This window comes from Aulonocara stuartgranti (genome assembly GCF_965226115.1).
Source record: "Aulonocara stuartgranti genome assembly, chromosome: 3".
Lineage (NCBI taxonomy): Eukaryota > Metazoa > Chordata > Actinopteri > Cichliformes > Cichlidae > Aulonocara > Aulonocara stuartgranti.
This window is the reverse complement of record NC_138941.1, coordinates 39,923,675-40,056,408: the sequence shown is the minus strand read 5'-3', so window position 1 is coordinate 40,056,408 and position 132,734 is coordinate 39,923,675. Positions and strand designations below refer to the sequence as shown.

Here is a 132,734-nt window from a genome sequence, read left to right as displayed (position 1 = left end):
ACATTAGGAAGCTTTCCTGGTAATTATGCTTCTGTGCAGGATGAGTTATTCTTCAAGTTATTAAATGGCGAACATCCTGAAACTTGGACATTTCTGTTCTTTGTGTGTTTGTCTTACAGGTCAGTGAGGAGAGCTGCAGCAGCAAAAAGGAGCATTTTATGAATCCACTGTTGCTCCTCTGCTGCTCAAATATCAGATGCTCAGTCTTTAGTGTTTATGAAGATGATATTGAATAATAATATGATATATAGTTGGTACTGTGTTTTAGCATAAAGCACACAGAGATGTGTCCTGTTTCAGAGTCATGCTCTTTATATTTAGCTGATATTTTTATTCATTGTTGAGCTTTTGTATAAAACTTTGAATGTATCCTGTTCCACAGAGAAAAAAGTCTGTGATTTTTAGTAACTGATAGCAGCAACTTAAAGTCAGCAGAGTTTCTTAGGAAGTGCTGGTATAAACACCCACAAATACTTTTACTGTCTGAGTGTAAAGATCTATATTGTGTAAAAAATAATTATTTGGTATAAAAACATGAAAAAGCTCTGGCTGCATTATGATTCATTTAATGTCAGATACTTTTATTGTAGTTTTAATGTATCTCGTATTTTAATCTGAAGCTGTGAATGTTTTTTTTTAATGTTGTTTGCTGTTCTCACTTTTTCTGAATTTTACATAGTTTTTTAAAAGTTATTTATTTTGAATGTAGAGCACTGTGATCAGCTCTGTTGTTTTGAACATAGTATATAAATACATTTGACTTTGACTTCACTTTTTCTTGTATTTTAATCTGAGTAAAGATTAAAGATTGTTTGGGCTTGATTAGATTTTCTTGGCTTTATGATTTGCTTTAAAGCTTTTATTGGAGCTGTATTCTGATACTACCTTCTATTTTTTTTCAGTAGGGCGCAGTGCTCTCCATTTAGAAGTACTTTGAATTCGTGTATGTACACATTCCTACTATTATTAATTACTAATTATTGAAGAAAGAAAAGTCTGATCATTAAAACAAGTTGGTTAGGTCGCAGTGGATATTTGTGTCCAGAGCTCTGCGAGTTGATGATCCAGTCATGGCCTTTGATGATGTTGAGCATCACTCGCTGTCCTGTGCTTGTCCCACATGTGGCTTTCTAGAGGAACAGAACACAGCTGGGTGCGAAAACATCGTCAGTACACACTGTGAGGTGCAGCTCTGCATTATTTGTCTGTTTGTTTTTAAAATATTATTACCCTCCATCCAGAAGCAGACGTGGACAGGTCACCACTGTGTCACATGACTAACTCACAGAGACACACAAACATTCAAACACCACGGCACAGGAGTTTTACTTTGTTTGTTGTTAGACTAGAATAGAATTATTGTCATTGCACATGTCACAAATAAAAGGCAACAAAATGCAGTATTGTTGTTGTTTTGTAGTATCTTAAAATACACTATGTAAGTTTTGGTATTATTTCCCAACATGTACTGTGTAACTTTTATGAATTTATGAAGATATTGAATTTAACTGTACTGAAACCCTAAACTCAGAGATCCTGGTGTAACTCTACAGATCTCCTCTGGAACCAAACTTTATTTTTGACTTGTTTGAGAAAATACTCACATAAACACAATTTTAAGTCTAATTTTCAGGTTTGGCCACATTTCATTGACTCATTTTATTAGTGACTGGTCTGCTATATTATTCATCTTCAAACTGAGCGTCAGGAAGAAAGGTGATTGATAGTGACATGGCTGACAGGCTGGTCTGGGTTATCTGGGTTTACTAGTAAAAGACCATAAAGGAGAAAATCCCCAGTGAGTGGCAGGTATCTGGGTGAAAATGCCTTGTTGATGTCAGGAGAATGACCAAACTACTTTAAGCCAATAGTTTAAGGTTTTGCCACTGAGCAGGGAAGCAGGACTGAATAGCTGCACTTTCTTAGCAGAAACAGGGAATTTTTTACAAGTGAAAATGGTGAAAAAAAAAAAACAGTTAAAAAAGTGACATCCACAGCAGTGTAATCCCCAGCTCCTGGTCTGATTCTCCAAATACAAAAAACATCCTTCCACAGCTTTTCCAGAACTACTTAAAAAAAAAGTCTCTGAGCTTTCCCCTCCCCAAGATTCCTGGACATAAAGGAGAAAACGGGTACGTAATTTTAAAAACACAAAAAGGAAGGTCTTGACTTACAAGCCAGAGTGACACTGACTGTTTGTCCTACAATGATCCAGCATCAACTGAAGCTCTGCACTCTGCAACCCAGAGGTGGAAACCCTCCTCACTGTCCCAAAACTACACAAATATGAGAACACCAGAACAGACACACACACACACACACACAGTGGCTGCATGACTGGCAGGACTCTTGTGAACCACACTGTTTACACAGATGATCTTGTGGTCTTTAGTCCTCATAGTGCTGGTCTCCTGCAGCGCCTTCACGCATGTTCTGCTTCTAGTGTGGTGATATCAGACATATCCAAATGTTTGACTTTTGGTTTTGTTTGTTTGTTTGTTTTTATCCTGAAATAAAGCGGGCACTTGTACGTACAGACAGGTTTTTGAAAGACAAAATTATGGGATTTGTGAAGCTAAACTTAATAAATGTTACGTGTGGTCAGATTGCTTCTTATTTGTGTGTGGATTGAAGTAATTATAATAAAATTGAAATTGCTTGTCTATTTGCCTAACAATTCCTCTTATCATGCATTGTGGCAAAGGATGAAAATAGTAGTGCACTCCAGAGTGTGAATATGGACATTACTCTTATTTTTATTGCATAAATGGACAAGAGCGTGATAGTAAAGCACAACCTGTCATGCTTCCAGAATAGAAAATAACTGCACTATGCTGGCAACACAACTTTGGCTCTGTCAAAGCATCTGCACACAGACAGCATGCTAATGCTAACCTAGCCAAGAACCAAGAGTGATGTTAAAGCTGAGTGAATGCTGACCCCAGGACCCGAACTTCAAAAGGTAACAAACAGAGGAGCAGTCAGACTGCAGCGTCTGTTTCTACCTGTTCATGTTTCTACAGAGAATCACCATCAAGATATCAAGATCGCGTCTCTCTGTACTGGTTTTCATCTTTGCTTGGTGCTGTCGACTTTAAGGTTCATTCCTGAATACTAAGAGAAAAATTATATTTGTGTCCTCATTAGGACAGGGATTTGTGTTGGTGTGTGACTGTAACCTCAGGTTTGTATTGTTAAATGGAGATTATTAGCTTGTGTATTTCAGGTTATTTTATAGAGTAACATTTTGCATTACTTTTAATGCAAAATGTTTTAGTGTAACAAGTGTAATTCATTACTTTTTTGAGTAACAACACTGATCACAACAAAGAGGGAAAATACCTCCAACATGCACAAACATTTGATCACAGAGCGTGGAGCTCTTTTTTGTGATAAATGTATTTTATTTGCTTTTTAAATCACCAGTAGACCTTATTTTTGACCTTATAAACAACTTTTTTTAGTTTAATTTAGTTTTCATAGAAAGGTGGTCCTCACAGAGACTACAAACATCGTCTCTGCTTGCCGTACAAGTCACAGGACGCCCCCGATACTATATCTATGTCATATTATTATTCAATATCATCTTAACAAAAGTGACAAAAAACTGAGTGTGTCTGATATTTGGGCAGCAGAGGAGCAACAGTGGATTCATAAAATGCTTCTTTTTGCTGCTGCAGCTCTCCTCACTGACCTGTAAGACAAACACACAAAGAACACAAATGTCCAAGTTTCAGGATGTTCGCCATTTAATAACTTGAAGAATAACTCATCCTGCACAGAAGCATAATTACCAGGAAAGCTTCCTGATGTGACTTCAGAATAAACTGCTGCATCAGCTGCAGGACTTGATTTTCCTGTGAGTGGAAAGAAGATTTTAAGACCAGATAAACATGTTGCACAACATTCACTGGAGGTGATGGCAGACTTTGTTTACCTGCTTTCTTCTTGGCTTTTTCATTTTTGGGGTGTTTGACCTCAGCATACATCAGACTGTCCTCTAAAAGAGAAGTCAGAGCTCAGGATACATTTGATCAGCAGGTATATGATACAGAGATGTTGGACATGTGGACTTAGAAGTCGATTTAAACTCCTGACAAGTACAATACATTTAAAAAAATAAAAATAAAAATCAACTGTTAGCAGCGACACTTCAGCTTGTGTCTTATTTGTGTGTGTGAGTGGATGGAGGCTAATAAACTCTGGCTGTCTGAACTCAGATGCATCTGATACTCATTGCACTCACTGCTGCGTTGAAATCCAGCTCTCCCAGGTACTCATTGCCAGACTGTTGAACTACTCAGTTTGTAGCATCACTAAGACCACATGACTTGTGATGTTTATGTACTCACCTGCTAAACTAAGCAGCCTTACCTACCGAGTCTGTCTTCTTTGTCTGAGATCCATTCTGGCACATCAGGCATCTGCAGAGACTTACCTGAGAGCTGAGTCATACCAAGTTTAGAATTTATGGAGCTTTTGACACACTAACCTGTTAGCAGAACTAAATATGTCCATGATGGAGACATTTGGAAAAAGTCACCTCTGAACTGACTTAAGTGATTGTGAGATGAACCTGTTAAACTTTCGACAACCGATCTGATGAAGAGACTGAACTCACACCTTGGAAGAAGCTGTTTTTATTGTTCTTTGCAAACATTCTGACCTGCTGTGTTGGTCGCAAATTGGTCGCACTCGAGAGCCCTGCATGTGATTGAAAAACTGCATCTTGTGTTGTCAGGGGTTGGAAGTATTTTTCATTTCTGTACCAGTAGTATTTCCATCTAGAAGAAGATGATGATGATGATGATGATGGGCTCACAGAGCAATTCAAGGTCACACTGCCCCCTATTGGAACAGCTGTCCTATCAGCACCAAGTCTTGCCTTTGGTTTATCTGTAGTTCATTTTAGAACAATAACATAAAAGTAAATGACTGAATCAGAACAATTTAAAGAACTGGGTGGAAATATGTAAATGATGAAATGCCATGAAACGATTAGGGTGTCACAGCACCCTCTCTTGGAACACCAACTTTTAGATAATAAACCACAATTGAATTTTATACTATAAAATTTTAATTTTATTCTGCCAAAAATGTTCACATTAAATTATATTTTTAATATAAATACACTTTTTACTAACTACAACACTGAACCTGATAAGCTTTTAAGAAAAGTGGATACAGTGGAAAAAACAGTTATTTGAACACCTGCCTATTTTTTGTCTCTTACTTACAAAGAAATGAACAGTCTCTAATTTTTTGTGGTTGTTTCATTTAATGGGGAGGCGACAGAATATCAACCAAAAATCCAGTTAAAACACATCACATCAAAGTTATAAACTGATTTGCTTGCTATTGAGTGGAATAAGTATTTGACCGACCAGTAAGGATTCCAGCGCCTCCAGACAGATGTGGCATATAGCTCATTATGAGTATAAAGGCCCACAGAATCATTTTTGTTGTTCCAGGTTTGCAGGCACATGTGCAGTCCTGTCTTAAGTTTGCCAGTGAACATCTAAATGATTCAGAGAATGATTGGGGGAATGTGCGGTTTTCCAGTGAAACCGAAATCATATCTGTCATATCAACTAGACACGCTGTGTTTGGATATAAAGAAATCCTGAGTGTGACCCAAAGAACAACACGTCAAGCAGGCAGGTGGAAAGATTATGCTTTGGGATATTTTTCACTAAGGGTACAGGACAACTTTGCTGCACCAACGGTCAAGGTCATATACTTTACACAAACCCTTCATCTAGCCAGAATACTGAAGTCGTGGACAGGTCTTGCAGAATCACACTGACCCAAAACATACCACCAATTCAACAAAGGAGTGGCTAAAATAGAAGCACATTAAGGTCACAGAGTGGCCTAACCAGTCTCCAGACTTCAGTCCTACAGAAATCCTGAGGAGGGAACTGAAGCTTCAAGTTCCCAAGCAGCAGCCAAGAAACCCAAAGGATTTAAGGATGGAGACATCAGTTGCATTGTAGATTTATTATCAAGCCAGAAGAAAATCTATAGTCTCCTTTTTTCCCTACTCTGTGACTGCGTGGCCTTAATTCAGCTGCCAGACTGTCGGCCAGTTTATTTACACTGGAAATAATATTGTGCTGTAAGCGGTCATATTAATGTGTGTCACAATTAAATCTCTAAGTTGATGTAAGTATTTGAGTGAAGATGAGGCTAAACTGACATTCAAACTCAAAATGTGAACTAATGTATTTTAAAGTGACAGTCGGATTGTAATCTGATTACATTTCATGTTGAGATTTATTAACAGATTGAGGTTCAGTCATTAAATTATGTTAAATAGCACATATAAATGTAAAAATCAATTCAGATACTTACCTTGAGCATTTTCATAGATGAATGTACAGGACGCTAAAAATGAATAAAATCTCATCGGACATACAGCTAATAAAATCAATATGAAATTAAACTTTTTTAAGACAATTTTTTAGATGAAACAATGATCACAACATTGCTTATATTTGTCAAACAGGCTCTAAACACAATAACTAAAACAACTGTAACACATTTTGCTTAAACAATCACAAAATATCACAAGTCTGCTTTGTTCCAGCTCTCAGGTAAACAGGTTAAAGCAGTGACTCACTGTAATTCTCACAAATCAGAAACATTTTCATTAATCGCTGCCATTCAAACAATGTCAGACGTGTACTTACAGAAAAAGCCCATCATGCACAGCAAAGAGTGCCCCATCATCACATCCAGCCCTGCTGCACTCTGATCCACAGATAAATCAAAGAGTTGTACTTTACAGGAAAAGAGAAGTTGTGTTTAGTATAGATACAACAAGAGTTTTTCTATAGGTTTCCTCTTCTGATTGGTCTCTCTGTGCTTCCTTCCCTTTCACACAAATGTCAAACAGCTCTTGTAGCTTTGACCGCAGCAGTTGTGTGACATATTTATATTTCCTGTCCAGTGAAATAGAAGCTTGTTACTTGTGTTGTTTCCTTTCTCTTCAATGTGCAAAGCTGTTCTGTTGCTTCAAGTCAGGAGACATATTTTGCCTTTTTTTGTGTGATTTTTGCAGTTTCCTGTGGATTATTATCATGCTGCAGAATTCCTTTTCCAGCAGGTCTCTGCAGACTGGGAGTCATCTTATCACCCAATGTTCTGATATATATCCACAGCATTCATTCTCCCCCAACATGTTTTGTTTTCAGCCTCTTGTCGTCAATCTCCTGGACTCTGCACTCACAGAGATAGTTGTGTTCTAGAAACATTTTTCTATCATCTTTTCCATCTTTCTGAAGTCTGACAATCTGATTTTTCTGTCATTCTGGAACTTATTTTGCATATGTCTTCATGATGTATACAGGTAGTGTAACACACATATAAACCTGGAATACCATAGATCTCTAAATGATCTGATTTTGTTGTTGAATTTTGCTTTTACGTTTGGTTTGAGACCCAAACCCAGGAAATGACTCACTGTGTGGTTGAAGTGAAACTAAAGTAACAAAGACAACAAATAAATTCATAGTTAGGTTTATTATCTGTTCCCATTCAAAACAAAGAACAAACGCATTTATTCTGAATTCTTTGTGTTGTTTTGACATGTATGTACAGATGCACACTGACCTCAGCATCTGACTACATGTAAATACAATAAAAGAAAACAAACAGATGATGTGAAATAATGACTGAAACACTGTAATGATGATGTTTGAAGTTTAAATTTACTCCCTCCAGTCAATAATTAATGTGATATATGATATAATAATATGTAACATATGAACATAGAACACCTGTTATTAAGCAGCTCCATTGGCTTCCAGTTCACCTCCGTGTCAATTTCAAGATCCTGCTTCTTGCTTTCAAAGTGCTTCGTAACTTCACTCCTCTATATTTATCTGATCTTCTCCATACGTACTCACCCACTCATACACTTCGCTCGTCTTCAGCTTCCCTTCTGTCTGTTCCACCTGCTCGCCTGACTACCATGGTATTTAAGAACAGGAACAAATAACAAACTTGGGTATGCTAAAATAAAATGAACTCCAGGAATGCCTGGTTATTTCAGAAGGTTGAAGCCAGGTGTGCTACATATATATGAATATTTACACCATGCAGAGAAATGCAGCTGTTTTTCAGCGTGGGAAACTGAAAGTTTCTCTTGGTGGCCACAGACATTTTTCTTTGGGCCAGTATGTGTCTTCACCAGTGATGCTTCTTTTAAACTGTTTTTACACATTGTTATACCTCTGAATTTCAACTGTGCAATGTGTAGGCATAAAGAGTTACAGATTATTTATGCTTTTCTAATTCAGATATATATGAAAATTTATAGCAAATCCATGCAGACTGTTAGAATAAACTGTGGCAGAATTAAACATGTCACTGTAGTATTTGTTCTGTCTTTGCAAAGTCTTCAGAGAGATGACTTCAAAGCTGTACACTGTGTATTCTAACACATGATGGTGCTGCTAAGTAAAATGAGGAGAAAATATGCTGCAAAAGCAGCATAACAGTAGCACACCCATGGTAAGCAGAGAAATAGCAGTAAAAATCTGTCATTCAACACATCTTCTGTACAATATTAGAATAACCAGAATATTTAACCTCATTCCGGCTTTGCGTTTAAGTATAATGTTACCATGAATCATAGAGTGTCGTGTTCAAATTTTTCAGAAGGAATTCAGGAGAAATATCTGTCGTTTAAAAAATATTTAATTTATTTCAGCAGTTAAACCTTCAAGTTTACAGCGCTGGACCTTTGTGTGAACCAGCGGCCTGCTTCACAGAAAAGATAACCCTCAAACGCGCTGTACAGCTTATATACTGTGATCAATGTTCCCTCTAAGCTGCGCACGTGCGCAATTGCGCACTGTTGGCACGGTCTCTGCTAAGAGAAAATCTGTGTTGCGCACACAAAAAGAATTCTAACCTGAATTGAAATTAAAGTAAATATGTGCTCGTGTTTTAGCTGGAAAAGCGGCGTGGCTGATGTGGAGTGAAGCCAAGTTAATGACGACGTGTACAACTATTGGAGATGTGAGCAGGACAGAATGAACAATTGTTGGGGGAAAACTCTGTAAAAGACCCAGGAGAAATAAAGACACAATGAGACAAAGTTACTTTCTTTATCAAACGTGTACACGGGTGAGCTGCTAAGAACAACTCACACCATGCACAGTGGCTTGGTAATTTTTATAGGAAAGACAGTGAGAACAGGATAAGAAAATACAAAACAAATAAAATAAACAACTCCATATGTGGCGCTAGTCTCGTCAGCAGAGAGCTGGGAGAAGGCTGTGAGAGATAAAACAATCTAAAACAATATGTCCCAGAAACAAGATGTCTTTGCTGGGAAAGTCTAAAAAGATCATTCTAAACTAATCTAACCATAGGCAAAGGGCAGACAAAAGGCATCTTTGTACATTTAAAAGAAGGTAAAGAAACATAGAATCATTTTTCCTGTAACATTCCCTCCTGTTTTAACTTATTTTAAATGTATACAACAATTGTCTATGAAGGTTATTTATTAAGTATCTTAGGCAATTTTTTTTTAATTTCCAAAATTTTCAAAATGTCAGCATAGCAGAAATGGCAGTCATTTGGTCTAAAGAATAAAACAAAAGAAAATAATAAAAAGAAAAACATAGTAAATGAAAATCATAGTAAATGAAATAACAAGTGGAATAAACAAGAAAAAATAATAAAACTAAAACTACAAAAAATAAAAGGATGAAAACTAAAATGAAAACTTTGTATTTAAAAATGATGAAAACCTAATATGTAAAATGAAAACTTCAAAAAATACAAGGATGAAAACCTTATATTTAAAATGATGCAAACCTTAAATTGAAAACTTTATATGTAAAATGATGAAAACTTCATATTTAAATGAAAACTTAAAAAATAAAAGGATGAGAACTTCAAAAAATAAAAGGATGAAAACTTTATATTTAAAATGAAAAACTTTATGTTTAAAACTGAAAACTTCAAAAAATAAAGGATGAAAACCTGCATAACCTACTAATGTTTTAATCAGTGCATGATCACTTGAAAAAGGCAGAAGTCATTTTTAATCACCACGTCATTCATTAGCAGTTATTACAAGTTCTCCTCTAACAGAATTGCAACGGGATGTTGTTCTTCTTCAGGCACGGCAACATAAGCAGTCATTGTAGTTGTTATCATCTGTGAAATCATTACTCTTAGGCATGGCAACACACACAACACTAATATGAGCAGTGCTATCATGATGAGACCTAGAAGGAAAAATGGCTTTGCTACAGCAGCCAGCCATGAACCGCTGAACAGCCAGTCCAGCCAGCTTTGTGCTGTAGCTGCTCCAGGTGTGTGGTCAGTGACATATTTTTGCAGAGCGGTCAAATTCTGCAAAGCTTCATAAATGTCTCCTCCAGTTTCGTATCCATCAGGGATAAAAGTGCAACATGTTTCCCCGATCAGCTTGCAAACTCCTCCTTGTGATGCTGTTAGCAGGTCTAGTGTCAGTGTGTTCTTCAACACCATCGTTCTGATGGCCTTCTGTTCTCCTGCTAAGGCCGTTCCCAGGGCCTTAGTTAAGTTGATGTGTCGTAGCAGAGCATATCGGTTGATTTCCACGTGATCCCGCACCTCGGCAACTCCAATGCCGGGGATCAAGCTCTGTAAGAATTTCACTCCTCCTCAGATGCGAAACTCTGGTTCCTTTACTGCTTGGTGCCGTCCGTGCACATCCTGTCTGGTAATGAGTCTTTGTTTGTAGTATCATTCGGTAGCTGTAGTTGGAGCGACAGTTGAGGCTCATCAGTGTCGCGTTACTGGCACAGGTTTCGTTGAGTGAACAGTCCATACACTTCCTCTCGTTCCTCGGTGGGCAGAAAGTGTATATGTATTTGCATAGCAGTCAGTTTTATTATTCAAGTAAGCTGTAGTGTTCATAAACTGCCACCAGAAGTTAGTGGCGTAGCCATGGGGAAACTTGGTGTACTTTCCTTTGTCATACAGTGTCTGCCTTTTCTCCACATAGCGTGAGTTGTTGTCCCTCACGGAAGCAAAGGTGAGGAGCCCGGCCATGGTCAGGGCCGCTGCAGTTGATAAGAGCCACCACCTCATGACGACGGAACACACCCTCCTGTCGCGAGTAGACCCCCCGGCCAGGAAAGCTGACCCCTCCACCGGGCGAGATCACAACAAGTAGGCAAGCCTGCCGTCAGCTGTGTTTAGATGGCTTCACTGACTCGCCTGCAGTGACTCTGATGGATCCAGGATGGTCGTTCCGCAATTTTGCAAGCGGTCGGTGTAGTGAGGAGGACTTGGTATGGCCCCTCCCACCTGGGTGTGCTCCAGTTTTTCCTTTGGAGCACCTTGATCAGAACCCAGTCACCGGGCTTTAGTCTGCAAGACACTGGAGAAACATCATCAGGTTGTTGATTATGTACAATGATCTCTTTGTTTTCTAACAGCTTAGACATCCATTCTGCTAATGTGTTTTCTCTGATTGCTTTGTCTATTGGTTGACTGGTAATAGGCAGTGGAAACGGCCTGCCATGAATGATTTCAAATGGAGTTAGTTTATGGGAGCCTTGTGTTAAGCGCATCCACATTTTCACTAAACCCAAACATTCAGGCCACGGCCTTCCTGTTTCTGCCATGCATTTCCTGAGCCTTTGTTTTATAGTGCCGTTAGTTCTCTCTACAAGGCCTGCGCTCTGAGGGTGATAAGCACAGTGGTGTTTTATGCTGAAACCGAGTGCTTCAGAGACCTTAGTGATGACATCATTTACAAAATGAGTGCCGTTGTCTGACCGTATCAAAGCTGGGATGCCATATGTGGGTATGAAGTGATTGCACAGGCACTTTGCTACTGAAATTGCATCTGCCTTTTTCACTGGATAGATTTCCGGCCACCTTGAGAACACGTCTATAACCACTAGGGCGTATTTTGACCCTTGACATTCGCTTAGTTCAATAAAATCCATATGAATTGTGTGAAAAGGATGAGGCGGAGTTGGAAAACGGCCTCTTTGTGGTCGCAGGTTACCCTGAGCATTATATTTTTGACACGTCATGCATGTTCTGACAAATTGTTTTGCTGAGGTTTCAAAATTTACAGTGTAGAATTTACAGTGTAGAAATGAGAGTATTGTGTAGAATTTACAGTGTAGAAATGAGAGTTGACAATACTGGTCAGTCCCCCCGTTGACAAATGCGTACAGCCATGAGTCACTAATGCCGCCATTTTGTGGAGAGATTTTGGCAATACTGGCTTGCCATAACACATCATTAAGTCGTTTGTCAGAACTGCACCGTGTTTTAGCCATTTTGCCTGCTCTGCTGTGCTTGCTGCTTTTTGTTCATTTTTCAACACATCCAGTGGAATCTGATGTGTGTTTACTGCCATCAATGTGATGTTTGCCTGTTGTGCCGCCTATTTTGCTGCTCTGTCAGCAAAATTGTTGCCTGTAGTAATGAAAGAGTCAGTAGGCGTTGTAAGAGGTTGGCATGCTGGTTTGCCAATTGGTGTAATCATTCCTCTGGTTTTCCAGATTTTTTGCAAAATGATGCACAGCAGAGAAAACATACTGGCTGTCTATATAAATGGTTATTTGTTTATCTTTGTGTATTTCACATGCGCAACAATCTCGTGTGAAGTGACCTTCCTCTCCACGGTTCTAGCAGGCGTTGTCTCTATGTTATCTGCTGTTTCTGCGTGGCTGTCTGCGGCCTTGGTGTTTGTGACTTTGCTCGCCTCTCTGTTCCTGATAGCCACCTGCGAATTAGTGTTTTAGTCTGTTGTCAACAGTCAGCCTTATTTTTAAGTTACAGTATGCTTCTCCCTTTTTTTGTTTTTTGTTTTTTTTTGTTTGGGAGAATAGATGCAACTCTACATTTTCACTTAAGGCAGTTTTAGATAATTTCTAGTTCTTCAAACAATGCATGGATCTCACACATTTCAAACTTTGAAGTTAGGGTTGTTTCCCATTTATACAAATATATATATTTAACTTTGCATTGCTCACAGCTCATAGCTCACAGCTCTAAACCTAGGCATTTTTCAATCATATGCCTAATCACTATGTGTCACTGTGATTCTCAAGTATTGTCACAAGTTCGTTTAAATTCGTTTCCAAAACCAACAAAATAATCAAACAAAAATAAAAAACATAAACGTGTCAGGACACAAAAGAAAAAGAAAAAAAAAAAATGCTGCCACCCGAACAAGGCAGAAGTCTGCATATGTTGGCGTTTAATAGCATGCAGCTTGTAACATACTAGACTAATGTGCCTGTGTTAATTCAGCTCCATATTATTGGGTGAAGTTGCACTGGGTTGGGAGTGGTTTTGTGTGTGTCACTTTTTTGGTGAGCCAATGGCTGGAATGAGGTTGGACTAATTAGAGGCAGGTGTACTTGATTGCACTGATACACTGGTCTACTTATAGCCCACACTACAAACACTGCTGTTTTGTTTTGTCTCTCTGTGCAGGTATGTAATGTGATGAAATCAGATATGATTGGGATGGATTGGTTTTGCGCTATGAATTTTATATTAAGTGTGTCGTTTTGTCTCTCTGTGCAGTCCAGGGCCTATTATATGCCACAGCCTAAAGGCAGCTGGGTTGCAGAGGCTTGAGTGACCACTGACTATATGCTTGCAGGGTGGTGGGTCTCCAAGGACAACTTCTAACCCTGTTAAAGGCAACATGTGGAGTGCAACTTGGCCGTGTGTCATAGCTGTCTCTGGCCTTGGGACTGTGTGTTTTTATACAATTCTTAAGTGGGACACTGGACTGTTTTATCTTTTATCTCTTGATATATTTTTCGTCAATAAATTATCTTTTAGAATTTTATTGACTGACATCTTTTTGCCCATGACTGAGACGGTTGGTCAGACCTACAGTCTTTCTTTGGGTGTGTTACAGCAGCTTCTGCTCTAAAAGAAACAAATAAATAAAAAGAAAAGAAAATGTGGAACATGTTCATCAGCTTAGCAGTGTCTACATATTTAATTCAGCTTCTCAATCCTGTAGTTTTAGCTGTTGTCTACAGGGTTTTGCTTATTGGTTGTTATTATAGGTGTGCTCTATATCTCAGCAATGTGTCATTCTAGAATGATAAGTTTCAAGCTGGTCAAGTGCCTCTATGCACTTCATTAGTTTAGTTATTCTCCGTATTGTCTTCATCTCACATGTCATTACACTGAGTTTCAGCAAACCTTAAGCTTGATGCAGACTACTGCTTAACAATTATCCACCTCACATCATAACCGACTAAGGTGCCTCTTCATATTAATATTATGTCATTGTTCATATTATACCCTTTGTCTTATATAACAGCAATAGCATATTATAATATTTTATCAGTGTGTACCACTATACTACTCCTGAGCCAATTTGTTAGTTAGGATCATCTTATTCAGCAAACAGATAATTTTGAATTCATCCAATCTGCGGTCACATTTGTTCTCTCTGTTGCATGGCGGACCAGGCAGTTCTATTATAATATATTATTTATATTTTATTTTGTATCCATCAAGGGCTTCAGATGACCTGCAGAATCATCCTTTTCCCAGGGTGGAGACAGTTACCTTTTCACACACTGTCCTTGGCTGAACAATGACACAGCCTTAATATACCTTATTAAAATATTTTCGTGTGAATTATTTGCTTTATATTCATTTTATACATTGTGGGCATGGTCATCATGCCAACTGTGTTTCATTGTTAATATCACTTTACAGGTTGTTATCCTTGCTATTATTAATTTCAAATACTCTAAAGATAATTTCTACTGTAACTTTCCCTTTGTTCATCTTTATTTCGTACTTTTTATATTTATATCTACTCAGTGGGGTCTGTTTTCAACCCTTTTAAACTACAAACTACTTTGATCTCTAGTTTTCACTTAATAAGGGATTATTAAGTTCTTCCTGATATGGGTGTTGCTGCAGATGCGGCTGCAGGAGTGAGTGATGGTTTACTAAAAGGATTGTGGGAACTGCACAGTGTCTCGTCTTCTGGTTTTACTAAACTGGCAGTTGAGTTCTGTTCTTCTGACTGTTTATATTTTGTTTTCTTAAATCTCTCAGTTTACAGACACTGTTTTTGTCCGGCGTCTGGACTTTTCTTTTCTCAACACTGCTCGTCAGCAGGAGTGAGTTTTAATTTCACTTGCTTGATTACCCATCTTATTTATGTATTTACTTATTTTTGTTTAAGTAATATATACACAATACAGCTGCTATCACCTTCGCTGGTATTAGAGACGAGAGTGGTTGCTCACACGCCCTTCTACTTTCGGACTATTTCCAAAAGCGGTGTGAACTTTACGAGACGGAACTCGACCGTTCTCTCAACTCACCAGCACGTCAGTGAATAGCAGTAAAAGAAAAACACAGTAGGAGCAGCTCAGTCTCTTATTGGACCGTGAAAATTCAGCTTGCTCCATTAATTAAAACAATACACACACACATTCACATTCACAGCTTCGACGCGCGCGACCGGAACCCTTATAATAAGGGGAGCTCCCAGAGCTACTTACTCCCTAGACCCAGTCTAGACCCAGCTGGGGGAGCTACCCAGAGCTCCAAAGCTACCAGTCGACGAGCTCCCAGAGCTACCAGTCGACGAGCTACGCTACCAGTCGACGAGCTTCCAAAGCTACCAGTCGACGAGCTACTTCCGCTATTTTAAATTCCCTGAATTCAAAATGCGCTTTTACGCAAGATTGTGTCAGTGTGTCTGTATCTACCTGGTCAGTGTCGCCGGGTCTGGTCCACCTCGATCGGGCCCCACCACCGTGGGTCGCTTTCTAAGAACGTTGGCCAAGACTCGAATTTAACGCCCTTGGTCTTTTATCACACACCTAGTATGTGAGCTGTCGACAGGCGAGCAACGTGGACTGGTCACGGAGATGGGACACGATGGAGGCGCTCCGGCTCCGAAGGACCAAGAAATGTTGGGGGAAAACTCTGTAAAAGACCCAGGAGAAATAAAGACACAATGAGACAAAGTTACTTTCTTTATCAAACGTGTACACGGGTGAGCTGCTAAGAACAACTCACACCATGCACAGTGGCTTGGTAATTTTTATAGGAAAGACAGTGAGAACAGGATAAGAAAATACAAAACAAATAAAATAAACAACTCCATATGTGGCGCTAGTCTCGTCAGCAGAGAGCTGGGAGAAGGCTGTGAGAGATAAAACAATCTAAAACAATATGTCCCAGAAACAAGATGTCTTTGCTGGGAAAGTCTAAAAAGATCATTCTAAACTAATCTAACCATAGGCAAAGGGCAGACAAAAGGCATCTTTGTACATTTAAAAGAAGGTAAAGAAACATAGAATCATTTTTCCTGTAACAACAATTGACGGAAAAACTGTGGACTTTATACCAGTTTTTAAATTGTATTGATAGGCCACGTAAAACCAGAGTTACGGGGAGAAACGGTAAAAACGGCGTTTTATAAGGAAAAAGCTCGAAAGCACTCTCCGCCCGTGAGCAAAGACGAAACCAAAACTTTCCCATTGGTCGAAAAATGTACCATGTCGACCAATCAAAACATGGCATTTAGTTGTTAAGAAACGGGAAGTGTTTTGAGATGTGAGAGATTTGCAACGTTTAGCTCAAATCTTGTGTAGTTAGTGTGTAGTGTAGTCAGTAGTTTTGTTGTGTGTGTCAGAACAATGAGGCACCTGCTGAATGTTACAGGTGTTACAGCAGTGATACATCTCCTGTTGTCAGGCCTGCAGGTATCAGGCTGTTGTTCTCCTTTATCTCATAGTGGACAGAAATTATTTTTTGTGGCACAAATAATTTGTGTGGCATCAAATTTGATGCAGAACAGCTGATTGTTCTGTAAACAGTTTGAAATGTTTATTTAAAAAACACCTTGGCTGCATTTTTAGGTTAAACAGCTGCAAAAAACTTTGTTTTTTGCAAAACTCAGTAACTTTTTTGAAGAAGTAAATATATAATTAATTACCCAACCTTGATTCATTATATACTGTATTTTGCAGACAGAGAGTTACAGGACTCTCTCCCAGACCACAGACTCATAATACAAGTCAGAGCTTTATAAAAAAAAGAAAAAGAAAAAAAATAGAAAGTTGTGTTTTCAAAATTGGAGTTCAAGTCATTTTTACTTCCAATAGTGTTAACATACTACACAGGTCGTGAACAAGATTTTTTTTTTAATTTTCATTGTAAGTGGGATAAAACATTTAATTAAAACTAGTCTAACATAAATGTAAATGCTGTAATTAATAAACCATGTAACTTGGATGGATTTGACACTGGCGTGACCACAGTGCACACGTCTAATGTCGCTCATGGTGGTCCACGAGATCGCTCAGGGAGTTTGTGTGTTCGCTCAGACACATGAAAAATTAGAGGGAACACTGACTGTGACAATAACAAAATATTATTATGGCTATCTTCTCCAGGCACGAACGTGGCAGTCTGGGATGAATCCTCCCCGTTTAGTCCCAACCTCGCCTAGTATCTGTTTCTTCTGCTGTAAGAGACAAAAAAGAAAAATATCTCCCTGGCTATCCTTATTATTTAATATTTATCCTAGATTCTACGGCCTAGTTCAGGACATCTTGTTCTGACTTCCTGACCCAGAGACTGTTCTAACCATTATCATGTCTGTAAGCATGCTGCAAAAACCCTCTGCACTCTTCATCACTAACAATATTTCAAATCCAGACAGTAGCGCTGAATGAAGCTAGAAGAAAAAGCTGAGAGGCTGCTTAGACAGCTCAGATAGGGGAGACCGGGGATAGTTGTAACGTGGGTCAGTTGTAACACTTCCAATTTCTCCAATCAGGGCTAAGTTTCAAATGATGTGACTCATCCTGTACATGCCCAACTCAGTTCTGCTATCACATGTGAAAAATCAGCACATTTTGTCAAACACAGACAATTTAACATGAAAAAAAGTAATTTGTATGCCAAAAAGTAAGTTTTTCTACTTTATTTCAATTTGTAATAGCATTATCTGCTTTGCAGTTAAACTCATCAAACTTAAATTATGTTATTTGTATGTCTATGGGGATATAATCTGTGTAGGTCTTTAGTGCTAATGTTTTAGCCGTTGGCTGTAATGTTAGCTAGTTCATGGCTATAGGTGTCAGCCGGTGATCGGCTGTGATCAGCTGATCACGGGGCCGGGGTTAAAAGAGAGACGCCACCCACCTGTTCGCCGCTCAGACATCAGTATCTTCTTGTCAGGAGCTCCGAAACTCTGCCGACGTCAGTCTCCGCCTGATTCAGCAACTGTGAGTGACAATCCCTTTCAATCCTTTTTCTCTTCCCGGCTCCGCTCGCTCTCTGTCTGTAACGACAGTTCCGAAGCCACGCTTCGTGCACTGGTCATTACTAGAATAACTGCGTGTCTGCTCCAAACCCACCGCTAGCCTTCGCCGCGCTTGGGTCTAGCCAGCACGCCACACGGGCACGCCGAATTACTGTGTGTGATCCGCCCGGCCGTGACAGGATGTCTGAGCCGCATATAGACCCAGCGGAATTCGAACGGCTGAAAGCCGAAGTGTTATATCTTCGCGGTGTGGTGGATCGGATGAGCACAAAGATGGAGTCTCTCACCGAAACTGTCCTCCAGCTTTCCTCTTCCGTCACCTCGCTGCAACGTCAGCCAGCGCCGGTGAGCGCTGAACCCCGGATCGGACTACCAGATAAGTGGAACGGAGTAGACGGCCGGCCTGATGGGTTGCTCGCCACCGTCGTCCCCAGTGCCCGCTACGGCCGGGAAACGACGACGCCAGGTAGACTGCGGGGGTGTCCCACCTGGCCCTTCCCACTCCTCCGATCCCTCTCGTTTTCTGTTACCGGTCACATTTCACCTGAAACACCAACAGCTCTCATCCGAAGCCCTCCTGGACACCGGAGCTGCCGAGAACTTCATTGACCAAAAACTAGCCTCTCGGCTTCGCATCCCATTGACCTCCGTCGACCGATTTCTCCCGGTGACCTCAGTAGACGGGCGACCACTCCAACCCTACCCGGTCCAGTTCCAGACCCAGCCAGTCCGCATGTCTGTCGGGGATCATCAGGAGGAGATCCGGTTTCTAGTAGTCTCGGCCTCTTCCTCTCCTCTCATCCTCGGATACCCCTGGTTCCGTCGACATGACCCCCACGTCTCCTGGTCTTCCTGCCAGATCCTGGACTGGGGTCCCCGGTGTTCACGCCGCTGCCTTCTCCTCCGGACTGGACAAGACTCAAAGTCAGAAGAGGCGTCACCCCCGGAGCCCATCGATCTGGATAGGATCCCTCCGGCTTACCATGACCTGTCCGAGGTCTTCAGTAAGAGGCGAGCCTCCGCTCTCCCTCCTCATCGCTCCTACGACATGGCCATCGAGCTCCTCCCGGGAGCAGTCCCTCCTCGTGGTCGCCTGTTCTCGCTGTCAACCGCAGAGAACAAAGCCATGAAGGAGTACGTCGCTGAGGCTCTCCAACAGGGCTTCATTCGCCCTTCTACCTCCCCTGCAGCTGCGGGGTTCTTCTTTGTAAAGAAGAAAGACGGCGGGCTTCGCCCCTGTATAGACTACCGAGGCTTGAATAAAATCACTGTTAAGAACCGCCATCCTCTTCCTCTGCTATCCACCGCGCTCGATTCCCTCTCCCAGGCCTGCATCTTCACCAAACTAGACCTACGCAGCGCTTACAATTTGGTGCGGATTAGAGAAGGGGACGAATGGAAGACGGCCTTCATCACCCCTAACGGGCACTGGGAGTATCTGGTGATGCCCTTCGGCCTCTGCAACAGCCCTGCTGTCTTCCAACACCTGATCAATGATGTCTTGCGGGACATGCTGGGCCAGTGGGTGTTTGCCTATCTGGATGACATCCTGATCTACTCCCGCACCGAAGTGGACCATATTCGCCATGTGTGGGCCGTGCTAAGCAGGCTGCTCGAGTACCAGCTGTTCTGCAAACTGGAAAAGTGTGCCTTCCATCAACGGTCCACTACCTTCCTGGGCTTCACCATCTCCTCCAATGGCCTGACCATGGACCCGCAAAAGCTCCAAGCCGTGACCCAGTGGCCTCAGCCTTCCAGCCTTAAGCAGCTGCAGAGCTTCCTGGGCTTTGCCAATTTTTATCGGCGCTTTATCCGCAATTTCAGCACCATTGTCGCGCCACTGACATCCCTCACTAAACCAGCTAACCTGCCCAGGCCCTTCTGCCTCCCCCCTGGTGCGAAACTGGCATTCCGAGACCTTATCCGTCGGTTTGCTACAGCTCCCGTCCTGCTCCACCCTGATCCTGCCGGAGATTTTGTGGTGGAGGTGGATGCCTCCGATGTTGGCGCTGGCGCCGTCCTCTCTCAACATGGCCCGGATGGAAAACTTCACCCGTGCTGCTATTTTTCAAGGAAATTCTCCGACACGCAGCGACGGTATGGTGTCGGCGACCGGGAACTCCTGGCCATCAAGTGGGCCTTGGAAGAATGGCGGCATTGGCTCCTGGGAGCGAAAGAACCATTTCTGATCTGGACTGATCACCAGAACCTGATCCATATTCGTTCTGCCAAGCAGCTCAACCCAAGGCAGGCCCGTTGGGCCTTATTCTTCGAACCGTACAACTTCCACCTCGCCTACCGCCCTGGCTCCAAGAACACCAAGGCAGACGCCCTCTCCAGGCAGTTCGCCCAGGACGACTTCACGTCAGACCCTGGACCTATCCTACCGTCTCATTGTTTCGCTGCCCCCCTTCGGTGGCCCTTGGAGGACTCTATCCGGGATGCCCTGACCGCCGAACCGCCTCCGCCGGAGACCCCAGCTGGGCGGCTCTATGTGCCATCCCGGTGCCGTCAGGAGGCCTTGCTCTGGGCTCACTCCTCCCCGCTCTCTGGTCACCCAGGGCCCGACAGAACCCTCCAGCTCCTCCGTCGTGCCTTCTGGTGGCCCTCCATGACTCGGGACGTCCGTGACTTCGTTTCCGCCTGTGACACCTGTGCTCGGCCAAGTCCTCCACCCAGCCGCCCGCTGGCGACCTTCACCCTCTCCCGGTGCCGAGACGTCCCTGGTCCCATGTCGGCCTTGACTTTGTTACCGGCCTTCCATCTGTGGACGGTCTTGACACCATCCTCACCTTTGTGGACCGGTTTTCTAAGGCGGTGCACCTGGTCGCCCTGGCCGGCCTCCCCTCCGCCAAATGGACGGCCGAGCTCCTCCTGGACCACGTCGTCCGGCTTCACGGATTCCCCAAGGACATAGTCTCCGATCGGGGGCCACAGTTCACCGCCAGGTTCTGGAAGGCCTTCTGCCGCCTGATTGGAGCGTCTCCCAGCCTCTCGTCCGGCTATCACCCTCAGACCAATGGGCAGGTTGAACGGACCAATCAACAGTTGGGGCGCTTCTTATGGTGCTTCGTCTCCGCCCAACCGTCGCTATGGCCTCGTTACCTGGTGTGGGCTGAGTTGTCTCATAACCTTCACATCTCTTCCGCCACCGGTCTCTCGCCCTTTGAGGTCTGTCATGGATTTCAACCTCCTATCTTCAGCCATCAGGAAGCGGAGGTCGACGTGCCGGCTGCTGAACGGATGGTCCGCCACTGTCGCCAGGCCTGGATAAAGGCACGGGCTGCCATTTCCCGGGCCAACGCTCTGTACACCCGGCAGCATCGTCGCCGCCGCCGCCCGGGTCACCCCTTCCGGCCGGGGGACCGCGTCTGGCTCTCCACAAAGCACCTACGGCTGCGCGGTGAGTCCAAGAAGCTCGCTCCCCGGTTCATCGGCCCGTACGAAGTCACTGCCCGGCTCATCCCCGTGGCTTACCGTCTCCGGCTTCCGCCCGCCATGAAGGTCCATCCGGTTTTCCACGTCTCGCAGCTTAAGCGGCACGTCGCTTCCCCACTGGCGCCCCCCTCCCGGGCCCCGCCCCCGCCCAGGATCGTCGATGGGGGTCCTGTCTACGCTGTCCGTCGGATCTTGGACTCCCGTCCCCGGGGCCGGGGGGTCCGGTATTTGGTGGACTGGGCTGGCTACGGCCCTGATGAGCGCTCCTGGGTGCCGTCCCGCTTCATCTTGGATCCTTCCCTCATCTCGGATTTCCGTCGCCGCCGTCCTGGCCCGTCGGGTGCCGGTCCTCGGGGGGGGGGGTCCTGTCAGCCGGTGATCGGCTGTGATCAGCTGATCACGGGGCCGGGGTTAAAAGAGAGACGCCACCCACCTGTTCGCCGCTCAGACATCAGTATCTTCTTGTCAGGAGCTCCGAAACTCTGCCGACGTCAGTCTCCGCCTGATTCAGCAACTGTGAGTGACAATCCCTTTCAATCCTTTTTCTCTTCCCGGCTCCGCTCGCTCTCTGTCTGTAACGACAGTTCCGAAGCCACGCTTCGTGCACTGGTCATTACTAGAATAACTGCGTGTCTGCTCCAAACCCACCGCTAGCCTTCGCCGCGCTTGGGTCTAGCCAGCACGCCACACGGGCACGCCGAATTACTGTGTGTGATCCGCCCGGCCGTGACAATAGGAGTCTGGGTCAGTTGTAACAGCAACAGTCTGGGTTAGTTGTAACAATAATGCAGATGTTACAACTTACCACACTATTACTTTAACTTATATTAAACAAGTTGGGGCAACGACATCAGCAGAGAGACGTTCACTGGTCGCATTTGTATATATATACCTTTGTATATGCGGTTAATGCCATTGGCAACACAATTCCTCCACTGTTTGTGTTCCCACACATACATTATGCAGACCTCTGTGTCAGAGATGGACCAGTAGGAAGTACTGGTAGTGGAACTAAATCAGGATGGGTGCAAGAAACAGATTTCCTCATCTTTCTGAAGCACTTTGCAAACCACACCAAGGTAAGCCAGGATAAAAAGTAATGGAATTGCGATGCTGGTGAACAACTACATTTTTTCAGCTTCATTGTTATGTTCAAAATTGATGCAAGAGCTGTAGGTTATAATGCCCACTGAGCCAATGAGGCCAAACTCAAGGAAAACCAACCAAAATTAATGAAATATTCAGTTGCAGAAAATTCCATAATTTGTCTTTTTTGGGGGGTTGGAATATGTTCAAAAGCTAGATTTCTGCATTCTGTCACACACACACAGAGCTACATAAATGGATGTAAGTGCATTCATGTGTTGAATAAACAAAGATTACATGTTAATATTTTGTTAGTACCCTTATTTCATTGTGTTACATTTCACCCCAGGATATGTTACAACTAACCCAGACTATGGGGTTAATTGTAACATTTCACTCTTCGTGTTTGAGGCCATACCATGCAATGGGTAATTGTGCTGCAGAGAAAATAGCTGCACTATTTAATAGCAGAGACATGTAAATACTTTGCATTACATTTTGAATCCACTACCTTAAAAGAGCTCCAATTTACAGACAGAAATGTCAAAAATGTTACAACTATCCCCGGTCTCCCCTACAACTGCTGTTACCGTTTCGCTGTGAGGGTCCCAAAAAGCGCTATATAAATGCAATCCATTATTATTATTATTCTTTGTAACTTTTTCCACATTTTCTTTGATCTTCTCAGTGCCGTGTGTGTCTGTTGTCACAGTGTTTGTGAAGTCAGAGAAAGTTTGCAAAAGAGACCTCCATTCATGATCCCACCCACTGCTTCCTACTGTCCATTCTGGGTATTACACCACCATAACAAGTTTAAAAATAACAGAATAAAACTCTTGACAGTTCAAATTTTTGTCAGTTAAAACTGACACAAAGAGTCACTTGTGCATGCTCAATCATCCAGGTAAGTAAAACACTAAAGGTTGATTCTGTTTATCTGGACGTAGCGGTTTGGGTGACACAACGTGTGTTTCTTCATAAATATTTAAACATCATGAAACAAAAATATCACCACATTACTTGTGTGTGTTCAGCAAATTTGTCTTCGACTCTGAAGTCAAAGTCTTTATCCTTTATCATCACAGTTCTGGGAAATATTTAACATCAGGCCAAGCAGAAGAATTGGTTTCAATAAAAAATTAAGGACTAAATTGCGACCTCTAGTGGCTTTCACCTGTAAGCACAACCCAGTTTGAGAATCAAGGATCTGACTGGTTTGAAGCTACATGAAGAAAAGGTATACTTATATGTGATTTTGTGGGCAAAGAAAGTGACAGTTTCTTTTATGCTTTCTTAATTCTAATATGTAACATTTACAGCATATCCATGAACAGACCTGAGATAAAGCGCTTCATAGAACTTTAAACAACAACTTCATATCTTGTTGATACTAAACACTCCTGATAAAAACCTTACAGCTTTTGAGTAACACATTAGGGAGCAACGAGGTGGTCAGAAAAGGACTAAATGAGCATATCATAAATCAACAACCAGACAAAGCTGCTTGTGTGAAGTCTGTCTTTCAGTCGAAGTCAGTCTGCACCGATGAACAAATGGTCTGCTCCATCATTTATTTCTCCAAGTCTGGATACAATGTAACGAATCACAAAAAACTGAGTTACTGAAGTTTGTGGCTGGACATTTATAGTAAATTTAGTAACAAAAAGCATGTATGCTTTTGTGCTCCACATGTGTCTGATAGTTGCCTTTAGGAATGTTCAGTTATTTGGAATGAGAGGGGCATATGTTATCATGTTGTCAGAGCAAGTGTGTAGTTGGCAAAGCTGGTTGGCTCAAAGCTGTGAGTGCAATGCCAAAATGGCTCTGTTTGCCTTTACTCAGTCCTCAGTCCTGAGCGTTTAGAGCTGAGCTCCACATTAACACTTATTATAACAGAGCCAGATCAAACTGAATGTAACACTTCTGGAAGTGTGTTAGAGTAATGTTTGAATGTTACAGCATGTTAGGGTTACATTAATATGCATAATATTTTCAGTCTCATGCTTTTCTATCCAGACACTCTCAGTCAAACAAAACAATGCAAATGATTTACCACACCGGAATAAAATCCCTGTCCACTCAGTGGGATCGGCCAAGTGTCCCATTTAAGTTCAGCATTTAATATGAAATTGTGTCAAAATTCAAAACACAGGCCATTTTAAAGAGAAAATGTATTGATGCATGCTCAATCATCTAGGCAAGTAAATCCTAAAACGTTGATTCAGAAGGCCCTGGGTAAATTTGGTTATCCCAGCTGGACATTTCTCAAAGCTGGGAAGGCACCTAAAGAAAGCTCCAGCGAATCTAGGAGAAAAGGACAACTGCTGCCTAAGCAAAATCTTTAGTAGGCTTGATTACTGTAACAGCATCTTTACAGGTCTACCTAAAAGATCAGACAACTACAGCTCATTCAGAACTCTGCTGCTCAAGTCTGGCACTAAGACCAAAGAAGTGGACCACATCAGTCCAGCTCTGAGGTCTTTACACTGGCTGCCTGTCCGTCAGAGGATAGACTTTAAAGTTCTGATGCTGGTCTATAAAGCTCCTAATGGTTTAGGACCAAAATATATCAGTGACCTCCTGACCCAGTATGAACCATCCAGATCCCTCAGGTCATCTGGATCTGGTCTTTTATCAGTTCCCAGAGTCAGAACCAGACACGGAGAAGCTGCATTCAGCTTTTATGCTCCTTATATCTGGAACAAACTCCCAGAAAACCTCAGATCAGCTGAAACACTCAGATTATTTAAATCCAGGTTGAAGACTCACCTGTTCTCAGCTGCATTTGAATAAAGCACCAAATCCACACTTTTAAGCTTAAATTTCAAAACTTACATTTTAACTACTGATTTTATCTATTGTTCCTTCCTTTTTTTTCATTTGAAATCATGCTTTTTATTTTTGTTTTTTAATGTCTCTGTAAAGCACTTTGAATCACCTTGCTGTTGAATTGTGCTATATATACATATAATAAACTTATATAATAATAACTATATAATAAACTTGCCTTGCCTTAGTGATCCTGTATCTCATGAGTATTGGAACAGTTGAGACGCATTTTTTCTAAACACCGTGTCTCTGTGGCCTTTAAACCCCCAAACACGCTTCGCAGGTCACATTTGAAGGCCGAGTCGGTGTATCCTTCATGACCCAACCTATCCCAGAATTCATAGCGCAGGCCTGCCAATTCGTTTCCAACAATGGCGGCAGCTACTTAGTTTTAATATTACTCTTTCTGGGTCACAAAATTAACTTTAAGATATTTTCAATCGTGCATGTAGCCGTGTAAACTTCAAATATCTGCTCGGTTTATCAAGACATCACATATTTGCAAAAGTGCTCCAACGTTTTTCGAAGACATCTGTTACCCACCATTTTTTTTTAATCTTCATTTTTTTTCCTCCCATGTCCCTTGTGGGGCTCCGTAACATCCAGATGAACAGAATCAACTTTTGGGGATTTATACCTGGATCATTGAGCATGCATCAAGACACCCTTGCTAGATTGTATCACGTCATCTCAACAAGAATAAATTAATTTGTTGAATTTCATGCAGATCCTACATGAAGCAATTATGTTCACCATAGAACCATAACCTTATTTTAATCAAATTACAAGTTAGACTCTTGTAACTCTAACCAGGCAATTTCACTTTTTTGAGTAAAGAAATTTTTTTCGGTTTGTTTTTATTTTATCAAACATAAGGCTGATTATACTGGACTGTATGATAAAACTGGACTGAATGAACTTCCCTGAATGAATGGCTCATATGGATGAAATAGCTAAACAGATCGCCCTACATACTATGAAAAACAGATGTAGGGCATTCATGATTAAATGATGACATGAATGCGGGCTGAATCTGCGTTATACAACCAGCAAATTCTGCTTTTACACAAGCGTTTCCAGTATGATTATGATGGGATCGTGGATTACGCAATGGTTGATCAAAATGAATGAGACCAACTAAAACGTAGCACGAAGGTGACAGTGAAGGAAAAAGACAGATGCGCAGTAAGATTTAAAGTATGTGGCGGCATGAACGCTGACGGCCTGGAGAAGGTTATTGGACTAGACCAGTGACGACACAAATGCTTGACGGCATGGGAAAGTGGAATTAATCAAGCTTAGATTTATCCGGCAGCATCTTGGAGCAGAAAGATACGTCTTCCTTATTGAACTTGTGTATAAGCTTCATACAGGCGTGAAACAACCTCAGTCCGGCAGCTAGAAATCCACCCCGGCAAAGCAACAGCTTGCCGATCTGTAGGGTCCCACCTTAATAAGTATTAGAAGAGGTGGCAGAGTCTACTGCAACTTTCAGTCATGCTGCTAATCTTCGAATAGAAGAAAAAAAGGAGGAAAAAAATGTAAAAGGCCTCACTCCACTCTGCCTGCACTTTTTTCTTCACCTCTCTTGTGCACAGCAATTTTTTTTTTTATTGCTGACCCCAGGTATTTAAACTTGCCTACCTCCACTACCTCTACTCCTTGTGGTTTATTTACTAAGAGGTTAAAAAAGCGATGACAGACTTGAGCAACACTGAGGAATAGCTTATGAGCGAAAAAATAAGACACGTTTCTAAGGACCACAGGATTTTCTTCTCTTTGGTAAAATAACAGAGAATTTAAATACCAATAGCTTCCACAATAGCAGATGGCAATAGCACTTAATGCAGCATTTGGATTTTTAGTTTTGAAGTTTTTCTAGCAACAGATTGCTCCAAGGTTTACATAGAAGTCACACCTGCTTGATTTGCTGTGGTGGCGGAAGTTTAATTATTTGCAGAAAAGTAATAACACTTCATTACAAGTCAGCACCCTGCATAAGCAATGAAGCTGCAGTGCCATGCTACTGGAGGATCTAAAGCAAAAGTAAGCTGCATTATGGAGCCAGCTTTTTTTAATAGAGTGACTTAATATTGTTCAGGCTTTTACATATAAGCAGCATTTTTGATTAGGGATTTGATAATACATTTTTTACTGTGTGTAAAATATTGTGGAACTGAGAGGGGGGGGAGCTTTACAAAGCAAAGTTTTTTGAAACTTAAATGCTTAAATATTTGAAGCAATTGTTTCACAGTCATATCGAGTCTTTGAAAATGTCTGACACCTATTTCTATGACTCAGGAAATAGAACAGTAGATCCCCTGGCTGCTCCAGTCTACATGCCAAATGACAATTTACAGGGCATGTGGCCGCTGAAGTCTCCTCCTGAACGACAGGTGTCACCCATCAAACAATACTACATCAGGGCTGATATAAGAAGAGAAGAAGTCAAAACCCAACGCACAGAAATCAGGAAGCTACGGTCGTACATTCGTGTCTTCACGCAGTCGCCTCACTTTACTAACGTCGAGACCAGGGCAGAAACAGCAACTTGCGATATCGGATAAGATGTCAATTTGGCGTCAAATTTGTTTGGGGGTGCGGAGAGAATAGTCATTTGTTCCTTTAGGGTGTTTTTTCAACCTTTGGACGTTACGCCTTCGATCCCACCAATAATAACAGTAGAAGAGTATCGTCACTCATCTGATATTAGACCCAAATCGTGAACAACAACTTGAAGGGCCATTACCAGTGTCCGCGCCAACAACTTTAGGAACACAGCCAGTGACACACAAGTCAGCACAAAATGGAGAGGAACTACCAAGTTATTGTTATTGGACTCCAGCGTCAGAACCGGGCGGTCAACCTGTGCAGAACTGCAGAGCAGTTTAAGAACATGACAGTGCGACAGCTGAAGGAAAAAATATGGGAGAAGTTTCCGCAGTTTGCAGGTAAAGAACACTGGCCGAAACACGAGTAACGCGCTTTTCCCGACCTGATGGCAGAAGACAACAGATAGCAATGTACCGTCTGAAATGTAGTTTTATTGATGCACATTAACACTGTTTAAAGGTTTTCTGAAAAAAGATACAAATTAAACTGTGTTAAACAAGCTTTATTACATATGAAAACATTATAACGCTTCTTTACAAGTTAACATTCTATATTTACATTAAACAAGGAAGCAGCAATAACGTGTTACTGTCAAATTTAAAGCTAAATTAGGTGCCATTATGAGCACAGTTTAATAGATCAACTGTTTGTCAATGAGAACAAAAATGTAACAGTACACAAAAAAAAGAAAAAAAGAAAAAGATACTAAACATCTGGCTAAACACACTACATTACTCAAGTATGTGTACTTCATGATTACCATTAAGCTTTGTTTTTAGGTTAAGCTGTCATTAAATGTGTTTTCTACCATCAGTGATTTTAGAAAGCCTCCAATTACCAAACTTACACTCTTTACGTAGTTTATAGCTGCAAACTAAAACACTGAACATACTATTAATTATTAAAAGTAACCCCGTGTGTGTGTGTGTGTGTGTGTGTGTGTGTGCAGGAGAGGAGGCTCTGCAGCTGAGGTTCAGAGATAAGTTTCTGGATGAAGATGCCCTTCTGTCTGACTATGGAATCCAGCACAAGTCTGTCATCGGCATAGTAATAAAGGTTCCTGGAGGAGGTGGACCTATTGATGAAAACAGTGGGATGGGGGACAAGACTGGCAAAAATCGAAGTATGGAATCTCTGAAGTTATCATTTTAATAACACAACTAGATGCTGCGCAGGTCCAACTGTAATAAACTTTTATTCAACTTCCAAATCACAAACTTCTGTTTTACTTTTTTACAATTATTTATGTGCCTGTTCTTGAAGTGGCAGGTAAAGTTTGCTCATCATATATAGGAAGATCTCTGTTGAAAGAAGGCTTTCTATGATGTTGAGGGTATGGATGTTTTGAAAATCCAATTTTTGTGATTTTGTTTGTTGTTTGCTTTTTGCTTCTTTGCCACAAAAACTAGTTAAACTTCCTCTCTTGAAGCTTAAAACAAGTTCACCACATGTGCACCATTTTAATTTATAGTAAGAATAAATTGTGTATTCCTCTATATTTTGTATAACATGTGTCTTACATTTTTGCAAACAACTGCAATAGAAACACACCTGATTGTACAGGTGACGTGTGAATTCTTGCAAATGTGATAGAGATAGAAAGTGAAACTTGGTGTCAGTGGACCTGAAAAAGTCACTCAACACATATTAATGGTTGAACTTGTCAGATATTTTCAGCCTGACTCACAGGATCAGAGACAATTGTGCTGTTAGGGTTTGTTTGGTGTGTATTTGTTTGACATGTTCTTTGTTTGCTCAGGCTGATGTGAAGTGAAATTATTTGAAAAGCTAAACTGTCAAAGGCAAAAGTAAAAAAAAAAAAACATCTTACAAAATGTAATGTATCTGTTCTATGAACCTATAAAGTCTGTCTCTTCTCCATACACCTAGTTTAAAGTTGTCTGTTGTTTGTACAAAGAACATTGGTTCATCTCTTGAGTTTAGTGCCTTCTTCATGCTTCAATGATTCAACGATGCCAGACCCCAGTCTCTCAATGCTCAGGTATTAGACTGAAAATGAAAAAGCAGCTGAAAAATAAATAAATAAAAAAAAAAAACGTGATTTTTTAAGACTTTAATATAGTGAGGGGTGAGTAACGCCTTCAATATCCCCAGAGTTTTTGGATTTCAAAAAGACCTTTCATCCAAAGGTTATTCCGCTTCGAAATGACGGAGTTCTGTCGCATTTCAAAACTGCATTGATGATCTTTGTACCAACGACAGAGCATAACTTGGAAAAATAAGAAGAATTTAGGTGAAACTGAAAGTATCCTCAGCCCTCTGGCATCAGACTCTGATGTCTGCTGAGCGCAGACAACTTGTGTCAGTGTCGTTACCATTATTATTGACAGAATCTAAAGGAGCACAGAAATTCTCATCCCAAAAAGCTAAAAATGGGGACGGTCTACTGGGTCAAGGTTCAAGGACTAAGGGGTGAAATGAAGTGGATCGATATGTGCAACACTGATGAGGAGTTTAACAGCATGACCATGAAACATCTGAAGGAAAAAAATAAGGCACTGTTTTTCATATATGTTGGATATCTCAGGTAAAAGCTCTGAAAGACAGAGTGAAAGCTTGCTGTAATGTGACATTTTACCCTTGAGCTGTGGTGTTATATGTCTGTGCATTTCTAGACAATTATACAGATGCATTTCATTGTGTTGTATTTAAGGAAAATTCTGAAGCAGTAAAATTAGCTAACAAGCACAGACGTATATGCTTCTTTGTGGTTCACTTCTCACTAGTATATATTGCCATGAAAACTTATGCTGGCTAGGTTCCAGATTACACTCCTTAGGATCCCTGAGAACTCTGTGTGCAGACAATAGAAAGATGAATTTTTAGATTCACTCTTATTATATAACAACTTTATTGTTTAACAAGAATTAATGCACGGTTCTCAAACAGAGCATATATTTATAGCCTTCTTTCTGACCTTATATAAAATTTTCATGCCGACTAATCCTACGTATGAATTCATATTTTTTTTTAATATTTATTCTTTATTTGCTCGGAAACTGTTAAACCCCATGAGACTTCAGGTGATGGAATAAAAACATATAACTTTCTTCGAAATGTCAATTCAAATACCTCAATTATAATCCGTCACTTTCCCCCGTGTCTTGACGCTAGAATTGTCATATTGATAAGTTTGTTCACTTCCACAGTTGGTATTTTTTTGTTGATTTCTTTCCTGGCTTCAGATAGACTAAACATTATTATAGCAGCTCTCGCAGTCCTATTGACCAAAGTCCTTAAAGTTTGTGAAATTCAATCCAAGTTTCAAGGTTTATTGTCATGTACAGATAAACAGTGTAGCCACATTTATCCATAATGAAATTCTTTGGCTCGTGCTCCTCACACATTAGAAAGTGTGCAGTTATATTAAGAAGAAAATAACAAGAAAATAGCAGTAATAAAAAATAATAATAAAAACAAGTATTTAATATTTAGAGAATTTAAGACAAGTTGGTATTTACAGTTTGTGCAAAATAATAAAAAAAAAAGTCTTCTGCCAGAGGACTGTACGAGGCAGGATTTTCGTCTTATCCATGTAACTTCCAGGTTTATCCTGGGCTTAGGTGGTTCACTTGTTACCGGGGAACAATTGGCCCCTCAACAATAAATTGTAACTATTAATCCCAATTTTGCTAAATAAAAGGATCTGGGTTGCATCAGTCACATGATTACCATTAACCAATGCACAACTTTAACGTAATTTAGCATCAAGTCGGTGCATCACGTGACCTCCCTGGAGATTGATTGATTTATTTTTTTATAATTTTAATTGATAAATGATGCTTGAGTCTTTTCAGTTGTTCTGCAGAAATGTTCAGCCTTGCTTGACAGTCGGTGTGTATTCTTCACTTTTATCTTCTGTGTCTGTTTCAGATCAACAGCAGATTATTTTTGAAGGAAATGAGCTGTTTGACAGTGGCACTCTCACGCATCCTATCGTTAGTTTTAAATCTTAGAGGGGGGTAACCTGAACAAGATGTTGAAGGAAGAAGCAAGGGTCCCAAAAACCGAAGTATGGAAAACCTAGCTGACATGTAAATCCTTTCACAAATATTACAGAATAACATGTCAGTGGTCCAGGTGCCCAGTGACTCCTGAGCAAACTGGGAAGTCCCCCCAGTCATATCAGAGAGATTATCTACAAGTTCCACTGAAGCTTGCTCAGCTGTGGTGAAAGGAAAGCTTTCTAAGGCAGAGAACTGGGAGAATGTTTTCTACTCACCCCACAGAACTAAAGATGATGATGAAGTCCCGTTTCCACAGATTTTGTCTGTATGATTTATTTTGATTAGTAGTTTGTATAAATCAGCTGTTGCTCTGCCACATAATGAAGAGCCAGTGAAACATTTGGTATCAGTAGCACTCAAACTCTGTAAATATCAAATGAACACTACTTCAGTTCATGACATCATGATCATTTAGTAAAAGATTCAACTCAGCAAAAAGAAAAATGTCCTTGAGTTACTGACAGTTACAAAAAAGTGCGTCCTGCTCGTTTTATTTATATATATCAGACATTTTTCTGTTTTGCTTCTACTCTGCTGTGAATCTCTCAAAGAAATCTAAAACAAAATATCGAGCATGAGAACCATAATATGTAATGAATGTTGGCTCTTTTCTCTGTGCCACACAGGGTTGGCTGGTTTTCTGGGAGTCACAAAATCACTCATGCGACAGTATACTGCCCTCCCTCATGTCAACCCCCTGAACACAAGTGACGGCAGTATACTTGTAGTTTAGGACTTGGAAAGTTCAAGGTTGTGATTGACGCAGTGGCAAGAGCAAATAAGTAAATCCAAACTGACAGAGGATTTTTTTTGGCACAAGGAAACGTAAAAACGAACTGACCCCCTCAGTGACATTGTTGTGTATTTTCCTCACTACGCAATGCATGCAAAACAAACTAAAAAAAAAAGAAAAAAGGATACAAACAAGTTCCAAAAACTTTTGCCAGTTTTTCTGGCAGAAAAACAGCTGCAAGAGAGACGGACCAGGGAAGTGAAAAAAGAGGTGAGGAAAGGAAGGTGATAAATTTGTCCAAAGGAGAAAAACCATTATGGGAAGAAGGTGTTAAGTGTAAAGACACAACAAGATTATATGATGGTGAACAAAACACAGCAGCAAAGTCAGCCAGTCTGGTGTTCTTTGTTCTTGGCTGGCTTGTTTAAGATCGGTTAGTTTCTTCTGAGAAAAAGTGATGTCATGAATATTTCTGTGCACAAGATTGGACAATAGAATTTACAAATTCAGAATCTCTATAATGGATGATTTTGTTTCCTCTATGAAATACAAGTGCTAACTAGTATAAATAATATCCTGTGATCCAGATTTTTACTCATCAATCACTAATATAATACAAAGCTCTCCTTTGATTTCTTTCTAATCAATCATTTTGTTTAATGCTTATAATTTAGGAGCTACTGATCCACTATGTGCATGTTGATACAAAACAGAAGAAATGCAGCACTTTTTATAAGTTCTTTATTTTTCACATTACGCTTAAACTACAGGCTAACATTTTGTCTCACAAGAAGACCTGATGCATGATGCTAAGATTTCATTTGTAATAAACTGAGTGCTGATAAAAATGTATTCATATTTCATATTCACAGACATGTTTGAGTAAAAGATGTATAATGATCTCTCTGCACAGTTAGTGACTTACAGAAGAGAACAGTCTCTTGTTGGGCAATTTAAAGTTCAGCCAGTAGTAGGCAGAGAAACAAAGGCTGACAAAATAGAGGTGTCTTTTGGAGCTGAGATACGCAACATAGTTTTTTTTGATATCAACAATTGTTAAAACGTTGAAGGAAAATATAAACATTCTCTTAAATTGTTCATTTGTCTTGTTTTCATGTTTTGCTCCACACAGGGATGGAGGTCTGCCTTGGCGCGACCCCACTGGGGCAGATTCTGAATGGTGAACTAGTCTGTGAACATTCACGCTTCAGTTTCAGGCAGACAAAACAGAACTCCATTTTGCAGCGAGGACATTTGATATTTTTGCAGTGTTCTGTGGTATGCTCCACCCTCATGCCACATGTAGGACAGAGTCTGATGGCAGGGCAGCTGGTGACCCCCTCCACCTCAGGCAGATCAATGGTTTTACACGTCTGCATGAGTTGCAGGTCCTTGTTCTCACAGCCATCATTGTCACAGCGGTCAGATCGAAGGCCTGAACCCTTCCATGGTTTCAGACACTGCCAGCAGAACTGGTATTTCTTCTTCTGATCAGCTGTGCATACGACACACTGGACACACAGGTTGGACAGATCCTTCCTCTCTACATCTGTTTTACACTGAGGACACTGATGTGGGAAACAGTGTTTTAAAGAAAAGAAAGAGACCTCAAATTTAAACAATTTTATCAAAGTGAAATAAGCTGAAAGGTCACAATAATAACCATAAATCACTTACTGGCTGAACCTCACAGTGGTCTGCAAGAGCCAGACGGGCCATGCTCTCTTCAAAGTGCTGCATTTCCTCCACAGTCAGATCAGCCAGTCTGCGCACCTCCTGGTACGACCACTCTTTATTACACTGCTTGGTGCCGTCCACTAAAGCCGGACATCTGAATTTGTAATTCCCCTGAAAACAACAACAAAAAAGACTCACTGTATAATTAGAGAAATAACTAAGAACTGAAGTCCAAATCTTCAAGGCTCTTACTTTAATTATAATAATTATACCGGTAATAGTACTTTGTTACATTTATATCTAATAAGCTACTGGCTATTTTCACAATCAAATCTGACAAACACACAATGATAACCTTTTATAAAAGTAACTTATTCCTTGAAATTCCTTATACCAGTAGTACCCAACTATTTAGCTTAAACAATTTATAAAAAAGCAGGATCTTGACCTAAAAGGTAACATTTGTATAATAATTTTAGCTAAAAAAAAGATTTATTTTAACAGAGCTCAAAACTTAAATAGAACTTTGTTGCACCACTGTTAACCAAATTAAACATGAAACTTTATTTACAAGAAAAAGTAAAGGGCTACAAAGACACGACATACCTCATCCAGCAGGGAGCGACACCAACGTGTGAGAGATTCAGGAGTGACAGCGTGGCCGCAGGACATCTCTGCTCTGAGAGAGTCATCACCTGAGGAGGGAGTTAACAACAACAAATCAAACATGTTACTGGTTTAGAGAGGAAACAAAGTCAAACTAGATTTACATGTCAAGCTACCCCTCTACACATCCAAATCCAACAAATCCCACACAGAGTGCATCATGTAAGCTGCTTTCTATCTCCACTCCTCCTTTTATACTGTGTCTGACTTAATCACCATCATATCTGTCTTTGATGCCTGCTCTGGTCTGTGCTGGAGTCCAGCTGCTGCTTCCACAACAGAAACAAAACACCAAATATAAATTATATTCAGAAAAAATAAAACAAATCTTACATGATGAATCCAAGTCATCCTCCCTGTTGACAAACTTCAGGGTGGTGTCTAGAGGGTCGTATTTCTTCTCCACCTGATCCTGTCCTCGAATGCTCATTCTGGGGATCCAGCACTACAAATACTGTAACATAAGATTTATATTAACATGTCAGCCTGCATACAGACCAAACATAATGACTGTCATTCTCACAAGATAGGAGTTTGGACTGAAAGGAGGATGAATGCTGTCTAATACACATCTTCAGTGTGCTGATGGTTCACCTTTTCAAGAGGGAAATGAACCAACACATAAAAAACTAGAGATTTACACCCTACAACCTCAAACTGCTGTCAAATTAAAATAGGAGTCTCGGATTTCAGTTTTTGTTTACATGCAAATATTTCTTTAACAACAAACTAATAAAAATAAGTAGTAGTTAAGTAGTTATTTGCTGCTGAATAATGAGTAGTTTTAGTGATTCAGATTTCAAGCACTTCACAGCACCAGAATAAGTGCAGAGCCTTTATGAAGTGGAACAGTACAATTTGACTTGTTTTTATAAACTTTATTTGCTTTTGAAGATGCATTCATGTCATTTGTGGTTGGTGTCACTGTATGGTCTTCTTATTGTCTTTCTTGGACTTAATACAGTGAATGGTTGTTAATGTTTTCTTGCATCAGTCCAGGTTTTTGAAGACTCCTCATATGGCTGGAGTTTTACTGGAGGAATTTTCCACTTTCATCCTAGATGAAAGTTTGCACAATGCTAGAAAAGATTCAGTGTGTTCATGGTCTCTGTTTCACTCCCAGATAAAGGCTTGTGTGCTGAGTTTCAGTTAAATAACCATAAAAATATATATGTTTCAGCTTATGTGTGTCCCTTACAAAGAGTACTTAAAACGTGAAGGGTTTTGAATCCAGAAGCTCTCAGTCTTAAAACAACTTATTTAAAAACCTCCTGTGAGGTGTGGCGAGTCACTCAGTGAAGTTCCAGCTGCCTTTAACTTTATTACAGAACGTTAACGTTTCTCTTTCTTATGAGATTGTTATTACAAAGTAGTACACATGTCCACAACATTTTATGTAATATTTTAAAATAATATAAACTTAAACTTGAAGGAGGCTTCGTAGTTATTTAAGTGGATAAACTGAAGATATTAACAGGCGATTTGTTAAAGGGAGAAATGTTATGTCTTCGCTTGCTGGCACAGCTCTAGCAGTTTTAAAGACTTCCGCTTTTATTTTAACGCTCAGCCAGAAGTAGGACATCCACACAAGTAACTCCCTAGTTTGATTTAAGTATTCAAATAAATATTAAATTTACCAGGAATCACGAGTCTCCAGGGTCTGTGTGTACTTCCAGCGGTGGGTCCTTGTGTGTCTGTCGCACCTCCTCTCTGTCGCACTTCCTCGTTCAGCGTCGCTACGGCATCGAAAGTGAAAGTTTGCTGAGGTCGGTAAATCAGATAGGCTGCACGGTGAGTACTCTCCTGTTTACCCTCCCTTTTTACTACTCACCGTTAGAAAACATCATCATTATTGCTGTCTGGACTTACGGGTTATAGCGTCAGTGCGTTTGGTACTTTATACTGAAGCTGTGATTGTTTTACTGTTGCTTGAATGGTCTGTTTTATGACCCCCCGAAGGCGGGTAAGCACGGCTAAGAGGCGGCAGCATGCTTCAATAACACTCGAGACACAGACTGTTACTGTGGACGCATTCATTCAAATTTAAAGGGTTTACAATTTAAATTTGAATTTAAATCGATTTCGAAAATCAGACGTTTCAAGGTTATTTTACTTATAGCACATTTGTAATGATAGCACATTACCAAAGAAACCTGTAGCTACTACAAACCGTAAAAGTATCGTATTTATAATGTTGCTTTATTATTACCAGCTCAACTTTACTTTAACGAGCTTTATTTAAGGAAGCCACATAACACAGTACAGTGACGTTATTGCAGGAAGAGAGAAAACAGAACAAACGAGAGGAGGCAGACGCGACAGCGTCACACAGCTGTTGCAGATGTGTCTGCCGCACATCCATGACTCTGACATCACATCCTAAACTTGATGTGTTGGATTGACATCTGGTGACTGTGGAGGTCATTTGAGTACTGAACTAATTTTAATGTTAAAAGAAAACATTTTGAGAGGATTTGAGCTAACACAGTGAGTTATCCTGCTGGAAGCAGTCATCAGGAATGGTCCACTGTACACCACCAGCAGCTGTAACTGTGGATATACGGCAGGATGGATCCGTGCTTTCATGTTGTTAATGCCAAACTCTGAATGTTTGTTGGTGCCTTTCTGGTTATCCTCAATTTCTGGAATGTCAAACTCACTTTACATCCTGGGCCACATACAGCAAACTTTAATTTTAAGTGGGCCAGACCAGTTAAGCTCCCCCTACTGTCAGTGTAAAGAAGTTTAACTACACAATGCAAACCTGAGATATGTTATCATAAGAAAAAAGAAGCGCAATTTCAACAACACTTTACACACAACTGTTATCTATTAATTAACTATTTCTGGCTCAGTATGAATGGCCACAGGGAAGGTTTTTATCAGGTGAAAAACTTCTTAAAAGCTTCTTAATGTCTATGCTTTTCTACTAATTTTCCAAAGCCATCTATTTGGCTGGATTGGCATCTTTACCGGGTCAAGTGTGGCCCCCGACCATTGTGTTTGACTCTCCTGCTCTAACTTCTGCTGTATCTAATATCCTTCAACAGAATGAACCCAAGCATCTGACAGTAAAGCTCAGGAGTGAAAATGCCGACACACATCAGACAGACATCAGGATGAATCACTCCCTCGTGTCAAGGTTCAGAAAGAAACTAAAAAGCCTTCCTGTTGCAGGTAAGTAGTATAAAATGCAGCAGCTTAAAGCATGTGGCTCTGATTAAATGGTGTGTGACTTATATTCCTTACCCTCATTGACTTACCTTTTAGATTATTATGGCCTCAAGAGTCCAGGTCTTACATGTTACCTGAACAGCGTGCTTCAGGTGCTTTTCATGACAGAAAACTTTCGCACCGCTTTGAAAAGGTTTGAAAAAAAACTTTATTTGGGATGTTTTTAAATGTGGCTTTGTTGTCTTGAGGAGATGAGCACAGCTGTCATAAGTTAGCATAAAGCCTGGATGCATGGGAAAGAAAAAAAGAAGAAATGTAGGAAAATCAGAATAAATCAGAAACGTAGAGTATCACAGAAAATGTTTTTTGTTTTCTTTTACTCAGTTTTAAGAAACAAGATGAAGTTTTTCTTTTATTTAACAGAAGTGTCAGATTGATGTGAAAGTGTATTTCTTCCAGGAGTTAATACGTCTTAGGTGTAAGTGGAAATATAAAGATTTTTAATCACATTACCTTTGTTTCCTGGTTACATATTAAGCAGTCCAGATCACCAGCGTGGCAGAAAAGACTCACCAATTGTTGACTCAGAGCTGAGAAAGCTGTTTGATGATTTACAGAAACAATTGGCCGAAACACGTAACATCACAGAGAAGCTGGGCATCACAGATGGTAAGATGGTTTATTTGACATGTCTCATTATTCTGTGTGTGCATTTGAAATGCCGTAACAAATATATTATTACTGGTGCTCTGGTAATAATTTTGCGTCCTCTTCTGTCTCCCTGATCTTCAGTATTTGAACAACGTGATGCTGCTGAGTATTTTGAGAAGATTTTGTGTATGACGAGCCAAGACGCTTCCAAGGTGCGACCAATATACAGCTCTGTTTACTTTAAGGGCACAGTGTTCATTAATCAGTGCTGAAATTTGAAAATATCTAGGTACACGTGTACAAGGTACAGCACAGCAGGCACCAGCTGTAGCTGTCTGCTAATCAGTGTTAAAAGCGTCTTTTGGAAAATAAAGAATCTGATTTTTTTATGTAGGTTCTTAAACCATAAACATGTGTCTGGGTAGTTGAGTAAAAATCACTATATGTACATATTTGAAAAAGTACATATACTTTTTCAAATATGTGCATTAGTTGAGTTAAAGTGTAAAGATTAAAATACTTAGATTTACCCGAGACAATATAAGAGAGGGAAACATAGTCAAAGTCTTTTGAATTCTGCATGCAGATTTACGAAGCAGTGCAGATGGTGGTAGAAGTTTAACTTCCAAGGAGGAAAAAGTTTAAAAAGAAATCTTTTTAAAAAAAATATATGTTGGTGATTCTATACAGACTGTTTTTTATGTTCCAGTGAGTGTTGACAGGTTAAAAGTTCATTTATACAATGCTTAACAAATTATTTAGAGCGCCACCATGTGATAATGACTTTAACAGCATGCACAATGTCTTTAATCAAAATGATAGTTTTAATTCTAATATTTAATCCATGAACTTTCACATTTCCCGTTTTACAAAAAAGCAGAAAAAATTAGCAGAAATTACTTTTTTGATTAATAAGCCAAATGAGTTATTTATTTGCAATCTAAGAGTAGATGTAGCAGTAGGCCTCACAAATTATTGTACTTTATTCTAACAAAATGCTTTTGTCAGTGCAGTATAGCTCTAACAGTGTCTCTGATTACATGGGTGCACAGCAACAATTGTACTTTTTTTGTGTCCAGATCTTTAAAGGAGAGCTGAATCACAGGACAACATGCTGTAAGTGCGACATGAAGAACGATTCCAGGAGCTTCTTTTGGATTCTGCCACTAATGGTGGAAGATTCAAGATATAAAACCTACAATGTGGTACTGAATTTTCTTTCATTAAAATCAAGGGTATATATTTTCAAAATGTTAAGAGAGCAATCTGTTTTACATAAAATCTTCATGGTTTGCAGGAGCAAGGACTCGAAGCTTTCTTTGAGTTACAACAAGTATCTGGTGATGACCAGATATACTGCAGCCGCTGTGATGAAAAGCAAAATGCAGACATTGTGAGTGATGACTCTGATCTCTTAAAGTTTTTATCACAAAAGATGAATGCCTCTGGTTCATGTAGTTGTTTTTATGTTGTGTCCTAGAAATGGGAGATAACTCAACATCCAGATGTTCTGACCCTCCTGCTAAAGAGATTTACCTTTGACTACAAGCTGAGGCGCTACGTCAAGCTTCACTGCAAAGCTGATGTGCCTCAAACTTTACACATGGAGGTATTTAAGAGAGAACAGCAACATGTTTTAACTTTTATCTTTTAAATTTAATGACTTTGTTTTATTTCCTTCTCTCCAGAAATGTACTTATGAGCTCTACGCCGTGGTTAACCACTTTGGCAGTCTCACAGGAGGACACTACACCGCAGAAATCAAATCATATGAAAATGGGCAGTGGTACAGCTTCAATGATGGACGTGTTGAAAGTGTAAGGGAGCATAATTTGACAAGTCCTCAGACAGTTAAGTGTTTAACAACATGACATTAAGTCGTTAATTTATTATTATTTTTCATTTTTCAGGTCAAACTATTTTTTGCTAAAGAAAACCCACTGAGGTAAACACTGATTTTGTTTAATGCCACATGAGGAATATTTCCTGAGCTAGAACCATGTAATGTCTGACATGAAGCAGCTGGAGTTCACATTATTCAGCTGGTTGACTTTTGATGACGTTTGATGGCGTCTTTCTCATAATTCCTCATAACAGGTCTTCTACAGCTTACATCCTCCTGTACAGGAAAGGTAAGTTTGCTTAAGATCACCTCTTATAATTTTTTTTAATTCATAATTATAATTTATTTGAAATGGTTAACCCACCAAGAAAAGAATACTGTAATCTTTACCTTAATATATTAAGTGCATCGAGTCAACTGTTGTTGTGATTTGGAGACAAATAAATAACATTAAATTTGATTGAAATTGAAGGTGACATTATTTCACTAGACTTAGATGTAGTGCAAAGAGTGTAAAAATGTAAAAGTTGTCTTACTAGCATACTTAAGAAGTGTTTCCCAAAAGCTTGTAGATAAAAATAATATTAAGAGTATCTGAAGAATTATTTTTGACCTGTAGGAGGAGCCAAAACTGCATGCTTTAAAGAAGTACTGGTTGTTTTTGTTTCAGTTTTAAGTTCTTTCAGTGTTTTGAAGAACACTAATGTACAAATCAGAAAATTAATCAGTAACACAAACTGATTTAACTGTTTTTTACACAATTGATTGGCCAGTTTGCCTAAAATATTAATTTCCTAAAAGCCAAATGTCACTTAATACAGCTTTTTTTTTTTTTTTTATGGAGTGCCAGTTGTTTTGCCACACACATATCAGACTGATGCAAAAATGATGACATTCATAATAAATGCCATGAGAGCAATAATCTCTTCTCCAAAGACAGATTAGTCATTGATCTTTCTGTGTTTTACTAATCTTCCGTTTTTATGTTCAAAGTGAGCAAAGAAGCTCCAAAGACTGAAGGAAGTGATCACGAGACTCAGTGTGCACATTCAGACGTCAAGGCTGAAGGAAGGAGTCGTGAGACACACAGAGGGGACACTGCTTTTCCTCATTATCAACCAGAGAGATATAATGACAAAGGGAAGGACATTTTAAAGGGCTACAATGGTGATTTGCCAAAAAGCTGTCGTGATGATGGAATTTTGGGAGAACTGATGAACTTTAATGGAGAACCGGATAAACAGCCAAACCAAAGAGCAGCACGGATAAACAAAACAACTGACATAGGAATAAGAATTAAAGCAGTTGTGCAGTGGCTTGATTCAAATACAAAGGCACACATGTATCCTCATATCAGCAAAACAGAACATTTGAGAACACGGAAAATTTACGAGACTCAGCAAAACAGTAATTCCCAAAAGACAAGACAAGACACTTTCTGGGAAGTTAGGGACGACACTGATACTGAGACTGGAACAAAAACAAGTAAACCAAGGAGTAGCCCAGGAAGAAATAGAGAGAAACCTGGAGAGACTAAAGCTGAGGAAAAGAAGAAGGAGGAACTAAAAGAAGCATCAATACGAGGAAACAGCAGGTCTGTTAGACGGGGAGGGAACGGTTCTGTCTCTGCTGCTGATAAAAGGATTTGTAGTTGTTACTGTTCTTCAGTCATGAACCCAACAAACTACTCCAAGAGTCACCGTACAATCAATGAAGCCTCTAATTATAAAAACTCAGTAAATCAGGGCAGAAATGTAAATACCTTAAACAGCAACAATATGAAAGAACAGCACGTTGTTACTACAGACAGCAAACTCAAGACCAAACACAAGCAACAACAAACTGCAAGCGTGACAGAGAAAAAAAATATAATAAAAGAGCCTTGGAGGTGATGTTGTTAATTGTGATTGGTAAACTGTGATCAGGAATGCATTTGTTTACCTTGTTACATGTCAATGTCTTCCTTATTTACTATTTATCTGCAAATCATAGTTTTCCCATTTTGGGCCTCTACACATGTTCTCTGTAAATCCAAATAAATCACTAACAAACTGTGTATGTATTTAAAACGTTCAGTAAATTCTTTAATGAAACGGTCCCCAACGCCCGGGCCACAGACCGGTACCGGTCCGTGAGTAGTTTGGTACCAGGTCGCAAGAGTTGAGGCTCAGGGGTGAAATTTATGGTTTTCAGGGGTTTTATTGTTATTTTTTAATGTTTTATCATTAAGTCAGTTTCCTTGGGCCTTTTCCCGTGTGTTATGAATATATCTTTTGGTACCAGTAATGGTTTTATTTTGTTGTATTTATCTGTGACAGCTCAGAGGCCGGTCCATTAAAATATTGCCCGATGGGTCCGTGGTGCAAAAAAAAAAAAGGGTTTGGGACCGTTGCTTTAATGACATTTTGTGCATTTGTGTTAGAAAAATTTACTTGCAGAAGATCTCAAACACACATCTTTGTAATGTCGCCCTGAGAGGTCAGATGCATCACAACAACTGAAGGAGTGACAGAAACTCAAACATATGATGGACTGTGCTGAGAGGTGCTGAAAAAGTGAAAGATTCACTTGTGTCCAAGATAACTTGTGCGCTAACAATATGATTCACATGTGCTTTTTGGCATTTTTTGACATGTTTTTTCCAGCTTCGTGTCCATTCTGTTTTTTCTACCTCTGCTGTGGTTTGTGTGCTTTTTGCAGCATTTTCTATTAGCTGTCGTTTCCTTTGGGTTTAGTAAGTTTGACCTCTCAGGGCCACCATACTTTTCCCCACAGTCAGTCAAGATGTTGAACATGGTACATGTTGTTTTATAATGGAACTGATAAATAATATTTGCAGTGATTTTTAATGAGATGCGTGTTAAAGAGGAACAGCAGGTAAATAAACACGCCCTGCTCTCATCATAAACTGAGATATCAGTTTAGATTTCCAGTTAGGGAAACGTCTAATAAAGAATCACATTCACACACTTGGTAATTTAGGCTGTTACATGCTGAGTGCTGCACAGGAACTATAATGACGACCATAAACTCTAAGAATAAACTCAGTGATTAACCTTTTTATAGCAAACACTGTTAAATATTAAAAACTTTTTTTTTTTAAAATATTTTAATTTACACTTTTGAGGAAACATCAACATATATTTGACAGTTTTTTTTAAAGAGGTGCTGATTGTAAAAGATAAGAAGTCTCATGAGTAGCGACAAAAACAATTATCTAAATGAAAGTGAAAGTTTCGTGAGCCCTCTGATGAACCCAAAGAAGAAACTAAAGTGTCATTATTAGTTTCATCAACAGGCACTGCGAGAGCAAAACCAGGGGCACAGAAACCAGCACGTAATGGGAAAGATCTACCAGGTTGTAGTTCATGGACTACGGGGTGAGAAGATGATGATTGACCTGTGCAACACTGACGAGCAGTTTCAGAACATGACAGTGAAACAGCTGAAGGAAAAAATAAGTCAAAGGCTTCCGGAGACCGCAGGTAAATGCACTGAGACATTAAGACTTCCATTACTTACATCATGTGACACCACGTAGCCCGTGGCTGATGAAAGCACTCATAGTAGCGTTTAAAATGTTGTTTTTCTTTTAGTAAACTGAAGAATCAAAAGTGAAAGTAGACTACATTATGCACAACGACAAGCTTTTTTTCTTTAACATTACTGTATTAGTATATTGCTCCGGCTCTGCTAGGTCTATTCAAGCAGCAGTTTTAGGTACTTTTCTTTAAAATATTGTAAAGGGAGTAAATGAGATGAAGTAGAAGGATAAAGCACATATGTCTTGATGCATGCTCAATCATCCAGGTAAGTAAATCTCCAAAGGTTGATTCTGTTAATCTGAACGTAGTGTTTTCAGTGGGAGAAACGTTTTGTCACTCATCCAAGTGACTTCTTCAGTCTCAGCTGACTGCAGGTTTCCCAGTCTTATAAACAGTGCATTTGCATAATGACTGAAACCAGCTCAGTGAAGGAACAATGGGCTGGAAGGTCAGTTCGAAGGAACTGATGATGAAGGAACTGACCTCCCAGCCCATTGTTCCACTGAAAACGCTACGTCCAGATGAACTGGATCAACCTTTGGAGATAAAGCACATAATGTGGAAACTCAGTCTAGTAACAAGCAAGTCCAACTTTAAGTACATTACTTAATAGACCTGCAGAGTAGGTCTCTGCAGGAGCTGTATACCTCCAGGACACTGGGGCGTGGAGCTCGGATCACTACTGACCCTTCTCACCCTGGACACAGTCTGTTTGACCTGCTCCCCTCAGGCAGGAGGCTCTGGTCCAATCGGACCAGAACCTTTCGCCATAAGAACAGTTTCTTCCCCTCTGCTCTTGGACTCATGAACAATAACCATATGTTGCTCTACTGTGTTCTCTGCATCTGCTCCATTTTTGCGCTGATCATCACCTGCATTTATGTATATATCTATTTGCTCAGCACTTTTAATTTTTATGTTTATTTAAGTGTTTGTTTTATAGTATGTTTTGCACTAAGTACCGAAGCAATTTCATAATGTTGTAAACCTTCACAACATCTGGCAATAAAACCCTTTCTGATTCTGTTCTAAATGTGGGCTAGTAATCTAATACATCTCTGTGTATGTGCCTATTAAAATGCATGTATTAAAATGGTATTTACTCTGTGTGTGTGTGTGTGTGTGTGTGTGTGTGTGTGTGTGTGTGTGTGTGTGTGTGTGTGTGTGTGTGTGTGTGCGCGCAGGAGAGGAAGCTCTGCGGCTGATATTTACAGATAAGATGTTGGATGGATCTGAGACAAAGTTGTCTGAATATGGAATCCAGCACATGTCTGTCATCCACATGGTGATGAAGGTTCCTGGAGGACTGAAGCCTTGACTGAGATCATCTCCACCGATGGCTTCAGCTGCCACTGCTGCTTGCACTTCAGCCACTGTTTGCAAGTTGCTTTGTATATAGACTGTTTATAAAAAGTGACAATAATCCAATAATATGCTCATGTTTGAAAATAATCAGCTTTTATTGTTGTATAAAATAAAACTGTGCTCTTCAATGCATCCTTGTCTGTAAGTATATATGGAGGTCTTCAGGAAAGAAATAAGACAAATTAACATTAAATGCATTAAATAAGTGTACGTTTTCTGCTTTCTGACAGATATTGTGGTGGAAACACAATGCAGCTGATGAAACTTTCTTAAAGATTGTTATTAAACAGAGGAAAGGCAAGTGCTGCCTGCAAAGCAGAAAGCATGAATGATCTCATCGGGAATCTTATCAAGTAAACACCCTCACAGCTGGAATCAATGTGGCTGTTTTGACAGAACGTTGCATGTTCAGTGGAATTTCCTGGTAATTATAATCTCATGAGCTCATCATTTTGGCTGTGTTTTTGGTTTCTAAGTCAACAAAGCCGGCTGAACTTCAACTCTAGTCTCTTCATTTAACACAGAATGAGTGTCTCAGCTTCCACAGCACTCACTGACAAACACACATGCAACAACAGATGAGTGCTGATGGGGATAAAACATATTCTGTAGGAATATTAGTGTTGAAGCAGGCTATGAGAGCAAAGATACCTTAAAATGTAAAAAGTATTGTCCCCCAGTATATATCACTATATATATTATACACTATATATTACTATATACATTTCAGCATACAGCAGCAGTGTTTCCCAGAAATGGGCATAAAAGAAAATTGCATAAAAGTATTTGTTTTTACTGGTGTACTGTGTAGTAACCCGAACAACAAGTAGATAATGTCATTGCTTTACCTGCTCTACATCTCTAATAACTAACACCCTGTGCCAACAGTGATTGCTTCACTTTCTGAATTAAAAATAGATGACTGACGTATTCCAAAGGAATGCATTGTTTGCTTCAGAGTTCAGTTATCCCGCCTTCCTTCTAGAATCGGTACACATGTAACATATTAACAGGTTTCTTATTTCTGATTAAATAACTACGGGTTCATATTTTTTAAATATCACATTTAAGGGTGCAGTGCCCACTACCTTTTGGAGAGGATAACATTGTTCGGTCATGTGACGCTTATTTTAATAGAAATAGTTGTTTTTTCCGGTGTACCCTGAATACAGCACGAACAGGTCAAACAGAAACTATTTCCACAGTTTCGACTTAACTGGACGTGAAAACAGCTTAATCCTCTTGTGCGTGAAGAATCTCAGGGAGTGTCTCGAAGTTGCAATCGTAATGCATGCTCACATGCATTAGTGCATTTGTAGAAAAGGTATTTACGGAACCGTTGCGACTGTTTTGCTGTTAACCAGCCGTGTCTTTGTGGCCGCTGGCGGCGTAAAACGGGACTGAGGTTCTAAAGTGACTGAAAATGAATTACACGGGTCGACAGTTTTTCGACGGAACCTTTAACCTTGCAGGTAGGTGCAGTGCGTTTAGTGTCCTCAACCTCTTTTGCAGCAAACTGGGTCTTAAAAATGTAATACTAAGCAGTCTATTCACTAGAATGTGGACTGATCAACAGAGATTTTGACACTTTTCTCGTAAAATTCAATCTACAAAACAGTAAATTGTGCAAAACATGAACGGGTGCAACTATTCGCTGTCTGTGCTGTTTTATAATCCATGCTTATGGTATGAAAGCAGTTCTGCTACTTGCATGCTTTCATAACAATCTCTCCCCAGCAGCGGATGTAAAGTATCATGGCTTGGCAAAAGAAGGAGCAACATGCTATCTGAACAGTGTGCTGCAGGTGCTGTTTATGACCAAAGACTTCAGAGAAGCTGTGATGAGGTTTGTTGTTGTCCGTTGTCATGCACTATAATGTATTCATGTCAGCTAGATTAGCAGTTTAAAACTGAGTTTTGTATCACTCATGACCAGCAGTGTCTTTGTTTAGGCACACCAATGAAAATTCTCAGTTTATTGACCAACATCTTAAAGCACTGTTTGAAGACTTACAGAATCATACTGCAAAGACGGATGCATTAATAAAGAAGCTGGGCATTGACAATGGTACAGTATGTTAACACACAGGACAACAAAACATTTGAATTCTGTAAATCACCTGTGCATTTGAAGTGTTGCATTCATAACCCATAATTAAAGTTCATAGTTAAAGAAACATTTTTATAGTTGACTTGTTTTGTTGAACATCTCTGCACTCAGTGTATGAACAGCATGATGCTGCAGAGTACTTTGAGAAGATTTTAACACTGACCAGTCCTCAGGCATCACAGGTACAGTCTTCATCAAAGGGTAACTATAAGCAGGATGGAAAAAAATAATAGATGTTAACAGGTTTGTGTTCATTTGTTTTTCAGATCTTCCATGGCATGTTGGCAAAGAAGACCACCTGTTGTAAATGCCTGACAGAGACTGACATAGATATACCGTTCTGGCATCTTCCTCTTGCACTGGTGGATTCCTGCACTGACACAAAAGGAAGTGAAGGATACAGAGTGGTAAGGATCTGACAAGCCTCAAACCTCTGAGCATGTTTCTGTTTTCAATATATACCGTAGGGGAAATTTCAAACCCTGCTGAATTTGAAGATTTTCTTAAAAAGAAATGAACAGTCTCTAATTTTTGTGGTAGTGTCATGGAGAGACAACATGTTAACCAAAAATTCATAAAAACACATGACATAAAAGTTTTAGGGTCTTGTAGCTGGTCACCAGGCTTGCACATGTCTCAGGAGGATTTTTGGCCCACTCTTCTTTACAGGAACTCTCATAATCCTGTTTTTTTTGTTTGTTTGTTTGTTTGTTTTTTGGCTGCCACTTAGCACTCCCTACACAGATTTTAAGGACTGAGGTCTGGCTAGGCCACTCCATGACTTTAATGTTCTTCTTCAATAGCTCCATACTGGAAGACCATCCAGGATCCATCTTCAGTGTTCTGGCTGAGGGACGAAGGTACAATACGGTGGAGTCATCCTGTACTCTTAGCAGAATAACAGCCCAAAGCATAATGTTTCCACATTCATGCTGGACTGTAGGGATGGTGTTCTTTGGGCCATACTCAGCATTCCTCTTCCTCCAAACATGGCAGGTCAAGTTGATGCCGTAGAGCTCGATTTTGGTTTTGATTTGACAACAGTGCTTTATCCTAAACCTTCTCTATATTATTTAGAGGTCACTGACAAACTAAAGATGGGCCTGTACTCGCTGTTGATCAGAGGGAGCTTTTGGGTGCTGCAAGACTTTAGTCCATTATGGTCACAACTACCTTGATATCATTAACAAGCTCCTCCTGTGTACTTTTGGGCACATGATCATCTTCACCATATGAGGCACACCAACAGTTGTCACCTTCTCACCAAGCTTCTTGCTGATGGTGTGGTAGCACATTCCAACCTTATGCAGATCTACAGTCTTGTCCCTTTGACAGATCTTTGGTCTCACCCATGGTGGTGGAGATGTTGGAATGAAACAAACAGATTCTGTGAAAAGGTGAGCTTTATACTGAGACCAGGAGTATCTGCAATTCACTGATTGGCTGTGTACCCGTGTGGCACACAGATTACAAACTGTGGGAGCCAGAATTTTGGCTGGTTTGCAGACTACATTATTATTTCGCTCTATACAGTGCAAATAAAAGTTGTTTTCTGGATTTTTGGTTTATATTCTGTCTCTCTCCATTTGAGACTGTTCATTTCTTTGAAAGTGAGCAATTCAGCAGGGCACCCAGTAATTATTCCCTCCACTGTACGCTTTCAATTGGTTTAACTTTTGCGCCTGAGCGTGTCGGTGGCTTTTCACCAGTTTTTATTCCCTTTACTTCACAGCAGTGGCTTATTCATAGTCATAATTACAGTGCAGATTAGTTGGCCATACTTTAGAAAAACTAAGACAAACTAACGAAGAAAAATATTTTTCTAGAAAACAAAAGACAAAGAAATATCTCCCACTTAAAGATGAATATCCAAAACTAAAGTTCTAAATAAAATAAGATACATATATTTAGAAAGTATACCTATTCTTTAACTATTTAAAATCAAGACAGTATAAACATGAACAGTTTTGAATCATCACATTCAAACCTGTTTCTTGCCACACTTGGTACATCCCCACCAAAAATTAACCATAATGTGATCAAAGGGCCTGGACTACTTTCACAGTTCCTTGATCTAAACCAGGGGTTCTCCAACTTTGAAGAAATGTTTTCACACACTGTCTAATAAAAACAATGACAGAAAAGCCTAACTGCAACTTTATTTAGATAATAAACTCTAATAAATTCACAATGAATCCTTCAGTAACTTGTTTTAAACAAATAACTTTCATTTCAAACAACTATTTGTAACTTTTGTCACTAAACCGCTTCACTAGTCTGCACCACCTCTTCAAACAAGCAACAAGTTAAACAGAATGTGAAAATTGACAAACAAAAATAAAGTTCAGTCTTAGTCTTATAAAGAAAAAGAAATCCAGAAACTTGTGAACACAGATGAAAAATATAGAATTTATTGAGAGTTTATACTATTAGCTCTTATTGGCTGTAGTGAGCCTGTTTTTGACTGCAGAGCTTTGGCGGGGTGTGGTCTGCGGCGTGGTTGCGGGGAAGGCGGACACACCTGAGCGGCATCCCCAATCATGCCTCGGCGGCTTAAAACAGAATGAACTGGGTCCTGTTGTTGTTGTTGATGTGTGTAGGCTGTAGCCAAAAAGCTGCAGCTGCGTGTGTAAGTCGACAGCCGCAGATGTTAAACATGAGGTCCGCAAAACTTATCTGCCAGGTAACTTGTACCTGTCAGAACTCTGCCACACTTTGAGAACCGCTGATCTAAACTACGAGGCCAAGCACAGTCAGATGCAAACTAATGTGTCATGAATCTTTAAACCAGCATTTTCAATCAGGCTCTCTTTAGGATTGCTGCTATTTTACATTCAGTTGTTCATCACAGTGAGTTTGTCTGAGTTACAGTAGCACTAGTCTCTGTGTCTGTTGACCCTAGAACTGAAGAAGCTTCTCTGATGAGAGGTGAAACGTCTTCAAGCAACTTAAAGAAGTCCAGACGCTTTTCTTTCCAAGCTCCTTAGACCATGTCATAAATCTAAGAACACACCTCCCGCCCTAAATCCACATGCAGGGGAAGGTGGGGGTGGGGAGAGTAGTAGCACAACTCAGAACAGTGTAGGCCACAATGATAACAGGGGTGCTAAAGTCCAACCCTGTCTCTTTCTAAGTAACACAAAGGAACTGGAATGGTTTGTTATCAGCTACAGAGTTTTTATAAATGAGCTGCAGCTGATGCAGAAGTCTGCAGTCTGAATGCCTACTAACACCAGTAATTATGTGCTGGTTGTGTAGTTTGTTACTAAAGTGAGGGTTTATTGCTTTCTCTCAGATCTCCTTCAAAAGGAAGTTAGACTCAAGGGTTAATTAATTGTCTCGTGTTAGACACATTCCTTCTTGAGAAAACATTTCTGAATACCGTGCATCCGTGAAACTAGTCAGCGGGTTTATGTCAGAGGGAATTAAGGAATAAAATGAAATGTGTGCATTTTCCAGGTGGATGGCATTGATGAGTTTTTCAGAATGACAGAATTAAGTGGAGAAAATCAGATGTACTGTGACCAGTGTGATGACAAAGTTGATGCTGCTACTGTAAGTAAAGAGAAAAGTTGTTTCTGATTTATGCACATTAGCTGATTTTGTTATTGTAGAATTATTACTTCATAATGTTATAATGAAAAAAAACCATAATGACATATTCTGATGTTTTTCATTCAGAAAGATGTAATGAAGCATCATCCAGATGTTTTGCCTCTACTTCTGAAGCGCTTTGAGTTCAGCTATCATGACATGTCATACGTCAAAATCAGCTGTGCTGTGGAGGTTCCCTACACCCTGCAGATATCAGACGTATGTATAACAGTTTATTTTAATATTTAAACAATATCCTTTTCATTTTCTTTGCTCATTTTCATGGCTGTCATTTCTTTCTTTGGTGATCAGAGTCAGACATATGAACTGTATGCAGTTGTGGATCATGTTGGTGATCTGAGAAGTGGACTTTACAGTGCAAGAATCAAGATCGAGGAGGAACACGGAGACAGATGGTATAATTTCGATGATGCTGGAGTCACAGAGGTAAGACTGTTAGTCCTTTCTTCACTATTGCTGAAACATTATACAAAACAGCCATGTTGCGCAGTTATGCATTACAGAGGAGGAGAAAGAGATCGATCATATGTTTCTTTGCTTTTTCCATCACAGCTTGATTATGAACCGTTCCAGGTGGACAACACTGAGAAGTAAGATTTTGTCTTTTTCTTATATCCACATAGTGTTTTTTTGCAAATATTTCTTTATTTTGCACAAGTGCATACTGTAGATATATTAGATCTCATGTATGCAGGTGAATGCACTGGCATTGAATTTAATGCACTATACCACATTACTATGTCATACCATTCTGCTGATGCAAACAAAGGAATGGTTTAGATCAGCCATTCCCAAAGTCAAGAGTGCTGAGGCCTACTTAAAAAAAACAGAACATCCCTCGGGGCCCACTCACTCTTAAATCTTCAGTCTAATCAAAATACAAAAAAAAAAAAGAAGTATTTTCTAAAAATTGTATTAAATAACATAAACAACACAGGCTGTACCGAGTTATATGCCAGTTGTTAAGGTCAATGTGTCATCCAGAGACACAAACTTCAAATCAAGAGCAGAAAATTTAGGTTAGAATAATAATATAATAAAGCAACCATACTCCCGGTTTAAATTCAGTTTTTTTTATATAAATATATTTATATAAATATGTATCAGTACATGAGTATTTCAAACTGAATTTCTGTTATCGCTGAGGCCCACCTGCAGTACCTTGGCAACCCACCAGGAGGCCTCAGTCCTTACTGGTTTAGATCAAAGCAAGTTCATGGTTTAGAATTACCCACTCAAAGTCCAGACATAAATATTATTGAGAATCTATGGCAAGACTTAAGCATTGCTGTTCACAGTTGCTCCCCATTTAATCTGACTGAACTGGAGCTAATTTTCAAAGGGCGAATATCGCAGTCTGTAGATATACAAAGCTTTAACATACTTTTCAAACCACTGTATTGAATACATGAGCAACACATTTTGATTTAGTTGAAAAATAAATCAGTTTCTTTTCTTCTTTAGATCTGAGAGTGCTTATCTACTTTTTTACAGAAAGAAGAAAAGTAAGGACAAATCTTTTTTATAATGCTTTCCATTAATGTTTTGTTGGTGTGCATTAAATGCTTTTATAACAAATTTCAAATTCATCCCACAGATGCTGTTGGTGAAGAGATCAAGGAGATGGAACAGTTGTCCCTGACAGCACGCCATAAAAATCACACAGACTGTGAGGGTGGTGAAGTATCAGACGACTCTAGAAAGGATACAGGAGAATATGGGGGAGGTAGACCAAATGTTGGAAAAGATTACAGCTCTAAATTTGTAAGTGTTGAAGCTGATAAAGTAACGACAGGAGAAGGAAAGCTGTTAACAAGATATGACCTCTTAAATGGATCTCAGGACGAGCAAACAGGCAGTGACAGAATACAAATCATACCTAAAGATAATCAGATGAATGAGCAGAGGAGCATTAGCAGGTTTCTTAATGAACCAATAAAAGAAGATGTGATGGGTGAAGCCAGTAATCATGATGTTACACATTCACCACATAAAGATGTTAGTGTGCAAACTCAGAGGAGGAGTGTGAGGGATGACAGGGAAGAAACGGAAGAAGCTGATAAATATATTCAAATGAGTGAAATCACCATTGAAAATCCTGACAACAGTGAAGCTGTGAAGCATGTTAGCATGAGATTAGATGGTAGAAGGCAGAAAACAGCTGAGAAGATTATCAGTGTTACCCGTACATCACAAAGTGTTGGTGGTGTGCAGATACAGAGCAAAGAACAGAAAAATGAACGTGATACCAAACTGAATCAGAGTGAGGGGAATAAGATAACAAAGGAAAGACTAACAGAGGAGCAGGAAGGAGGCAGTGAGGAAAATATTGAAATTATAAGACTGGAGTGTTTTCAACCAAAAGCAAGAATTGGAGCTCAGCGACTTACAGAAGGAGGACATGTTTCAATGAATTCAAGTCCTATTGTTAGAGTAATTGACGAAGAACATACAGAAATTGATAGTGCTTGTAAAGACGACAGTCAGACAAAGATCATCATAAGGAAAACTACGGATGAAACCACACAACACATGACGAAATGGTTAGAAAAACAAAGAAATATTAGAAGAAGTTTAAATCTTGAAATAGATAAAGAGGTCACTTTGGGCAAAATGTAAACTCTTTAAATGTCAACAAAATACACATTTTCATTCATGAATATGATTGATACCAAAATTACATTGAAGATCGCAGAGAAAGTGTTATAATACTGCTCATTTATTCCACTGTTCTTTTTGAAAAATATAGCTTAAGTGTTGTATTTGTCTCTTTTTCATTCATTTTAACAGCTACAAAATGCTTAAGTTAGAATTGACTAAAGGCTTTATTTGGCGTAACGTTTTTAAAGGTTCAAAGAAACTTGGGATGTACCTTAACACAGAATTATATTTCTGTTATCACTGAGTGTTTTTGTCTTTTGTTCTTAATGGTTTCATTTTTATGCAGTCTTTTAGTGTATTACCGATTTCATTTTATTTTCACATTTCTTTGTGTAAAAAAACAACAACATACCAATGAATGTAAAGTGTCAATGATTTCAGACAAGAAATTTCACAAGGAAATATTTAAATGTAAACTTTTGTGTGTTTATATGTTTAATGCCTGATTTTAATTGCAGTATTACTTAATTACTTTTCAATCTGCTGTGCATTTCCTTTTAAAGCATTGCGACATATTGTGTTCTTCAGCAGAGCCCTCTGAGCTCATCTGTTGCCATTTCTTTGTCATTTATATATTGATTTTCTTAACTTTGGCTCTGAATTAATAAATACAAAAATACTCATTTTACAGTATGTTTTGATTACAATCATGGCTAAAATGTTGTCCATATATTGTATATGACTTTACCTCTGGACCCAATAAGAAATTCACCTAGCTTAGATCAGATTTAAACTTAAAATTTACAAATTAACAAAAATAATTTTGGTGACGATGGCTGAGCTGAAGAAAAATTATTCTGGATAAACTTAACATGGTTAAATGAACGTGAATTCAATGCACATTACTTAAAACAATTTTACTTCCTAATTGAAATATAATAAATGGGACAACAGAGAGGAGAGTGTGTTTCATTACTTTAATTTGACTCCCATAGTTTTTCAGCACAAACAGGAGTCAGTCAGCTAGTAAACATAGAACAACAAGGAGAATGGGTGTGTGGGATGAAATCATAGTGGCAAAAATATTTGGAAAGGAAACCGTTATTTTTATTGTTACTGTCACTCTGTTAGTATTCTGGTATTCATTGGCAAAGGCCATTTATACTCCACAATGCCGAGTAGTGTGCACAGGACCACTAAAGGACATCAGGGCCTAAGGCCACTCACAAGAAGTCTGTTTCTAATTGTTTGGTCAGAGACATTCACACCAGTGCTGGAAGTCATTTTGAAGCTAAGGTAGTACTCAACTTGTTCCTCTTTCCACAAAGGAACAGATGCCGGTCCTGCAGATGGGTGGAAGGCCTTCTACAACCCTCTCCAGCTCTCTTAGAGTAACCGCTTGTCTCCTGGAGTCTGCTCCATGCTCTTAAGACTGTGCTGGGAGACACAGAAAACCTTCTGGCAGTGGCATGTAGTTTTGTGGCATCCGGTAGAGTTGGACTGTTTGTGCAACCTCTGTAGGGTCGAGTTTTCACCTCACGCTAAAAGCAGTGAAACTGACCATAACCAAAGGAAAACTAGTAAAAAAGAATAGATGATGACAAAAAAAAATATCAGCATCCTCCACCAGTAAAACCATTCCTACTTTTGTGGTTGTCTCATTGTTGGCCCTCTACTGCACCTATAGGGTTAATTTCATTTATATTAAAGCTGCAGAAACTGATTAACACATAAATATCTACATGAACTGATATTTGTCAGACACTAAATATGTATTCTGTTTATTTGCAAGGAATCTTTATCAAGTGACTTGTTTGTTGATGACTAACTATTATTTAACAGAGATTAAGTCAAAGAAAACTATTTTTTAAAAAGTCTGTTGTACAACATAAAAATGCATACAGGAAACATAGTTTACCACTATTTAAAGCATATGAGCAAGTCAGGCTGTAAAACATTTGGCTTCTCTCAATGAAATTCTCTGAATGAAATATAAAAGAAAAAGTCTAACATGAGAGAAGGATATGACTCAGAGAGCATGCTGTGTCTTAGTTTCTGCGCCACACAGGTATTGAAGTTTGTCTGGGAGCTACACCATCACTGCAGGGGATGAAGTAAGAACTTGTCTTCAAGCACTCAGGAGTGAGTTTCAGACACACAAAGCAGAACTCTTTCTGACAGCGAGGACAGATGATGTTCTTGCAGCCTGTTTTGTCGTGCTCCACCCTCTGACCACAGGTGGGACAGGCCCGGATGGAGGGACAGGCATCAACCCCCTCAACCTGAGGGAGAGCGGTAGTCTTGCAGTTCTTGAGAAGTTCAAGGTCGTGATTGATGCATCCATCGTTGTCACAGCGGTCAGAGCGTGGAGCGCTGCCTTTCCATGGCTTCAAACACTGCCAGCAGAACTGGGACACTTTGTTCTTGTCTGCAGTGCAGATTGTGCACTGAACATTAAGGTTGGTCAGGTCCTCTCTCTCCACATAGGTTTTGCAACCAGGACACTGTTATGACAAACATTCAAGAATTTCATTGTTTTTGGATATAAACTTTCTTTATTTAGAGTCACATGACTGAAACTGATCAGATTGACATTATCCTCACATCAGTGCAGTAAACTTACCAAGTTAGTTTGTTTTTATCATGATGACTAAGAGCAGTGGGGAATTGCTGGCACTGCTTTGACCAAAGCTTAATGACTACATTTATACCACCTTTAACTAAAATACTTTTATCGATAATTTCTGAAACACTTATCATGTGAAAATGGTACCTTTTTAAGAACAGTTTGAGTACTGTGAGTGGGCCTAAGGGGCCAGGACCTGCTCACTTCAACATTGGGCCTATCCTGATTGCCTCAAATATTTTTTTTCAGGTTTTATTTTTACTTATCAAAATAAATGTTTAAATAAACAAAACACTAAAAATGTTTTTCTTTCTAACAAAAAAGTCATTTATCAAGTTGTCAGCCAAATTATGGCTGGAGAACGGGAGTGAGAGTTAAAAATTTCCGTCTATTTTTTTTTTCTTCATGACAGCGCAGGCGGTTTTGATTGAGATCATTTATTAAATTTACAGCTCAGTGTGTTGATCCTGCTGTTGATATAAATCAGGGAACAAAGAAAATTATCCCCAAAATAGCCTTTTGTTTTGTAGGAGCAATCATTCTCTACTAAACTCTTAACTAAATGAGGTTAACTTGGACACTTACAGTTTTAAATTCACAGTACTCTGTGGCAGCTAGGCGAGCGATGTTCTCTTCAAAGTACTCCATCTCTTCTGTTGTCAGTACTGCCAGCCTGCGCACCTCTTGGTAGGACCACGCTGCATCACACTTCTGTAGCGTACCATTCTTTAGAGCTGGGCACTTAAATTTGTACTGGCCCTGAAAAAGATGTTAAAGATGTAAAGACATCTAATTGATGTTTTTGATAGAAACAAGTTCTAAACACTGGCACAGCATCAAGATTAATTTAATGTTTCCATTTATGTGTTGACTACTTACACTTAACAATTATGACTTTGGTCACCATGGCTAAAAATGTCCATAAAATACAATACAATGTACAATTAAAAATGAATAAATGCATATATATATGTGTGTGTGTGTGTGTGTGTGTGTGTGTGTGTGTGTGTGTGTGTGTGTGTGTGTGTGTGTGTGTGTGTGTTTTAATGAATTATTTAATTTCCCCATTTATGAACACCTTTCTCACTTTTTGTGTTGGTTACATGGTATAAACTGAGAGTTTTTTCTTAAATACCTTTTTATGTAACAGAAAATCCTTTTGTTCATGTGTGTATTCACCATACAAAATCAATAGTAACATTGAATAATAACATAAATATCTAAGCCATTAAATGCAGTAATAGCAGGTCAGTGCATTTAGACATGTTCACCATGAACTACTGAGGTTCAAAGTGAAGGATGTAAATCCTTTAAAGGAGACCTCCCAGTCTGTATGTGTGGTGTCTGTGGTGTAGGGTTAGTCTAGTGTCTTCACATTTGAGTGACAACTTTCTAAAAGATACGATGATCTATCTTGTCAAATTGCCATTGTATTTGCCTATTTAATATTATAAATCCATCAGCAACATTTAAATATAAATTTTGGATGTCTGGATACAGACATAAACCAAAACCTTGCAGAAATGTAGATATTAATTTTCCTACGCAAGCTTAGACAAGAAAACTAAAAGTAAAACTATATGAAAACAATGATGTTATTTGGAACCTGGAAAGTACCTGATCCAACAGGCTGCGACACCACCCAGTGAGCGACTCCGGGGTGACGGCATGGCCGCAGGACATCTCTGCTCTGAGACCCTGGTCTCCTTCCACTGGAGCTGAGAGGAACAACAATAAGCGCAGACAGTGAACTCAACATTGTGCTGCAGCTTGCCCGAGAACCTACTTTGTGCAAAGGCTCCGACCCCGGAAATTTAGCACACAAGTAAAATGTTTGTATAAAATACTACTTCATTTGGTTTAATTGGGATAACCAGTGCATTTATTATAATAATTCCAAATCAAATCACGCACAGTTATTAGAAAGAGCAGAATTAAGGGGCTTCAGTGATGATAACTAGTTGTATTTCTTACGTAGAGGATCCAGATCATCGGGTCTGTTGACGAATCTCAGCGTCGTGTCTCTGGGGTCGTATTGTTTCTCGTCGGTCATTTTAGCTCAGAAACTCTCCGTCCTCTCCGTGGATAAACAATCTGTGTCTGCAGTCAAATGAATTTGTTTTTAACTTTCAGTTTCCCCCAGCAGTTACCAGAAGTCACATGACAACGCCGGTCTGTCTTCTTGCATCTGTATTTCACTTTATTTACTCTTTAAATGTGTCCCTACTGCAACACACCTCAATAAAATTAGTGGGTCATTAGCAAGACTACATCCTGAGGTGGCAACTCCTAACCCAACTCAAATAAATTGAAATAAATGTAATAAAATATAAGTGTTTGGGAAATAATGTACTTCTAAAACTACTTTTGTTGCACCATGAGCTGCTGTAACATTAATCGAATGGCTGAACTGAAGCATGCAGTCAAATTATAAGCTGTGTATTGTGCAAAAATGAAATTCGTAGGATATTTTTCGCGCTGCTTCGTTCAATTACTTCATATGCTGCCTTCATGATCTTATGTGAATTTCCAATACATCCCAACTGAAAAATATATTCCCAAACCTAATTTGCCGAAGGAGTGCATGTTAGGCTCTGGGTTAATCCACATGTGTTTGTGAGTAAGGAGATATTAGGTGTTCTGCATTCACATTTTTAATAAGTTTCTGAAAAAAAATAGTAATTCGATAATTTCGAGATTTCAAACACGTAAGCAACATTGCAGACCCGAAGAGAAAGAGAAAGTAATCCGGGGCTTTTAAATTCATTGGATCTGTAGATCGCAGATTGTGTCGGGAATAAACTAAGTAGTTCGGAAGGAATGCCTTGAATTAAACGGAAGGTAGGGTTCTATGTGTTGTTGTTTAGTGGTTGCTTAGCGTAACCGGTAAAATATGCGGCTTATTTCTTTTTAAGGAGCAGTTTATTCAGCGGTGCAGAAGTAAAGTGGTTGCAGGATGGCACAGAAAATGAACGGACAGTGCACCAATACATCTCTGGGTAAGATTTCAGAAAATATTTAAAGCTCTTTTGTTTGTTTGTTTTTTGTTTTCATCCTCAGGCGTATTGTTGGAGATGGATATTTATCCAGCGTACACGAATTTCGATGTTTCCTTTTTGCCTTTTTTCATTTAGCTTTCATCAACATCCTTATCATCATAAATGTTTAATAAATAGAAAATTGCTGAATTACAAATCTCTCTCGGGATCTGAGGTTATGTTCAGATTCTTTTTCTAGCTAATTTCCTGCACTATAGGTTGATTATTTAGTTTGGGCAGAGTAGCTGTTTTTGATAGGGGTGATATGGGCGGTTGCCCAGGGCGGCATCTTGGTGGGGGGCGGCTTCACGAGCATCGGCAAAAAAAAAAAAAAAAAAAAACAGTTACTCGTACTCATGCAGCCCCAACATCAGCCAGCGCATTTTGGGGATGGCATAGGCACCGATCGGTTTTTTATCGCCCATTTGCTGGGAGTAAGGGCGCCCTCGTTTGCGCCTGCTGCTTGCGGCACAGGGAGGAGAGGGTGGGCTGCGGGGGATTCTCTGTCTGGCTGGAGCAGCATCTAATAACCAACTCGCAAAATAAAATAAAAACAAACCAACAAACACGAAAACACCAGAAATTATGATACAGACTTTTTTCGTTTTTTCGAAATTCTATACGCGAAAAGTGAGCGCGAGAGCCCTCAGTGCGCCTGCTCGCTGCTGAAGTCAAAGTAAACTTTATTGTCATCTCCGCTACATACAGTCCAGTATATAGAGAGACGAGACGACGAGGCTCCAGTTACAGCAGTGCAAGTAAACAAACAATATTTATAAGAAGATTAAGAAAATAAATATACACTTTAGGACTCGTGGTAAAGGGATCAATAACAATTTAAAATTCATAATTTACAGTTTAGTCTGTTACTATTTTTACCATTTCTTCTTGGAGCAACTGTAATCCACGTTATTTCCTTAGGGATTAATATTTAAGTATTCTGATTCTGATTGTTTCAGGATGACCTGCCACATCTGCTTACCCGTATCTTTTGCTTGTTTCTTCTCCTCTTTTTTTCTGTTTTTTCTAAACTGAACACCTGATGACTTTGAACTTTTCTTGTTCATCTTCCATTGGTTTTAATTTTGCACTTCAGTATGAACATAAGTCCCCCAACTCAACCATCACCACAACATGACCTAATAGACCTACACCTTAGTTCACAGATTCGCTTTGTCGAGGGTGTATTTCTGGGATTTCGCACAACCCAGGATTGTGACTAGCCAGCATGAGTGGGTGGGAGGTATTATCCAACATTGTCCTTATCCTGGACAACATCCGGCTCTCAGACACCCTAACTGAGTCCAGCTCCATCCCCACAACATTACTGGTCTTGTGGATCCGTTTATTTTGTCTGTTAGTGTCTGTGACCCTCAACCTGCTACCCCAGCATGCCAGAGGGAATGTTCACCCATGGCACCAAACAGGCTAGGACCGCCCCTGTGGACAGACACTGGAGTCTAAAGAGAGTTTTGCTTGTTCCAAACTGTTGTAGTTTACCAGTTACTGAGGCCACTATACTCCTGGCAATGCTCCAAGCTTAGATGCCCCCGATCTTTGGTTCAATGTAATATAATTTGGAGGTTTACAGGTAGTCTTTGGACTTATTAGCTCTCTTTTTCCTCGCACTGTAAATTTTGGGACATTATATAAATTGGTTTGTGCTTTTCCCAATCAGCCAACCAAATCAAATGACTGAATTTGACTGGAATTGGCAAATGAGATGTTTTAGAGTAATATCAACATTGAAAAAAATACCCAGTTAAACTCCTAATGTAGAAATTATAAAATAACTGTTTTTGGTTTATTTCTCTTCGGGTATTTTATGATCCAGGCTCATGTTTTAAATATATATCTTCTTTGTATGAATTCTCTCTTCTCATCAGCTAACAGGTATCATGGGCTGATAAACCAAGGATCCACATGTTACTTGAACAGTGTGCTGCAGGTGCTGTTCATGACCAAAGACTTCAGAGAGGCTGTGAAAAAGTTTGTTGTCCAGCTTTAAGCATGATTCTGTATTTATCATATATGAAGTTTACGGTGCATTTGTTAATCACTCATGTTTACTTCCTGTGTAGGTACTCTGGAGAAAATCCCCACTCTGAATTCCTTGATCATGATTTGAAAGTCTTATTTGATGACTTGCAGAACTATACAGCATACACATATAAAATAACAAACAAGCTGGGCATCGACAATGGTACAGAACAACAAAACCTTTTTAACACTGTAAACTCCTGAGCACTGTATAACTTTAAAATAATTTAAAATAATTATTAAAATATTATAAAAATGGAAAATTGTAGGGTAAAATTACAAAATGACTTCTTTTAAAAAATAATAATAATATGCATTTGTCACAGTGAATGAACAGCGTAATGCTGCAGAGTACTTTGAGAGGGTTTTAAGAATGACCAGCACTGATGCATCAAAGGTAAGGTCTTTATCGATGCCAAAGGATATCTATATCTATACACTGGATCAAAATATCCCTTTTTAATTGTGGAGTCTTTGCCTTAGAGTATAAAATGCTTTGAACAACTTTTGTTGTGAACAAATGCTATCTAATTATAACTGAAAGAAAATGAACAGATTTTTGTGCATCTGTATTTTCAGATCTTCCACGGTCAGTTAGTAAACAAAACCACCTGCTCTAAAGGTCATATACAGACTGACAGAGATGCACCATTTTGGTATCTTCAGCTTTCACTGGTGGATTCCTGCAGTGTGGTAAGGATCTGACAAGATGCAAACTTGTCAGCATGTTCTGTCTGTCAGGACATGACAGCTGTGAGAAATTGTTTTGACCTTACATGCTTTTGTCAATTACAGATATATAATATTTTCCGATTTTCAGTAAATAATAACTGTTTTACTTTCATTTTATCCACTTTCTATAAAAAGCACAACACTCATTTTTTTCACTGCGTAAATTGTGTTACACTTTATCACTTTGTTACTATTTTAGTATACATCATTTACACATCATTATTGCATAAATCAAACGATTTCTTTGTGGAGGAGTACTGACATGATAATTCCTGTAGCTACAGTGCTATAAAAATGAAATAGTTGTTGAACCATGTTAAGTACCATGGCCTAAGTACAGACTTCATTATAAAACCTAAAACCTATAAAATAACTTTTGGGGTGTCTAAATGATTGATTTAGGACTGCTTTATTTAATTTAAAAATACACAATTTATCTAGTTTTGCCTATATGTGTACTGGTTAGATTTTTTCTTTTCACTTTTCTCTTAAACAATACATCTTAACCTTTGAGTCTGACCTAATAAAGTTAATGTGTCATGTTAAAAACCTTCTTCTTCAAGAAAAATTCTTCACCTCATTTCACTGGTCAGCACATCTTTGTCAGAGCTGATTTTAAATAACATTTTTCAGGTGAAGGGCATTGAAGAGTTCTTTAAAACTTCAGATTTCTGCGGAGAAAATCAGATTTACTGTGAGCAGTGTGGTGACAAAGTTGATGCTACTATGGTGAGTTTAAAGAAAAGTTTTTGATTGTTTTATGATTCATTGAATACAATTACTCAAACATATTAACATGTATTGGGAACAGACAAGCTCCCTGAGGCAACTGTTGTTGTGATTTGGTGCTTTATGAATATAAAATATAATTGAATTGAATGTTTTTCATTCAGACAGCTGTAATAAAGGATCATCCAGATGTTTTGTGTCTGCTGCTGAAGAGGTTTGAGTTCAACTATAATTACATATCATACATCAACTCTTATGTGGATGTTCCTGAAACCCTGCAGATACCAGAGGTACATGTATAGTATATTTTAATATTTAATCAATATCATTTTCATTGTCTTTGCTCATTCTGATGGCTGTCATTTTTTCTTTGGGGATCAGAATCAGAAATATGAACTGTATGCAGTTGTGGATCATTTTGGGGATCTGAAAGGTGGAGATTACACCGCAACAATCAAGATCCAGGAGGAACACGGAAACAGATGGCATCATTTTCAAGATACCAGAGTCACAGAGGTAAGACTGATAACTTTTTCACTGTTGATACTAAAACATGCTCCTAAATCACTGTGTTGCACAATTACTTGTATGCCTTACAGTGGCAAGACAGATCCATCATGTTATGCTTGATTATTTTTTCCATCATCAGCTTGTCTATCAGCCATTCCAGCTGAATAACACTGAGAGGTATGTTTTTGTGCTTGTTTCCCTGACTGTATATATTTTTCCATTTATTTTTCCATTGTAGTTCAAATATTACTTGAAAGTTGGTATGAATACATACATACATACAATATGTATACAATGCAGGGAATAAGCACTGAAGGCATGTACAGCTATCTTTCTTTTGGTGCCTGAATCGTTCGTGAAAATTGTTTTATATTAAATAATTTTGTAAAGTAGCAAAACAAGAGCACTGCGATAGACAGGATGTACCCTGCCTCTTGTCTGTGGTAGATTGGATAGGCTCGAGACCCCCGCAAGTCTGATAAGGATAAGCGAAAGAGAATGGAGAATTAATGGCAAAACAAGTGTTTTGTAAAAAGTAAAAGGTGGTATCAAATTATATTTAAAATATACTGAAATACCCATTATGCAGAATGTCCATTTTCTGTGTAGCTTTATCAATGATAATATTGAATTACAAAATTTATTTTAAAATTTGTAAAAATTCTGCAAATTATAAGTAATTGAGATTCTTAAATGACTGGTAGAGAGTAAATGGTGCAAAATTAGCATCCAAATAGTGGAGTAGATGTAGAAATAAGCTGGTTTGCAAAACCCCGACAATGATAATTGAAACTCAATGCACTTCACAGGGAAAATGAAGACACATAAAACAAAGTGCAAAAATTGGGTTTACAAAAATGCTGTTATGTATAACACACAAGCCATACATTTAGATTTATTTGAAAATGAATTAAATGCTTTTTTTCCCATTAGATCCCAGAGTGCATATCTTCTTTTTTACAGAAAAAGTAAAGGTAAGGACAAACTGTTTTTTAAAAAAAATACTTAACTGGTTTTCGTAGTGAGTACATGAAATGTTTGCATACCTAATTTCTAATTCGTCTCCCAGATGCTGCTGCTGAAATGGTCAAGGAGATGCGCAGCCTGGCCATGTCAAATATGCAGGTCATACATGAGGGAGCAGCCCAAATTCCACAGGTAAGATTTATCACTGTAGGCAACTCTGAAATCCTTTTACATACTGTAAAGACGTTGCAGTTTGTGCATCTGTGTGATAGTTTATAATTTGTAAAATAATTTCTCACTCTTAGGACCTCAGTCAGTTTCAGCTTGGTATCATGAGAGGAAGCTACCTGTGCAAAAAGGCCCTGAAATTTCTTTACTACTAAAGAGTCCACAATCAATTGTCCACTTAGTCATAGTGAAAAGAACTTTTAATGCTTTAGCATTCCAAGACATTTTGGACAATTTAATGCGCCCAACTTTATGTAAACAGCTTCGGGGCAGTCATGTCTCTCTGTTTCCTGTTTTATTGTAAAGGTCTTGTTTCCTTGTTCGATGTATCTAGTTGTGCTTCCCCTGTGGCGTCATGTTAATTTGTGTCAGCTGTGTCCCCTGTGTGTTCTCACTTCTCTTGTTATCTGTGTAATTAATTTGTGTTTTTTATGCCATTTGTATGTTTTGTCTTGTGTTCAGGACAATGGACTGAATTCCATCGCAAAAAGTCTGCCTTTAAGGTCCAGCAAGCAACGTTTTCCATCAAGTTCAACTGGCAACTCAGGAAGTCCAGAAAGCCCTCGAACTGTATTAATTCGTAGGATAAAGGTTGTTGAAGATCTTTTGGTTGTATTTAAGGACAAAAGCATTATGACTATGACTTTAAAGATGGACTTTGTCAATGAAAGAGGTATCGATGATGCTGGTGTGTCAAGGGAGGTTTACACTGCATTTTGGGAGCAATTTGTGGAACAGTGTGAAGGTGAAACAGAGCGAGTTCCAAGGCTGAGGCCTGACTTTTGTGAGGCTGAATGGCAAGCGGTTGGTCAAATTTGGGTGAAAGGATTTCTAGACCATGGTGTCTTTCCAGTGAGGCTATCAAAGGCTTTCATTTTAGCCTGCATTCATGGAATTGACTCAGTCAGTATAGACATTCTGATGACATCGTTTCTAAACTATGTCGCTCCTGTTGAGAGATCAGCAGTTGAAAATGCTCTCCAGGGCACAATGGGTGAAAGTGATGAAGAGGACCTGCTTGACCTTTTCACAAGGATGGGCTCCCACTCTCTACCTCCTAAGAACAACATGCAACTTGCCATTGAAAGAATGGCTCATAAGGCCATTCTGCAAGAGCCAAAGTACATAGTTGATTGCTTCTCCACACCTATGGCAGGTCTACAACAGAAACTGTCAGACAAGGAAAGGGTTTTGTCTCTGTATGAGACAAAGAAGGCCACAGGCAAAAGAGTATTGCAACTGTTTGAAACAACAAACATGGTGCTGTCTCAAAGAGAACATATCACCTTTAATTATCTTCAGCATTATGTCAAAACTGCTGATGAAACTAAAGCTGAAAAAATCCTGCGTTTCTGCACTGGGTCTTCAGTCATTTGTGTTGACAAAATTCTTGTGTCCTTTAATGCTGAAACTGGGCTCAGAAGAAGGCCTGTTGGTCATACTTGTGACGCTACCCTTCATATACCGTGCACTTACAGTTCTTATCCTGAATTCCGCACAGAGTTTGACAACATTCTTTCCAGCAATTACTTTGAAATGTACGTAATTTAAACTCAATAGAAGTGCTTTAAAGAAAAATACTTAAACCTGTAATTGTTCCATTGTTATAAAGAGAAAAGTATGCTTCTACAGTAAGTATTTCTAAAACTGCCCAACTTGCACAAAAGCAATCAAGACCAATGAACAGTACAACAGGCAAAAAGAAAAGGATGTACATATGGTTTTGGGCTAAAAGGTCTATTAAATTATTAAAATAATTGAAGGTTAATATAGATGACAACCTGTTTACAAAATCTACAAGCTAATGTAGCCTGTGTGAAATGTTGCCTACAAAGACTGTCATGTAATGATAAACCCAAGTTTGCTTGATTAGCTTTCAGAATTTCTATGTAACATATGTTTTAATATACTACACTTGATCTTGCCTCACAGCAAGGTCCTGATGAGAATAGATGAATACATATGTTTTATGTCCCAAAATATAACTAGTTGTTTTGTAAAAAATCATATTACTATCAAGTTTTCTTCTTGAAAAACAGTTTGTGCATATTGCCAGAAAATAACATATAGATTATCTATAAGCCTTTGTATTGCCTTGATTAGTTAAAAATCACCAAGGAATTATTAACCACTAAAGATTCTCTCTGTCAATGACATTAATTGCAATTGTGCTTTTCTTTCATTTGTATTTCTTTGTTGTTGAAGTTTTTCTGTTACATTGGGAGATACATCCTCAAAAACCTTACTTTTTTGTGGGGTCCCCCAGGGGTCCATTCTTTGCCCACTCCTTTTTTTCAATTTAATGCTCTCTATGGGTTCAATTAAAAAAACAAAACAAAAAAAACCATGGCATCTCATTCCATTGTTACGCAGACAACTCACAGATTTACATTCCAGGGTCAGGTAAATGTGAGAGTCCTCTGAAGGTTTTGTTAGATTGTTTGTTTGTTAGATTGTTTAACCTAAATGAACAGAAAACAGAGGTCATTGTGTTTGGTCCCTGTAACCTCTATGAATTTGGCCCCCTAGAAATAAATTTTAAAAAACCTTTGCGAGGAACCTCAGAGTGATTTCTGATAGTGATCTACTTTTTGCTAAGCAGATTAATGCTGTAATCAAGACCAGTTTCTTTCATCTTTGGCTACTTGCAAAAGTGAGACCCTTCCTTTGTTTCAAAGACTCTCAGAGAACTATCCATGCCTTCATTTCATCTCGCCTAGACTTTTGTAATGGTCTTTACACTGGTGTCAGTCTGTCATTAGTTAATCGACTGCAGCTGGTCCAAAATGCTGCAGCACAGACCACATATGCCCCATACTAGCATCCTTACACTGGATGCCAGTTAGCTTTCAAATTTATTTTTAAAATTATATTTGTTTTTAAGGCTTTGCACGGGTTAGCACCCTCATACCTCTCTGGTCTTTTAAACTGGTGCACACCTGCAAGATCACTGAGGTCTGTGGATCAAATGCTTCTAACTGTCCCGAGGTCCAGATTAAGGTACAGAGGAGACCAGCCCTTTGCCGTGACTGCTCCTGAATTGCAGAACAAACTGCTCCTTTCCACCAGGACCTCCCCAACATTAGACACTTTCAAAACCCATCTGAAAACCCACTTTTATTCCTTGGCTTTGAAATCAGAATGAGTTTTATACTACTTTTATTTGTCTTATTCGTCTCATTTTATACAACTTTTTCTTTGTTTTTATCATGTCTTCCTATGTTTTTATGTCTTTTAATTATCTTAAATGTACAGCACCTTGGTCAACAGCTGTTTTTTTAAATGTGCTATATAAATAAATTTTACTTTGACTTTGTCTGTAGTATGTAGTTTAAGAAATAAAAGTTTGACTATATTTCAGCTTATTTCTCCTGTACTTCATAAATGTACCATTACATTCTCACAAAAGGGGTGAGTGATGTCAAATGAAGCATATCAATTAACTTACGTAACTTAAGTACCATTTGTGTGGCATACCAAGTGTGATATTTTATGTAATATCATCAAATTTTAAGAACATTTTCTGCTTGACCATTTCTGATTTCCATAAATATTTTAGAGAATAAAAATTGGACATTTATAATGAATTCTGTGAAATTTTAGCTTCACATATCAAATACTTGGCCAGAGGGGCCGATGGCGCGATATGGCAGCCTCGCTTCTGTCAGTCTGCCCCAGGGCAGCTGTGGCTACAATCGTAGCTGCCTCCACCAGTGTGTGAATGTGAGCGTGAATGAATAGTGGCATTGTAAAGCGCTTTGGGTGCCTTGAAAAGCGCTATATAAATCCAATCCATTATTATTATTATTATTATTATTACTTTTCAAGATGTATTTTTTGAAAGATGGTCTGTTGAGCGACATTCATGCCTTGTTTTCCACACGTTGAAATCTGCTGTGATGTTTAAATATGAATATCTACAAAAATAATTAAAGCAATAAACCTGGAAATCTAACAAGCTTGGAAAGAAGACCTAGGTGACTAAGAACATCCACAGAATGAAAACCCTGGAATTTTCACTGGCATTTCTTACCATCACATTGAATTGGGATCTGTAATAAGAGATGCATCAAAAAATAACTGAGTATTGGGTTGTTAAAATGTGAAAAAAAATATATTCATCCTTTAATGTGTAATATGTGAGCACACATACTAATAAAAGACTTCACATTCTAAAAGTCAACCAGTCACAATTTTTGAATGGTATATAGTTCTGTTTTACGATAATGCAAAATTAAGCATTTTCTATTACAGGTTAATAATAAAGGGGCAATAGCAAGGTTGCAAGAGGGAAACAAGAGCGTGATAATTTCCAAGTTAATTCTATACAATTATCAAAGTAATAATCACGTAATAGCCAAGTAATATCACGGTAGCAACCGTGGTTACAGCTGAGTAATGTTAAGCTGAAATCTATGTAACTGGATAATAAGGGCCCCAAAACTCCAGCTAATAATGTGGAAATGCAGCTATCCTAATAGCAGGGTTACAGGAAGAAACAAGAACGTAATAATGTGGTAATTTCTAAGTTATTACCACCCGATTACTTGTGGTAGTTTATGTGTAATAAGCAGGAAACATAGTTCCAAAATGTAAGACTGTCTGTTTCTATTTATTAACTATTAATAACTATCATGAACAACCTATTAAAGCAAACTTCAAAAGTGTGTGATTTTTACCTGGAAACAACCTTGAAATAATAAAAAGAAACATCCTGCAAAGACCAGGCTGCCAGTAGGTAGACTGCTACCTACTGGGAGTCTGCACTTTCCATTTTATCTGTGGATAAAGACAAAGAAGGAAGTGGGATGACAACTGCTAACTTTAGCCACCATTTGCCTCCCGTTTGGCTTGCCTAGTAGGTCGATGCTTGGATAACCCAATGGATTAAAACAATACATATGGAATCAAACCCACATTATAGCTACTGCTGTAGGACTGCAAGGTAAGTAAAGATATTTTTTTTATTCCTTAAGTTATATTTAGGACCATGTCTATTGTAGTTATTAACTTGTGCCACATATTATCAACTTATACCACTAACAGACAAGCTAACAGTAGGTTAGTAGCTAATGTTAGCTTAGCTGATAGTACAGAGTTGTCATAAAAGCTAAGGTTGCATAAATGTAAAGTTATCATGAAATAAGCTGACGATTATTATTGTAAATATGAATAGAGAACCAGATGTGGTTAGTTATACTTTCAAATAAGATATATTACACACTACTGCTCAAAGGATTTTAAAACACCCCAGTTTTTCCAGTCATTTATTGCAGTTCAAGTTGTTCAAGTTCAGTGAATAGCTTGAAATGGCACAAAGGTAAGTGGTGAACTGCCAGATGTAAAAAAAGAGAGGGAGAGAGATACGGTTATGGAAAACTGAAAACCAATGTATATTTTGTAATTCAGAGTTATTAGTATACAAAAAAAAAACCCTTTTGAGAGAACAGAAAATAAGTTAGCAATTTAAAGTTGTTCTGCAGCAATAGAGGTTGATCAAACCCTGAAAGCTGCTTCTACTAATTTCTAGGTGTTCCAACTTTTCTCGATTACATGTAACACCCTCTGTCTGCTTAAAAGCAGTGTTAGAACACACTGTGGTACCACACGCATCAGTTGAAGAATATTGTACTACAGAAAGTAGAGTGTTGATACAAAGTGTAGAGAAAAAGGCAATTAACAATGGAAGAGAGTCAGGCCATCATAACACTTAAAAATGTAGGTCTTTCCTACAGAGAAATTGCAAAGAAAGTCTGGTGTTAGTGAGTCCAGTTTCCTTCACCATCAAAAGGCACTCAGAAACTGGGGCAAACTCTGACAGGAAGAGGTCTGGTAGACCCTAAGTCACAATTGAATCAGAGGAAGCTTCTGCGAGTTAACAGCTCGCGTGATAGGCGGCTCACAGGACAACAGCTTCAAGCACAGTGGTTGCAGTAAGCAAGTCTCAGTTTCAACTGTGAAGAGGAGAATTCAAGTTTATATATATATATATATGTGTGTGTGTGTGTGTGTGTGTGTGTGTGTGTGTGTGTGTGTGTACATCTCCCTCTTTTTATTGTTGATTACATGGTATACAGTAAGAGCTTTTTCTTTACTTAATAATTCACTCCTCAATTTAAAAAAAAAAAGGTATGCCAGCTAATATTTGAGCCTACAAATATACCCTTGTTTTAAAAGCCTTACGATCATCTGTTAAATATACAATGTGTTTACCCCTATTGTGAATAATCTTGACTTCCAACCGGGGATCTTTGATATAGGTTTTAAGGAATGGAAGAACAAAGGAATTCAGAGACTGAGGGACTTATTCTCCGACAATGTAGTTGTGCCATTTGACCAAATGGTTGAGAAATATTCTCTCCCCAAACATGACTTTTTCCGTTTCTTACAGATAAGGCATTATATTTTACATAGTACTAGCCTTAGTGAGAGTCACGAAGTCTCTCCTGTTGAAAAATTATTAATTTTAACAGACAAAGAGGTACCTGTGAAGATATTTTATAAGGCTTTATATTCTGTACTTTTAGTGATGTCACAGAGGCTTAAAGGCACATGGGGAAAGGAGTTAGGTATAGCAATTGATGATGAAGAGTGGAAAGATGTCTGGAGTTATGCCAAATCAATCTCAGTTTGTAATCGTACCAAAGCAATACAAATCATACACAGAATGCATATATCCATATTTTGCAGACATCAATATAATCCTACCCTTTCACCCATGTGCCTCAAATGTAAGACAGAAATTGGTACCCTAACTCACAGCTTCTGGTCATGTTTGAAATTGCAAGAATGTTGGTCTAATGTGTTATCTGAAACGGAGAAGATTTTCGGTTGTGAATTGGAGATGGACCCTCTGTCTCTCATACTGGGCCTCCCCAGCCGGCGATTAATATCCAAGAATAATAGGAGATTGTACTGTGTTCTCACCTATGCGGCAAGGAAGAATATACTACTCCAGTGGATTTATGAAAAAGCACCAACTATTAAGGGTTGGCAAAGAGTAGTGTTGGATCTAGTGCCATTGAAATATCTTACATGTATACTGCACTCAAAAACAGACCAATTCTTTAAGGTGTGGGAACCATACTTGAATTATGTGGAACCTGATGTTTCTAATATTATGTTACAGGGATTCTCTTGAGTGTTCAAACTGCAATGTACTACTGGGACCACAGGTATTGTACTGTATTGTATTCTCTCTTTATTTTTAGATGGAACTGAGCTGGTGACCTGTGCTTAGTTATCAGTCTGTTTGTTTTTGTTTTGTTTATTTGTTTTGTTTTTGTTTGTTTGTTTGTTTGTTTGTTTTTATTTACTTTTGGTTCTGAATTGTACACTTTCTTATGTTATGTTATTACCGTATGTACTATTTGTGAAAACAGAAAAAACTAATAAAAAAAAAAAAAAAAATATATATATATATATATATATATATATATATATATACATTTATAGAATTAATTTAAACTAATTATTAATTATTAAATTTTTTGTTTTGTAGAAATCTAAAAGTAAAACTATATGAAAACAATGACTTTATTCAGAGCCTGGAAAGTAGGCTGCGACACCACTCATTAAGCGACTGTCCGGAGTGACGGCATGGCCGCAGGACATCTCTGCTGATCCTGGTCTCCTTCCACTGGAGCTGAGAGGAACAACAATAAGCGCAGACAGTGAACTCAACAGTGTGGAAAAGCCTGCCCGGTATTAAAGAGAACCTACTTTGCGCAAAGACTTCGACCCCGGAAATTTAGCAAAAAAGTAAAATTTGTGTATGAAATACTACTTCATTTGGTTTAATTTGGATAACCAGTGCATTTGTTATAATAATTCCAAATCAAATTATGCACAGTTATTAAAAAGAGCAGAATTAAGGGGCTTCAGTGATGATTAGGCTACTAAATAGTTTTCTTATATATGTAGTGGATCCAGATCATCGGGCCTGTTGACGAATTTCTGGGTCGTGTCTCTGGGGTCGTATCTTTTCTCTTCGGTCATTTTAGCTCAGAAACTTTCCGTCCTCTCCGTGGATAAACAATCTGTGTCTGCAGTAAGTGAAGGGAAAACCGAGTGTTGACAGCACCATAATTTTAAACTTTGACTTCCTCCTGCAGTTACCAGAAGTCACGTGAAACAGCGCTCTGTAACAGGTCTGTGTTCTTGTATCTTTATTTCACTTTATTTACTCTTTTGCGCTGATGATGAGGACAGCAGTTAATTAAAGCTTTTTTTTAATGTTTTAAAGAATTATTTAATGCTAATAAATAATAGTGATAAAAATAAACAAATACGTTATTGTACAGTGGCGTTTATAGCGAGTTTTTTGCAGCACTGACTTTTAATAAAATGCATAGGAGAAGGGAACAGCTGGTAAACAAACACGCCCACTCATCATGAACTGGTATATCAGGTGATTTTCAGCTATGATTGAGTGTCCAATAAGGGAATGCATTTACACACTGAACAATTGAGTGTGTAAATGGTGAGTGATGCACAGCACAGGCACTATAATGTAGACAATGGTAAACTGCTTCTCATAAACACCGTTTGAAGATTGTTAACATGTATTTGTTTTTCATTGGTTTGTTTTTACAAAAAAAAACAACCCTGAATTTGCATTTTGTAGAGGAAATCTGATATATCAAACCCATTTTTATAGAGCTGTGTAAAACTGAAAAAGAAAAAGAAGAGGCACGAGTGGTAAAAACAATCATTTAGATGAAAGTGAAAGTATACTCAGCCCTGTGACGTCAGACTCAGAAGTACCTTATTAGCGTCCGCAGCAGAAGCGGAGGGAGCGCACAGAATGGGGAAGCTGTACCAGGTCGTCGTTTCTGGGGTAAGGGGTGGGAAGGTGACCGTCGACCTGAGCAACACCGAGGAGCAGTTCAAGAGCATGACAGTGGAGCAGCTGAGGGAAAAAATAAGACAGAAGTTTCCAGAAACTGCAGGTAAATACAAAGAGAAGTGAAACACTCATAATTTACGTTGTATTAGCCTACATTATTGTCCACACGATGAACGAGCTCAGGGTAATTTTCTTGGTTTCATGTTGTTCAGGTTGTTCCAAAATGTCCTTTGAAAATATATTTAATTTGTTGTGGCGGATCAAGACTTAGATTTCTTGCTCGCGGAAGAGTATAATATATTTAAAGTAAGCACTGGGGCTAACGGATGATCCAAAGAAAAGGAAGCTACATTATGAAGCTTTGTTTATTTATTTTGAATTTTGCTATAGATTCATTTAATTATTTAGTTTAGTAAAGTGAACCGTTAACGCAGAAAAAGTAGACACTCTCTTATTCTCTCTCTCTCTCACTCACTCTCTGTGTGTTAGATGGGAATCTGCGGCTGATATTCACAGACAAGAATCTGGATGAAGATAAGAAGGCGCTGTCTGAATATGGAATCCAGCATATGTCTGTTATCCAAGTAGTGCTGAGACTTCCCGGAGGACTGAGAGCCTGAGCGAGACAAGGCTCCACCTACAGCTGCCAATGCCGTTGACGCTACGTGAAAGCTCTCGCAACTGTTTACATATATTTTAGCCTTGTTTTAAAGCACTTCTGATACACTCATTTTTCACTGATGAATAAAATAAAACTGTAATATTTCAACTGTGTCATCTTTGATTAAGCGTGCATATTTGGAGGTCCTTAGAAAACAGAAGCCGTAATAATACGTTAATAAATGCAGGGCACGTTTTCTCACGTTTTCTCTAGTGTGTATCCAGCAGGAGGTTCTCTGAATCATGAGCAAGAAGCATAGTGAGTGATTTGTCTCTGAAAATCTGTGATTAAAAATTATTTCATAGATTAAAACAGTTGTTGAATTTCAAAGTGACGCAGATGACGTCAATGAATACATTTCACAATACATCTTTTCTTGTGAAGGTACATTAAATACAATATTATAAGCTTTGTAAAAATGAAATCCAGATCTCCTTTTCACCCTGTCAATTACTTCATATGCTGCGTTCATTGTCTTGCGTAAATTTCATATACTACCCAATTGAAACTGAAGTCCATGTTAATAGCTTCTGTGTGTTGTGTTTGTGAGTCAGAACATATTAGGTGTTCTTCATTCACATTTTTAATAATCTGGTTCTGAAAAGGAAACAACTGTAAATCATTGTCAGTCATCTAGCTGTCTTTTGATAATTTCGAGATTTCCAACACAGCATGAAGGCAACATTGCAGCAACTCGACGAGAAGAGAAAGAGAAAGTATTCCGGTGCTTTTAAATTCACTGGATCTGCAGGTCGCAGTATGTTTGTTTGCCTCGAGAATAAAGTAGTTTCCGAAGGATCCAGAGAAATGCCTTGAAATAAACCGAAGGAAGGATTGTATGTGCTGTTGTTTATTTCCCGTTAATTGCCGTTTATTCCTTTTAAGGAGCAGTTTCTTCAGCAGAACAGCAAGTAAAGTGAAGTGAAAATGAGCAGAAAGGACACAGGTATTGTTTACAACAAATAAGATTTTAGTAAATATTTAGAGCATTTTTTGATTGTTTTTTGTTTTCCTCCTCAAGCGTATTGTATAAGTTGTATATTTATCCAGCGTCCAGGAATTTCGATTTCCTTTTTGTCTTTTTTAGTAGCCTACTCGTGCACTTGGAGCTGGATTTTTTCCATTTAGCCTTCATCAACATCCTTATCATCATAAATGTTTAATAGATAGAACATTGCTGAATTATAGATCTCTCTCAGGATTTCTGAAGTTATGTTTAGATTCTTTTTTCTAACCAATTTATTGCACTAGGTTGATTACTTAGTTTGGACAGACACGGACTCTAAAGAGAGTTTTGCTTGTTCTACTTGACCAGTTACTGAGGCCACTACTCCTGGCAATGCTCCAGCCTTACATGGCCCTGCTCTATGGGTCAACGTAATTTATTTCGGAGGTTTACAGGTAGTTCTTTATTGGCTCTCTTTTTTCTCTCGCACTGTAAAGTTTGGAACACAATATTAATCGGCACGTGCTTTCCCAATCAGCCGATCACATCAAACAACTAGATTCCACTAGAAGTGGCAAATTAGATATTTTAGCGTAATGTCGACAAAAGAAAAACGAAATAAAAAATACCCAGTTAAACTCCTATATGTAGAAATTAAAATATAATCATTATAGAATAAAGTATCAATAAATAAATAAAATATAAATCGGTTTGACTGTTTTGGTTTATTTCTCTTTGGGTATTTTATGATCCAGGCTCATGTTTTAAATATATATCTTCTTTGTATGAATTCTCTCTTCCCCTCAGCTAACAGGTACCATGGGCTGATAAACCAAGGATCCACATGTTACTTGAACAGTGTGCTGCAGGTTCTGTTCATGACCAAAGACTTCAGAGAGGCTGTGACAAGGTTTGTTGTCCAGCTTTAAGTGTGATTCTGTATTTATCATATATGAAGTTTACGGTGCATTTTTAATCACTCATGTTTACTTCCTGTGCAGGTCTGGAGAAAATCCCCACTCTGAATTCCTTGATCATGATTTGAAAGCCTTATTTGATGACTTACAGAACTATACAACATACACATTTAAAATAACAAACAAGATGGGCATCAACAACGGTACAGAGCAACAAAACCTTTTTAACACTGTAAACTCCTGAGCACTGTATAACTTTAAAAATATTACTATCATTGATCTAATTATTTAATCATTATAAAAATGTAAAATTGTAGGGCAAAATTACAAAATGACTTTTACAAAAATGCATTTGTCACAGTGTATGAACAGCGTGATGCTGCAGAGTACTTTGAGAGGATTTTAAGAATGACCAGTCCTGATGCATCAAAGGTAAGGTCTTCATCGATGCTAAAGGATATCTATATCTATACACTGGATCAATATATCCTTTTTAAATTGTGGAGTCTTTGCCTTAGAGTATAAAATGCTTTGAATAACTTTTGTTGTGAACAAATGTTTTCTAATTATAACTGAAAGAAAATGAACAGGTTTTTGTGTATCTGTATTTTCAGATCTTCCACGGTCAGTTAGTAAACAAGACCACCTGCTCTAAAGGTCATATACAGACTGACAGAGATGCACCATTTTGGTATCTTCCTCTTTCACTGGTGGATTGTTGCAGTAAAGACTACAGTGTGGTAAGGATCTGACAAGTTGCAAACTTCTCAGCATGTTTCTGTCTGCCAGGATAGGACGGCTGTGAAGAAACATTTTGAACTTACATGCTTTTGCCAGTAAAATATATAATATTTTTATATTTCCCCCAGTAAATGATGACTGTTTTGTTAAATCCACAACATAAAGTTTATGCATTTAGCTTTGCTTAAGTAGATTCTGTGCAGCGCTTTGTCCTACCAGAAGTCTGAAGCTGTACTTCCAACTTAGTTTCCCACTGTTGTTTGATGTTAATGAGTGGAAAGGAATCACAATGAAGAATATAGGTATATAATCATGTATGTCCACTCTTTTGAGTTTTCTGGTTTGTCTAAAGTATCTGATTATTTAGCAAGAAAATGTACAGCAATGATCTCTGAAAAAAACCTGTAAAAGCTGTAATTCTGATACAGGTCATACAAATTAAAAAAAAAGAAAAGAATTAAATCTAAAAGTCTGCACTTTAGTCACATATTGACTGATTTACACTCCACTGTGGTGGTGTACAGAGCTGAAAGTAAAAAAAAAACAAACCCTCCAGTGGTAATTTTACTTTATGGCTTTTCTTTTCACTTTTCTCTTAAACAATACATCTTAACCTTTGAGTCTGAATTAATAAAGTTAGTAGGCCATGTTGAAAATCTTCTTCCTTGAGGAAAGATTCTTAGCTTCACTTCACTGGTCAGCACATGATTATTTGAACTGCTTTTGAATAACATTTTTCAGGTGAAGGGCATTGAAGAGTTTTTTAAACCTTCAGATTTCTGTGGAGAAAATCAGATGTACTGTGAGCAGTGTGATGACAAAGTTGATGGTACTATGGTGAGTTAAAAAAGTTTATGATTCTTTTATTATTCTTTAAATAAAATTATGAAACCATATTGACTTGTAATGGAAGCAGACAAGCTCCTTGAGGTGACTGTTGTTATGATTTGGTGCTGTATCAGTAAAACTGTCCTAAATTAAATGTTTTTCATTCAGAGAGATGTAATAAAGCATCATCCAGATGTTTTGTGTCTGCTGCTGAAGAGGTTTGAGTTCAACTATAATTACATGTCATACTTCAAAATCACCTGTTCTGTGGAGGTTCCCTACACCCTGCAGATACCAGAGGTAAATGTGCAGAATATTTTAGTATTTAATCATAATCCATTTTATTTTCTTCAGTCATTCTGATGTTTGCCATTTTTCCTTTGGTAATCAGAGTCAGAAATATGAACTATATGCGTTTCTGGATCATTTTGGGGATCTGAGAGGTGGACATTACTCCGCCACAATCAAGATCCAGGAGGACCACAGAGACAGATGGTATCAGTTTGATGATACCAGAGTCACAGAGGTAAGATGGATCACTTATACATTTTTGATACCAAAAGACGTTCCTACATTACTCATGCGTGACAGTGGCCCAGCTGATCATTCATGTCATAATTTATTATTTTTTACATCATCAGCTTGATTTTCAGCCATTCCAGCTGGATAACACGGAGAAGTAAGTTTTCGTACTTGTTATTTCCACTGCACATTATTTTCCAGTTATTTCTTAACTTTTCACACGAGTATGCACTAAACATGCGTTAAATACACTTTTCTCAATTACAGTGTGCTACATGTTGAAGTATCATATCACACTGTGTTATAATCACAACTGCAGATTTTTCTGTGATTGATTCAACTCTGTCCCCAAAACTGTGCAAAAGCAAAATAATAAAATCAATGAAAACAATTAAAACATTTATGTGTATCTTTTAATATTTACTCTGTTAGTGAAATGTAAACATACACAGACACATATTAATACGTCGGAAAACACTGCTGCAAAAAATAAATATGTTATAAAATATTAGCCAAACACATCACTGCGAAACTGCGAAAGTAACATATTTGTTACATGTTTGTCAATTAGGTCCCAGACTACATATCTTCTGTTTTATAGCAAAAAGAAAGGTAAGAGAAAATATTTTTGTTGTCGTTTCCTCAGCTGTTTGGTGCCTGAATGATTTTGTTTGTACTTTGTGCTTCATGCTGCAGACACTGCTATTCCAGAGTCCACAGATGTGTCCACCAGTGGACTACCCACCATCAGTAATGAATATGATCAGAGTCGAGATGGGAAAAATAAGAGCAATAGAAAGAGAAAAGGGGAGAAGACAGACACAGCGGATAATCCAAAGACTGCTCGCTTAAGAGAAGCAGGGGGATCACCTGACACCCCCTGTAACGTAGATCCTCTGGACAAAGAACCAAATGAGGACAAAGGAACCACTGGAAGTGATGACCTGGATCAAAAACATACAGAAGTGGATGATGCTGAAAAGAACAGACTAGATAGTAATACTGATTTTAAACTTGATAGCAGTGATCGATCAGCAGTCTGTGATGATCTAAGCAGACAGTATGAGATGAGTAAATTAATGGATGATAAAGCAGATAACGATGAAAAGGCTAAAGATAAACAGTCAGAGAAAAAAAGCCATGCAGAGCATCCAGCTGACACTGTTGGAGAGAACATATGTGAACATCAGGAGAATAAACAAATCTGTAGTCCTTCTCATGCTGAGGAGAAAACAAAAACAGATTTTCAACATGACACAAAAGGAAAGATTAGTGCTGATAAACCAACAGCAGAGATGTGCTGTGACACATTTCAGGATAAAGAAAAAGTTGATGAAGGAAAAGAAAGCATACTACAAGATGATCAGAGTCATAAACATGGAAACAGACACAGTGATACACTGAACATGCAGGAGATCAGTGTTACACATTCAAGTGATAATGATGTTTGTGTAGAGAGAGAAATCAGAGATGTGAAGGAGGACAGGAGAGAAAGAAAAGGAGACGAAAAAGGTGACCACAGTAAGTTTGAACAAAACACAGTAGAGGAGGTAAGTGGTGCTGCTACAACACAGAAAGATGTTGATGTGGAGGAAAAGAAAGAATATGAAGGAAATACTAAACAAATTCAGATCAGACAGAAACCCCATCTGAGACCAGCAGGAGCAGAAATAATAGAAGCACCCAAAGAAAAACACGATGATGCTACTAATGAAAAAACTAAAGCAGAGAGTTTTCAACTAAAAGCCAGACCAAAAATTCAGGGAGTCACAGAAGGAGGACGTGGTTCACAGAAGTCAGGAACAGTTATAACAAATACTAACAAACAAATAACTCGTGAAGAAAATAGGCAGAATTCTCACGGTGAATGTTTTGGGACAAAGATGAAGAACACGGGAATAGAAAGTGTAGGGAAACCCTCACAGGACAGCTCTGCTAGACATGTCAAATATAACGAAGGACACACTGAAAATAAATCTCAAACAAAAAGTGCAGCCAAGCCCAGAGAAGAAGAAAAACAACATGGCACAAGCCATCCAAAATACACCAAAGTTCCACAAGTGGATCTAGAAATGGAAGCTGCTAAATCAAGTGCAGACAATGAGACAGTTGGGTGGTGTTCATGGTTTGTCACTGTGGCACAGTGTTGTTTTTGTTGCTCCTCTGCTGCAGGGAGAGACACACCTGAGCTGATTAGGTCTCCTATATAAAGGATGTGCCGGGACCTGAGGTGGGGTTTTGTGAGTGGCTAACAGCTGAAAAGCTAAGACTGAGAGTTGTAAGAAGCAACAACCAAATAAAAAGTGTTGCAAAGTACAAAATGTTTCGCTGGGCCTGTCATTCTGCATTGATGAAGAAAAAAAAAAAGCAGCTGTTGTCAGATTAAGTTGAGAGAAAGTGTAAGCATAGCATTTAATGATTATTTATTTGACAAGTCTCCACTTGTGGTAATTTTTGCTGTGTAATATTTCCCAGTATTGTTTTTAATATCAGTTATTTCATGTGGCTGTGCATATTCTTTGGATTTTGGTATATCTACTATAAACTATAAACTGAGACAGTAGCTTTGAGGCAAAAATAATATTTCCAGTGGCATATTTCTACTTGATTGTTACTGAAGGGAACCAAGGTAGAAATTTTACACTGAAACTAGTGGTTGTGAAATTAAAGTTATTGTTTGCAAAAAGCTAATTTCACACTGAACAAATGATGGACTATTTAATATTTGGTTAATGGAAAATTAAAATTATTATTATCATTATATATGAACTGAAGTGGTTTGACTCCTTGGGGTATGTTGTCTTTGGTACCGGCAACATGCAGGAGGTCTTCCACAGAATGGGGACCCTCTCCAGACCGAGACTGATGTTAAAGATGTTAAAGATGTAACCTTACAGAGTTGATCTGTACAGTTCCTCGATAGTCTGTAGCTGATTCCATCTGGACCATTCTGGAAGATTGCAACCATTTTTTTCTTTTATTATTTTTTATTATTATTATTGTATGACCTTTGCTGGTTTTTATTGTTCTTTTTTGTTCTTAGTCATCATTCATGTTTGAGCTTTGTTCTATAGAATCTAGTTGATTTCATAGATATCACATAACCTGGTCAGGAGCAGGTTGTGTTCAGAGTTTCAGTTTCAAATTGACTTGAAACACCACATTTTCACTGATTGTGAACCTGCTGAGTTAATAAAAATAATTTCACTTTTCGGTTTACTTTTACTAAAAGGTTTTTTCTCTAATATGCAGAAATTTTTGACCATTAAACTTTTTTAACTACAACTAAAAATAACATTTTCTTGAGCAGCCTGAAGTTTTAGCTACTTATTCTTGGGTTAGCTTAGTTTCATTTTGGGCTTCATTCAGTTTCTGTTGACAATAACATACTAGTATCTAGTATTCATCTGACCAGTGAGTGTTTATCAGCTGATCCCTGTAATATGCGTCTCATTTAAAGTAAATATTCATATCCTGTGGTAGGCAACTTAAAGCTTTTATCCAGAGCTGTTCTACATATTAATTGTACACAGACTCTGAATATATTAAAAGGTAATGCAAACCTGTCGTAATGCGCCATATAATAATGGATTGGATTTTTATATAGCACTTTTCAAGGCACCCAAAGCACTTTACAATGCCACTATTCATTCACTCTCGCATTCATACACTGGTGAAGGCAAGCTACGGTTGCCTTCAGACTGATAGCCCTGGGGCAGACTGACAAAAGCGAGGCTGCCATATCACGCCATCGGCCCCTCTAGCCAACACCAGTAGGTGGTAGGGTAAAGTGTCTTGCCCAAGGACACAACGACGGGGACTGAACTGGCGACCTTCCGGTTACAGATGCGCTTCCCAACCCCCTGAGCCACGGTCGCCCATATGACTTGTTGTAAGTACCCTGGAGAAACTGAAAGTTCAATGGGTTGCTTAATCTTGGTGCGTTAAATGAGTAGATAAAGTTATACCCTCGGTTCTAATTTCACTTAGTGTACCACAAGGGCGTAGATTTGGTTTTGGCATTGGTGGGGACGGATGATTCAACCACCGAACTCTGCCCTTTTTCTATTTTTCCCCTTTTTGTCTTTGCTTCTTGATAAAAGGTGAAATATACTTGCCTACATATGCTATTCTACATGCTTTTAAACCATTTAAAATGACAATTCATAGTTTTACATTTGAATTATATAATGTTAAATTACTATTAAACAAATGACTGACTAAGTATTTTATACTTCAGCCATATTTCATATAAATCAGGTATCATACAAAAATAAAAATAGCTTCAAATACAGTCATGACAATAAAAGAATATGACTTTAAGGACTTAACAACATTACTTCAGTTATATTACACCAACATCTCTTATATACATTAGCAGTAAGGGAACACTGAATGACCTGGTGGGTTTTGTCCATAAAACTACCCATCTAAGATTACCACAAAGTAAAAGATTTCTCAGCAAAATTATGCAACATTTTAGGCATGTTTTTAGGGTGAGTGCATTTTTAAAACAATTTCTGCAAACTGCACTACAAGTTGGAATATTTGCAAAATCATGGCTACCTCATGATATATTGTCTCAAAATTAACCCTATGAATATGTAAGTACCATTAGGATGAAATTTTAATGTTAGACATATAATGTTAACAGCCGCTATAAACTAATATCCTGGCTTGCTCGAGGCTGCCGTTTTCTCTGACAGTTTCAATCAAAATTAGAAATGCTGCTCTGAGAGACTGAGATAACTAATAGTGCTGCCTGCTGTGCAGTTAGTTTCCAAAACACATTATTCATGGTTACAATTTTAGACTGATGTGGGCCAAAGCCTAGCACAGCCTGTAACGTTATTATGACGGACACATTTTATGAGTGAACTTGACTTTAAGTGATTTACAGGTTTCTTTGAAAAATACTTTCTTATATCCAGGTTCTTCCTTTTTGCTGCAGTCCTCCTCTCTTCCTGGAAGCGCAGGCTTGGCGCTGCTAAAACTAAACAGAGCTCCCTGAAAGGCACAGCCAATCACATTGGCCATATTTGTCACATGAGGTAGGACTCCAGTAGAGGATATAATTTAACTCTTTCTGCACCGCTGGGTGAATGAGACGTTGACAGATCGTTATTTCTTTCTAAGTATTTCTTTCTATCAGGTTTGTTTTTCTTTACTCGAAGAGATCAAATTATTGGTGGGGAAAATTCAATAATTGCTGGATATTGGTGGGGACATGTCCCTTCGTCCATGCCAAATCTACGCCCTTGGTGTACCAGTTAAGCCAACTAAAGCAGTTATGTGCACTTGTTATGCTGGTGTTAGGTATATCAGAAAAATGCTCACATATATTCAGTGTTTTGGTATTTCCTTATATTGGTCACATGTAGACTGTGATGCCAATATCAAACTCGGTGTCCTTTGTTTTTGTTTTGTGCAGCCGGTGAGGAGACACTCTAGTAGCAGAGATGTCATGTGGTCATGGTCATGCACCTGGTGGTGCCACAGTCTGCTTGATCAAGTTTCTTTCTTTCTTCATTTGTTCCTTCCTTTTTCTCTCACTTTCCAAAATGTGGCTAATACTTAAATTTCTAGCATTAAATTACAGAGCATGATAACGCTGAACTTAAAAAAAGTACTCACCTGGCTTGATGGGACTTTGTAAGATGAAGCTCTTTGTTGCCAGGCCTGCTACTTTATTGTTTTGGTTTATTTTCACTACCCTCATATTTTTAAGAGTTGTTTGCTGTTTTTAAACCACTTGCTCCCTGCAAGACCAGTAGAAATTTAACTGCCCCGCTTTAAGTGAAATGATGGGAAAGTGTGGTGCAGTGGTCCTCAGGCTGGCAGTACTGTCAGTTGAAGAGATGGCCTACTTTGAAGAGAAGATTGTAATTTTATTTTTAAGCAAATCAGACTGATTATACAATCAAGTTTCTAAAAAAGTGGGAACAAAATGTGCACAATTTATAGAATATTATACGAGAATTATTTGCAAAACTTTGCAAATAACACCACATTTAGGTGAAAAATCTGCTGAGTTGAGAAATCTGCACAGCAGACAACAACAAACTGTACGACTTCTGCTGCCAATGATTGAAGTCATGGAATGGTGCTCCACGCTCAGACCACTCAAACCATGAAGTTCTCAACAACTGCAAGACTACTGATCTCCCTCAGGTTGGAGGAGCTGACGCCTGTCCCTCCATTCGTTACTGTCCCACCTGTGATCACTTTAGCCTCCAAAGTTTTCAAGGTATCATTTTCAAATTATGTGAGATGATAGAAAAGACCAATAACAGCTCGAGCTGAATTAATTCTGGTGAAAATCGGGTCAAAATCACAGCAAATGTGAAAACTTTGTATTAACTTCATGTTTTTATGGATCGTCTTCAAACTACCTACAAAGTACCCAGGTTGACTAATCATATGACCTCAACCTTCACCGTTAGTACCCAACATCAAAACTGAGACATAATAAAACATTAATGTTTAATTATACCCCTTCCAGTTCGGGAGGAGTTGCTTTCTCTGAAAGCTGTTGTTTAAACTAGTTTCTACACCGTTCATTAAACTTTACTCTTTCTAGTAATTACCACGCGGTGACTTTGTTTCTTCTTCCCTTCAGGCAGGTGGACATCTGGTTTGTTTTAGGAAATAACCAGCATGTTATTCCGACTGTAAAACATTTCAAGATGAGCTATACTTATATAAAGTACAATAGTAAAATGCTGTTTAATTATGTATTTTGCTTTTATATATGTTCCTTTATTTTGTTTAAGGCACATTTCTAATACAGAACTTTACTAATCTTTGTGCTGTACTGGAACAGGTAAGTGTTACATAAAGCAGTTTCACCCCGGTTCTTTTTTATTCCTCAGGCCTCCAGAGACTACACCGGACTCAGTAGTCATTTCACAAAACCTTTATTCATCTTCAGTTACGCATGCACCTTCCAGAAGGGAAGACATGCAAGGGCGGTGTCCGTCTGCAGATCTTTACTTCTTTGTCTGTTTCAACCAGTTTTATAGAAACAACCCCATCTTAAAACCCACATGGTGTGTTGTAAACTCTGTGTTTGTGTATGTATGCGCAAGAACGTGAGTGCCTGTGTGTGCGCGTACCTGTGTATGTATGTGTGTGCATGTGTGTGTGCATGTGTGTGCGCATGTGTGCATGTGTAGGTACCCCTGCGTATGTGATTCCCTGCCGGTCATAAAAGTCCATCTCCCCTCCAGACCACAATCATCAGGTTACAAACACTGAGAGCCCCACCCCAGGTATCCCCTGGGGAATTTCCACTCAGCTATAACTTCTCTTTCTCTTACTTTCCCAACTCAAGGGGGGGGGAGGGTCTCCTATAAGTCTACTCCTAATTTTATGACACGTTCAGGCCTATAGCTAAACCAAACTGAAGCACACACATTCACAAATCCTTTCCTATTCATCTGATCTACAGCTGGACCCTCTCATCTAAGAAAATTTAACACATTATATTTTAATTATGTTTTCTTTTACTCACATAAGGATAGAATAGAATAGAATAGAATAGAATAGAATAGAATAGAATAGAATAGAATAATCCTTTCATTGTCCCACAAGGGGAAATTTGGGTAAAAGCAGCAAGAAAGACACATATACAAACAAACAGTACACAATGTATCCTTACCTTACAGATAAGGATACATTGTATACTGTCGAGCTTCAGGCCTGTAAAGCAGTGACAACATGACAGGAAATGCGGGGAGAAATGATGACGCTGCTATATCCAAGACTGACTCTGTTTTTGTCATGCAGTACTTCGCATGACTATAAAACTTCCCAATTAAACATGAGTTGAACTTCAACTTCTTTATCAGCAGAGAGATGTCTCAAAACATAATCTGTGATAAGCTTTCTTGTTTTGGCAATCTCTAAAGCAACATTCACCTCTCTCGAATGTGGGTCAAAGTTTGGTAAATCTTTGCTGATCTGTAATATGATGAAACGTACGTGTGAGTATTACATTTGCAACATGGAAGCAAATTCAGATCATTTAAAATTACCTAAAAAAATAAAAAACACTCTATTGCGCCAATTTCATATGCAGGTCTGGAGTATAAGTTTCTACCTTTCTGCCAAAACTCAAACAGAAAGGTGAAGCTAAGCTAAACCTTGTTTGCTTAGTTCTTCATATCAGCTGTCCTGGCTCTGCCAAGTGAGTCATTAAATAACATACTGTGTCTTTGTGCTTCTGGGAAAGACTTCTTGACTGTATCAGTAACTTCCTGGAGTGTTTTACACTGCATTTTTGGCTAAAGCTCAGCTTACCCTGGTGTATTTTCTTACCCTTTCTTTTAGCCTATGTAAGCATTATTTCCAAACAAACTATTCAGGCTTAAAATTTCTAAAAATGTGGTAACAACAAACAAACCTTTTATGCAGCATCTTTGATCGTGTGACACACCTGAAGCTGTTCAGTGGCACTACAGTCTAAAAACATAACAAGGATATAAGGAACACAACTGCAACATCATAAATCTCACATAAGTGTTAGCCATGTGTTTTAACAGTGGATTTTACACCACTGACCTGCAACAGGAAGCTTTTTTAGCTTCTTTGTGAACATTGCACCAAATTCTGGATTTAAGCTATGTCCCTGTTAATGAATGTTTGATGGTTTCACACCTTAACTTTGGTTTCACATGTATGGATTCGCCCTGGCCTTTTGATACACTGGCAATTTTCCACTCTGGCCAAATTGTATAAGATGATAAGAAAACTGATGCATAGATACAGTATTGCAGAAGTTTAAACGCTGCAAGTAGATCAAGACCAAACATTTGGTGTTAAAATAACTTCAGAACATGTACAGAAAACCAACCTTTTTGTAAACCTTTTTTTTAAGCTTCTCTGCTTATAAACTAGAGGGTTTTAGTAGCAGCAACATCAAAAAAGTACCTTTTTGGTGGATTTAAGAAAATGAAAGTGTTTGAGAAAAACGGAGACACAAAGTTTGAGTTTAGCAGAGCTTCACAAGGTCTTTTTAAACTCTGCGTTTATTCATGATGAAGGTAGTTGTGTGTGGAAATAGACTTGCGCTTAATATTTACCATCTCTGCTCTTTAATTAAATCTCTGTCAAGCTCATGCAATTGGTGACTTAAAATAGTGTTAATGAAATAGTTATCATTTCACCGTTAATAGAGTGTTCTTACAGGTCTCTTTAAATTCAAAAGAATACGAAAGAATACGCCAGATTTTCAAAATTCCGACACACACTGAATGCAACACTAAGGTGTAGCAGAAGTGAAAGAGAAAGCGCTACTCCAGTGTTTTAAACTGCACTAGAGATAGAGATATCCTATACTCAAATATTCCATAAATTAAACACTTTTATTGCCATAGATCTTAGAAAACATCTTTAAGATATCTAAAATATCCCTGTTACCACTGAAGGTATGTTTGAATCTTTTGTTTTTGTGTACTTGTGTATTCCATTTGAAAATAATTAGGTTTGTTTTATTCTTCATCAGCAATTTCTTTGAAAAGCACTGTCTGTCTGGGGAAGAAACTTCTTTTTTGGTATTGTTTTTGTTTATTATAGTTTTTTTTTTTTCCGTAGCCTCGTCGGAAGTCATTAAATGTAGCTTAGAAAAGCAGCGTGTTGTAGTGGTAATATCGTAATACTCAAAGTGTTTTCTATTCGAGATGTTACTGAAAGCCTGTCACTGGCTGTGGATTTTGGCACCTTATGTACAAAAACATGGGCCTTTGTTTACCTGCTAGTAATAATTAATAATAAATAATGTTGTTGTTGTTGTTGTTTATAAACAAATACTGACTGGTGTATAGACTTTGAATTCTTTTGCAGCTCTCCGTAACACAGAATTGAAGTGACTGAAAATGTCTCTGTTGGAGAGTACTCGGAGGCTATTCAGCAGCACCTCTCTTGGTAAGATCTGATGCCAGTTGTTTTTTTTTTTATGTTTTTTTTATACACATATATTTAACATCTAGGTCTATTGTTTTTAGATGACTTTCAATAACCGCCCTTACAGGTAGAAACACTTCTCTCAGACACTCCTAGTTTAGACTGTGCTTTTCACACTGTGTGTGTGAATGTGTGGATGACTGAATGTGTGAAGCGCTTTAGGGTCCTCAGGGACTAGTAAAGCGCTGTACAAATACAGGCCATTTACCGTTTTGTCTAGCCGCACTGCTATAAGAAAGACGGTGTCTCTGAACGTCTTCCATTTTACAAATAAAGTTTTACTGACAACCTTGACCTTAATGGTTCAGTTTGAATTTTTTTTGTCAATTCTTATTGTTTTTCATTGATTTAATTGATTAGCAGAAGGGGTTTTAATCTATGATCCACCATAATTATTTGCTCATCGTTCTGAAATTTACATGATCAGTCTCCTCCCAGTAGCTAACAGGTACCATGGACTGATAAACCAGGGAGCGACAGATTACTTGAACAGTGTGCTGCAGGTGCTGTTCATGACCAAGGACTTCAGAGAGGCTGTGACAAGGTTTGTTACAGCCCAGCTTTAAGTGTAATCCTGTATTTATCAAATATGAAGTCTATTGTGCATTTTTAATTACTCGTATTTACCTTCCGTGTAGGTACTCTGGAGAAAATCCTCACTCTGAGTTTATTGATCATCATCTTAAAGTCTTATTTGATGACTTACAGAACTACACAGCATGCACATATAAGATAACACAGAAGCTGGGCATTGACAATGGTACAGTATGTTAACACACAAAACAGCACAACCTTTGAATTGTTTGAAGAGTCTAATAAATTGATCTAAAGTAGATCAATTTACAACAAGTCTTGAAGTAAAGTCTTCTTCAGCCTGTGCAGTTTTTTAATGTAATTTAATAGTTTAACTTGTTTAAATTGTTAGACTGGATAATTCTAAAACATTTTAATTAAATAACTTAATTGTTTTGTTGAAAGCATGCACATTTATTTCCCCACCCAGTGTATGAACAGCGTGATGCTGCAGAGTGCTTGGAGAAGGTTTTAAGAATGACCAGTCCGGATGCATCAAAGGTAGAGACTGTTCTCTTTGACTGGTTCCAAAAGTGAGCCTATAAATATGAAAGCTGGGTAAAAAATATCACTTGCCAACAAGTATTTGTGCTTTTTTCAGATCTTCCACGGTCAGTTAGTAAACAAGACCACCTGCTCTAAAGGTCATATACAGACTGACAGAGATGCACCATTTTGGCTTCTTCCTCTTTCACTGGTGGATTGTTGCAGTAAAGACTACAGCGTGGTAAGGATATGACAAGTAACAAAGAGACATGCAATACATAATAATTTTTCTGCATATATTTACCTTTAGGTCTTGAGTAAAATTCTGATTTATGGCACTGATGCAGAGAAAAATAATTAGATGTCCATGTTTCAGTCAGAGACCAGCACGCCGAAATAATTTTAACGTTAACACAACTGAAAGACTGTGTTCAAAAACCAGTAGAGTGAGTTTATTTGATGGCAGCTGCTAATAATGCAAAACTTTTTAAATTTTTATGTTAAATAAAGTTAGTGTATTGAAAACCTTCCTCCCTGAGACATTTACCAGCACTTTACAATCACAGCCTTTATGCTGGTCAGCACATCTACAGTATGTCAGAGCTGATTTTAAATAATATTTTTCAGGTGAAGGGCATTGAAGAGTTTTTTAAACCTTCAGATTTCTGTGGAGAAAATCAGATGTACTGTGAGCAGTGTGATGACAAAGTTGATGCTACTATGGTGAGATTTTTTTTAGATTTATGATTCTTTAAATAGAATTACTAAAGCATATTAAGACATATTGGGAAATAAAAAGTGCTTTGAGGTGACTGTTGGTGCTGTATCAGTAAAACTGTCCTAAATTAAATGTTTTTCATTCAGAGAGATGTAATAAAGCATCATCCAGATGTTTTGTGTCTGCTGCTGAAGAGGTTTGAGTTCAACTATAATTACATGTCACACTCCAAAATCACCTGTTCTGTGGAGGTCCCCTACACCCTGCAGATACCAGAGGTAAATGTGCAGAATATTTTAGTATTTAAATTGTAAATGGCCTGTATTTATACAGCGCTTTACTAGTCCCTAAGGACCCCAAAGCGCTTTACACATCCAGTCATCCACCCATTCACACACTGGTGATGGCAAGCTACATTGTAGCCACAGCCACCCTGGGGCGCACTGACAGAGGCGAGGCTGCCGGACACTGGCGCCACCGGGCCCTCTGACCACCACCAGTAGGCAACGGGTGAAGTGTCTTGCCCAAGGACACAAAGACCGAGACTGTCCAAGCCGGGGCTCGAACCGGCAACCTTCCGATTACAAGGCGAACTCCCAACTCTTGAGCCACGATCGCCCCATAATCCATTTTATTTTCTTCAGTCATTCTGATGTTTGCCATTTTTCCTTTGGTAATCAGAGTCAGAAATATGAACTATATGCGTTTCTGGATCATTTTGGGGATCTGAGAGGTGGACATTACTCCGCCACAATCAAGATCCAGGAGGACCACAGAGACAGATGGTATCAGTTTGATGATGCCAGAGTCACAGAGGTACGATGGATCACTTATACATTTTTGATACCAAAAGACATTCCTACATTACTCATGCGTGACAGTGGCCCAGCTCATCATTCATCTCATACTTTATTATTTTTTACATCATCAGCTTGATTTTCAGCCATTCCAGCTGGATAACACGGAGAAGTAAGTTTCCGTGCTTGTTATTTCCACTGTACATTATTTTCCAGTTATTTCTTAACTTTTCACACGAGTATGCACTAAACATGCGTTAAATACACTTTTCTCAATTATAGTGTGCTACATGTTGAAGTATCATATCACACTGTGCTATAATCACAACTGCAGATTTTTCTGTGATTGATTCAACTCTGTCCCCAAAACTCTCCTGTGCAAAAGCAAAATAACAAAATCAATGAAAACAATTAAAACATTTATGTGTATCTTTTAATATTTACACTGTTAGTAAAATGTAAACATACACAGACACAATACGTCGGAAAACACTGCTGCAAAAAATAAATATGTTATAAAATATTAGCCAAACACATCACTGCGAAACTGTGAAAGTAACATATTTGTTACATGTCATATTTGTCAATTAGGTCCCAGACTACATATCTTCTGTTTTATAGCAAAAAGAAAGGTAAGAGAAAATGTTTTTGTTGTCGTTTCCTCAGCTGTTTGGTGCCTGAATGATTTTGTTTCTACTTTGTGCTTCATGCTGCAGACACTGCTATTCCAGAGTCCACAGATGTGTCCACCAGTGGACTACCTACCATCAGTAATGAATATGATCAGAGTCAAGATGGGAAAAATAAGAGCAATAGAAAGAGAAAAGGGGAGAAGACAGACACAGCGGATAATCCAAAGACTGCTCGCTTAAGAGAAGCAGGGGGATCACCTGACACCCCCTGTAACGTAGATCCTCTGGACAAAGAACCAAATGAGGACAAAGGAACCACTGGAAGTGATGACCTGGATCAAAAACATACAGAAGTGGATGATGCTGAAAAGAACAGACTACATATTAATATTGATTTTAAACTTGATAGCAGTGATCGATCAGCAGTCTGTGATGATCTAAGCAGACAGTATGAGATGAGTAAATTAATGGATGATAAAGCAGATAATGATGAAAAGGCTAAAGATAAACAGTCAGAGAAAAAAAGCCATGCAGAGCATCCAGCTGACACTGTTGGAGAGAACATATGTGAACATCAGGAGAATAAACAAATCTGTAGTCCTTCTCATGCTGAGGAGAAAACAAAAACAGATTCTCAACATGACACAAAAGGAAAGCTTAGTGCTGATAAACCAACAGCAGAGATGTGCTGTGACACATTTCAGGATAAAGAAAAAGTTGATGAAGGAAAAGAAAATATACTACAAGATGATCAGAGTCATAAACACAGAAACAGACACAGTGATACACTGAACATGCAGGAGATCAGTGTTACACATTCAAGTGATAATGATGTTTGTGTAGAGAGAGAAATCAGAGATGTGAAGGAGGACAGGAGAGAAAGAAAAGGCGATGAGAAAGGTGACCACAGTAAGTTTGAACAAAACACAGTAGGGGAGGTAAGTGGTGCTGCTACAACACAGAAAGATGTTGATGTGGAGGAAAAGAAAGAATATGAAGGAAATACTAAACAAATTCAGATCAGAGAGAAACCCCATCTGAGACCAGCAGGAGCAGAAATAATAGAAGCACCCAAAGAAAACCAGGATGATGCTACTAATGAAAAAACTAAAGCAGAGAGTTTTCAACTAAAAGCCAGACCAAAAATTCAGGGAGTCACAGAAGGAGGACGTGGTTCACAGAAGTCAGGAAAAGTTCAAATAACTTATGAAGAAAAAATGCAGACTCCAGATTTTGAAATCATCAGGACAAAGATGAAAAACATGAGAATAGAAAGTGTAGGGAAACCCACACAGGGCAGCTCTGATGTAGATGATGTAGAAATAGAAGCTGCTAAATCAAGTGGGTTGTGTTCATGTTTTGTCGCTTTGAAAAAATACAAATAAAAAAGCCAGACCAGGATTTGGAGTCAAATTAAGTTGAATCATTATTAAATGATTATTTATTTTATGTCTACACATCCTTATGCTAATTAAACATTTAATTGAATGTTTTATATTTTTCAACAGATTGAAGCTCTTTAATAACGCTTATGCTTTTGTCTTGGTCTAATTGGAGAATGCAGCATGAGTGTTGTTTCCCTTTTTTATTTAATATAATACATTACCAGTCTGCCTGAGACAGGAACAGTAGTGAAATTGAACTAATATAAACAAATCATGTTATGTTAAGGTGCTTTAGAATCACTTTAGAATAAGTATGCACTATTTATCTTATTTGTTGCTTTATCTAATTTAATTTTGCTTTTTAATGTTGTGGCTCTTTAACTGGGATGTATATTTTTTTAAATCATCTGGTCGATATCTTAAATATATTGTTTCCCTGTTTAATATTTCCTAAATTGTTTTTCATATTAGTTATTTCGCTTTCTTTTCTGCAAAGAAACATGTTTGATTACTGAATGTGCAGCTGTCACTTTAGCAATAAACATCAGCAGAGAGAGCACATTTCTTTGTTCTATACCCCTCTGAAGTCTTACTTTTGAAAAAACCTGTAAAAACAGCATATAAGGGCATAAAGGAAGGAAAAAAGTAAACTAAACATATGAACACATCGGAAAATTGGAATGCAAGTCAAGTACGAATACTACAAGTTACAAATGAGTATGCACATACAGAGATTTAGTTTTAATAACTTTGCTACAGTAATTTTCACAAACCTAGTAAAACAAGTATACCTGGTGATGTGGCAAGGCCTTTGTACACAGGTGTTTCTCCCACACCTTCTTTTACTGCTTCAGTCTCAGCTGAGATCATATCATGCCAGAAAATTTGTTGTACCAGGAAACATGTCTTTAAAACTACAGTATAAATACATCTGTCTGTAACCCTGTGATTGAGCCTGATAATACCTTACAGGGTTATTTATTAATTTTCAGAAACAAAGTCTTATTTTAGAAAATCTTGTTTGGTTTTCAAGTGGTCAAGTCATTTATTGCTTTGTTTTCATTGCAGAGATAGGTGCCAGCTATCACTGACTTTGAACTGGATAAGATTTCAAGAAAATATATTAGAAGATTTATATATGTGTAACGCAATCTGTACTTACGCCAAACCTTTAATGCGTGGAAATCAGGACTGTTGACCTTGGGCAGTTCACTAGGTGTCAGTGTCATCAATTTCACCCCGATGTTTAACCCAGAATCACAGTTTCTCTAAAAATAGGTTACAAGAAATCAAATGTATCCCAAATACCTGTATCCTGTCAGAAGCTAGTTTCGTAAAGGAGATTGGTAGTAGCTGCTCCACCACAGGAACAATAAGGCTTCCAGCACACAATGGACACCACACTTACTTAGCATAAACACATTTATTTGACACAATTTTAAATAATAACCCCCCTTTTTTTTGTAGTGTCTTTCCACTCAGTGTCATAAGAAAAATAAAATAAATAAATAAATAAAATCAAATATGTATCCTTTAAGGTCCTTTGGCCAAAAAAAAAAATCACCTGAGCTCAGGGAAAAATAAAGCGCATCGTTGGGGCCCTTTGAATTGTTCCTACCGCTCTGTTGGAACGGTGTAGCATCCAATAATAGCATCCAGCAAGCAGCAACGACCATCTATTTGCCAGGACGGTTCGGCAGAGTCATCAGATGAGGACTTCCACAAGGCAGTTCATCCAGTAGGATCCAGGGCACCAAAAGGGCAAACAAACCAGCCAGAGGAGTTCGTGTAATGGCGAATGCTGTCGGACTCAGCTCCGCTTCACGTTTGTAACCGCTACAAGACTTTTTCCCGAATTTCCAGCTCGTAGAGGGCACGAGAGCAGCATGCGCCTCATCGGATGAACGGAAGGAAAAACTCTGTAGCTGGACTAGAGAGTGGCTATGCGCACGGCACAGTGGTGCGTTCAGTGACCACAAATAATCAGAAATCCCATACTCAACCAATGATCTGGGTTACACTCTCCCCCTCTAAAGCGCATGAGTCTCTGCATGCACACTTGACTTAACAGGTGTGTGAAGGAAAGTGCTCTGAGAGAATACAATTGCGAAACTCTGACAAAAAGGAACTGAGAGCCAAAATTAAAGGCTCACCTAACTCATCATAAGTTAGTTTACGAGGTTGGCGTCTCTCTCTCCCAGAACGCCGCAACTCTACTGTCTCTGGCTCTAAACTCCGCTCAGCAGTGTCGCTGCTTCCTTGATTCATTTCAACAGATTCTGTTTGTTCAGGAATGTCAATAACAACCCAACCTGGACCTTCATCAGATGGAATGGGAGATGTGGTCACCTCATTGCTTTCTGAGTGTAACAAAGGCTCAGGTTCAGAAACATGACTGGGTGTTTCTCGTGCGTGTGACTCGTCTTGTGGCTCTGCACGGGGCAAACTAGAATGCACATCCCCAGTGGACAGCTGAGGTGTGATAACCTGCCTTTCAGTCTGGATAAAAGGACCTCTGGTTATTATTTCTGGAACCGCAAAAGCTGGACACACTTCGTCCTCATCACTGTATACCTCATCTTCCTGACCATCAGGGTCATCAGAAGATTGTACTTCTCTTTCGGCTTTGTTTCTCAGTTTCTTCCCTTTAGAGGACCCATGAGATCTGCTCCCTGCTATTTCTTCCACAGGTAAGAACCCACACGGTAGAAGGAGATCCCTGTGTAAGGTGCGTTTTGGTCCGTCTCCCAACTCGGGTTCCACAACATAGACAGGGCCATCATTGATTCGTTTAACCACAACATGTACTTTCTGTTCCCACCTGTCTGAGATTTTGTGTTTACCTCTGATACTCATGTTCCTAACCAAAACCCTGTCACCTGCACAGAGCTCGGCCACTCTAATCCTCTTGTCAAACCTAACTTTATTCCTTTCTCCGATCTTCTGGGAGTTTTTTGCAGCTAGAGTGTAGCTCTCCTCCAGACGTTGACGAAGGTTGTTCACATACTCTGAATGAGACTTATGGTTGGCATTTTCAGGTTGGATACCTAAGACTAAATCAATGGGTAGTCGGGGTTGTCTGCCAAACATCAGTTCATAAGGAGAGAAACCAGTTGTGTCGTTCCTCGTGCAGTTATACGCATGAACTAAGGGTTTAACAAAGTCCCTCCAGTGAGATTTGTCTTCCTCTTCCAACGTACCCAACATATCAAGAAGCGTCCGGTTAAACCTTTCCACCGGGTTTCCGCGAGGATGATAAGGTGTAGTGCGGATTTTGTCTGCTCCTATCAACGCACATAGCTCTTTGATTGTGTGAGATTCAAAGTCTCTACCCTGATCACTGAGTAGACGACTGGGAAACCCATAATGAACTATGAAGTTCTCCCACAGAGCTTTTGCAATGGTCCTGGACTTCTGATCTTTAGTTGGCACTGCCACAGCAAACTTCGTAAAATGGTCAGTGATAACTAATATGTTCCGGGTGTCTCTGTTGTCTGGCTCAACTGACAAATAGTCCATACAGACGAGTTCAAGCGGGTAAGTTGCTATAATATTTTCAAGAGGCGCTGCCTTCTGAGGCACTGCTTTCCTCCTGACACAGCGTGGACACTGTCTGCACTTCTCTTCTACAGACTTTGTCATCATTGGCCAATAGAATCTGGAACGGGCAAGATGCAGTGCTCGTTGAAAACCAAGATGACCAACTTCATCATGCACTCCACGCAACGCTTTCCCTCTGAACTGTTCAGGTAGGACTAACTGCCATACAGTGTTGTCTCTATTTGTCCATTTCCTGTACAATACTCCATCTCTCATTTCGAGTCTTCTCCACTCCTTGAGAAGGAGCCTAACATCAGGAACTTCAAGGTTTGTTTCTCTGAAGCTGGGCTTTTGAGCTCTTTCAACGAAGGTAATGACACGTGAGACAACCGGGTCATCCCTCTGAGCTTTATACCAGTCAGAGCTTGTCATAGATGGTAATGTGTCTTCTCCAAATACATCCGCAACTGTTGAGGGATCAACAGCAAGAGACTCTACAGCCAAAGGTTGTTCTAGATTTGAACAGTGCTCGATCTTTGACACCACAAGATGGCGTTGACATAAGGCAGATACCACCTCGTGACTCATCTCGTTGCTCACCTCTAGAAGACGGTTTTTCATGTCATCAACTCTCTCCCTTTCTTTGATGAAATCCTCATCTTCAAAAGGAGGAGCTTGTGGTCGTCGGGACAGCCCATCTGCATCGCGATTGGCATGACCGGCCCTGTACTTAACGGTGAACTGATAAGTAGACAGCGCAGCTAACCAGCGATGACCAGCAGCATCTAACTTTGCAGATGTCAGTACATACGTGAGAGGATTGTTATCCGTCACAATGGTGAAGTTAGCGCCATAAAGGTAGCTGTTAAACTTCTCACAAACTGCCCACTTCAAAGCTAGAAATTCAAGCTTGTGAGTGGGATAGTTTCTCTCACTTTTGGAAAGTCCTCTGCTTGCATAAGCCACAGCTCTCAGCTTCCCGTCCTGCTCTTGGTAGAGCGCTGCACCCAAGCCTTCACGACTGGCATCAGTGTGCAGGACATATGGTAGCTGTGGGTTGGCAAAAGCAAGGACAGGTGCCGATGTCAGTCTCTCAATCAAAGTCTTAAACGCATTTTCACATTCAGGTGTCCACTCCTCTCCAAAAGGTAAGTTAATGTTTGATGGTTGTTTGAAATGTTCTCCAAGATACACTTTACCCCTCTTTTTGGGTGAGTAGTAACCAGCCGTGAGACTATTTAAAGGCTTTGCGATCTTTGAGTATCCATCAATGAATCTCCGGTAATAACCGGCAAAGCCTAGGAAACATTTTAACTCTCTCTTGTTTGTAGGACGAGGCCATGTTTTCAAAGCTGAGATCTTATCAGGATCTGTGTGAACTCCTTGGGCATCAACCACATGGCCAAGGTACTTCACCGAGGGCCTAAAGAAATGACATTTTTCTGGGGACAGCTTCAACCCAAAGTCCCTCAACCGGTTCAGCACCCTCATGAGTCTCACCTCATGTTCCTCCAGGGTGTCTGAAAACACAATCAGATCATCCAAAAACACAAGTACCTCACTCAAGTTCAAATCCCCAACACACTTCTCCATCAGTCGTTGAAACGTACTTGGGGCATTTGTAACGCCCTGAGGCAGGCGATTAAACTCATAAAACCCAAGAGGACAGACAAAAGCAGTTTTAGCTTTATCTTCCTCGGCCATCTCAACCTGATAATAGCCTGATTTGAGGTCCATGACCGAGAACCACTTGGCACCACTAAGGGCTGTGAAGGTCTCCTCAATGTTTGGGAGGGCATAAGCATCCCTAATGGTCCGTGCGTTCAACTTGCGGTAATCAACGCACAACCTGATTGAACCATCCTTTTTACGCACAACTACTATTGGAGATGCGTAGGGGCTCTCTGACTCCCTAATAACCCCTGCATTAAGCAGTTCTTTGAGGTGTTGCTTGACAGCTTCTCTGTCACTTGGGTGGATGGGCCTCGACCGTTCCTTAAACGGCGTGTCATCGTTCAGCCGAATGTGGTGTTTTACCACAGTGGTGTGACCATAAGACAGATCATCAACCGCAAACACTTCTGAAATAGACTTGAGCTTGGTGGTGATGCGCTCTTTCCATTCTTCAGAGATGGGTGACTCATCAAGATTAAACTTAAGCTTCTCTCCATCAAACTTGTCATGAGAAGAAGCATTTGAAACAGGCACCAGGGGTGAAATGTGCTGGGCTACACATACCTGGGCAACTGTACTTCCTGGTTGCAATACAATACTATGCCCACTCAAGTTCTGCAAGACGACTGGAACCTTACTCTTAGCTTTGTAAGGGATGTCTATCAAAGCAGTTTCAAGAAATAAACCACCAGGTAACTTGTCGTGTTCATTTGGTTCAAGGACGAAACTTACGTTAGGAGTGTTCTTTCTCAGCCTAACATCGCCCATTAAACAGCACTTGTGGTTGGCAGGGATGGTGACTGGTACTTTCCCGTGCAACCTCACTGGGTGTATGTGGCAATCATCCATTTGTTTAGCCAAGTGCTGGAGAACCAGTGCTACATCTCTGGAACACAGTCTGTGAAGGAAATCTGGACCGTCACGTTCAGATAACTTATCATGGAGTCTTAACAGTGCATTGGTACCAATCAAAACTGGTATTCTGCTGTTAAAATGGCACTCAGGCACAACAAGAGCCAAAACAACCAACTCTTCCTCTTTGCCTGTAATGGTGTGAGGAAAAGTGATGTGGGTCTCAACATAACCAAGGTAGGGAACGTGCTGTCCACCTGCACCCTCAATCTCAAGCAATGCTTGAATGGGCTGAATGGGGAGATGTGCCAGCTTATCCTTGTGAAATGATTCGGAGATTGTAGTGACTTGTGAACCACTATCCATGATAGAGTTGCATTGCACACCCTCAACCAAAACAGAAGCTGAACAACGAGGACCTATCAGACCGGGTGGCAAGCGGGATTGGGAACTGAAATCTTGAACCGTTGTCTGGGTCTTTATTTTGCTCTGAACATCAATTCTTTGGTCACTTGAGGCGGGACTAATGCTGGTCTCAGCTCCTGGACGTCCCACAGCAGGAGCCGCTACAAGTTTAAAGCAAAAGGCTCAGTAACCTGTTGGGCTTGGAACCTTCCTTGCTTTTCCTTTAACTCAGCATTCTTCTGGCGGACTAGTGCCTGGTTGGGTTCATTTGGGCATCGAGCGGCAATGTGGTTATCTTCACCACATCTAAAGCAGAACCATGCTTTTGGCATAGAGGGAACCTTAACTGGTCTCCTGGCACTGCTATTTCTTGCCGTAAGGAAGTCTTTGCCACTATTATTCTCTTTAGGACATTTTTGGTTCTGAGTGAGCTCTCTGAGTTGTTTAGACAACTCATCTATTTTGCTTTCAAGTTTAACAGTTTCTTCTTGCCTCTGTTTTAACGCTGCACTAAGCTCACTGTCAAAAGGAGAATTCTTGGACCTTTGACTCAGTTTCTCTACCTGCTTTGAAAGCTCATCCATTCTCCTCTCAAGCTTAGATGCTTCGCTCTGCTTTGCAGTCTGTGTTGGAACGGGCTCATCATCATAGGAGGGTACATCAAAAATGGAGTGGGCATGTACAGCTGCTTTTGTAGCACCCAGATGTTTTTTCATCCTGTCTAGCTTTGCAGATCTACGACCTTCCTCGGTCCTCAACATAAGGAGTAGATCTGGGAATGTTGGTGGACTGTTCTTTTTGTTTTCTAGTTGGAGAGCTATAATGAGACTCTGGTCCCAGCAGCCTCTAATAAACTGTCTGAGTAGGTGTTCGCTCAAACTTTCGACAGAGACTCCCCCTCTAGAAATAGCTCGAGTAAGGAGGCTATGGAGTCTGTTCAAATATGCTGAGGGCTTTTCTCCGCTATTCTGGTTGGAGCTGAGAAAGGTTGCAAATAACTCTTCTCCGTCCTCTACAACACTGAAAGCGGAATCGAGCTGCCTAACATAAGCCCTGGGTGGTGAACTCACACCAAGCAACTTAACAACATCGGCTGCTGGACTTAGCAAACTTTCAAGTATTTTCCTAACCTTTTGCACATCACTAAGAGAGCAATCACTGACAAGAAGGTCCACTTGTGTGCGCCATGTTTCATAGTCTACCTCACCATTGGGCCTAGGAGCACGGCCAGAAAAGGTGCGCAGTCTGGTTTGTGTAGACCACGGGGCTGTTGAGTCATTTCTGATAACGTGCTCAACGACAACTTTTTGAATCTGAGGTGGGTTAAGGAGACTGCGGTCGATATTAACAGGGTTCACCACAGCACTATCAGGTGCATTGTGGGTCTGTGTGTAGTGATTAGGTTCATCATGATCACTAGCTACAATGTCATGGAGGGATGTGTCACCATCCTGAGCTGTGTGTGGCTGTGTGTCAGGAATCTCAGAGTTATGTCGAACTTCTTTGACCTCACTCTGAATAACACTCAAGAAACCTGCTTTACCACTATCTCCAACAGCCTTCAGTTCTTCTAAATATCTACGAGCTAACTCCTTGCCTACCTCTTCCTGAGCAACATCTCGAATGGTTTTGACAGACCAACCGATAGCAGGATCCTTGGGGCTCGGCAAGTCGCCTAAGATCTGGGGGTTGATCTTGGAAATGGCTTGATCGGACAAATATTGTATCAGGACTCTACCCTCTGGCTGGTTTGATTCATCTGGAATTCGAACTATCCGAGAAACTTTACCATTTACTGAAAAAACACTAGCAATGTCATCATCTGTGTAAATCCCTTCAACGCCAGTCACAAAAAGTGAGCACTGGCCATCTACATCAAAACGTCTGCAAAGATCCATGTCCAACACAATAGGGTCAAGGAAAAGAGGTAGGTGTTGTGAGCTGGAAAGTCAAGGTGCTACTTTTCACCAATCTCCTGGCTGGCTCGCCACTTGTAACGCAATCTGTACTTACGCCAAACCTTTAATGCGTGGAAATCAGGACTGTTGACCTTGGGCAGTTCACTAGGTGTCAGTGTCATCAATTTCACCCCGATGTTTAACCCAGAATCACAGTTTCTCTAAAAATAGGTTACAAGAAATCAAATGTATCCCAAATACCTGTATCCTGTCAGAAGCTAGTTTCGTAAAGGAGATTGGTAGTAGCTGCTCCACCACAGGAACAATAAGGCTTCCAGCACACAATGGACACCACACTTACTTAGCATAAACACATTTATTTGACACAATTTTAAATAATAACCCCCCTTTTTTTTGTAGTGTCTTTCCACTCAGTGTCATAAGAAAAATAAAATAAATAAATAAATAAAATCAAATATGTATCCTTTAAGGTCCTTTGGCCAAAAAAAAAAATCACCTGAGCTCAGGGAAAAATAAAGCGCATCGTTGGGGCCCTTTGAATTGTTCCTACCGCTCTGTTGGAACGGTGTAGCATCCAATAATAGCATCCAGCAAGCAGCAACGACCATCTATTTGCCAGGACGGTTCGGCAGAGTCATCAGATGAGGACTTCCACAAGGCAGTTCATCCAGTAGGATCCAGGGCACCAAAAGGGCAAACAAACCAGCCAGAGGAGTTCGTGTAATGGCGAATGCTGTCGGACTCAGCTCCGCTTCACGTTTGTAACCGCTACAAGACTTTTTCCCGAATTTCCAGCTCGTAGAGGGCACGAGAGCAGCATGCGCCTCATCGGATGAACGGAAGGAAAAACTCTGTAGCTGGACTAGAGAGTGGCTATGCGCACGGCACAGTGGTGCGTTCAGTGACCACAAATAATCAGAAATCCCATACTCAACCAATGATCTGGGTTACATATGCTTTCAGTTTCTTTGTGGCAATAATGGGTCATGTGTCCACAGAACAACAGTAATTTTAAACTATTACTAACAGTTCAGTTTTTCTTTTTTTTATGTCAAATAATGGGTTTTATGTAGTGCAGTTGAAGTAAACCTTTGCCCTTTGTGGTAATGATAATGCTGTCTGTGTGAAGTTCCTTATTCACCACTCACAGCTTAGATTAACAGATTACTTCAAAACACTTTTTTATTTAGTCAAACAGAATGTGAAGCAACAGGTTGCCACATACCAAACACCACTGGGTAATTTCCCTTATTTATTTTTTTTTTCAGAGAACAAAATGCCTGGCTCACATAATCCTCATAAACTCTCAAAGCACTTCACAGTATCAAACATATCTTCCACTGGATGGTTAAACAGGTGTGTCCACCCCACTGTAACTTTAAAGTAAGCTGATAAAATATTTCCAGCAAAAAGTTGAGAAGCCTCATATTTAATCCTTCAAAAATACCTCTTGTTGTTGTGGCCAAATAATTCAATCTTTGTCACGTTTGACCATAAAGCTTTTTTCCAGGTGGCATTTGGTTTTAAATGCGAGCAGCTGCAAATTTGAGTCAGACTTGAAGATGCTGACTATGGAGCAGTGGCTTCTTTCTTGGTCAGCAGCCTCACAGTCCATAAAGATGTATAACTGTCTTCACTATGGACAGTAAAAATGGTGTTCCAGCAGTTATAAATTGATAGCATGCTCGAGACTTGATGGTTCCTGGGTTTTTCTTAAACATCATACCCAGTTTCCTCTCGTTTGAGGATGACAATTTGAGTTTTCTTCATCTTCGTAAAGTAAGTATGTAATACGGTGTACTTATTTTCACGGTGTTTGAACTGAAGAACTTGGAATCTGCTGACTTGTGTAAATCTGCAGTCCTAAAGGATAATTTCAGTTCTTCATTTTGAGGTAGATCACTACCCCTTTCTAAACTTTGTGGGACCCATGAGAGGACCAGTTCAGATTAAGTTTCATGAGTCAGCGAACCTGCAGCTGGATCTTCAGCTGCTTCAATATTTATGAAAAGACACCAGAGACAAACTTGTGGTTTACTGTTGAATATGCTTTGTGACTATGCTGTAGGAACTGGACACATTTTTGGAGGTGAAGCATTTGAGAGAACATGATTATTAAACTTAACTGAAACTAAACCTAGAACTATTACCAACTATGAAAACAATTTTGGAGAACGTAAATGAAAAAAAAAAGTTTGACTTAAAACAATATTTATAGGCAAGGCAAGTTTATTTGTATAGCACAATTCAACAACAAGGTGATTCAAAGTGCTTTACAGAGACATTAGAAACAAAAACAAATAAAAAGCATGATTTAAAATTGATTAAAACAAGCAAACCAACAAACTAACTAATTAACAAACAAACAAACAAAACAGTATATAAAATCAAAACAGATAAAATCAGAACAGTAGATAAAATCAGTAGTTAAAATGTATGTTTTGAAATTTAAGCTTAAAAGTGTGGATTTGGTGTTTTATTCAAATGCAGCTGAGAACAGGTGAGTCTTCAACCTGGATTTAAATAAACTGAGTGTTTCAGCTGATCTGAGGCTTTCTGGGAGTTTGTTCCAGATATAAGGAGCATGAAAGCTGAATGCAGCTCCTCCGTGTCTGGTTCTGACTCTGGGAACTGATAAAAGACCGGATCCAGATGACCTGAGGGATCTGGATGGTTCATACTGGGTCAGGAGGTCATTGATGTATTTTGGTCCTAAACCATTCAGAGCTTTATAGACCAGCATCAGAACTTTAAAGTCTACCCTCTGACAGGCAGCCAGTGTAAGGACCTCAGAGCTGGACTGATGTGGTCCACTTTTTTGGTCTTAGTGAGGACTCGAGCACCAGAGTTCTGAATGAGCTGTAGTTGTCTGACTGATTTTTTAGGTAGACCTGTAAAGATGCTGTTACAGTAATCAAGCCTACTAAAGATGAATGCATGGACTAGTTTTTCCAGGTCCTGTTGAGACATCAGATCTTTTATCCTTGAAATATTCTTGAGGTGATAGTAAGCTGATTTTGTTATTGTCTTAATGTGTTTTTCTACGTTTAGGTCTGCATCCATCACTACACTCAAATTTCTCGCCTGGTTTGTGGTTTTCAGGTGTATAGATTGAAGTTCTCTGGTGACCTGTAATCGTTTTTCTTTGGCGCCAAAGACTATTACATTATACAATATTTTGCACCTATAACTAAAATATAAAAAATGAAAATCAAACAGTGTCCTTTGTTTCAGCAATTGCCAATTTCCTAAAATTACTCAAAGTGAGCATACGGAAGCTTTCAATATTTTATGGCCATCTACACGACTGTGAGACTAATGTGGGAACTGGGAAAAAATAAATAAATAAAGATTAAAAATAATCAAAAACGCAAAGAAAATAACTGGGAAAAAGTTTTTATTTCATAGAACAACACAGACTGGTGTTGTATTTGGAATAAAGGATGATCAATAAAACGATCATAGTCACTAAACAGTAAAACAGTATAATAAGTACCATTTACAATACATGTGAACAGTGTCAAGGGGCTTTCTAAAGCATCACAGAAAGTAGCAGCAGTAGTGGTACGACAGATGGAGATGATCTTAGTCAAGCTGTCAGTCCTCCAGGAACTTTCATCACCATGTGGAGGACCGACATGTGCTGGATTCCATATTCAGACAGAAGGGTGTCGTCTCCATCCAGCATTTTATCTGTGAATATCAGGCGCAGAGCCTCCTCTCCTGCACACACACACACATTTTTTTTTTTAAGTAAATCTATATCATTTTTATTAGGCACATCCACAGAGATGCATTAGATTATTAGCCCACATTTACTTACTTTACTTAAGTAATGTACTTAAAGTTGGATTTCCTCGTTTCTAGAGTGAGTTTTCACATAATTTCTTTTCTCTAACTGCTTTAACATTTTTGCCTTTGAAACTCTTCAACTACAAATAACTACATGAACTTGAGCTTGATGTAGAGTTTGCACTAATTGTTCTTGGGCTCGCTTACTTTCATTTTGGGCTTCACTATTTACTGCACTCAGTTTTTATTGACAGTAACTTTTTAAAATCACATGCGCACGCGCGCAGACACAGAAAAGTATCTCTAATGCTGTAATGCACTTTCATCAAACCATTATTTATCATCGCCACTTCCTTACTTTCACTTCAATCTGAGTGTTTTACTTTAGGATTGGAACTTTATATAAAGAATCTCATTACAGTAAATATGCCTTTGAATTAACCAGCAACATAAAAGCATACATACACTGTTTTCTAACTGCTGTCTTACCTGCGGTCTCCGGAAGCTTCTGCGCCAATTTTTCCTTGAGCTGTTTCACGGTCATGCTCTTAAACTGCTCCTCTTGGGGCACTTGGGGCTATGTACCCAATCTCGGGTGGGGGTGATGATATCGCCCCCCTGACCTGGCGTCCTGACTCCTCCTTGCCATAGCATTTGTGTTGTACCTCGTCAATCTCTAGCTGTGAGAGCAGTCCCTTCTTTCGGATGTTGGGTATCGAAGAATCCATAGGTCCCTCATCCTATTCATGTAGCCCCTTCCGCCGGGGTTACTTGCGTAGTAGCATTCCAACAACGCCCTGTTTTCGTCTCTTGCCCACCGATGCCTTCGATACCCAACATCCACAATGACGGCGAAACAACTAGTAGCTCAGTGTTCCAACATTCGAAAGAAGGGACTGCTCTCACAGCTAGAGATTGACGAGGTACAACACAAATGCTATGGCAAGGAGGAGTCAGGACGCCAGGTCAGGGGGGCGATATCATCACCCCCACCCGAGATTGGGTACATAGCCCCAAGTGCGATAGGAGAAGGATCGTTGAGTGCGAGAGGAACTGACCTGAAAAATAGGATCATGGCCAAGCTTGAAACCTGGATCCCCCGTAGCCGGTTACCAAGATTACGTGAAGTACCCTCAGAAGGTCTGCTAGATGATGTTAATGCAGCACTACGGGCAATACCTACAACCACGATTACCGACACTAACAAGCTGATCTACAATACGGCAGCAGTGATCAGTGAGATGCTTGGCTACAAGTTGAACAGCGACAAGGGGCAGTACCCTCCATGGAGAAGGAGGCTAGAGGGCAAGATCAAAGTAGCACGGAGGGAGGTTAGCCAACTAACGGAGTTGCAGCAAGGTGCGACAAATAAGGTGCCTAAGAAATACAGCAAGCTGTCCATACCTGAGGCCTTGGAAACTGCCAAGCAAAGACTCACAGCCTTGGCCAGCCGCTTGAGGAGGTACACCAGAGAGATAGAAGGCAGGAGAATAAACCAGCTGTTCTCCACAGAACCAGCAAAGGTGTACTCTCAGTGGCAAGGGAACAATAAGAGAACAGCACCACCAAGGCTGGAGACGGAGCAATACTGGAAGAGCATATGGGAGAAGGATGCAACCCATAACGGCAATGCTCAGTGGCTAGAGGATCTGAGGGCAGACCACAGCGACCTCCCTGAACAGGGTCCAGTAACCATCACAGTGGCAGATATCCAAGAAAGGGTCTCCAGTATGAAGAGTTGGACAGCACCAGGGCCCGGCATGGTTCACGCCTACTGGCTGAAGAAGCTGACTGCACTCCACGAGCGTCTGGCAGCACAAATGAACCAGCTGCTAGTTAACGAGAAACACCCGGAATGGCTAACTGAAGGCCGGACGGTCCTGATCCCCAAGGACCCCAAGAAGGGACCGGTCCCCTCCAACTACCGACCAATAACCTGCCTCAGTACTACATGGAAGCTCCTGTCAGGCATCATATCGGCTAAGATGAACAGGCACATGGGTCAATACATGAGCGGGACACAGAAAGGAATTGGCAAGAATACCAGAGGCGCAAAACACCAGCTACTGGTAGACAGAACAATCAGCCGAGACTGCAAGACCAGACTGACCAACCTGTGCACTGCCTGGATTGATTACAAGAAGGCCTATGACTCAATGCCCCACAGCTGGATACTGGAATGCCTAGAATTGTACAAGATGAATGGGACCCTAAGAGCCTTCATCAGGAACTCAATGGGGATGTGGCGTACAACACTAGAGGCCAACTCCAAGCCCATAGCACAAGTCACCATCAAGTGCGGGATCTACCAAGGAGATGCTCTGTCCCCACTGCTGTTCTGCATAGGCCTGAACCCCCTCAGTGAGATCATTAACAAGACTGGCTACGGATACCGACTACGGAACGGAGCAGTTGTCAGCCACCTCCTGTACATGGATGACATCAAGCTGTATGCCAAGAGTGAACGAGACATCGATTCACTGATCCACACTACCAGGCTATACAGCAATGACATTGGAATGTCGTTCGGACTGGAGAAGTGTAGCCGGATGGCAACAAAGAGAGGGAAGGTAGTCAGAACTGAGGGGATTGAACTACCAGAAGGCAACATTGCAGACATAGAGGACAGTTACAAGTACCTGGGGATCCCGCAAGCAAATGGGAACCATGAAGAGGCCGCTAGAAAAGCTGCAACCACCAAGTACCTGCAGAGGGTCAGGCAAGTCCTGAGGAGTCAGCTGAATGGTAAGAACAAGATCCGGGCCATCAACACGTACGCCCTGCCCGTGATCAGGTACCCTGCTGGGGTAATAGGCTGGCCAAAGGAGGAGATAGAAGCCACTGACATAAAGACAAGAAAGCTCCTCACCATGCATGGAGGGTTTCACCCCAAGTCCAGCACCCTGAGGCTGTACGCTAAGCGGAAGGAAGGGGGCCGGGGACTGGTGAGTGTCAGCACCACAGTCCAGGATGAGACAACGAACATCCAAGAATACATTGGGAAGATGGCCCCAACTGACCGAGTGCTCAGTGAATACCTCAGGCAGCAGAAACCCAAGAAAGAGGAGGGAGACGAGGAACCATCATGGAAGGACAAGCCCCTGCACGGTATGTACCACCGGCAGATAGAGGAGGTGGCTGATATCCAGAAATCCTACCAGTGGCTGGACAAAGCTGGACTGAAAGACAGCACAGAGGCACTAATCATGGCAGCACAAGAACAAGCTCTGAGCACAAGATCCATAGAGGCTGGGGTCTATCACACCAGGCAAGACCCCAGGTGCAGGCTGTGTAAAGATGCCCCAGAGACAATCCAGCACATAACAGCAGGGTGCAAGATGCTAGCAGGCAAGGCATACATGGAACGCCATAACCAAGTGGCCGGCATAGTGTACAGGAACATCTGTGCCGAGTATAACCTGGAAGTCCCGAGGTCAAAATGGGAGATGCCCCCAAGGGTGGTGGAGAATGACCGAGCTAAGATCCTGTGGGACTTCCAGATACAGACGGACAAAATGGTGGTGGCTAACCAACCGGACATAGTGGTGGTAGACAAACAGAAGAAGACGGCCGTAGTGATCAATGTAGCGGTTCCGAATGACAGCAATATCAGGAAGAAGGAACACGAGAAGCTGGAGAAATACCAAGGGCTCAGAGAAGAGCTCGAGAGGATGTGGAGGGTGAAGGTAACGGTGGTCCCCGTGGTAATCGGAGCACTAGGTGCGGTGACTCCCAAGCTAGGCGAGTGGCTCCAGCAGATCCCAGGAACAACATCGGAGATCTCTGTCCAGAAGAGCGCAGTCCTGGGAACAGCTAAGATACTGCGCAGGACCCTCAAGCTCCCAGGCCTCTGGTAGAGGACCCGAGCTTGAAGGATTGACCGTCCACAGGGGCGTGCTGGGTGTTTAGTTATATATATATATTGGTTTGACTGTTTTGGATTGTTTCTCTTCTATGGTATTTTATGATCAAGACTAACGTTTTAAATATATAGCTTCTTTGCATGCATTCTTTCTTCCCATCAGCTAACAGGTACCATGGTCTGATGAAACAAGGATCCACATGTTACTTGAACAGTGTGCTGCAGGTGCTGTTCATGACCAAAGACTTCAGAGAGGCTGTGAAAAAGTTTGTTGTCCAGCTTTAAGTGTGATTCTGTATTTATCATATATGAAGTTTAGGATGCATTTGTTAATCACTCATGTTTACTTCCTGTGTAGGTACTCTGAAAAAAATCCTAACACTGACTTCCTTGATCATCATCTGAAAGTCTTATTTGATAACTTACATAAGGATACAACATACACATATAACATAACAAAGAAGATGGGCATCAACAACGGTACAGAACAACAAAACTTTTTTAACACTGTAAATTCCTGAGCACTGTATAACTTTAAACATATTACTATTATTTATTCAAATGTTTCATCATTATAACAATGGAAAATTGTAGGTTGAAATTACAAAATGACTTAAAAATAATAATAACATGCATTTATCACAGTGAATGAACAGCAGGATGCTGCAGAGTACTTTGAGAGGATTTTAAGAATGACCAGTCCTGATGCATCAGAGGTAAGGTCTTCATTGATATATCTATACACTGGATCAATATATAACTTTTTAATTCAGGGGTCTTTGTCTTACAGTATAAAATGCTTTGTCAACTTTTGTTGTGAACAAATGCTATCTAATTATAACTGAAAGAAAATGAACAGATTTTTGTGCATCTGTATTTTCAGATCTTTCACGGTCAGTTAGCAAACAAGACCACCTGTTCTAAAAGTCATATACAGACTGATGGAGATGCACCATTTTGGCATCTTCCTCTTTCACTGGTGGATTCCTGCAGTGAAGACTACAGTGTGGTAAGGATCTGACAAGCTGCAAACTTCTCTGCATGTTTCTATTCTCAGGATGTAGCAGCTGTGAGAAATTGTTTTGACCTTACATCCTTTTGCCAGTAAAAGATATATAATCTTTTCATATTTCGCTCAGTAAATGATGACTGTTTTATTCTATCCACTGCATTTAGCTTTGCTTAAGTGGATTCTGTGCAGTGCTTTGTCTGATTATGTAGCAGGAAAATGTATAGCAATGATCTCTGAAAAAAATGGAATCCTGAAGATTTTTTATACTAATCATGGCCTCTCTGACTTGCACTAACGTATCTTTGGGTTTCACAATTTATATTAAATTAAAATTAAAGCAATAAGATATAAAGCACACATTCGACACTTTGAATCAATCTTAGATAGTATATATGCTGACTTTGTCATGAAAGAACAAGCAAATAGTCCTGATCTCACCAAAAAATTGCTTGTCAGTCAGTTGTCCAATTAATTTGAAAAAGTGGGATCTGTGTCCAAAAAAAAGCTGTAATTTTGATACAGGTCATACAAAATTATTTTTAAAAATCATTGAATTAAACCTGAAAGTCTGCACTTCAGTCACATACTGACTGATTTACAATCCACTGTGGTGGTGTACGGAGGCAAAACTACAAAAAAAAGCTGGTGTGGCAATTTTATATCAGGTAACTGGTTAAGCTAAAAATTATTTAAATCAGCTCCTACAGTCCAAATGAATGCTAACATGAGAAGTTGTATATATGTTTACTGGTTTGGATTTTTTTCACTTTTCTCTTAAGCAATATATCTTAACCTTTGAGTCTGAATTAATAAAGTTAGTAGGTCATGTTTAAATCTTCCTCCTCGTGGAAACATTCTTCACTTCACTGGTCATCACATGATTGTTTGAGCTGATTTTAAATAACATGGGTGTATTTATTTTTCAGGAAGAAGGAATTGGAGAGTTTTTTAAACCTTCAGATTTCTGTGGAGAAAATCAGATGTACTGTGAGCAGTGTGATGACAAAGTTGATGCTACTATGGTGAGTATAAAGAAGTTTATGATTGTTTTATGATTCATTAAATACAATTACTCAAGCATATTAACATGTATTGGGAACAGACAAACTCCTTGAGGCGACTGTTATTGTGATTTCGTGTTGTATGAATAAAACTGAACTGAATTGAATGTTTTTCATTCAGACAGATGTAATAAAGCATCATCCAGATGTTTTGTGTCTGATGCTGAAGAGGTTTGAGTTCAACTATAATTACATGTCATACATCAAAATCACCTGTTCTGTGAAGGTTCCCTACAGGCTGCAGATACCAGAGGTATTTTTAGTATTTTATCACAATCCTGTTTGTTTTCTTCAGTCATTCTGATGCTTTCTGTTTTTCCTTTGGTAATCAGAGTCAGACATATGAACTGTATGCGTTTGTGGATCATTTTGGGGATCTGAGAGGTGGACATTACAGTGCAACAATCAAGATCCAGGAGGAACATGGAGACAAATGGTATCAATTTGATGATACCATTGTCACAGAGGTAGGACTAAACACTCATTCATTGTTGATACAAAAAATAGTTTACATTACTCATGACTTACAGTGGCCAAACAAATCCATCATGTCAAACTTTATTATTTTTTCCATCATCAGGCTGACTATCAGCCATTCCAGCTGGATACCACTGAGAGGTAAGTTTTTGTGCTTTGTATCCTCACTGTACATTATTTTCCAATTATTTCATAACTTTTCACGTTCGCATCCATGGCCGTTCTAGAAATCTATATATATGTGGGCAGACATAAATGTAGCTAATCTAGCTTTTAGGGTAACTGAGGCACGCAAACCCCCTGACCTCATTAAAAACAAAAGAAGAAAAAATAAAATAAAATATTGCTCGTGAGATTCTAACAACAACAAAAAAACATGAAATGTACCTTAATTGGATGTCCTACATTAAATATGTTTAAACCCAACAATAGTACTACTCACTATTCCCAATATTAACAAAATTAAAAAAGGGTAGGCCAAGTTATATATATATATTAAAAAAGACAATACATAGACAATACATAATACATGCATAGTAATAAAAAAATTGTAGATTGTAGATTGGATGCGCTTAAACAGAGCACAGAGGAAAAGAATAAACGAGACATGAAACCAGCTGATATTTCAGCTACTGTAGTAATTCTTATCCATATTCAGTTTGTCTATTATTCTATTTATTATCTATTATTTTCTTTAACAACTTCAAAAAGTTTGACTTAAGGGGGCAGGATGTTTGTTTCAGGGGGCAACGCCCCCTCTTGCCCCAGCGTAGAGTCGCATTTGTATCAAACAAAACATGCATTCAATACACTTTTCTCAAATATACTGTGCTACATGTTAAAGTATTGTTTCAACTCTATCCCTAAAACTCTCCTGTGCAAAAGCGAAAATAATAAAATGAATGAAGAAAATGTAAACAGGTGTATCTTTAAATATTTACGCTATTAGAAAAATATCAACATACACAGACACATATTAATAAGTCAGAAAACACTGCTGCAAAAAATAAATCTGTTTTAAAATATTAGCCAAATAAATCACTGCATGCGACAGTAACATATATCATATTTGTCCATTAGGTTCCAGACTGCATATCTTCTGTTTTACAGGAAAAAGAAAGGTAAGAGCAGATATTTTATTGTGGTTTCTTCAGCTGTTTGGTGCCTGCATGACTTTGTTTTTGCTTTGTGCTTCATGCCTTAGATACTGGTATTCAAGAGTCCACAGATGTGTCCATCAGTGAACCACCCACCATCAGTAGTGAATATGATCAGAGTCAAGATGGGAAAAATAAGAGAAAGAGAGAAGACGCGGAGGAGAAAGACACCGAGGATAATCCAAAGGCTGCTCGCTTACAAGAAGCAGGGGGATCACCTGACACCCCTTGTAATGTGGATCCTCCGGACAAAGAACTAAATAAGGACAATGGAACCACTGGAAGTGATGACCTGGATCAAAAACATACAGAAGTGGATGATGCTAAAAAGAACAGGCCAGAAATTAATCCTGATTTTAAACTTGATGTCAGTGACACATCAGCAGTATGTGATGAACTAAACAGACAGTATGAGATGAGTAAATTAATGGATGGTAAATCAGATAAAGCCGAAGATAAACAGTCAGAGAAAAAAAGCCATGCAGATCCTCCAGCTGTTAGAGAGAACATATATGAACATCAGGAGGATAAACAAACAGTTGAAATTTATTACGACTGTAGTCACACTGAGGAGGCGAAAACAAAAACAGATTTTCAAAACGATGCAAAAGGAAAGATTAGTGCTGATAAACCAACAGCAGTGATGTGCTGTGACACACTTCGAAATAAAGAAACAGTTGATGTTAGAAAAGAAAACATAATAAAAGATGATCAGATTCATGAACATGGATACAGTGATACATTGAACATGCAGGATATCAGTGTTACACATTCAAATAATGATGCTTGTGTAGAGAGAGAAATCAGTGATATGGAGGAGGACAGGACAGAAATAAAAGGAGCTAATAAAGGTGACCACAGTAATTTTGGGGAAAACACAGCAGAGAAGGTAATTGGTGCTGCTAAAACACAAAAAGATGTTGATGTGGAGGAAGAATATGAAGGAAATACTGAACAAATTCAGATAAGAGAGAAATCCCTTCAGAGACCAGCAGGATCAGAAACTATAGAAATACAGAAAGAAAACCAGGATTTTGGTACTAATGAAAAAACAAAAGCAGAGAATTGTCAACCAAAGGTCAGCACTGAGATTAAGGAAATCACAGAAGGAGGACGTGGTTCACAGAAGTCAGGAAACGTTCAAATAACTTCTGTAGAAAAAAAGCAGAACCCTGATGGAGAGCATTCTGGGACAAAGCTGAAGAACACGGGAATAGAAACTGTAGAGAAAACCTCACAGGGCAGCTCTGAGAGACATGTCAAAAATAATGAAGGAAAGACTGAAACTAAAGTGCAGGCAAACAATGCTATCAAGCCTGGAGGAGTTAAACCGAATGAGTCAAGTTTGCCAGAGCAGCAGAAAAGAAGAACCAAAAGAGAAGAACAAAAACATAATGACACAAGTTCTTCAATATACAACAAAAATCATGAAGATGGAGAAATAGAACCTGCAGGTTCAGAATATGATGAAACAAATGAGACATGTGGGTGCATCCCATTAAGAAAAAAAAAAAAAAAAGAAAAGAAAGAAAGAAAAAACAGTGGCAGCACAGAAAGAAAATTAAAAACAAAACAAAAGAAAACTACTGGGTTTTTTGCGCAGGCAAGGAAAAAACTGAAAAGGCCACACCAGAATTTGGAGTCAGATTAAGTTGAAATATTTTTTAAAAGATTATATATTTTACAAGCCTCCACTTGTGATAATTCAGCATAAATGAATCATCTTTATTTGAAGACATTATAAGCAGGCCACAGAGATCAGTAGCATACAAGCCATATGCGGAGCTCTTTAATAAGTGTAACTATCTTGATTTTGATTTAATTGGAGAATGCAGTATGTGTGTTATCAGCAAGAAGAAAGAGGCAAGAAAACAAAAACAAAACAAACAACAACAAAAAAAAACATACCAGTATATTTTTATTATTTTAAGCAGCTTTAGAATCATTTGCTGTGAAAAAGAAAACACGATTTTTGCTATTTTTTTTTACTCTATCCCATTTAATTGTGATTTTGCGACATAAACCCTGTTTCACTGTGATGCAGTTTGTTAAATGACCAGACTGATTTCTTAAAAATATTGTTTCCCGGTTTAATATTTCCCAGTATTGTTTTTAATATCAGTTTTTTCATGTGACCGTTCCTCTTTTCTTGGATTTTAGTATAAATGGTATAAATGGTAATCTGTTTTGAGGCAAAAATAATATTTCCACTAGTGGCATATTTTTGTTTAATTTTCACTGAAGGGAACACAAGTATAAATGTTACACTGAAACTAGTGGTTGTAAGTTATTGTTTGCAAAAACCTGATGTCACACTGAAGAAATGACAGACTATTTAAGATTTAGTTAATGGAAAATTCTTATTCTTATTCTTATTCTTATTATTGTTATCACTATTATTTTCCCAAATTGCTTTTTACCTAACTGTTTAACAAATATTCAAGTAGCTTATGTTGTTGTTCTTGATTAACTGAACATGATCATATTTTTTATTATTTTCTTTTTCTTTTATTCTTTTATGAATTTTGTTGGTTTTCATTGTTCTTTTTTGTTCTCGGTCTTCATTCACATTTGAGCTTTATTCTTCATACTTCTGGAGTCTATTTAATTTGTGTTTACTAACCTGATTTTGATCACATAACCTGATTAGGAGCAGGTTGTGTTCAAAGTTTCAGTTTCAAATTAACCTCAGAATTTCACTGATTGTCTTATTTACAGCATTTTTAGGTGTAATATAGATTCTCTACTAAGATCACAAATGGACTACACCTATAAAATTGCAGCTCTGTAAATAGTTCATTGTGTTGTCACTGGAATGTGTTCACTTGAGGCAGAAAATATATAAATGTTTTTTCACTTGATTCTAATCTGCTGCTAAGTCTCTTTTGTTCTGCTGGAATTGCAGCTACTAAAACACAGAACACACACTAAACCTCTTTAACTATGACTACAATGCACATTGTAGTTCAGTTTTAGCTATTAATTCTTGGGTTAGTTAGTTTCATTTTGGGCTTCACCCAGTTTCTGTTGACAATAATACACTAGTATCTAGTGTTCTTCTGATTGGGGAGTGTTTATCAGCTGTTCCCTGTAATATGCTTCTCATTTAATGTAAATATGCATATCCAGTGGTGGGCAACTTAAAGCCTTGGAGCTGTTCTAATTGTTAATTGTACACAAACTGTGAATATATTAAAAGGTAATTCAAACCTGTCATAATGCATCAAGTGACTTGCTGCAAGTACCCAGGAGAAACTGAAATAAAAGATAATAAATAAAAAGATAAATAGGCTGCTAAATCTTGGTGCTTTAAATGAGTAAGAGATAGCGTTTTTCCCTTGGTTAAATTTCACTTATAATTTTACCAGTTAAGCCAACTACAGCAGCTATATGCACTTGTTATGATGGTGTTAGGTTATATAACAAAAATTCTCACATATATTTAGTGTTTTGGTATTTCCTTATATTGGTCACATATAGACTGTTTGTGATGCTGATAACAAACTCAGTGTCTTTTGTTTTTGTTCTGTGCAGTGGTCAGGAGACACTCTAGTACCAGAGATGTTGTGCGGTTATGCCGTCACACTGCCTACCTGGTGGTGCCGCAGTCTGCTGGATCAAGTTTCTTTCTTTCTTCATTTTTTCCATCCTTTTTCTCCTTTTTTTCTTCTTTCCAAAATGTGGTCGATATTTACATTTCCTAAGGAGAAAACAAACACAGACTCACAATATGACATAAAAGGAAAGATTAGTGCTGATAAACCAATAGCAGAGATGTGCTGTGACACATTTCAGGATAAAGAATAAGTTTAACGAAGGAAAAGAAAACATCCTACAAGATGATAAGAGTCATAAACATGGAAACACAGAACATAGAAACAAAATGTGAGCAAATGTGAGCACAAAGAGTCACTGAAACCACTAAGATAAAGCTAAGTAGTTACAATAGAGACAAAGAAAATTATTTATGGCACAGATTAAATAACACCTCCTCCTCAGAGATTTTGATCTAACCTGACATGAAAGCATCACACAGTGTCTGCGTGGTACTAAAGGTCCAAAAGTGTGACAAGAAAATGCTCCTCACACCAGCATCCTGAACCATTGATATCAGGCAGGGTGGATCCATGCTTTCGTGTTGTTCCTGATCCTACTGTCTGAATATCACAGCAGAAATTGAGATTCATCAGACCAGGCAATGCTTTTTCAATCTTCTGCTGTCCAGTTTTGATGGGCCTGTGTGACCTGCAGCCTCAGTTTACTGTTCTTCTTTTGCTGCTGTAGCCCATCTGCTTCTCATGGTTCAACATGTTGTGCATACAGAGATGCCAACCTGCATACCTGGTTGTAATGAATGGTTACTTGAGTTGTTTTTGCCTCCTATTCATCTCAGCACTCTGCATGCCAAAATGAATTAAGTTGCTCGCATTTGACTGGTTGAGTGGAAAGCTGAACTACTGTGCAGTTGAACAAGTGTACCTAATGATGTGGCAAGTCTTTTGTACACAGGCGTTTCTCCCCACACCTTCTTTTACTGCTTCAGCCTCAGCTGAGATCATATCATGTCAGAAAATTTGTTGTACCAGGAAACATGTCTTTAAAACTATAACCCTTTAATAACTATAACCCTGTGATTCAGCTGGATAATATCTTACAGGATTATTTTTTTATTTTCAGTAACAAAGTCTTATTTAGAAAATCTTTCAGGTGGTCAAGGAATTTATTTTTCATTGTTTGTTTTCATTGCAGAGATGGGTGCCAGCTACCATCCATCCATCCATTCGCTTCCGCTTATCCTTTCCAGGGTCGCGGGGGGCGCTGGAGCCTATCCCAGCTGTCATGGGGCGAGAGGCAGGGTACACCCTGGACAGGTCGCCAGTCTGTCGCAGGGCCAACACACAGGGACAGACAACCATTCGCTCTCACATTCACTCGCACATTCACACCTAGTGGCAATTTGGATTATCCAATTAACCTATCCCCACAAGTTGCATGTCTTTGGACGGTGGGAGGAAGCCGGAGTACCCGGAGAGAACCCACGCAAACACGGGGAGAACATGCAAACTCCACACAGAAAGACCCCGGCCTGATGGTGGAATTGAACTCAGGACCTTCTTGCTGTGCGGCAACAGTGCTAACCACCGTGCCACCGTGCTGCCCGGGTGCCAGCTACCTCTGAGCTAAAACTGGATAAGCTTTTAAGAAGATAGTAGATTTTGTCCCAAAAAGTTGATTCTGTTCATCTGGATGTAACGTTTTGTCACTTATCCAAGTGGCTTCTTCAGTCTCTAAGACCGAAGAAGTCACTTGGATGAGTGACCAAACTTTTCTCCCACTGAAAATGCTGCATCCAGATGAACAGAATCAACTTTTGGGGATTTACTTACCTGGATGATTGAGCATGCATCTACATTTTTATATGCTTTCAGCTTCTTTGCAGCAATAAAAGGTCATGTGACCACAGAATAACAATATTTTTTAACTATTTCTGCTAACAGTCCAGCTTTATTTGTCAAATAATGGGTTTATTGTACTGCGGTTGAAATAAACCTTTGTCCTTTGTGGTAATGTTGTCTTTGTGAAGCTCCTTATTCACCACTCACAGCCTGGATATTATTTCAAAGCACTTTTTTATTAAAACAAACATGATGTGAAGCAACAGGTTGCCATGGACACATACCAAACACCACAGATGGGTGATTTTTCTCTTTTTTCTTTTTTTTAGAGAACAAAATGTCTTGCTCACATAACCCTGATAAACTCTCAAAGTACTCAACAGTATCACACATATCTTCCACTGGATGGTTAAATAGACTTATGCACCCCTCTGTAACTTTAAAGAAAACTGATAAAAGTTTTCCGGCAAAAAGTTCACAAGCCTCATCTTTTCTCCTTCAACATACTTCTTTGTTTTGTGGCCAAATAATTCAATCTTTGTCTATTTTGACCATAAAAACCTTTTTCCAGACGAGATTTGGCTTGAAATGTGAGCAAATTTCAGTCAATCTTGAAGGTGCTGATTATGGAGCAGTGCCTTCGTTCTTGGTCAGCAGAGATGTATAGCTGTCTTCACTATGAACAGTAAAACTGGTGTTCCAGCAGTTATACATCAATGGCATGCTTGAGGCTTAATGGTTCCTGGGTTTTTCTTGAAAATCATACCCAGCTTCCTCTCATTTGAGGATGACAATTTGAGTCTTCCACGGGCTCTTGACAAAGAAAGTATGTATGTTCATGTTGTTTGAACTAAAGCTCTTGGAATCTGCTCACTTCAAGACACTTTTCCAATATGTGTACATCTGCAGTCCTGTAGTCCTAAGGGATAATTTCAGTTCTTCATTTTGAGTTTGATCACTACCTCTTTGTTAACTTTGTGGGATCTATGATAGTCTGTGCTCAGACTCAGTCTCAAGAGTCAGAGAACCTGCAGCTGGATCTTCAGCAAATACAATATTTATGAAAAGACACCAATGACATGCTCTTGATTTACTGTTGAATATGCTTTGTGAATGTGTTGTAACAACTGAAAAAATTATTGGAGATGAAGCATTAAGAGAGAACATGGCTATTAAACTTAACTGAAACTAAACTTAGAACTAGCACCAACTATGTAAACCATTTTAGAGAACTGAAATTAAAAAATCGATTTAAGATCATATTTATACAATATTTTGTACCTATAGCTAAAGTAGGAAAAGTGAAAATCAAAAAGTGTCCTTTGTCATTGCCAATTTCTTGAAATTACTCAAAGCAAGTATACAGAAGCGTTAAGTATTTTATGGCCGTTTACAAGACTGTGGGACTATTATGGTAACTGAAAAAACGTTTAAATAAAGATTAAATATTAATTAAAAATAATCAAAAATACAAAGAACATAACTGGAAAAAATGTTTTATTTCATAGAACAACACAGACTGGTGGTGCATTTGGAATAAAGGATGATCAATTAAACAATCATTGTCATTCAACAGTAAAACAGCATAATAAGTGAACCATTTACAATACATGTAAACAGTGTCAAGAGGTTTTATGAAGCATCACAGAAAGTAGCAGCAGTAGTGGTAGGACAGGTGGAGATGGTCTTAGTCAAGCTTTCAGTCCTCCAGGAACCTTCATCACCATGTGGAGGACGGACATGTGCTGGATTCCATATTCAGACAGAAGGGTGTCGTCTCCATCCAACATTTTATCTGTGAATATCAGGCGCAGAGCCTCCTCTCCTGCACACACACACACACACACACACACACACACACACACACACACACACACACACACACTAGATTTATCATATTGATTGATGTATATAAGTGTAACAAGTGTCACCTGGCAGTTTGTTGCTCTCTGCCAGGTGATTGGCTGAAGAGCTGTGAAAAGGTAGTGGGTGTGTGGGGTGAAAGTCAGCGCTCTTCTGTGGAGAAACCCAGAGGCAATTAATTCACTCAGGTGCAGCGGGTATACTGTCGGTAAGAGACTTTTTGCCATTTCTGTTTGGATCGTTTGCTATTGCATGTGCCTATTTTTAATGTGTCATTGGACTTTTTTAGTGTGACCACGAATTTTAATAGAAGAATTGATCAAGCCCTAGATCGACAGCGCGCAGGGAAACTGATCAATATTGTAGGTATATTGAGTGTTTGTTTTAGCTTCATGATTTTGAATGGTTTCATAAAATTGATATTTTATTGGGTAATATTTTAATTGATAACGTTGTTTGTTTTTCAGCTGTGCTGTCTCTGCTGTCCTTTTTTTGATTGATTTGTAATTTTGTTTTGGTTAGTCCGTCCAGCCGTAAAGGCGGTTATTGATTGAGAGTAAGTTGTGTAAGGGCGGACTAACCTCACTTTTTGTTTTTTGTTTAATTGTTTGTGCCACTTCCCTTTATCTCCCAGCTCGCAGGCCATGCATAGCACTGATTCCCAGCTGCGCTGAGACCTGAATTGTTTGCAGTGTGTGTCGCTAAGCGGGGTGTGACGGGTTGCAGTGTTGTTTCGCACAGTTTGTGTGGTAAGTCTCATGTGCAGCTGGGATATCAGCAGGATGTGTTGTAAGTCCTGTCTGGAAATGACTGGGAATTTGTATGTTTAACTCGTGTAATAAATAAATGATCAATTTATTTCTTTGCCCCGTTTACTCATCCCTTGTCCTCGGTTACATAAGATTTAAGAAAAGAACAACAGGGTGCTTGTGAAGCTGCAGGTGATGCCTTCAGGGCAAGCCCGGAAATTAAATTATCAGACAAGAACTACGATTCATTCAAAGAACCCTGTACTTCTGATTGCTGTAAATCTTACCAGGGTTACACTTACTTTCACTTCAAGCTGCTGAGTTTTTACTTTAGGATTAGAACTTTATATAAAGAATCTCATTACAGTAAATATGCCTTTGAATTAACCAGCAACATAAAAGCATACATACACTGTTTTATTATCTGCTGTCTTACCTGCGGTCTCTGGAAGCTTCTGCGCCAATTTTTCCTTGAGCTGTTTCACAGTCATGCTCTTAAACTGCTCCTCGGTGTTGCACAGGTCCAACATCATCTTCTGACCCCTTAGTCCATGAACGACCACCTGGTAGATTTTTCCCATTTTCCGCTTAAGTCCGATTTGTTGCGCTCCCAAAGTCTGTCACTGATATGTCAGTGAGAACAACTGTTTGGCTCCAAGGTTTGACGTCAGAGAGCAGATAAATTCTTTCACTTTCGCTCAGAATTCTTCAGATTCTAATTATTTTTATTTATTGTTATTTTGAAGGTAGTATCCTCTCCGTCTGCGTAAAACTGTTTAAAATGTTTATTAGGGGGTGATTTTCACCTTTGTTTGTCGTATGACCAGGGAGCGTTGTTTATCAAGTGTTGGAATTAATCGTTTTTTTGTTTGTTTGTTTTTTAAACCAACGCACTAACGCACAACTCACAATTAATATTCTACGGTAGGCTTCTTAAAGCTGTAAGGATTAACTGTACACGTAGTGCGAATATATCAGAGGGGGATGCAAGCCTGTTATCGTGCACCATGTGACTTGTTGTAAGTACCGTAGAGAAACTGAAAGTTAAACGGGCTGCTGAATCTTGGTGCTTTAAAAGAGGAAGGCAGAGCAAGATCCTCGGTGCTAATTTCATTTGTAGCGTTTAAACCAAGATCAAATTTGTGGACAGAGCAAACCACCTCGTCTGAACCAGAATGACGACACAAGATCAGGATGACAAGAGCTACGACCCAAACGATACGACGCTGACATTTGTCAACAGGAGGGATGAGCTGGATCCATTATGTAAGAACTAAAATACGTTTAAAATAAACGGTTTGTACTTTTACCTGTTGTCTGTATACTTGTTATTTTACCAGTTAACCCAACTAAAGCAGTTATATATACGTGTTATGCCGGTGTTAGCTTATGTAAGGAAAATGCTCACATATACTCAGTATTTTGGTAACTCTTCCTATTGGTCAAATACAAACTGTATGTGACGTTGATATAAAACTCGTTGTGCTTTCTCTTTGTTTTGTGCAGCCGGTGATGACAGTCTCGTAGCAGAGATGTCCTGCGGTCATGCCGTCACAGCGGAATCTCTGACCGGATGGTGCCGCAGTCTGCTGGATCAGGTTTCTTTCTGTCTTCATTTTTGTTCTTTTTCTTTCCAAATTTTGGTCAATGTTTACAGTAAAATAGAAAACACGTCAAATGGAAATCACTCTTATTTTTAAAAACTGTCATCCTGATCTGGTTTGATAGGACTTTGTATGATGAAGCTCTTTGTTGCCAGACAATACTTTGTTTTGTTTCATTTTAAACTTTTTTAAAAAAGGTTTCTCACTCTGTCTTCCCCATTACGGGTGATTAAACCTTTTGTGTCCCTGCAGGGACAATACAAATTTAAGTGTCCTGCTTTAAATGAGGACACCTACGAGACGTGTGGTGAAGTGTGGTCATATCCAGAGGTGCGCAGGCTGGCAGCACTGACAGTTAAAGAGATGGCCTACTTTGAAGAGAAGATTGCCCAGCTGGCAGCCAGAGACTACTGTGAACTGAAAATAGTAAGTCTTCTATAGAGTGTTTCTAATCCACTCAGCAATCATGAACAAACAGGCATAAGACAGAAAGACACAGGACAAGACGACTCAACTTCCCTGCTTGAAAATTTATGTTTAAACTCCCAGAAGTGACATGCACAAGAAGTCGAAGATCCCACAAAGTAGATATAGATGGAAATAAGAAAATGCAAATATAGGTGAATGAGCACGAATTTAGTTTGTAAGGGGAAGCTGGAGTACGTAAAGGGAAACAAGCAAACTCTACACAGAGAGATCCCACCTTTCCAAATTCAAATTCAATTTTTATTCGTCACACGCTCAATTATACACAGTATGACATGTAGTGAAATGCTGTGTAATGTCCGACCATTAAACTACAATAAAGAAATGTACAAAATTTACAGATTTTACATTTAGAAATTTACAGTAAAAAATATGTAAATAACAATTTAAGAAAGAAATTATAAGAAGAAATAAACAGAGTGTGTGTAGTGATGTGATGTAGCAGAGTCCAGTTCTACACCTGGTTCAGGGCCCGAGTTGCGGGGGGAAGAATTCATTGTCTCTGTTTTGGCCTTAAGGGAGCGGAAGCGCTTCCCAGACCTCAGCAGTGAGAAGAGTCCATTGTTGGGATGGGAGAGGTCCATCATAATCTTCCTGGCTTTGGTCTTACACCGCTTGGTGTAGATGCACAAAAGGTCAGGAAGCTCTGATCGAATGATGCGTTTGGCCGAGATCACCACTGTTTGGAGATCTTGTCAGGGTGTGGCCTTCTAGCCTTTAAACTCAACTCTCCATGCAAAGTTTGTGGGGCTGGGTTTATGCAGGCTTTTCCAGCCCAAGGGACTACAGTTTATCCTAGATACAGAGGAAAGCACAAAATGTTTTACTTTTCAAATTTAAAACTATTCTTTTTATTTTTCTCACAACAGTGTCCTGGTTGCAAGACCTCTGTGGAGAGAGAGGACCTGACTAACCTGAGTGTGAGGTGCACAATCTGTACAGCAGACAACAACAAAGCGTATGAGTTCTGCTGCCAGTGTTTGAGGCCGTGGAAAGGTAGAGCTCCACGATCAGACCGCTGTGATAATGATGGCTGCGTAAACCACGAACTCGAAGTTCTCAAGAACTGCGAGACTACTGATCTCCCTGAGGTTCGGGGGGTCGATGCCTGTCCCTCCATCCGGGCCTGTCCCACCTGTGGTGAGATAGTGGAGCACGACGAAACAGGCTGCAAGAACATCACCTGTCCTCGCTGTCAGAAAGAGTTCTGCTTTGTGTGTCTGAAACTCACTCCTGTGTGCTTGAGGACAAGTTCTTACTTCATCCCCTGCAGTGATGGTGTAGCTCCCAGACAAACTTCAATACCCATGTGGCGCAGAAAGTAGCAGACAACACAGACTTTATGTACTCTTCTCTCATACCAGACTTTCCTTTAGAATTGAATTGTCATTCTGGTAAAACCTAAACAGAAAGCTGGAGCAGAACCTTGTTTGCTTAGTTTAGCTCAGCATATTACCTAGCGTTGCCCAATGAATCATAAAATAACATACTCTGCCTATGTGCTTCTGGGAAAGGTTTCTTGACTCTACTTCCGAGTGTTTACACTGCTGTTTTGGTAATTGGTGAACTTGACCTGGTGTATTTTCTTCCCCTTTCTTCAGCTTGGACTAGTCTAAAAATGTGATAAGGACTTAAACAAAACTATAATATCCACCCTTTTTACATAATTTGGGAAATCTTTGATCTTCTAACCCGACGCATGCTGTTCAGATAAAATGTGAAGCACTGTAATCTGAAAATACAAGAAGGATATAAGTAGGTATCTTTTACATCACTCACCTTTAACAAGAAGCGTTTCTAACTTCTTTATGAATGTATCCACAAAGTCTTGAATTATGCTGATGTCCCATTAATTATTTTTATGCCTTTACTTCAGACTGGCAACCTGTCCACTGCAGCTGCAGCAGGAGCGATTATTTCCAAACGGTTTTTAAAGTTTTATTTAGAGATTTTCGAACTCTTAAAGTGAACTAGATTTGTTTTCATGCATTGTTTTAACCGAAAGCTATTATTGTTAAAAGCAACATTGCTCACTGTGTTGCTTTAGCTGTGCTTGTGTTTATAAGTACCTGAGCAGAAATAAGTCAAATGTCAGCTGCTGATGAAGTCCATGTTTCAAACAGTTCATATAAAGGGCACACAAAAGCCAGAGAATGTACAATAAAGTCACAATTGTGATTTTTTTTTTTTTTTTTTTTTTTTTTTTTTAAATGGTCTCATATTTTACCCTCTGCTTTCATTATTATTATTATTAATGTAAACAATTTGAAGGCAGACCATTTAGCTATTCAACAAAAACAATTTGGTTTCATGTCTTTGTTTAATTTGCAAAGTAAAGAAGCTGAAAGAATATCTTCTACATGGTGACTTCATTATTTTGGCCAGTGGTTGAACAACATGAACCAGACTTACCAATAAAATGCTGCTCACACAGGAATCTGAGTAAATGGCTTGTGGTGCCCTGAATATTTTAATATAAGTTTAGATTTTTTTAAATAAAAGTTCTCTTCTTTGAAGAGAAGGCTGCCCAACTGTTTAGTTTACATATTGTAAATTGTTTAAGTTTAATAATTTAATAATTCATTAACTTGATAACATAACTTAATAAAAAGTTTATTAATATTAAGTTTAACAATAAAATAAATTTCTGAGTTTTCACTGAAGGAGTTTTACTGTGACTGTAATCCCCCCTATTTCTTTCTGAATTTTGTTGCAAAGGCAATGTTGTGTCACTGATGCAAAACCCATTTTATCTTACCTGATGTCATCGTAGAGCGATATTCTTTTTCACCAGAAGATGGCAGTATTAGTTGGCTGAATGAGTGAACTTGTGCAGTAATGAGGGCAGATGTAAAGTAATGGAGGCCTGTTGTTGTAACAGCAAGGGAAACTCTTTGTAAGTTATTATACAGTTACTAAGAGCTCCTAAACAGGTACAACACCCCACTAAACCTAAAATAGATCTTCAATGATTCTGATGGCATCCTTTCTCATCCCTTCATCACCCTTGTCTATGTCTCCTCCTGAAGAATCTTCATTAGGTCCCATTTCTCCTCCCATGGAAATATGAATGCCAAAATTAGGTAACTCTTTGAAGAGGTGATGATCTGTGTTCATCTATCAATTTCATTATTGATGGATTTGATTCTTTGCTACAAAAAACTTCTGTCAATTAGGTTTTATTTAAATTAATTCAAAGTTTTTACCTTCATAATAAACAAACAAACAGACTTCAAACTTTAAAAATTTGTGAATAAATCAGATATATTTTGCTCTTTTTGAGAGATCTTCCCAGAGACTTACTCCCATTTATTTTGGTGTTGTACCTTCAAACAGGAGGAAAGGGATGCCGATAAAGGCTAAGTCATACAGTATGAAGTAATTTTACTTAATTTTTTTTTTTAATTAAACAGTTTTGGGGGATTAAATCAACTCAGTTGAAAAGGCAGGGGTCAGCTTATCTCTTCATTTGCAAATTTGTGCAGCACAGTGCAGAGTTTAGCAGCACAATGTGTCAGAGGTCAGACCTGCTACATTGTTACTGCAACCTGGATCCACACCACTTTAGACTCCTCCATCATGGTCTCTGGGGTTGTGGATGAACATCAGTTTGGTCACCAGAGGTTGCTGTTTTAGATATGATGCTACATATTAATGTTCATGTAAGTGATGCCTTAACAGCAATATTTTTTCAGTCTTCATATTTTACCCTCTGCTTTCATTATTATTTAATTAATTTTTTTTCAAAGTATATTTAATAAAGTCAGACCAGCTATTTAACAAGTACAATTTGGCTTCATGCCTTTGTTTATCTCACTCTAACAGGTGAGACTAGAGCTCAGTGCTCAGCCATAGACTGTGTTCCTATGCTCTGACTGGATTATTCACATGTGGTCTGGATTTTGATGGGGTTTCATATATATATATATATATATACAGGGAGTGCAGAATTATTAGGCAAATGAGTATTTTGTCCACATCATCCTCTTCATGCATGTTGTCTTACTCAAAGCTGTATAGGCTCGAAAGCCTACTACCAATTAAGCATATTAGGTGATGTGCATCTCTGTAATGAGAAGGGGTGTGGTCTAATGACATCAACACCCTATATCAGGTGTGCATAATTATTAGGCAACGTCCTTTCCTTTGGCAAAATGGGTCAAAAGAAGGACTTGACAGGCTCAGAAAAGCCAAAAATAGTGAGATATCTTGCAGAGGGATGCAGCAGTCTCAAAATTGCAAAGCTTCTGAAGCGTGATCATCGAGCAATCAAGCGTTTCATTCAAAATAGTCAACAGGGTCGCAAGAAGCGTGTGGAAAAACCAAGGCGCCAAATAACTGCCCATGAACTGAGAAAAGTCAAGCGTGCAGCTGCCAAGATGCCACTTGCCACCAGTTTGGCCATATTTCAGAACTGCAACATCACTGGAGTGCCCAAAAGCACAAGGTGTGCAATACTCAGAGACATGGCCAAGGTAAGAAAGGCTGAAAGACGACCACCACTGAACAAGACACACAAGCTGAAACGTCAAGACTGGGCCAAGAAATATCTGAAGACTGGTTTTTCTAAGGTTTTATGGACTGATGAAATGAGAGTGAGTCTTGATGGGCCAGATGGATGGGCCCGTGGCTGGATTGGTAAAGGGCAGAGAGCTCCAATCCGACTCAGACGCCAGCAAGGTGGAGGTGGAGTACTGGTTTCGGGTTGAGGATGGAGTCAAGCTCAAGTCCCAGTCCTACTGCCAGTTTCTGGAAGACACCTCCTTCAAGCAGTGGTACAGGAAGAAGTCTGCATCCTTCAAGAAAAACATGATTTCCATGCAGGACAATGCTCCATCACACGCGTCCAATTACTCCACAGCGTGGCTGGCAAGAAAGGGTATAAAAGAAGAAAAACTAATGACATGGCCACCTTGTTCACCTGATCTGAACCCCATTGAGAACCTGTGGTCCATCATCAAATGTGAGATTTACAAGGAGGGAAAACAGTACACCTCTCTGAACAGTGTCTGGGAGGCTGTGGTTGCTGCTGCACGCAATGTTGATGGTGAACAGATCAAAACACTGACAGAATCCATGGATGGCAGGCTTTTGAGTGTCCTTGCAAAGAAAGGTGGCTATATTGGTCGCTGATTTGTTTTTGTTTTGTTTTTGAATGTCAGAAATGTATATTTGTGAATGTGGAGATGTTATATTGGTTTCACTGGTAAAAATAAATAATTGAAATGGGTATATATTTGTTTTTTGTTAAGTTGCCTAATAATAATAATAATAATATATAATATATAATAATAATAATATATATATATATATATATATATATATATATATATATATATATATATATATATATATATATATATATATATATATATATTATTGTTGGGGGAAAACTCTGTAAAAAACCCAGGAGAAATAAAGACACAATGAGACAAAGTTACTTTCTTTATCAAACGTGTACACGGGTGAGCTGCTAAGAACAACTCACACCATGCACAGTGGCTTGGTAATTTTTATAGGAAAGACAGTGAGAACAGGATAAGAAAATACAAAACAAATAAAATAAACAACTCCATATGTGGCGCTAGTCTCGTCAGCAGAGAGCTGGGAGAAGGCTGTGAGAGATAAAACAATCTAAAACAATATGTCCCAAAACAGTATGTCTTTGCTGAGAAAGTCTAAAAAGATAATTCTAAACTAATCTAACCATAGACAAAAGGGCATGCTTGCACATTTAAAAGAAGGTAAAGAAACATAGAAACATTTTTCCTGTAACATTCCCTCCTGTTTTAACTTATTTTAAATGTATACAACAATTGTCTGTGAAGGTTATTTATTAAGTATCTTAAGCAATTTTTAAATTCTCAAAATGTCAGCATAGCAGAAATGGAAGTCATTTGGTCTAAAGAATAAAACAAAAGAAAATAATACAAAGAAAAACATAGTAAATGAAAATCATAGTAAATGAAATAAGAAGTGGAATAAACAAGAAAAAATAATAAAACTAAAACTACAAAAAATAAAGGATGAAAAGTAAAATGAAAACTTTATATTTAAAAATGATGAAAACCTAATATGTAAAATGAAAACTTCAAAAAATACAAGGATGAAAACCTTATATTATAAAATGAAAACTTCAAAAAATACAAGCATGACACCTTATACTTAAAACGATGCAAACCTTAAATTGAAAACTTTATATGTAAAATAATGAAAACTTCATATTTAAAATGGAAACTTTATGTTTAAAACTGAAAACTTCAAAAAAATAAAAGCATGAAAACGTTACATTTAAAATGAAAAACTTTATGTTTAAAACTCAAGACTTCAAAAAAAATAAAAGCATGAAAACTTGCATAACCTACTAATGTTTTAATCAGTGCATGATCACTTGACAAGTCATTTTTAATCACCACGTCATTTATTAGCAGCTAGTACAAGTTCTCCTCTAACAGAATTGCAACGGGATGTTGTTCTTCTTCAGGCACGGCAACATAAGCAGTCATTGTAGTTGTTATCATCTGTGAAATCATTACTCTTAGACATGGCAACACACACAACACTAATATGAGCAGTGCTATCATGATGAGACCTAGAAGGAAAAATGGCTTTGCTACAGCAGCCAGCCATGAACCGCTGAACAGCCAGTCCAGCCAGCTTTGTGCTGTAGCTGCTCCAGGTGTGTGGTCAGTGACATATTTTTGCAGAGCGGTCAAATTCTGCAAAGCTTCATAAATGTCTCCTCCAGTTTCGTATCCATCAGGGATAAAAGTGCAACATGTTTCCCCGATCAGCTTGCAAACTCCTCCTTGTGATGCTGTTAGCAGGTCTAGTGTCAGTCTGTTCTGCAGCACCATCGTTCTGATGGCCTGCTGTTCTCCTGCTAAGGCGGTTCCCAGGGTCTTAGTCAAGTTGATGTGTCGTAGCAGAGCATATCGGTTGATTTCCACGTGATCCCGCACCTCGGCAACTCCAATGCCGGGGATCAAGCTCTGTAAGAATTTCACTCCTCCTCAGATGCGAAACTCTGGTTCCTTTACTGCTTGGTGCCGTCCGTGCACATCCTGTCTGGTAATGAGTCTTTGTTTGTAGTATCATTCGGTAGCTGTAGTTGGAGCGACAGTTGAGGCTCATCAGTGTCGCGTTACTGGCACAGGTTTCGTTGAGTGAACAGTCCATACACTTCCTCTCGTTCCTCGGTGGGCAGAAAGTGTATATGTATTTGCATAGCAGTCAGTTTTATTATTCAAGTAAGCTGTAGTGTTCATAAACTGCCACCAGAAATTAGTGGCATAGCCATGGGGAAACTTGGTGTACTTTCCTTTGTCATACAGTGTCTGCCTTTTCTCCATATAACGTGACTTGTTGTCCCTCACGGAAGCAAAGGTGAGGAGCCCGGCCATGGTCAGGGCCGCTGCAGTTGTTAAGAGCCACCACCTCATGACGACGGGACACACCCTCCTGTCGCGAGTAGACCCCCCGGCCAGGAAAGCTGACCCCTCCACCAGGCGAGATCACAACAAGTGGGCAAGCCTGCTGTCAGCTGTGTTTAGATGGCTTCACTTACTGGCTCTGATGGATGCAAGATGGTCGTTCCGCTATTTTGCAAGCTCCAGTTTTTCCTTTGGAGCACTTTGATCAGAACCCAGTCACCGGGCTGTGATCTGCAAGACACTTGATAGACATCATTACATTCTTCGTCATTTACAATCATCTCTTTATTTTCCTACAACTTAGACATACATTTTGCTACTGAAATTGTATCTGCCTTTTTCACTGGGTAGATTTCTGGCCACTTTGAGAATACATCTATAACCACTAGGGTGTATTTTTACCCTTGGCATTCATTTAGCTCAATAAAGTCCATATGGATTGTGTGGTCTCAGGTTTCCCTGAGCATTACATTTTTGACACGTCATGCACGTTCTGACAAATTGTTTTGCTGAGGTTTCAAAATTTACAGTGTAGAAATGAGAGTTGACAATACTGGTCAGTCCCCCCGTTGACAAATGCGTACAGCCATGAGTCACTAATGCCGCCACTTTGTGGAGGAATTTTGGCAACACTGGCTTGCCATAACACATCATTAAGTCGTTTGTCAGAACTGCACCGTGTTTTAGCCATTTTGCCTGCTCTGCTGTGCTTGCTGCTTTTGTTCATTTTTCAACACATCCAGTGGAATCTGATGTGTGTTTACTGCCATCAATGTGATGTTTGTGTTTTGTGCCGCCTATTTTGCTGCTCTGTCGGCAAAGTTGTTGCCTGTAGTAATGAAAGAGTCAGTAGGCGTTGTAAGAGGTTGGCATGCTGAACCAGGTTTCCAGTTGGTGTAATCATTCCTCTGTTATGCCAAATTTTTTATTAGTTTGTCTTTGTGTATTTCACTTTCGCGTATCACAGCTATCAGCTCAGCGCTCTGTGCAGAACACGAAGAAGAAAGGGGTTTTGCTTCTATTATTTTACTATCTGTGGTTACTGCGTAACCTACACAATTTCGGCCTGTGCTGTAAGGTCAAATGCTGTTCTCCTAGCTTCCACACTTGCTGATCATAAGGTGGATCTGGGCCTGGAGTTTGTTTAAATCTCAGAATGTTGTGATACTCGGTCGGTTTCTGGAAAGTGGATGTGGCGGGTGTCATTTAGCATGCACTCAGGTTTAATACCAGAAAAGAATGGCATGACTGCTATCTTAAGTTTTGTCAGAGCGTCTCTACCTAGCAAATTTACTGGACACGACGGGTCATATGCATTTAATAAAGCACCTGCGGCCACTTGCTGTGTGTACTAGTTCTAAAAGGGCAGTTAATTGTTGTACAGTTGTGTGGCCTGAAGCTGACTTTACAACTAATTTGTCCTCTACTCCTACAGTCTCGTGGGAAGTGACCTTCCTCTCCACGGTTCTAGCAGGCGTTGTCTCTATGTTATCTGCTGTTTCTGCATGGCTGTCTGCAGCCTTGGTGTTTGTGACTTTGCTCGCCTCTCTGTTCCTGATAGCCACCTGCGAATTAGTGTTTTAGTCTATTGTCAACAGTCAGCCTTATTTTGAAGTTACAGAAAGCTTCTTCTTTTTTGTTTGTCTTGGTTTGGGAGAATAGATGCAACACTACATTTTCACTTAAGGCAGTTTTGAATAATTTCTAGTTTTTCAAACAATTCATGGATCTCACACATTTCAAACTTTCAAGTTAGGGTTGTTTCCCATTTATACATATATATATATATATATATATATATATATATATATATATATATATATATATATATTTAACTTTGCATTGCTCACAGCTCATAGCTCACAGCTCTAAACCTAGGCATTTTTCAATCATATGCCTAATCACTATGTGTCACTGTGATTCTCAAGTATCGTCACAAGTTCGTTTAAAATCATTTCCAAAACCAACAAAATAATCAAACAAAAACAAAAAACATAAACGTGTCAGGACACAAAAGAAAAAGAAAAATGCTGCCACCCGAACAAGGCAGAAGTCTCCATATGTTGGCTTTTAATAGCATGCAGCTTGTAACATGGTAGACTAATGTGCCTGTGTTAATTCAGCTCCATATTATTGTGTGAAGTTGCACTGGGTTGGGAGTGGTTTTGTGGTTGTCACATTTTTGGTGAGCCAATGGCTGGAATGGGGTTGGACTAATTAGAGGCAGGTGTACTTGATTGCACTGATACACTGGTCTACATATAGCCCACACTACAAACACTGCTGTG

General features: G+C 39.1%; 9 protein-coding genes and 4 long non-coding RNA genes across 20 annotated transcripts; 7 read left to right on the top strand and 6 right to left on the bottom strand.

The window, feature by feature from the left end:
- Positions 1-9,107: 9,107 nt before the first annotated feature.
- LOC309701776 lies at positions 9,108-16,340 on the bottom strand. The gene is made up of 2 exons (XR_014275245.1): positions 15,735-16,340; positions 9,108-11,389 (listed from the first exon to the last, which is right to left on the bottom strand). It is a non-coding gene; the product is annotated as an uncharacterized lncRNA (long non-coding RNA).
- Positions 16,341-33,759: 17,419 nt separating this feature from the next.
- LOC309703245 (E3 ubiquitin-protein ligase-like) lies at positions 33,760-37,134 on the bottom strand. The gene is made up of 5 exons (XM_082527979.1): positions 37,012-37,134; positions 35,708-35,828; positions 35,315-35,403; positions 34,709-34,879; positions 33,760-34,599 (listed from the first exon to the last, which is right to left on the bottom strand). Exons 2-5 carry the CDS (start codon positions 35,802-35,804, stop codon positions 34,144-34,146), a joined length of 813 nt encoding a protein of 270 aa, XP_082384105.1. The 5' UTR covers positions 35,805-35,828; positions 37,012-37,134; the 3' UTR covers positions 33,760-34,143.
- On the top strand, positions 37,109-46,084 carry LOC309703227 (uncharacterized protein). 2 transcript variants are annotated; one of them, XM_082527946.1, is made up of 13 exons: positions 37,109-37,165; positions 38,425-38,551; positions 38,645-38,741; positions 39,087-39,217; positions 39,341-39,411; positions 40,279-40,404; positions 40,497-40,592; positions 40,680-40,808; positions 40,888-41,016; positions 41,110-41,144; positions 41,297-41,331; positions 42,036-44,527; positions 45,772-46,084. In XM_082527946.1, the coding sequence occupies exons 2-12, from the start codon at positions 38,494-38,496 to the stop codon at positions 42,932-42,934; spliced, it is 1,806 nt and encodes a 601-aa protein (XP_082384072.1). In that variant the 5' UTR covers positions 37,109-37,165; positions 38,425-38,493; the 3' UTR covers positions 42,935-44,527; positions 45,772-46,084. The 2 variants fall into 2 exon arrangements, with proteins under 2 accessions (XP_082384072.1, XP_082384073.1); XM_082527947.1 differs by lacking the exon at positions 37,109-37,165 and having other exon boundaries at positions 38,437-38,551; positions 39,166-39,217.
- A 732-nt stretch (positions 46,085-46,816) lies between these two features.
- Positions 46,817-54,966, top strand: LOC309703225 (uncharacterized protein). 2 transcript variants are annotated; one of them, XM_082527944.1, is made up of 11 exons: positions 46,817-47,424; positions 47,690-47,798; positions 47,905-48,020; positions 48,174-48,244; positions 48,329-48,469; positions 51,522-51,617; positions 51,744-51,875; positions 51,969-52,103; positions 52,251-52,267; positions 53,142-53,182; positions 53,275-54,966. In XM_082527944.1, exons 1-11 carry the CDS (start codon positions 47,376-47,378, stop codon positions 54,294-54,296), a joined length of 1,929 nt encoding a protein of 642 aa, XP_082384070.1. In that variant the 5' UTR covers positions 46,817-47,375; the 3' UTR covers positions 54,297-54,966. The 2 variants fall into 2 exon arrangements, with proteins under 2 accessions (XP_082384070.1, XP_082384069.1); XM_082527943.1 differs by having other exon boundaries at positions 46,819-47,424; positions 52,230-52,267.
- Positions 54,967-55,241: 275 nt separating this feature from the next.
- On the bottom strand, positions 55,242-59,064 carry LOC309703247 (putative E3 ubiquitin-protein ligase RNF144A-A). The gene is made up of 4 exons (XM_082527983.1): positions 58,879-59,064; positions 58,522-58,622; positions 57,490-57,663; positions 55,242-56,782 (listed from the first exon to the last, which is right to left on the bottom strand). Exons 1-4 carry the CDS (start codon positions 58,955-58,957, stop codon positions 56,327-56,329), a joined length of 810 nt encoding a protein of 269 aa, XP_082384109.1. The 5' UTR covers positions 58,958-59,064; the 3' UTR covers positions 55,242-56,326.
- A 107-nt stretch (positions 59,065-59,171) lies between these two features.
- LOC309703056 (uncharacterized protein) lies at positions 59,172-115,782 on the top strand. Its single transcript, XM_082527760.1, has 23 exons — positions 59,172-59,745; positions 59,820-59,903; positions 61,829-61,931; positions 62,024-62,145; positions 62,309-62,379; positions 62,562-62,675; positions 63,348-63,443; positions 63,608-63,733; positions 63,825-63,959; positions 64,093-64,130; positions 64,887-64,927; positions 65,023-65,111; positions 65,610-66,696; positions 76,410-76,512; positions 76,604-76,722; positions 76,881-76,951; positions 77,134-77,259; positions 78,002-78,097; positions 78,257-78,388; positions 111,614-111,748; positions 111,862-111,899; positions 112,839-112,879; positions 112,963-115,782. The coding sequence occupies exons 2-23, from the start codon at positions 59,861-59,863 to the stop codon at positions 114,564-114,566; spliced, it is 4,530 nt and encodes a 1,509-aa protein (XP_082383886.1). The 5' UTR covers positions 59,172-59,745; positions 59,820-59,860; the 3' UTR covers positions 114,567-115,782.
- Positions 73,843-74,764, top strand: LOC309703256 (uncharacterized protein). Its single transcript, XM_082527994.1, has 2 exons — positions 73,843-74,098; positions 74,485-74,764. Exons 1-2 carry the CDS (start codon positions 73,954-73,956, stop codon positions 74,613-74,615), a joined length of 276 nt encoding a protein of 91 aa, XP_082384120.1. The 5' UTR covers positions 73,843-73,953; the 3' UTR covers positions 74,616-74,764.
- On the top strand, positions 87,959-93,544 carry LOC309703224 (uncharacterized protein). Of its 2 annotated transcripts, none has more exons than XM_082527942.1 (12): positions 87,959-88,038; positions 88,435-88,534; positions 89,015-89,117; positions 89,212-89,333; positions 89,577-89,647; positions 89,748-89,873; positions 90,260-90,355; positions 90,497-90,628; positions 91,032-91,166; positions 91,282-91,319; positions 91,739-91,779; positions 91,942-93,544. In XM_082527942.1, the coding sequence occupies exons 2-12, from the start codon at positions 88,486-88,488 to the stop codon at positions 93,162-93,164; spliced, it is 2,136 nt and encodes a 711-aa protein (XP_082384068.1). In that variant the 5' UTR covers positions 87,959-88,038; positions 88,435-88,485; the 3' UTR covers positions 93,165-93,544. The 2 variants fall into 2 exon arrangements, with proteins under 2 accessions (XP_082384068.1, XP_082384067.1); XM_082527941.1 differs by having other exon boundaries at positions 91,864-93,544.
- LOC309704058 lies at positions 104,935-105,909 on the bottom strand. The gene is made up of 2 exons (XR_014276135.1): positions 105,836-105,909; positions 104,935-105,277 (listed from the first exon to the last, which is right to left on the bottom strand). It is a non-coding gene; the product is annotated as an uncharacterized lncRNA (long non-coding RNA).
- Positions 107,716-109,676, top strand: LOC309703229 (uncharacterized protein). The gene is made up of 2 exons (XM_082527952.1): positions 107,716-109,474; positions 109,567-109,676. Exon 1 carries the CDS (start codon positions 107,779-107,781, stop codon positions 109,201-109,203), a length of 1,425 nt encoding a protein of 474 aa, XP_082384078.1. The 5' UTR covers positions 107,716-107,778; the 3' UTR covers positions 109,204-109,474; positions 109,567-109,676.
- A 4,009-nt stretch (positions 115,783-119,791) lies between the features above and the next one.
- LOC309701993 lies at positions 119,792-122,100 on the bottom strand. Its single transcript, XR_014275337.1, has 2 exons — positions 121,360-122,100; positions 119,792-120,136 (listed from the first exon to the last, which is right to left on the bottom strand). It is a non-coding gene; the product is annotated as an uncharacterized lncRNA (long non-coding RNA).
- Positions 120,263-125,450, top strand: LOC309701991 (uncharacterized protein). Of its 5 annotated transcripts, none has more exons than XM_082526352.1 (7): positions 120,264-120,382; positions 120,464-120,536; positions 120,809-120,923; positions 122,074-122,189; positions 122,430-122,521; positions 122,780-122,953; positions 123,883-125,450. In XM_082526352.1, the coding sequence occupies exons 4-7, from the start codon at positions 122,099-122,101 to the stop codon at positions 124,336-124,338; spliced, it is 813 nt and encodes a 270-aa protein (XP_082382478.1). In that variant the 5' UTR covers positions 120,264-120,382; positions 120,464-120,536; positions 120,809-120,923; positions 122,074-122,098; the 3' UTR covers positions 124,339-125,450. The 5 variants fall into 5 exon arrangements, with proteins under 5 accessions (XP_082382480.1, XP_082382478.1, XP_082382476.1 ...); XM_082526350.1 differs by having other exon boundaries at positions 120,265-120,382; positions 120,809-120,927; positions 122,076-122,189; XM_082526354.1 differs by lacking the exon at positions 122,074-122,189 and having other exon boundaries at positions 120,263-120,382.
- Positions 125,451-128,450: 3,000 nt separating this feature from the next.
- On the bottom strand, positions 128,451-131,365 carry LOC309703834. The gene is made up of 2 exons (XR_014276050.1): positions 129,172-131,365; positions 128,451-129,127 (listed from the first exon to the last, which is right to left on the bottom strand). It is a non-coding gene; the product is annotated as an uncharacterized lncRNA (long non-coding RNA).
- Positions 131,366-132,734: the final 1,369 nt, after the last annotated feature.

What these genes read in the sequence shown, in the direction of transcription:
- LOC309703224 (XM_082527941.1), top strand. Translation starts at nt 88,486, where the DNA reads ATGTCTCTGTTGGAGAGTACTCGGAGGCTATTCAGCAGCACCTCTCTT. An exon ending in ATTCAGCAGCACCTCTCTTG is followed by an intron (nt 88,535 to 89,014) that starts GTAAGATCTGAT and finishes TCCTCCCAGTAG; the next exon opens with CTAACAGGTACCATGGACTG. An exon ending in ATGATGCCAGAGTCACAGAG is followed by an intron (nt 91,167 to 91,281) that starts GTACGATGGATC and finishes TTACATCATCAG; the next exon opens with CTTGATTTTCAGCCATTCCA.
- LOC309703256 (XM_082527994.1), top strand. Translation starts at nt 73,954, where the DNA reads ATGGGGAAGCTGTACCAGGTCGTCGTTTCTGGGGTAAGGGGTGGGAAG. An exon ending in GAAGTTTCCAGAAACTGCAG is followed by an intron (nt 74,099 to 74,484) that starts GTAAATACAAAG and finishes TCTGTGTGTTAG; the next exon opens with ATGGGAATCTGCGGCTGATA.
- LOC309703227 (XM_082527946.1), top strand. Translation starts at nt 38,494, where the DNA reads ATGAATCACTCCCTCGTGTCAAGGTTCAGAAAGAAACTAAAAAGCCTT. An exon ending in CGAGCCAAGACGCTTCCAAG is followed by an intron (nt 39,412 to 40,278) that starts GTGCGACCAATA and finishes TTTTGTGTCCAG; the next exon opens with ATCTTTAAAGGAGAGCTGAA. An exon ending in GCTAAAGAAAACCCACTGAG is followed by an intron (nt 41,145 to 41,296) that starts GTAAACACTGAT and finishes TCCTCATAACAG; the next exon opens with GTCTTCTACAGCTTACATCC.
- LOC309703229 (XM_082527952.1), top strand. Translation starts at nt 107,779, where the DNA reads ATGGATGACATCAAGCTGTATGCCAAGAGTGAACGAGACATCGATTCA.
- LOC309703245 (XM_082527979.1), bottom strand. Translation starts at nt 35,804, where the DNA reads ATGAGCATTCGAGGACAGGATCAGGTGGAGAAGAAATACGACCCTCTA. An exon ending in GTCGCTCCCTGCTGGATGAG is followed by an intron (nt 34,880 to 35,314) that starts GTATGTCGTGTC and finishes TGTTGTTTTCAG; the next exon opens with GGGAATTACAAATTCAGATG. An exon ending in ACCACTGTGAGGTTCAGCCA is followed by an intron (nt 34,600 to 34,708) that starts GTAAGTGATTTA and finishes TTCCCACATCAG; the next exon opens with TGTCCTCAGTGTAAAACAGA.
- LOC309703225 (XM_082527943.1), top strand. Translation starts at nt 47,376, where the DNA reads ATGAATTACACGGGTCGACAGTTTTTCGACGGAACCTTTAACCTTGCA. An exon ending in CAGGTGGACAACACTGAGAA is followed by an intron (nt 52,268 to 53,141) that starts GTAAGATTTTGT and finishes TTTCTTCTTTAG; the next exon opens with ATCTGAGAGTGCTTATCTAC. An exon ending in TTTTTACAGAAAGAAGAAAA is followed by an intron (nt 53,183 to 53,274) that starts GTAAGGACAAAT and finishes TTCATCCCACAG; the next exon opens with ATGCTGTTGGTGAAGAGATC.
- LOC309701991 (XM_082526352.1), top strand. Translation starts at nt 122,099, where the DNA reads ATGACGACACAAGATCAGGATGACAAGAGCTACGACCCAAACGATACG. An exon ending in GGATGAGCTGGATCCATTAT is followed by an intron (nt 122,190 to 122,429) that starts GTAAGAACTAAA and finishes TGTTTTGTGCAG; the next exon opens with CCGGTGATGACAGTCTCGTA. An exon ending in ACTACTGTGAACTGAAAATA is followed by an intron (nt 122,954 to 123,882) that starts GTAAGTCTTCTA and finishes TTCTCACAACAG; the next exon opens with TGTCCTGGTTGCAAGACCTC.
- LOC309703056 (XM_082527760.1), top strand. Translation starts at nt 59,861, where the DNA reads ATGGCACAGAAAATGAACGGACAGTGCACCAATACATCTCTGG. An exon ending in CAAGATGGGCATCAACAACG is followed by an intron (nt 76,723 to 76,880) that starts GTACAGAGCAAC and finishes CATTTGTCACAG; the next exon opens with TGTATGAACAGCGTGATGCT. An exon ending in GCAGTAAAGACTACAGTGTG is followed by an intron (nt 77,260 to 78,001) that starts GTAAGGATCTGA and finishes AACATTTTTCAG; the next exon opens with GTGAAGGGCATTGAAGAGTT.
- LOC309703247 (XM_082527983.1), bottom strand. Translation starts at nt 58,957, where the DNA reads ATGACCGACGAGAAACAATACGACCCCAGAGACACGACGCTGAGATTC. An exon ending in GTCGCAGCCTGTTGGATCAG is followed by an intron (nt 57,664 to 58,521) that starts GTACTTTCCAGG and finishes CATCTTTTTCAG; the next exon opens with GGCCAGTACAAATTTAAGTG. An exon ending in AGTACTGTGAATTTAAAACT is followed by an intron (nt 56,783 to 57,489) that starts GTAAGTGTCCAA and finishes TTGTCATAACAG; the next exon opens with TGTCCTGGTTGCAAAACCTA.